This window comes from Nicotiana sylvestris, chromosome 12 (assembly GCF_000393655.2).
Source record: "Nicotiana sylvestris chromosome 12, ASM39365v2, whole genome shotgun sequence".
In the NCBI taxonomy this organism is placed as follows: Eukaryota; Viridiplantae; Streptophyta; class Magnoliopsida; order Solanales; family Solanaceae; genus Nicotiana; species Nicotiana sylvestris.
Window position 1 is genome coordinate 9,403,509 of NC_091068.1, and position 144,179 is coordinate 9,547,687.

A 144,179-nucleotide genomic window follows, 5' to 3' on the forward strand; every position below is an offset into this window, starting at 1 on the left:
GTAACTGTTATTATATGAAAACTCGATAAGAGGTAGATGTTCATCCCAACTTCTATTAAAATCCAGCACACATGCTCGCAACATATCCTCGAGCGTCTGAATCGTGCGCTCGGCTTGTCCATCTGTTTGTGGATGAAAAGCTGTGCTGAGATTCACCTGAGTTCCTAGACCTTTCTGAAATGACCTCCAAAAATGTGCTGTAAACTGGGCCCCACGGTCAGATATAATAGATACGGGTACTCCGTGTAGTCGCAATATCTCCTTAATATATAATTTTGCGTAATCCTCTACTGTATAGGTAGATCTGACCGGTAGGAAATGAGCTGATTTCGTGAGCCTATCGACTATCACCCATATAGAATCAAGCTTATGATGGGAACGAGGTAAACCTGTGATAAAGTCCATGTTAATCGCCTCCCATTTCCATGTCGGGATCTCTATAGTCTGCATTAGCCCTCCGGGCTTCTGGTGCTCTATTTTCACCTGCTGGCAACTAGGGCATTGAGCGACATACTCGGCAATGTTCTTTTTCATATCGTTCCACCAATACACATCCTTAATGTCATGATACATCTTTGTCAACCCAGGGTGAATAGAATACCATGAATAATGTGCTTCTGACATAATCCTGTCTCGTTCCCCTGCTACCTCTGGAACACAAAAACGACCCTTGTATCTGAGAACCCCATCTCCTTTGAGTTCTAACAACGGCTTCTTTTGTTGTGGAACCCGCTCTCTCAACTTGACTAACTCTGGATCCTCGTATTGCCTCTCTTTTACTTCAGCTATGAGAGATGATTTTGCAGTATTTTGTAGTACAACTCCTCCATTGCCAGAGTCCACTAATCGAACCCCCAAACAAGCCAATTGATGAATCTCCCTTGTCAATTGTCTTTTCTCGGCCTCTACATGTGTTAAGATACCCATAGATCGGTGACTTAAAGCATCTGCTACAACATTAGCTTTCCCTGGATGGTAGAGAATGTTAACATCATAGTCTTTCAATAATTCAAGCCATCGTCTTTGTCGCAAATTCAACTCTTTTTGCTTGAGGATATATTGCAGGCTCTTATGATCTGTGAATATATCAACATGCACACCATATAAATAATGCCGCCATATCTTAAGTGCATGGACAACCGCAACTAACTCGAGGTCATGGGTCGGATAATTCTACTCATGCTTCCTTAACTGCCTTGAAGCATATGCAATTACTTTTCCATGTTGCATTAGGACACATCCTAACCCGACACCTGAGGCATCACAATACATGGCATAACTATCTGGACCATCTGGAAGTGCCAGAACTGGCGCTGAGGTCAATCTATTCTTAAGCTCTTGGAAACTCTGCTTATAGGCCTCTGTCCACTGAAACTTAGTCGCTTTCTGCGTCAGCTTTGTTAATGGTGCTGAAAGAGAAGAAAACCCCTCTACGAACCTCCGATAATATCCTGCTAAGCCTAGAAAGCTACGAATCTCTGTCGGAGTGGTAGGTCTAGGCCAGGATTTCACAGCCTCAATCTTCTGAGTATCTACCTTTACACCTCCGTTGGATACAATGTGCCCCAAGAATGCTATGGACTTTAGCCAGAATTCACACTTAGAAAACTTAGCATACAATTTATTATCGCGGAGGGTTTGGAGTACTGCTCGTAGGTGATCTACATGCTCATCCTCTAAACGTGAATAAACCAGAATATCATCAATAAAGACTATCACGATCAGATCCAAATATGGCCGGAATAGGCTATTCATCAAGTCCATAAATATGGCAGGTGCATTCGTCAACCCGAAGGACATAACAAGAAACTCAAAGTGGCCATATCGGGTGCTGAAGGCGGTCTTAGGGATATCTTTCTCCCGAACTCTAACCTGGTGGTACCCTGACCTCAAATCTATCTTTGAAAAGCATCTAGCTCCCTGCAACTGATCAAACAAGTCATCTATCCTTGGAAGGGGGTACTTATTCTTAATAGTTACCTTGTTCAGTTGCCTATAGTCGATACACATCCTTAGCGATCCGTCCTTTTTTCGTACAAACAATACCGGTGCACCCCAAGGTGAGGTACTAGGCCTAGTAAAACCTTTTTCCAGTAAATCTTTTAATTGCTCCTTCAACTCCTTTAATTTGGCAGGTGCCATTCTATATGGAGGGATAGATATTGGTTGTGTTCCCGAAAGCAAATCGATTGCAAAATCAATCTCTCACTCTGGAGGAATACCTAGAAGTTCATCTGGAAATACATCTGCGTACTCCTTTACTACTAGAATAGACTGAAGTATAGATTTCTCAGCATCGGCATCTTTAACTCGCACAATATGATAGATGCACCCTTTTGCGATCATTTTTCTTGCCTTCAAATAGGAAATAAACCTGCCTCTGGGTGTCGCTGTATTACCTACCCATTCGAGGACTGGCTTACCCGGAAAATGAAATCTAGCTATCTTCGCTTGACAATCAACCGTGGCATAACAAGCTTCCAACCAGTCCATGCCCATGATAGCATCGAAATCCAACATCTCTAGTTCAACTAGGTCGGCTGAGGTTTGACGACCACAAACTGTTATCGTACAACCTTGGTAAACACGTCTAGCGATAATTGATTCTCCGACCGGTGTAGATACCATAAAAGGATCACTTAGTATTTCAGGCACTATACCAAATTTTCACGCGACAAATGGGGTAATACATGATAAGGTAGATCCTGGGTCTATCAAGGCATAAACATCGTGAGCACAAATAGTCAACATACCTGTCACAACGTCTGGTGAAGACTCTTGGTCCTATCGGCCTGCTAGCGCATAGATACGATTCTGGTTACTACCTGAACTGAACCCTCTACCTCTACCTCAAACTCTACCAGCCAAAGACCGAGACTCGTGCCCTGAAGGATACACAGACATAGTTAATCCTGTTGCTGAATTTGTTGGTTGCGCCATATCCCCAGAATCCTTATTTGGGCAATCTCGCATCATATTCCCTGGACGTCCACATGTATAACAAGCATCAGAACCGGCTCGGCATTGGACCAAGTGTCCTCGACCGCAGATGGCACATCGCGGCTGAAATGGCCCTGTCTGTCTCAAACCTCGTTGTTGCTGCAACCCTGACACCTGGGGGCTCTCACCTGGTCCTGACTGAGTATAGCGGTCATTCATGTACCCCTGTAGCTGAGGTGGTGGAGGTCTAGGTGGTCGTTTGAAGTACTAGGGCTGGTAGCTCCCCTGATACTGCTCGTGCGACATGACAAATCTCATCCTTTTACGTTGTCCTGACTCAGTCCTCTCCACACTCTACTGTCGACGCCTACCCCTTTCTATATTTTGGGCAAATGCCTGAACGTGGGATATCCATACTATCCTGTAATGCAGTAGTGGCACACGCCTCGGTCAACTCTGGGGCCAACCCCGCTATAAACCTGTGGATTCTATCTCGCATAGTAGCAACTATGGATGGTGCATATCTGGCCAAGGAGTCAAAACGAAGACTATATTCTCGAACACTCATATTGCCCTGCTTGAGTGCTAGAAACTAATCAAGTCGGGCTTGTCGGATTTCTCGTGGTAAATACTGGTCGAGGAAGGCATTTGAAAAATCCTCCCAAATAGCAGGAGGGGCATTACATCCCCTGGACCTTTCCCATCCCTTATACCAAAGGATGGCTATATCTCGGAGTCGAAAAGCTGCTAACTCAACTGCCTCTTTCTCCGTGGTATGCATAACCCGAAAAATCCTATGAAGCTGATCTATGAAATCCTGCGGGTCCTCCCTCTGATCCATCCCCGTGAACTCTGGGGGATTCAAAGCAATAAACTCTCGAACCCTTGAACTCCCAGATCCCTCATAAGGTCCTGCACTAGAGGATGCCCTAGCCTGTTGTTGGGTAGCTACCAACTGTGCCAACAAATGCACCACACCCCTCAAGTCCTGATCTGATAGAAGCGGAGGGGGAACTGGATGTGTGGTCTCCCTAGGAATCTCCTCAGGTGGTGGAGGAGCCGGTAATCGCTGAGTAGGGGTCTCTCCCTGCGACTCCGATTGGGCCCCATCTATTGAGGGTACCCTTCTAGTCCCCTCACCTACTGCTGGTTCTCTCCTTTGACTAGCTGTAGTCTTCCTAGTTATCGCCATCTGTGCATGCAAACGTCAACACATAAGTTTAACTCAAATTTTCTATAACTCTGTGCTACAGCACGATTTAGATTTAAAAGAAGGGTAACCAACTCCTAGATGCCCTGTAGTCCCTTGTTTATATAATGTGGTGCACCACACATTTATAAACAAGACCCTACTAGACACGGCTTGTAGACTCCCTAGGACAGAACTGCTCTGATACCACTTTTTATCACGACCCAAGCTTAGGGGCGAGACTGGCACTCAGTGCCTCAACTATCCTTGCGTATCACCCGTGACTCAGAGACTTTGAACATGTAATGTCATATTTTTGGCCATGGGCTTCAAGAAAATGTACGATGTAAAGTATAAAACTGAATAGAGACTAACGCTGACTAACCATCAACATAAGGCTGGGCCGGCAAGGCCGGCATATTTACTACAACTGACAAGCCAACAAAATATACGTACAGGACCTACCAGTCCAACATCCTGTATTAACTGACAGGACATATCTACAAGCCTCTAATAATAGATGTACTATGATCGGAACAGGGCCCCGACCTACCCATAACCTATCTACATATATACACAAGATACACACCAGACTGATAGCCCCGGTAACTCCGAAAGAAGGGGAGCTTACCAATAAAGCTGATCTCGGGCAACACCTACTGAGGAGGTCTACCCGTCTGTCTGTCTGACCCTGCATGCATAAAATGCAGCGTCCCCAGAAAGTGACGTCAGTACGAAATAATGTACCGAGTATGTAAGGCAATATACTGAAACTGAAACTGAACCGATAATATAACAACTGAGAACAACTGGGAGTCAAAGAAAACTCGAGGATACGCTCATCTGATAATACTGACTCAATTCTCTCAATATAGTAAATAAAATAGTTGTCCGTCCCTATAAGGCTCGGTATACATATATATCTGCTCTGCCGTAGTAGGCTCGCTCATAAGCGCTCGGCCATACTAGGTTCTGTATCTGGACCAACTGGGCTTGCCCATATGCGCTCGGCCACAGTAGGATCGTCATATAACTTACCATCTGATCAGAGGTTGCCCAATAGGGGCCTGCCCATCGATTATAGCTCGATGGTAATGAAAATACTTTTAATACTATATATATAGGCTCTCTGCTCTCTTGACTGGAAGAAAGAAATACTCAATTGAAAATGATTTATATTCATCCTATGAGAAACAGAAGAATGATCCTACAACAATTAAAATGAACTTAACTATTGAAGGTATAACAAACAAGATTAAGAGGCATATTGAATTAATGACAGAAAATAAAAATTACGTTTAACTTAGTGGGTCATCATTCTTGGCCTTTCGTTACCCATTACAGAGTCTCTTGTTTCTACTTTTGGGAAGTAACATCTCCTTCTGATTTTAAAACCTTTTTCTTATTTTTGACTAAATTCGTATTTAGTGTTCCAAAGCTCAGCCATTTCAATGTCGTTGACAAGAAAGAGAATACAGTAGCTTGTTGAACCCGAAATATTTCGGCTTTTTACATGGTCATACCATGAAACAGCTTCCCATTAAATGCAAAATTCATTTTTGAATATGACCCAAACCGACACATTATTTGGTCCAAACCGACCGTCGTAACTTACAAAACTAGAAAAATATACGTAACTTGCAAGACTAGCAAAATATACGTAAATTTTGGGATGTGAATTTTTCTTTATGGCTCATTAACAAAATCGTGTAATGACAAGATCATGCAAAATAAAATAATGGCTTAGCCTTAACATACCTAGAGTAGGGAAAACTCCGTATAATATTCTCGGAGAATACTGCACTGTATTCCTTTAGAACCCCAAAATGTGTACGTTATTAAACTTCCAATAATCATCGTTGGATTTTGTTTTTTTGGTTGGAAAACGTTTTCTTGTGGGAGCTTGTCGTTCTACTGGTGGTTGTTCATGAGAAATGGAAAATTTGCTTTGTTTAAAGCTTGAATTGACTACGTGGGGCCTAACATTTTTAAGACCTAGAAGCTACGTATTAAATTCAATCAATCCCTTAGGTAGCCACCTATTCCAACATGACCATGAGTCATTGTTTGGAAAAGGATTGGCTGCCACGTTCTTTTTGGGTGTAATCTTATTAATTTATCCACTTATTAGTTAACCGGGTAATATTTCATTATCCGATAATTAATCTATTACCCGCATAATTTAAGAATTATCACAATTACTTAAAATTCTATTTATTTTATTATTATTTTTTTAAAATACTTCATATATACTTTATATATTATACTACCATGGTCATATGGTACCTTGCATGGTATTAGTTTATAATTATCGGGTATTATCGCTTAACCCGTATTTTATCCCAAATTGGCCACTTTCAACGAAACTCCTTTTCCCTAATTCATGCATCCTTTATCCTTCATGGAACTTATTTTTTCCGCTTGTTATAAATAGCTTAAGTACGTCAAGATGATCTCATCCTCGCGTCTACGCCGGTTAACTAAAAACGAAATTGTAACGTACGAAAATGCGAGATGTAACAAGCATATTACTAGAAGAATATCTGTTCAAGATGGAAATAAAACAGAATTAATAAACCAATATCTGGAAGAAGTAAAAAGAAATTTACTTCAAACCTTAAACCAATGTGAAAGATCAAACACATCAATGCACAGTGAAACAAGTGGCGATGATATCGCAGAAGAAGATTCCTAGCCGATGCAACCGGAAGTAGTATTATCAGACAAAGACATAGACAAGGTGGAAGATGTCCTCCAACAAATGAAAGAATTAGATAGAAGGGGACTATGATTATCTGACAAAAACCCCACATCAACAGTAGAAACACTGTATAATACAGTAGAAACACTATATACACAATAGAAACACTATATGCATAATAGATACACTGTATAAGAGACCCATATAAGGGACATACTTTACTGTAGTCAGATTCTTTATGTTTTTTTTCTTTCTATAAGTAGGAGCCTCCTCTCATTCAGAAGAGGTATCAAAAAGACTCCCCTCTCTCTCTAAAAACTCTCTCTCTAAACTTGTAAAGTCTTTTAGCTTCTTCATTTTGTAAATCAGTTGAAGTAAATAAAAGTTTCGAAGTTCAGTTCATCATCTTCAGGGCCTTGCATCCCGACCTTAAAGGTATTTGTTTTATTTATTAAATAGTATTTTAATTACTTTGTCTCTCTCCCCAGCCGTGACTATGTCCGGGTAAACGGATTCATATCTATGTTGAAGATCTAACTTCTCTTGCATGTTAACCATGAAAGATCCAGACTCTTTCAAAATATAAAGGAATTTTAATATAGTTTCTTGGTTTGGTTCCAAGATGGTGGTACAGTCGACTTTGGTACTATATTTATTGGCTTTGCCTTAGTGGCTCTGTCTAGCCAGCTGTGACACTATAGCCCGCTGAAGTTGTCAAAAGGGCTCTCTCTTTTACAGTTAGAACCGCGAGATACATGGGCTCAATAAGAGTATGTATCGAACCTAGACAGACCCCTTGCTTGGGTAAAAAGGATAGATCCTTCCATACAGTCATTAGAACTATAATAAAATTCTCGTATATTTCGAATCTTTACTGGTCGCGGACTACCGCCAATCTTTAAAGGTACTAAAGCAGCTAGATCTGGAAGGCCGTGCGGACTACCGCCCGAATATATCGGTTCTCTTGATAAAAAACATGATGATTTGACTGTTTAATAAAAGAAATGAGTATTAAGAAAGGACCAACTGATATTGCCTCCGTTTCAGGAAGTAAATCAATTGATCAAGCTATTCTTACTTGACTCTTTCAAAATATAAAGGAATTTTAATATAGTTTCCTGGCTTGGTTCCAAGATGGTAGTACATTCGACTCTAGTACTATACTTATTGGCTTTGCCTTAGTGGCTCCATCTAGCCAGCTGTGACACTATAGCCTGCTGAAGTTGAGACTCTTTCAAAATATAAAGGAATTTTAATATAGTTTCTTGGCTTGGTTCCAAGATAGTGGAACAGTCGACTCTGGTACGATACTTATTGGCTTTGCCTTAGTGGCTCCGTCTAGCCAGCTGTGACACTATAGCCCGCTGAAGTTGTCAAAAGGGCTCTCTCTTTCACAGTTAGAACCGCTAGACGGTTGGCGATAGTCCGCACGACCAGTAAAGATTCAAAATATACGAGAATTTTATTATAGTTCTAATGATTGTATGGAAAGATCTATCCTTAATGCACTATATATATCTCTAATATATATATATATATATATATATAAATAATACATATAAACTATATATAAACTATCTGAAACAATCCGAAAACTTAAAACAACGTACATGGCCAAATGGTTTTACAATCTGAAAAACTGTTCGGATAACTAATTGTGATAACACTGGTGTGGGCTAGTAGTGTAGGATAGTCTTGTTAGTTATTAGTTTGGGTTATATTCTGTAATTGGTCCTGGCCCAATTTGTAATTATGCTTTTCCATTTTAGTTAGGATAACAGGTGGGTCATTTTGATATAGAGAAGAACATATGTTCTTCTTCTAGAACATTCATTCTCTGAAACTCTCTCTCTCTCTCATAGATAACTGTAAATTTCAGCCATGGTTGATCAAATTCAAGCTTGAGTATGCATTTCTAACATGGTATCGGAGCGGGAAGCATTAATTCTGGCCCTTTAATTCTTTTCTGATGCTACGCTCGTAATCCTTCATTCGAATCTTCTTAATTTCGCACCTAAGATCGTTTTTTTGTTTCTTACTTCAAATTTGTTCTCCCGTCTCTCGATTTGAGGTTTGAACGTCCTGGTTTCTTCATAAATTGTGAGATTCTTCGTCAAATTGTGAGAGTCTCTGCGTCGATTGGAATTGTTCGAATATCTAGGGTTTCGATTGTTGATTTCCATCTGGCTTAGTTAATCTGGTGTGTTAGGGTTTCTCATTGGAGCTCATTTTCGAAGATTAGGGTTCCTCTATTGCTGCTAGAAGGTCGTCTCCTTCCAATCACGAAGGTGTTGGTAACATCGTCTCTTTCATCGTCTGTTTTTTATTACCTCTGTTTGTTGATCGAGATTTGTGAGCCGTAAAGTCAGTCAGTTTGTTTTGTTATTCTTAAATTGTTGCTGTTCTATTTGATATTGTATGGAATTGGCCTTTCATTCGCTATGACGATTACTCCTCCCTGCGATGCTACTCCTACTACTGACAGAGGAAACTCCTCTTCCTCTCGTCCTACTGCTTTTCATCATGATGACTATACTCACCCGTGTCATCCTCTTTATGTACATCCATCTGATGTTTTAGGAGCCTCTCTAGTTTCCACTTCTTTTGATGGCACTAGCTATGGAAGCTGGTGTCGAAATATTCTGGTGGCTCTGTCTGTACGCAATAAATTGGATCTTATAAATGGCACTACTGAAAAACCACATGTTGGTTCCCCTCTAGTCAGGCAATGGCAACGTTGTAATGATTTAGTTGTGTCTTGGCTGACCAATTCTCTCACAAAGGAGATTTCTCGTAGAGTTGAGTATTCAGAACTAGCCAAAAACATTTGGCGTGAATTAGAGGAGAGATATGGTGTGGCTGATGGTGTTAGAATTTTTGAACTTAAGAAGGAGTTATCTCACATTTCTCAGGGTCCTTTGGACATTGCCTCCTATTTAAACAAAATAAAACAACTTTGGGATGAAATAGCTTCCATTTTTGTTAATCACCTCTCTGTGTGCACATTTGGGGGAAATAAAAAGGCTGAGGAAGAGTAGAAGGTATACCAATTCTTAATAGGACTCAATGACACTTACCTCCAAGTTAGAAGCAATATCTTGATGATAAAGCCCCTTCCATCTATGAGTACAGTTTATGGGATTCTACTAAGTGATGAGAAGCAAAGGCAAGTATCCTCCACTTCTCAGTTTCCTTCAAACGCAAACTCTGCTTCTTTTAATGTTGGAGTGTCCAAACAATCCTTCCTCTCTAAGGTGAATTTCACTCCTCAAAGACCAAACAATCAAAGGTCCTCTCTCATTTCCAAGTACTGTAAGAAACCAAGGCATTCTATTGAAAAGTGCTACAAGTTGCATGGTTTTTCTCAGAATTTCAAGTTCACTAAAGGTAATACACCTAGGAGAACTTGTGAGACCCCATGTGTTTTTTTCTCTTCTCTTACGTAATATACGTAATGTGACATGGTTATATTAGGTATATATGATTGGGTATAGTACATTGGGAGAATAAAACTAAAAATGTGTTGTAATATGAAGGAACTAACTAAAGCTTTAGGTCAAAGGAATCCCTTAAACAAAGGTTTGTGGTTAAAGAAATGGCTCGGGTAGCACCCCGTACATTCGGAAGGTTTAAGTTAACTTGTACCTGTGGGATACGACTAAGAGTGTCTAATATGCTAAGAATAGTGTGTTATTAGGTATTATAATATCACACAGGTCACATGTTAGGTTTTGGAGTCAAGCAAGTTGCGAAATAAAGGTCGGCAAAGGTTATAGTAAAAATCTCTAATAATTTTTCTAAACGTTGGGTCAAATGTATCAGATCATTTCTTCCAATATATAATGAGTTATGGGATCCACAACCGATAGAATCGAAGGTCCACAAGTCTAGTTCACAACCGAAAAAAACTCACATCAAACGGGACATTGCAGTAAAAAGTTATGACAGTTTTACTCCAGACTATCCAGGCTGAAACCGGGTCGCGAACTGAGTCGGGTCAAACAAGTGGTATAAGTTGGCAAATCCGACTTGTAAGACCCCAAAACATTTCATTTTCATCCCAAAACAATGAGGGAGCTGAAGAGAGGGTTTCATTGTGTTCTTGAGTGATTAAGGTACGTTTTTAACGATTTCTACCGTTAAAGCTTGTCCCCGTGCCAAGAAACTCAATCTCTACGCTTTGCAATCGTTTCCCCCTTCTATTAGCTGTGTTTGGAGCTATTTTTGAAAGATAGGAATTTATTGTTCTTGCTGGTTCTACAGGCTTTACACTTGATTTTCCAAGGTAATCATCTTGGGACTCTTTTATGATCGTTTTTACAAAGTTCTACGGACGTTTCGTCAAGTTAGGGCCATATGGCAAATCTGCCGATTTAAACTCAATTATGAACTGTTTATAGGTGCATATAAGCTGCATATATATAGTGTTTACGAAGCTTAGGACGTAAGGAACAACTTTCATGAAGGAACTACAGGTATTCGGACGTTCGTTGGAAATGTATGTTAAGGCTAAGCTCCATCCTTCCTTTTTGCACGAATTCTTGGAAATTCCTAAGACATCAAATGTGATATTTTACTATTCTATTGCTAGAAAGACCTTCTGTGAAAGGCATTGGGATCGTAGCTGAAGTATTTTCATGATGCTATTAGGTTGATGTTCCACTCGTTCAGTTAATTAGGGTATTTGACATCTATATATATCATTTTGTCGGTTTTCTTATCCATTTGTCTATATATATGAATTCTTATTCGTCTTTGGGTTGTGTGACTAAACAAAATAAAGGCATTTAGTATTTATGATCAGTCCTTCTTCCTTGTTAAAGTATATTTTAAAATCTCTAAAGTGACATCGATTTCCAAAAGTCTCAAATATAAATTTTACTTTTAAACTATAAAACACTTGATTTTTTATATACTTTCTTTTACTAATTATCAAGAAATCAAGTATAAGGACTAAGTGAAACACCTTAAGCGTTTTATGAACATCTTCAGAGTTAAGTTATCTTTCTAAAAGTCGAGTTAAGTTTTCAAGCTTATTTATTCAAAAAAAAAAACATATGAGGCTCCACGAGACAATTGTATGTGATATAAAGGTGATTATGAGATTATAAGAATAAGAGTACTAATGAGACAAGATAGGCTAAGTTCTTGTTATGGCCTATTATGTGCATTCAAAGTTCATATCATACATGGAATATTATGCATGGACTTCGAGCTATAATCGGAGGTAAGGGCCTATTTGCCCGAAAAAACTATATATATTGTACAGATGGCCATAAGTTGGCAATATGATACCGGTTAGCTACCGGGAGAGACTGCCATTGCTAGCATTTGGTTGGGTATGTCATGCATTTGTATCAATATATATGTATTCACGACATACGCTTACACGAGCATACCATGCATAATTGATTACTATGAGGTCGGATGTCGATCATGGAGGCTATAAGAGTGTCAGTGTCAGGTGGTTTCACTATTATTTTTTTTACATCAGCTATGTATGATTCTACTTTCTGCCTTACATACCAGTACATTTTTATTCGTACTGATGTCCCGTTTCCTGGGGATACTGCATTTTTGTTTCGTGCTTGCAGGTCCAGGTAGGGACTCTGATCGACCCCTCCGCTAGGATTTCGGGGTTCAGTTGTGAGTTGGTAAGATCCACCTCTTCCTGAAGCTTTCATAGGATGATTACTTTTGTGTACAGTTTGGGTATAGTCGGGGCCTTGTTCCGACAGTGCTTATGACACTCTTAGAGGCTATTGTTAACACAGTATTCTGGGTTTCTTTTTGCAGCTTTCAGTATCCAGCCTATAGGCTTGGCATGTATATATATGTGTGTACGCATGTATGTATCCAAATCGCGGCCTCGTCGGCCAACTAGTACTTTATTATTTTGGCTCGTTTACCTTTGTTTATATGGCTTATTGTTATTTAGGTCATGACCTTAATGGTCCAGGCTTAGTATTTCAGATGTTGTGCTGCTCGATCTGTTGGGCCACAGTTTAGTTAGCTAGTATGTTTAGTGGCTAACTCGATCAAATACAGTATCGAGTGCCAGACGTGCCTCCCCTAGTTTGGGGCGTGAAAAACTTGGTATCAGAGCAGGTCGTATCCCAGGGAGTCCACAAGCTATGTCTAGTAGTGTCTTGCTTATGGGTGTGTTGTGCACCACACTTATAATCATGAGGCTATTAGGCATTTAGGAATGATTATGTTTCTTTCAATTAATAGATCGTGCTATAGAGCGAAGTTATAAGAACATATGAAATCTAAATCGTGCTTTGTGTTTCTTATCTTGCAAGCTACCTACGTTCAGGAGATGGCACAACGAGAGATAGGTATGAATCCGGAGGAAGGTACCCGTCATTCCCCACCGGGTCAGAGGGATAGATTTCCCTTAGAGGCACACAGTGATTCTCCACTACCCCTAGTTTCAGCTTCCCCAGCACTTGTTAGAGCCCAGGGAGATGCAGTACCCCCAGCCTCACCAGTTCCATTTGTATCTGAGGTGTCACACCTCCCTTTTTCCCTACATCCCCGGAAGAGGGTATAGTATATAAGGGAGTTTTCCAATTAAAGAACAATCGAAACGGGATCGTTATTTATTAGAAATCAAAGTCACTACTTGGGAGATTTATGGTGTCCTAAGTCACCGGTTGAATCCCGAATCGAGGAAAATATGACTCTATTTAACAGTCCGCGAACCAGAAATCCGAGTAAGGAATTCTGTTAACCCGGGATAAGGTGTTAGGCATTCCCGAGCTCCGTAGTTCTAGCACGATCGCTCAACTGTTATATTCGGCTTAATAATCTGATTTTAAACAATTATGAACGTATGTGCAAATTTTAGCTGTTAACCGCTTTTATTCCATTTGAAGCAATTTGAACGTCGTTTAAAACATGTCTTTGGATCGTGCCACATGAAATGCACCCGCAATTCTAAACATATTTTATTCAACATTTTAAGATTTGATTTAGGTCATATGAAATGCGCATCCGAGTCCTTTTATCTAATCTGACGTAGTTCAGTTGATGAATAGTAACCCAATTTCTATACTGTGACAAAATCATGTCCAGATGTAACCAATTCAAGTAAACGCGAGCAGATAACCAAGCGATCAAATTCAAAACCATGGAGAACAGTTACAGAATCAACGGGATCATATCACCAAATAAATAATTAATATTAAGCTTGCATAAAACGAATAGAGGATGAGAGAGTTGAACCTCAATAGAGCCGGACAATTGATTGTTTCAATGTTTAACACTCGAAATATGCTGAACCGCGGAAGAAATCCGAATTAGCACCAGAGACTCAACCAAACACGGACTCAAACCCACACTTTAATCATTGTTTACGCTGACAAAGATTAGGTCCAGTAGCCCATGAGACCCTGTTTGATTTCTTCAATTCCATGAAACCCCTTTATGACTTAATTAATAGATTCAAAAACACTCAGTTTTCTTTAGATAAAAAAACGGATTATTTCCCATTCCAAGGTGTTAGAAGCTGTAAAACGTGCTTCCAAGGTGTTAGAAGCTGCAAAACGTTTGCACCTGAAAGAACACGTTGTATTTGATGGGTCTGTAAATGAATTCAAAATAACTCTATGCTGATAAACAAAGATGGAGATTTACAATATCACTCGTTAAACCAAACAGAGCCACGATCCGCGGACTGAAATGCCAAAACTATGAGCCGGAACCTCGCTGGAAATTCAAAACAAACGGCATCTCGGACAGTGTATCAATGAACACCTCGACGGACCTGACCCCGGCGACCTCGAGCGGAAGCACGACCCAAATAAACAACAGACTTCTGACTGAAAACTGTCGGGTTACGTAGATCTCAAGGATATTTTGGATGGCAGAAAAATGGAGATGATGAGCTGCGTTTTTGTTGTAACGTTGCTGCGCAACTTTTTTGTATGTGTGTATGGTTGTGTGGTAGAGATAGGGAGGTGGATGCACACTATCTTGTTGTCCACGACCTCGGTGGTTTTGTTGTGGAGCTTGAGGCATTTCATCAAGTTGCTCCTCTTCGCCATCCACCTCTCCCAAAGTCAAGTTTCCATGTTTGTTGTTCACCACTTGGAACATACAATCACTTCAACAAATAAGAATAACGAAAGTAAAAGAAGATATTTAAAGAAACAAACTCAAGTATATATCTAACAGCGTAAACTCCCTGTCAACAGCGCTAAAAATTGATCACGTCTAATTCACACCTAATTAAAGAGTATGAAATAGACGTTGCACTTTCACCAAAACTGCTACATGGTCCGATCTTGTAATGCCTCCTTTATAGCTCTAGTTCCAAAAAGGAAGGATGTTATTGAACTTAAAGATTTCAGGCCCATAAGTCTCATAGGTAGTATTTACAAGATAGCAGCTAAGCTTTTAGCTGAAAGGCTCAAATCTGTGATTGGGAAGCTTATTTCAGGAAACCAAAATGCTTTTATCAAACAAAGGCAAATCACTGATGCTGTTTTGATTGCTAATGAGGTGTTGGATGAGAGGTTGAAGAGTGGAATCCCAGGTATCATATGCAACCTAGACATTGAGAAAGCTTTCGACCAAGTTAATTGGTCCTACATGTTCTCAATGCTAAGGAAAATGGGATTTGGTAGCAGGTGGATTAGATGGATCAAATATAGTCTGACAATAGTCAAGAATTCAATTCTAATCAATAAGAATCCAGTTGGCTTCTTCTCTCCGCAAAAGGGACTAAGGCAAGGAGATCCCTTATCCCCTTTTCTTTTTATTATTGTTGTGGAAGGCCTCAGCAAGATGCTTGACAAAGCAAGGAAGTTACAATGGTTTGACGGCTTCAGTGTTGGAAGGTCCCTAGAAAGTGAACTTACAGTTTCACACTTGCTTTATGCGGATGACACACTAATCTTCAGTGGTGCTGAAAAAACTCAGGTCCGATATCTTAATCTCACCATGCTCATTTTTGAAGTTGTTTCAGGGCTTCATATCAACATGTCTAAGAGTATGATTTATCCTGTTAATGAAGTTCCTAACTTAAGCTAGCTGATGTTAAGCTAGCTGATGTTCTATGTTATGCTACTGGCTCTTTCCCAACCACATATTTAGGATTACCATTGGGAGCAAATTATAAGTCTACTGCAGTGTGGAATGGAGTGATAGAAAAGGTGGAGAAGAGATTGGCAACTACAATATCTCTCTATGGGTGGCAGGCTAACCTTGATTAGCAGTGTTATGGATAGCATTCCAACCTATTACATGTCACTTTACCCTATGCCTAGTAAGGTGCTCAAGCAGCTGGACAAGCTCAGGTTTCTTTGGAAAGGGAATAGTGAGGGGCATAAGTTCCACCTTGTCAAGTGGTCCAAAGTAACCCAACTCAAAGAACTTGGTGGACTTGGTATCAAAGATTTGGCAAAACACAACAAGAGCATGCTAATGAAATGGCTAGGAAAATTTGGGGAGGAGGATACCAGCCTGTGGAAGAAGGTGGTGATAGACAAACATGGACAACAAATCCATTGGTATACTAAACTAAGCAGAGCCCCTCATGGAGTGGGGTTATGGAAACACATTAGTAACCTTTGAGATGACTTTTCACAGAATGTCTCTTTCAAGGTTGGGAATGGATCACATATTATATTCTGGAAGGATATTTGGTTTGGAAATTGCCCACTAAAGGAAAGCTTCCCTCTACAATTTCAGATAGCCAATGATCCCAGTTCTATAGTTAGGGAATATATATCAGAAAATGCATGGGCCCCTCTCTTTAGAAGAAACATGCATGACTGGGAGTTGGACAACTTTTTTGTGTTGTTGGAAAGACTGGAAAACATCATCGTGAATGATCAGATTCCAGACAAGCTCATATGGGGAAGAGATAGTGCAGATTCATATACAGTCAAGGCAGGCTATAGGCATATGTGTGAACATAATGGAATCATAGACTCTTGGTCGTGGAAGCTCATTTGGAGGACAAATCTTCCCACAAAGGTTACTTGTTTCACTTGGACAACCCTTAGAGAAGCCTGTTTAACTCAAGATAATCTTTGTAAAAGGAGCTTTCAGTTGGTGAATAGATGCTACCTATGCCAGCAAAACTCTGAGTCAGTCAACCACCTTTTTTTGCATTGTCTAATGGCAGCAAATATGTGGAATATGTTTCTAGCAATCTCGGGGCTTAGCTGGACACAACCTTAGGGCATTAAGGAGGCAGTAGAAGGATGGAGCAGATGGAAAGTGGACAGAGCCATCAAGAAAGTCTGGAAGATGATCCCAGCATGCATTTTTGGTGTCTTTGGCAAGAAAAGAATCGCAGATGTTTTGATGACATTTCAACTCCACTATATGCTCTTAAAGCTAAATGTCTTGTGTATCTATTTAGTTGGAGTATTATAGGCCCTGTAAATAATGTTATTCCCCTTCTAGACTTCATTGGCTCACTTACTCTAAGTTAGCCCCCTTCTACTTTTGATTCTTTTTGTTAGCTCCTGGCAAGTTTTTGTTATATTGTAATGGAGCTAACATTGATCCTTCTTGTAGCTTTTGCACCTTCTTGATGCTTGCAATGAAGCAACTTATCTCATTAAAAAAAAAATATGCATGCAAAAGTGGGGAAAATATGAGAGGAGGTTACATAACATTACTCGTGATGAACTAGCCCTTGGGGACTTCTTGGTTATCAGAAAGATCATCACGAAATCTACCATAACACACATAAAATGCTTCCAAGTACATCTCCTAATCAGCAATAAAAGCTAAAGGAACTAACACCCCTAATGTCATAAACTCAGGCACACAATTAGTAAAACAAAATTTTTAATTCCCTTATAACATTTAAAAAAATCATTAGTCACTAAACATCTAAACCAATTTGTCAATTTAAAAAAAGCTAAAACCATTTAGGAGAGAATATTCCAATTTCGGGAACACGAATGATCATTCACCAGTTTGTTCGACAAACAAGTGCTCAGTAGCCAATCACTACAATAAACGAAATAACAGAGCCTTCACCTTTAACACCAAAAAACATCATATATTCACTATTAACAATAAAACACAATATATACTAAGTTACTAACATCCACACACATATTTAGATATAATAACAATAAACAAGACAAACACACACATAAAAAGACAACATGTGAGAATACTTCAAAAAAACTGAATTTTCACACAGATCAAAGATCGAGGGATTTACATAAAGATGTAGAGAAGTCGACAGATGAATTTTGCCTCTAATTTCTCCAGCGAGTGGTTTTTATTCTTTTTGTATCTAGAGAGAATAAAATAAAATATTGAGTGTACTAATATGCCCCCAAAGGTACAGGTCTCCTTTATACCGACTATGATATTTTAGTTATTTTGGGAATTAGAAAAGGGTAATGTCGGTAAAGAATACGGGTAGATAGTGTAGTGCAATGAATCAGGTCCTTCGTTGGCCCGAAATACAGGCCCGAGCGTGTTCCTGAAAGATTTAAATATGGGACCCATTCACTATGTGTTTTGAAAGGATAAGACCGAAGGTAACTTGTTCATTAGTTCTATTTTTTTAAAGAATCATTACGTGGGGATTGGAAAAGGAAATGAATTATGGAAAATTAATAGTACTTATTCTATACGGGTGGAATCGAGGTTAATGGCACCCCTATATCTCGGTGAGGCAAACGAAGTAAAGACACGATTGTATGGAATCGGAATCGAAGCTCGGAGCTTCTCATAGTAAGGCCCGAGTGGAGTGCTCGTCACCGGACCTGATAAGATAATGCCCCCAACCCCGTACGAGCCCCATGACTCCAAAAAACACTACAAAGCAGTTGCACCCAACTTGTGAAGGGCAGTGATATCCGCGCCCGATCGGATATCACGGCGTGAATCGCGGCCCGTATTGACAGCAAATCGATGATTAATTAAAAAGAAGATTTTTACCTTTCTTAGAATAGTACTATGGATAAAACTCTCCTACTATATAAAGGAGATAAGTTTTATTCAAGAAGGATACGAGAACACGCATATCAAGGCAATATAGACATGTTTTCTCTATTTCTAAGCTATTCAAAGGTTTTAATTCTTGTTCATAGCTTTTCATATATATATTTTAGCTCCGAATTGAACGCGGACTAATTGTTAAGCTCACAACCGAGCCGAACTCAATATTATAAGTAGTTTGGCTATTTATTTTATCTTTAATTTGCCTATCTAATGATATTGGTCACTTGTATTGGATTAATCCACATATCCTTAAAATCGCATATAAATTTATTTGTTATCCATTTTTCAAAGTGAATAGTTTGGCGCCCACCGTGGGACTAAGGATAATTGTAATGACCCGGTTATTCATTCTGAGAGTTATAGCCCCATTTCCCCCATTTATGCTTCTTTATGTATTGTTCAACTGTGTTGAGTTTTATTGAGTTGGTATATTTGGGTTCGGAGTAGTTTTGGAGTGAAATGAACACTTAGTCTCTTAGTTAGAAAAGTTAATCGGAAGTTGACTTATGAGTAAACGAATTCGGATTTGGATTTTTATGATTTCATTAGCTTTGTTTGGTGATTTTAGACTTAGGAGTGTGTCTGGAATATAATTTGGAGGCTCGTGGTAGAGTTAGGCTTGAATTGACGAAAGTTGGAAGTTTAGAAATTCTTAGGATGAATTCGAGGTTGATTTGGTGTTTTGGTATTGTTTTGGGTGTTACGGAGGTTCGACTAAGTTCAGGTAGTGATATATGACTTGTTGGAATTATTGGTTAAGGTCCCGTGGGCCTCGGGTGAGTTTCAGATAGGTTTGAGTTGTGTTGCGCTCGTTTTTCTTATGTTTTGACGTCGTTTCTTCAAGCATAAATGATATCATATTGAACAAATGGGCTCCGATTTCTTTGTTTGATTGAAGCATTAGATCCGTATCGTAATTAAGGACCCATAGCAAAAAGAATGATCGAATCTGGACATCGTATGAGGATTTTAGGGTCATTTTACTAAGAATTAGGTTGTCAAATTTTTCAGATTATTTACGAAATTGCCACTAGCAGCGTATTTAAAAATCTGCACTATTTGCAAATATTAAAACATACATCTCATTCATTATAAGGTCAAATTGAGTGATTCAAAAGCCTAACTTGACTAAAATTTCACAAGGAATCCATTAGAAACATAAAATACGAGTTTCAGGATCATTTGGCATGAGAAACAAGGCAGAATAGCTGGCAAAAAAATATATAAAACTAGGGTTTGTTCATTCGGTCATATTTTGAGTTGGGGAGCTCGGATTTGGGCGATTGTGGAGGCGATTTTCACCATATGGATTGGGGTAAGTGTTCTCTACTCGATTTTGGTTATATTTCATAAATCCCATCATCGTTTATGGGATTTGATTGATGATTTCAAAGTAAAATTGAGGGAGTTAGGGTTTGAGTTTTGGAGAGTTTAAAGTGAGGATTTGAGGGATCAAACGGAGTCCGATTTTGATAAATTTTATATGGTTAGACTCGGGAGAGAACGGGGTTTATGATTTGTCATTTTTTATTGATTCCGAGATGTGGGCCGGGGGCCAGATTTTGGCTGATTTCGAATTTTTGGCATATTTTGTAGTTTTTATCGTGTAATTCGATTCTTTAGCACATGGTGATGGTATTAATCTGATTATGGTTAGATTCAGAGCTTTTGGAGACCGAGTCCAGAGATGAGGGCATCCCGGAGTAGGATTTTATGCGGTTGAGGTAAATAACAGTTTTAACTCTGGCTTTGAGGGTATAAACCCGGAGAATTTGATATCATGTTATTGTCTGGAGGTGATACCCATGCTAGGTGACAGGTGTGTGGGTGTATACTTCGAGGGATTGAGACTTGGTCCGTGCCGTGAGGCCTCATGGCTATCATCTGTGTTTACGTAGTTACTTGTTGTTGAACTTGTCTACCTTCATGTTAGAGATCATACTTAAGCTTTATTCATCCTCGCATTATTTGTACTCAGTCATAGAAATTATTGTACATGTTTACCTCAGTCTCTATTATTTGCTAATATGTTGTGATACTTGATGTGGACTGTATCCCCTTATTTGTTGATGATAGCGAGGCTAGTGAGGTATATGATTGAGTAAGACTGATGGCCTGGTTGTGAGGATATTAATACCATAGCACGTGAGTTGTCCGCGTAGCACGTGAGTTGACCATGCGGGTTCAGGTATTTATACCATAGCACGTGAGTTGTTCGCGTAGCAAGTGAGTTGACCGTGCGGATCCAAGTATTAATAGGATGGCCTGGTTGTGAAGATATTAATACCATAGCGCAATAGTTGTCCACGTAGCACGTGAGTTGACCGTGTGGGTCCAGGTATTTATGTCATAGCGCATGAGTTGTCCGCGTAGTACGTGAGTTGACCATGCGGATCCAGGTATTGATATGATAGCACGTGAGTTGTCTGTGGTTAGCGCTTGGGCTTTGGGAGCCCCTACGAAGTCTGTACACACCCCCAGTAAGCGCAGAGTGTTGAGTGTATTGAGTGTTGAGTGTTAAGTACTGAGTACGAATGATGAGTGATGGAGTGACATTGTTATGATTAACTCGTCACTACTGCTCAATTCCTTAGTTATTTCTATTACTGCTGAGTTGGTTGTACTCATACTACGCCCTGCACTTTATATGCAGATCCAAGTGTGTTAGAGCGCGACGATCGTTGATTTCAGGTCGGTTATTTGTGGAGATTGCAAGGTAGCTGCCAGCGTCTGCAGGACCTTGTTACTTCTTTTGTCATTTCTTCTTTTGGACAGTGAGACAGTTTATATATCTTATTTTATAGTTTTAAATCCACATCACTTAGTTACACCCCAATGTTTAGGACTCGTTTTTGTATTTTATATTAATTATATTTAGATTTGATTTAGTTTATGAGAAAATCAAATGTTGAAAATATTTTATTAAATTCCTATAATCAATTTAGTAGTAATATTTTGGAAAATAGGCTTGCCTTGTAACACGATAGGCGCCATCACGACATGGTTAGATTTTGGGTTGTGACAAGTTGGTATCAGAGCCAGGTAACATAGGTTTTATGAGTCATGAGCGAGTTTAGTAGAGTCTTGCGAAACGGTACGGAGACGTCTGTACTTATCTTCGAGAGGCTGCAGAACCTTTAGGAAAACTTCACCTTCTTGAATTCTTATCATGCGGTATTGATTCAGCTTGAATTGTAACTCTTTGAATTCTTCCCACGCATTCGTATGCGCAGATGAGTGATCGGTATTAGTTGTGCATCGACGGATTGTGATTCCCTGGATGAGGTGCGAGATGTGATTTCTGTATGTTGATGTTGAGCCAGTCTGGAGGACTTGAGGCCGGTTTTTTAACTGTAGCTTGAGCACTAAGGTGATGATTATGTGAGTACTTGCTTGTAGACTTATATGTCCGGTAGTGTCCCTATTAGTAGAAATAGTGGCTTGATGGATACGTGATGAGTATGAGGTAACTGCAAGATGAGTTCATATGATTTGAATGTGACGAGAAGGTATTGCTGAAGGTTTCACCTATTTGAGACTCCAGGTATATTTTTAGACTCGTTCGAGGACGAACGTTTGTTTAATAGGGGGAGGATGTAACGACCCGGTCATTCGTTCTAAGAGTTATAGCCCCATTTCCCCCATCTATGCTTTTTTTTGTATTGTTCAGCTGTGTTGAGTTGTATCGAGTTGGTAGGTTTGGGTTCGGAGTAGTTTTGGAGTAAAATGAACACTTAGTCTCTTAATTAGAAAAGTCAATCGGAAGTTGACTTATGAGTAAACGAATTCGGATTTGGGTTTTTATGATTCGATTAGCTTCTTTGGGTGATTTTAGACTTAGGAGTGTGTCTGGAATATAACTTGGAGGTCTGTGGTAGAATTAGGCTTGAATTGACGAAATTTGTAAGTTTAGAAATTCTTAGGCTTGAATTCAAGGTTGATTTAGTGTTTTCGAGTTGTTTTGGGTGTTACAGAGGTTCGACTAAGTTCGGGTAGTGATATATGACTTGTTGGAATTATTGGTTGAGGTCTTGTGGGCCTTGGGTGAGTTTTGGATAGGTTTGAGTTGTGTTGCGCTCGTTTTTCTTATGTTTCGACGCCGTTTCTTCAAGCATAAATGATATCATATTGAACAAATGAGCTCTGATTTCTTTGTTTAATTGAAGCATTAGATCCGCTTCGTAATTACGGACCGTATCAAAAAGAATGATCGAATTTGGACATTGTATGAGGATTTTAGGGTCATTTTACTAAGAATTAGGTTGCTAGATTTTTCAGATTAATTACGAAATTGCTACTAGCAGCGTATTTAAAAATCTGCACTATTTGCAAATATTAAAACATATATATCTCATTCATTATAAGGTCAAATTGAGTGATTCCAAAGCCTAACTTGACTAAAATTTCACAAGAAATCCATTGGAAGCATAAAATATAAGTTTTGGGATCGTTTGGAATGAGAAACGAGGCAGAATTGCTGGCAGAAAAATATATAAAACTAGGGTTTGTTCATTCGGTCATATTTTGAGTTGGGGAGCTCGGATTTGGGCGATTTTGGAGGCAATTTTCAACATATGAATTGGGGTAAGTGTTCTCTACTTGATTTTGGTTATATTTCATGAATCCATCATCGTTTATGGGATTTGATTGATGATTTCAAAGTGAAATTGAGGGAGTTAGGGTTTGAGTTTTGGAGAGTTTAAAGTGAGGATTTGAGGGATCAAACGGAGTTCGATTTTGATATATTTTATATGGTTAGACTCGGGAGAGAACGAGGTTTATGATTCTGTCATTTTTGACTGATTTCGAGATGTGGACCCGGGGGCAAGATTTTGACCGATTTCGGATTTTTGGCATATTTTGTAGTTTTTATTGTGGAATTTGATTTTTTTAGCACATGGTGATAGTATTAATCTGATTATGGTTAGATTCAGAGCTCTTGGAGACCGATTCCAGAGACGAGGGCATTCCGGAGTAGGATTTTATGCGGTTGAGGTAAGTAATAGTTTTAACTCTGGCTTTGAGGGTATAAACCCGGAGAATTTGATATCATGTGATTGTTTGGAGGTGATACCCATGCTAGGTGACAGGCGTGTGGGTGTATACCCCGAGAGATTGAGACTTGGTCCATCCCGTGAGGCCTCATGGCCATCATCTATGTTTACGTAGTTACTTGTTGTTGAACTTGTCTACCTTCATGTTAGAGATCATGCTTAGGCTTTATTCATCCTCATATTATTTTTACTCAGCCATAGAAATTATTGTACATGTTTATCTCAATCTCTATTATTTGCTAATATATTGTGATACTTGATGTGGATTGTATCCCCTTATTTGTTGATGATAGCGAGGCTAGTGAGGTATATGATTGAGTAAGACTGATAGCCTGGTTGTGAGGATATTAATACCATAGCACGTGAGTTGTCCGCATAGCACGTGAGTTGACCATGCGGGTCCAGGTATTTATATCATAGCGCATGAGTTGTCCGCGTAGCACGTGAGTTGACCGTGCGGATCCAGGTATTGATAGGATGGCCTGGTTGTGAGGATATTAATACCATAGAGCGTGAGTTGTCCGCATAGCACATGATTTGATCGTGCGGGTCCAGGTATTTATGCCATAGCGCGTGAGTTGTCCGCATAGCATGTGAGTTGACCATGCGAATCCAGGTATTGATATGATAGCACATGAGTTGTCCGTGGTTAGAGCTTGGGCTTTGGGAGCCTCTCCGGAGTCTGTACATACCCCTAGTGAGCGCAGAGTGTTGAGTGTATTGAGTGTTGAGTGTTGAGTGTTGAGTGCGAGTGATGAGTGATGGAGTGACATTGCTATGAGGTTGCATTTACTTTTGATGTTGCTGCATTTACCTGTTAATTTCTTTGTGGCATTTGTTGGTTTTATGGAATTTACCTATTTATTCATGTTTATTGTAAATTGTGAAAATAAATAATTAGACTATTTTACTTAGCTCGTCACTACTGCTCAGTTCCTTAGTTATTTTTCTAACCACTGAGTTGGTTGTGCTCATACTACGCCCTGCACTTTATGTGCAGATCCAAGTGTGTTAGAGCGCGACGATCGTTGATTTCAGGCCGGCTATCTGTGGAGATTGCAAGGTAGCTGCCAGCGTCCGCAGGACCATGTTACTCCTTTTATCATTTCTTTTTTTGGACAGTTAGGCAGTTTATATATCTTATTTTATAGTTTTAGATGCTCATCACATAGTGACACTCCGATGGTTAGGACTTATTTTTGTATTTTATATTAATTATATTTAGAGTTGATTTAGTTTATGAGAAATTCAAATGTTGAAAATATTTTATTAAATTCTTATAATCGATTTAGTAGTAATATTTTGGAAAATAGGCTTGCCTTGTAACACGATAGGCGCCATCACGGCATGGTTAGATTTTAGGTCGTGACAAGTTGGTATCAGAGCCAGGTTACATAGGTTTTATGAGTCATGAGCGAGTTTAGTAGAGTCTTGCGGAACGGTACGGAGACGTATGTACTTATCTTCGAGAGGCTGCAGAACCTTTAGGAAAACTTCACCTTCTTGAATTCTTATCATGCGGTATTGATTCAGCTTGAAGTGTAACTCTTTGATTTCTTCCCACGCATTTGTATGCACACATGAGTGATCGGTATTAGTTGTGCATCGACGGATTGTGAAACCCTGGATGAGGTGCGAGATGTGATTTCTGTATGTTGATGTTGAGCCAGTCTGGAGGACTTGAGGCCGGTTTTTTACTGTAGCTTGAGCACTAAGGTGATGATTATGTGAGCACTTACTTGTAGACTTATATGTCCGGTAGTGTCCCTATTAGTAGAAATAGTGGCTTGATGGATACGTGATGAGTATGAGGTAACTGCGACATGAGTTCATATGATTTGAATGTGACGAGAAGGTATTGCTGAAGGTTTCACCTATTTGAGACTCCAGGTATATTTTTAGACTCGTTCGAGGACGAACGTTTGTTTAATAGGGGGAGGATGTAACAACCCGGTCATTCGTTCTAAGAGTTATAGCCTCATTTCCCCTATTTATGCTTCTTTATGTATTGTTCAGCTGTGTTGAGTTGTATCGAGTTGGTAGGTTTGGGTTCGGAATAGTTTTGGAGTAAAATGAATACTTAGTCTCTTAGTTAGAAAAGTCACTCGAAAGTTGACTTATGAGTAAACGAATTCGGATTTGGATTTTTATGATTCGATTAGCTTTTTTGGGTGATTTTAGACTTAGGAGTGTGTCCGGAATATAATTTGGAGGTCCGTGGTAGAATTAGGCTTGAATTGACAAAAGTTGGAAGCTTAGAAATTCTTAGGCTTGAATTTGTGGTTGATTTGGTGTTTTGGTGTTGTTTTGGGTATTACGGAGGTTCGACTAAGTTCGGGTAGTGATATATGACTTGTTGGAATTATTGGTTGAGGTCCCGTGGGCCTCGGGTGAGTTTCGGATATGTTTGAGTTGTGTTGCGCTCGTTTTTATTATGTTTTGACGTCGTTTCTTCAAGCATAAATGATATCATATTGAACAAATGAGCTCTGATTTCTTTGTTTGATTGAAGCATTAGATCTGTATCGTAATTACGGACCGTATTAAAAAGAATGATCGAATTTGGACATCGTATGAGGATTTTAAGGTCATTTTACTAAGAATTAAGTTGCCAGATATTTCATATTAATTACAAAATTGTCACTAGCAGCGTATTAAAAATCTGCACTATTTGCAAATATTAAAATATACATATCTCATTCATTATAAAGTCAAATTGAGTGATTCAAAAGCCTAACTTAACTAAAATTTCACAAGGAATCCATTGAAGGCATAAAATACAAGTTTCGAGATCATTTGGCATGAGAAACAAGGCAGAATAACTGGCAGAAAAATATATAAAACTAGGGTTTGTTCATTCGGTCATATTTTGAGTTAGGGAGCTCGGATTTGGGAGATTTTGGAGGTGATTTTCACCATATGGATTGGGGTAAGTGTTTTCTACTCGATCTTTGTTATATTTCATAAATCCATCATCGTTTATGGGATTTGATTGATGATTTCAAAGTGAAATTGAGGGAGTTAGGATTTGAGTTTTGGAGAGTTTTAAGTGAGGATTTGAGGGACCAAACGGAGTCTGATTTTGATAAATTTTATATGGTTAGACTCGGGAGAGAACGAGGTTTATGATTTGTCATTTTTTACTGATTTCGAGATGTGGGCCCGGGGGCCAGATTTTGGCTGATTTCGAATTTTTGGCATATTTTTTAGTTTTTATTGTGGAATTCGATTCTTTAGCACATGGTGATGGTATAAATCTGATTATGGTTAGATTCAGAGCTTTTGGAGACCAAGTCCAGAGATGAGGGCATCCCGGAGTAGGATTTTATGCGGTTAAGGTAAGTAACAGTTTTAACTCTGGCTTTGAGGGTATAAACCCGGAGAATTTGATATCATGTTATTGTCTGGAGGTGATACCCATGCTAGGTGATAGGTGTGTGGGTGTATACCCCGAGGGATTGAGACTTGGTCCGTCCCGTGAGGCCTCATGGCTATCATCTGTGTTTACGTAGTTACTTGTTGTTGAACTTGTCTACCTTCATGTTAGAGATCATACTTAGGCTTTATTCATCCTCACATTATTTGTACTCAGTCATAGAAATTATTGTACATGTTTACCTCAGTCTCTATTATTTGCTAATATGTTGTGATACTTGATGTGGACTGTATCCCCTTATTTGTTGATGATAGCGAGGCTAGTGAGGTATATGATTGAGTAAGACTGATGGCCTGGTTGTGAGGATATTAATACCATAGCACGTGAGTTATCCGCGTAGCACGTGAGTTGACCATGCAGGACCAGGTATTTATACCATAGCACGTGAGTTGTTCGCGTAGCAAGTGAGTTGACCGTGCGGATCCAAGTATTGATAGGATGGCCTGGTTGTGGGGATATTAATACCATAGCGCATGATTTGTCCGCGTAGCACGTGAGTTGACCGTGCGGGTCCAGGTATTTATGCCATAGCGCATGAGTTGTCCGCGTAGTACGTGAGTTGACCGTGCGGGTCCAGGTATTTATGCCATAGCGCATGAGTTGTCCGCGTAATACGTGAGTTGACCATGGTTATTGATATGATAGCACGTGAGTTGTCCATGGTTAGTGCTTGGGCTTTGGGAGCCCCTCCGGAGTTGGTACACACCCCCAGTGAGCGTAGAGTGTTGAGTGTATTGAGTGTTGAGTGTTGATGTAAAGCCCCAGAAAATTTTGCTAAGTAATTTAGGATTTCGTGGTACCAAGGTAGGCTAATTATTTTATTTTGTGTGCATATGAGGATTCATGATATAATGGGTATCAATTAGATATGTTAATAAGTGTATAAGTCATATTATAAGTGATTTGGGGTATAAGGAGAGGCCTAAGTCTAAGCCAAGTTGGAAAATTTCATAATAGACTAAAGTTGTAAATGAGTACGCACAAGACCTCACTTGGGACGATCATATCTACATTTATATAAGGTTTTGTGTGATGCACAACATATCAAATTAAATCTCTTTGTGTCTAGTTTCCGACGCATCAAACTATTCATCATTTGGAGGTGTATACAGAACGTTATGACCGTTTTAGTGTCCCTTCCATCTACAGCATCCTGGGTAGCGCCGGGCGCTAGCCGTGGTGCCGGGAATTTTTGAGATACTGGAATCAGCGCCACAGGCAGCGCCCAGCGGCCCCTGTGGCGCCCGAAACATTATATACTCATTTCGGGGTTCATTTTTACCCATTCATCTTGGCAGAACTTTGGGGTTTCCCTTCACCCTCTCAAGACCTTCAACTCCCCCAATCTTCAAGGTAAGCAACCTCCATTAACTTGGGTGAAATTCCATCATTCCTACACTAATATTGATGAAATCTACTCATAAAACACATAGATCTTCAAGAAATTTCTTCAAGAACTCAAAGGAGGGTTTGCAAGATTTCTTCCAAAAGGTAAATCCTACACCCTTAGACTTACATATATGGTTATATTATGGAAATATAAGTATGAATTAAGTATTGGAACTCTTGGTGTGGTGATTGGAAGCCATAAATTCCTAATATAAATACATAATTATTGTAGAGATTGAAAGGCGATTATTTGATAAGATTTGTTGGTTGGGGGTGAATGGATGGTCATACATATGTTGTTGGAAGTTATAAATTGGTTAAGAATGATGGTGGAATAAATTGTTGGTTAATGGTGATAGTTGGATGAACTAATACTATAGTTATGAGGTGTAAAGATTTATACCTACAAGGTGTTTGATAACATGCCTAAATGGCGTAAGTTATGAAATTTATTACTAATATTGGCCCTATTGAATGTTGTACTGTAAATTTAAGTTGCTTAAGTGTATTGGATCATTGTAGTATCATTAAGGGGCAAATTTTAGCTATGTATGGCTAAAACCCCCGTCTTTTAGAAATCGAGCTTCATCGATGTTTGTGTGAATATGGTAAGATTAAAGTTGAATGGTTGTATCGATTCTTATTTTACATGAATTGGTGTTGTAACCTTATATGCGTGAAAGATGTGTCTCAACATGATCAACGTGCTATCTTGATAACTTGAAAGGGGCAAAAGATATGAATTGTGTATTGAAATGCTTAGACCTTAAATTGAGATTGAAGCTGCATATAATGTGTCATCTATGTGAAGTCTTATCTATGCTCACAATTTAAATTGCTCTTGTGTGCACATATTATCCTAAATTACAAATCTAATATTGAAATTGGGAATGATGTGAAATGTGGCCTAGTGCCAAATATATGACGTGATAGTTGTGGCCCCAAGTGCCTATGAAATGACATATGTGAAACAAAGATTGAATTGAGATGATTGATGGAAAAGGAAAACGCCTTGGGAAGGCAGCCTAGCCGATCGGGCCGAGATCGGATGCCATGTTGCACACATGGTGGTATTGTGTTGATATTGAATCCCAAATAAAAAGGGAAAATGAAATTGTGATCGAAGTGTATATCTCTAGTGAGGCAACCTAGCCGATCGGGTCGAGATCGGACTCCGCTCAAGCCAGCAGTGGTATTGTGAACAATGATGAACAATATGAAGTGCCCCAAACTAAAGGCTATGGAAATAAAATGTGAAAATTGTATGATTATTTTACCTTGATAATGTTGTGATCGTTTGAAGCTTTTGAGTTATATTTGTGATTTCCTTATGTTTGGTATGAAAGTTCTCTCTAACTAGATGGTGTTTAGTTATACATACTAGTACTATTCTATGGTATTAAAGTCCCTTTTGCCGGGGGCGCTACATTTTTTTTAAATGAATGTAGGTGGCTCTATTGCGGATAGTGCCGATCGCACGTAGTGGAGTACCTTCTTCTCAAAGTCTTGGTGAGCCCCTTTCTCCTTCAAGGGGTTATATTGTACACCTTTTGTTGTGGACTTCCACTTTTGAGGTATTGCCAAAGCCTTGTTGCCGAAATTGTCATACTTCTCTTTTGTATCCTTAGAGGCTCCGTAGACATATGTGTGGGTTATGTACGGGTGTTGGATGGGTCTACGAACTATGTTGTAATTCTAACTCTCGCTTCTCTAAAGTGAAACTGTATGGAATCTTGAAAACTTAACTACGGTTTAATGTTGTGATATAAAATGAACTAACAATGTGAACGTACTATCTTTCCTTATCTAAATAGATGAAAGCATGGTGTCCTTATTCATATTGAGTTGGGTAGGAAGTGTTGATAACGCTTGCTCAGTTGGGTTCACTCGATTGAGCGCCGGTCGCGCCTCCCGAGGTTGGCGCTTGACAGTTGAGTGTTGAGTGCGAGTGATGAGTGATGGAGTGACATTGCTGTGAGGTTGCATTTACTTTTGATGTTGTTGCATTTACCTGTTAATTTCTTTGTGGCATTTGTTGGTTTTATGGAATTTACCTGTTTATTCATGTTTATTGTAAATTGTGAAAATAAATAATTAGACTATTTTACTTAGCTCGTCACTACTGCTCAGTTCCTTAGTTATTTCCGTTACTACTGAATTGGTTGTACTCATACTACACCCTGCACCTTATGTGCAGATCCAAGTGTGTTAGAGCGCGACGATTGTTGATTTCAGGCCGGCTATCTGTGGAGATTGCAAGGTAGGGGCCAGCATATGCAGGACCTTGTTACTCCTTTTATCATTTCTTCTTTTGGACAGTTAGACAGTTTATATATCTTATTTTATAGTTTTAGATGCTCATCACTTAGTGACACCCCGATGTTTGGGACTCATTTTCCTATTTTATATTAATTATATTTAGAGTTGATTTAGTTTATGAGAAATTCAAATGTTGAAAATGTTTTATTAAATTCATATAATCGATTTAGTAGTAATATTTTGGAAAATAGGCTTGCTTTGTAACATGATAGGCGTCATCACGACATGGTTAGATTTTGGGTCGTGACAATAATAGTAGTAATTTGATACAATTTTTCATAACACACACTCTATTTTACGCTTGTTCTTTAAGTTTCCAATTTCAGGTTAGCTTGAAAAATGTCAAACTCTCAGTCTCCTTACTTGGACGTTGATGTTGAGTCTGGCCATCATGGCGAAAACAATAATATGGTACCTAGCAATGAGGTACCCATATTGATCCCAATGGAGTCCCGTTGCCGATCCAATCAACACCAATTCATAGGTTGCTATCTATGCCCCCTGCCAACTGACCCCGAGAACAGCATTCACAGAAGCCCACGAGCAACGATTCAAGAAACTCATGAAGGCAGATGGGATAATCCTGCAGTTAATCTTCGAAATGTTACATGCTGGAGGGCAGATGAATCTGAGCCCGGAACCAACCCTGAAATAATAAAAATGCTCGAGGAAATGACAAAGTGGGTGGAATCAAGGGAGAAGAAAATTGAGGCCAACGACAAAAAAGTGGAGACCTATAACTCCAGGGTCAATCAAACCCAGGAGCGCATTCGATATTGAAAGGCCTGGACTCCAAGAAATTTGTCCAAAAGCCTTTTCCTCCGAGCACAACACCGAAGCCAATCTCGAAGAAGTTCGTATGCCCGATATTCCGAAATATAATGGAACTACGGATCCAAATGAGCACGTGACCTCCTAGACGTATGCCATCAAGGGGAATGCCTTGGAAGATGACAAAATAGAGTCGGTCTTGCTAAAGAAGTTCGGAGAAACTCTGTCAAAAGGAGCAATGATTGGTATCGCAGCTTACCCCCATATTCTATTGATTCGTTTGTTATACTTGCAGATGCTTTTGTGAAATCACACACCGGGGCCATCAAGGTCAAGACCAGAAAATCGGATCTTTTCAAGGTAAAGCAAAGAGACAACTAAATGCTTAGTTCGTATCAAGGTTTCAAATGGAATGGATGGACTTGCCTTCGGTTGCGGATGATTGGGTCATTAAGGCATTCACTCAAGGACTTGACCTCCGAAACTCCTTGGCTTCACAGTAGTTAAAACAAAATTTGGTAAAGTACTCGGCTGTAACTTGGGCCGACATTTATAACAAGTATCAGTCAAAAATTAGGATCAATGACTATTAGCTCGGGGCCTCATCTGGGTCTATTTATCCTATCAGAGCCAATGACAGGTCTAGGGAAGTCGTCGATCACAAACCGAGACCAAGCAGAGATCGGTATCAACCGTATATTAGAGATCGAAGGGGTAACGGATCCGAGCCTCACCCTACGAGGAATGAGAAGATGAGCGATCGAGGCCTCAGTAGCCGAGGACTGATGAGCAAAAACGGTTTCGATAAGCCACTCGGGCCCAGGGATGCACTAAGATTATGAGAATATAACTTCAATGTTGATGTTGTCAGTATCATATCTACCATCGGGCACATCAATGGTACCAAGTGACCTCGACCATTGCAGTCTGACCCTACCCAGAGAGGGTTAGTAGGGAGCACTAACGAGGAGGAGAAGAGAGAGAACAGTCAAAGGTATAAGGTAGCTAGGAATGAGGCAAAGATGGCAGTGACGGAGGCTAAGACGACAGCTTTTGCTCGTTTGTATGAGGAACTAAGGAACAAAGGCGGGGAGAAGAAGTTATTCCGACTCACTAAGGCGAGAGAGAGGATAACTCGAGATCTAGACCAGGTAAGGTGCATAAAAGATGACGACGACAAAGTTTTGATGGGAGATGACCAGATTAAGAGGAGGTGGCAGACCTACTTTCATAAACTTCTAAGTGAAGAAGGAGATCAAGATATTAGACCTGGGGAATCGAGGAATACCGACAGTCACCATGAATTAAGTAATTGTAGAGACATTGAGATCGATGAAGTCATGGAGGCAATGCGTAAGATGAGAAGGGGCAGAGCTACCGGGCCAGACGAAATCCCGGTTGAACTGTGGAGGTGTGTGGGTAGAGCAGGCTTGGAATGGCTTACTGCATTGTTTAGTGTTATATTCAAGACTAATAGGATGCCTGAAGAGTGGAGGTGGAGTACAATGGTCCCGTTGTATAAGAACAAAGGTGATGTCCAGAGCTGTAACAACTATAGGGGCATCAAATTACTAAGTCATACCATGAAAGTTTGGGAGAGAGTGGTAGAAATGAGAGTGCGAAGGACGGTGTCTATTTCAGACAACCAGTTCGGGTTCATGCCGGGACGATCTACCACAGAAGCTATCCACCTTATTAGGAGGATGGTGGAACAGTACAGGGATAGGAAGAAGGATCTTCACATGGTGTTTATTGATTTGGAGAAAGCGTACGATAAGGTTCCTAGGGAGGTCTTATGGAGCTGCTTAGAGGATAAAGGGGTCCCGATTGACTATATTAGGGTGATTAAAGACATGTATGATGGAGCTAAGACTCGGGTTAGGACAGTAGGAGGCGACTCTGAACATTTTCCAGTTATTACGGGGTTGCACCAAGGGTCTGCGCTCAGCCCATTCCTATTTGCCCTGGTGATGGATGCACTGACTCATCATATTCAAGGGGAGGTGCCATGGTGCATGCTATTTGCTGATGACATTATTCTAATTGACGAGACACGAGGCGGCGTCAACGAGAGGCTAGAGATTTGGAGACATGCTCTTGAGTCTAAAGGTTTCAAGTTGAGCAGGACGAAGACGGAATACCTCGAGTGCAAATTTGGAGTTGAGCCGACGGAAGCGGGAGTTGAAGTGAGGCTTGACTCTCAAGTCATTCCCAAGAGGGGTAGTTTCAAGTACCTTGGATCGGTTATTCAGGGGATCGGGGAGATTGACGAGGATGTCACACACCGTATAGGGGTGGGGTGGATGAAGTGGAGGTTAGCGTCGGGAGTCTTGTGTGACAAGAAAGTGCCACCGTTACTAAAAGGTAAGTTTTATAGAGCAGTGGTTAGGTCTGCCATGTTATATGGAACTGAATGTTGGCCGGTAAAGAACTCACACATCCAGAAGATGAAAGTAGCGGAGATGAGGATGTTGAGGTGGATGTGCAGGCATACAAGAATGGATAAGATTAGGAATGAAGATATTCGAGAGAAGGTGGGCGTGGCCCCCATAGAGGACAAGATGCGGGAAGCAAGACTCAGATGGTTCGGGCACATTCAGAGGAGGAGCACTGATGCACCGGTGAGGAGGTGTGAGCGACTGGCTGTAGTGGGCACGCGGAGAGGTAGAGGACGACCTAAGAAGTATTGGGGAGAGGTGATCAGACAGGACATGGCGCGACTTAGGATTACTGAGGACATGGCCCTTGACAGGGAATTATGGAGGTCGAGTATTAAGGTTGTAGGTTAGGGGAGAGTTGTGAATATTTCTACAGCACAATAGAGTGAGACTAGCCAGTTAGGAGTTAGACTAAGAATGTCATTGGTCGTCTATTGATGCAGGGCTTTACCTGCTAGTTTTACTATACCAGCCATCTTTTTCGTATTTTGTATTCTGTATTTCATATCTATTGTATTGCTGTTATTTTATTATGCATTTTTATGGTACTAATATATCGGCTTCTGTTGCTTTTTGAGCCAAGGATCTCCTGGAAACAGCCTCTCTACCCTTCGGGGTAGGGGTAAGGTCTGCTTACATATTACCCTCCCCATACCCCACGTGTGGGATTATACTGGGTTGTTGTTGTTGTTTCTTCTTTTGATGCAATGACTATTTATTTCAACTGTGTATTTTTACTTTTTCAGGTAAAATGTGTAAAAAGTATATTTTTAGAGTACCATAATTTAGAGCTATATAAAAAATTATAGCCAAAATAATTAATTTCAAATTATATTTTTTTATAACTTTTTAGATGTCTTGACTATTTATTTCATTGTATAAATTTTTATTATCAAGTCAAATTCAAAAAAAAGATTAACTAAAATTTTATTATTTTTAGCCAAATAAAAATTTTTAGCCTAAAGAATATAGTTCTATCCAAGTTTTATCACAAATTGTATTAGAAAAAAATTATATAAAAGAGTAATATACTTAAAATGGTAAAAATATATTTTATTTTTTATAAAAAATGGCACATATGTAGAAAAATTCAGGTGGCAGACGAGTGTACCCACACTCTTTGTCACATCAGTGTCTAGGGGCTCTAAAAAGATCAAGTTGAGGGGTAATTAATGTCACAAATAGTTTAAAGCTATAACTAATAATTCGTGTCAAGTTTAAGGTATTTTGACTCAATATTTCATTTTAACCCGTTCCATACTTAGTTTAGGGGTTTAAGACTTTCATCTCACATCAGTTAGAGGTCGCAACTCGCAAGTGAGAAAAATGGCGAAATCTTCAGCGACCAAAGACGCTCAAGCACTTCTCCACTCTCTCCGTTCTGCTTACGCTTCAACTCCCACTAATCTCAAGGTTACCTCTCTCTCTCTCCCCCCTCATCATTTTATATTCATAAGAGCAATTTTAGATCTATATATCAATCAATCAATATATCTCAACACTAATGTTGCCAAATTAGTCGGGATCAGCTATATAATTCTTTTATATCTATTATAATTATACTACTGAATCCTTAATTGATTTTTTTGTTCTTGTTTTGAAACAGATCATTGATATATATGTACTGTTTGCGATATTCACCGCTGTAATTCAGGTAATATATATATTTTGTTTTGAATATTCGGATCTTATATGTACTTGCGGTTAGATTTATCGATGTTATTGTATAGATCTAGGTATTGGTTTATATTGTTGCTATGTTATTTGTATTGATAAACTTGGACGATACGGGGCTAATATTGGAATTATTTGGTTCTTTGTTTTAAAATGTGGTTAGTTTGAAGCTTTGAGCAAAATCCAATTCTTAATTGAACCATTTGTTTTGGATTTCGATGCTGGGGCTTAGTGAGTTCATGGCGGGCATTATGCAGCGTAAGCAGATTTATGTTTATGGTAGAGGAGCGGGCCATTATCCCAGAGGTCTGAAGGCTGCTGTTTTGTCCTAAGGCTTGGCCCTAGACTGAAAAAAGAAAAACAAAAAACGAAAGTAGATTTAGGTTTAATCGGCATTTGATCTCTTGGTCATCTCAGATATTGCTAATGTGTTATATGTAGCATTTAAATACCAATGAAGAGCTCATACCCTCAAATTGTGCTGACGGTACAATAGAACCCACAAGCCATAACAGTTGGATGGAACCTTTGATTGTGGAGTTCGAGATTGCTTGTGGTTGGTCTAACTCTGGAGTTAATGTTTAAATTGTATTGTAAGCAGAAAACTTTCTGCAAAAGATTTTGAGCATTCTCACAACTGTAAACATCAATTTTTGCTTAAAGTACAAGTTTGCATAAATAACATGGCCAAATCATTAGTTAGTAATCGGTCTTTTACTGTAGAAAGAAACATTCTTTCTAATGTCATTGTCTTAGAAAAGCTTTTGTCGAACCAAGGGAAGAGTCTACACTATTACTTCTTTGATGAGGGAAAGCGCACCACCATGCATATCATCATTTATAACTCCTCTGGTGTCTGTTGTTGCTTCAGAAGCATCTCCTTTTCTGTGCTCACATCACAAAAAGAAGTCTCCTTGCACTTATCCTATTTCTTGAAATTCCTGTACTGGATCTTGGAAGCAGCACTGTTCAGGTTATTGCACTGCTCTAGTGTTAATATGTCCCTAGAAATCTATGCTTAAGTGAATTTACAGTTTCTCCTCATGAAAGGCCTTTGATGCCTTGGTATTCCTTCACAATTTATGACCTTACATTGATCAGACTTGATAACTTCTCCTGGTTGGGACTTGATGAGCAGTCATCTATTGCCTGGGGTAATTAATATGAACTGTAAAAGCACTTGGGCATCGGTCAAGCTCAAACTGTGATGTCAAAGAGATCATCTCCCATGGGCTTACACTTGAGAGTTGAGATCTTCCTTCTGTTGTAGGCAAAAAATGACATCTCCAGTGATTGTTTTAGGCGCTTTACCAGACTTTGAATGTTATCTTTTGTCTATTTGACATACCCTTCTGCACAACAACCTCCAACACCTTCTACTCTTGCACAACCTTCTCAACCTTACACCGCAAGCACCTATTTTTCGAGTTAATGGTCTCATCCATACCCTTATCTTCATTACAAGCCCTTAACTCATTACAAGGGTGCTACATCTGGTGGATCAGGGATGGAGCGATGTCTCTGGTAGAATGATTCAATTGAAATAGCCAGAAAAACTCACTAAAGCACCTTTATATGAATCTTCTGCCTTTGGCATATGGGCACAAGGCATTGCGAGAAAGTGAGAGCTTCTGCGGGGAACCTCGAAAGGGTGAATATCATCCTATTTCACTTTTTATCTTCTTCCGCTTCTACTTCCACCGATACCAAACAGGTTAATATTAGGTCAGGTGCACCACCTCCACCACTCATTCCTTGAGAACATCTTTCACTGCATAGATCATATATCTCATGCTTCTACAGGTCACTCAAAACCTCATTCTCTTAGGCTAGCTCTTTAAGCTATTATGGGTTGCCCTTATTGAAATTGGTTCTTGATGACAGTGTAACGGAAGCATTTGCTTGGACTCTGCCATAGTACTCGGTGTGTTGTTCTTCTTTTACCCGTCCAAAACATGCCATAGTACTCGGTGTGTTGTTCTTCTTTTACCCGTCCAAAACATCTTTTGATCGCTTAACTAGTCAAAATGACCTGCAAATGATAGAATGTGAAACCAGCAATGAAAGGAGTAACACTCTTGATACCTGGCGTTAGGTGTTCGGAATGGAGGTGAGATATATATTACACATCATTTATTGAGGTTATGCGACATGTTCGAAGTTCTATGTGACTATGCAAAATGCTTGCCGGTTTTCCTTTGGAAGTTAGTAAAGCCTCTTATTTTAGTCAGAATGAGTCCTTGAGACCAGAGCTGCTCATAACATTGTATAAAAAGCAGAAAGCTAGAAATTCATGCTATCCCAGATTCGACTATAGCTCGTAAGCAACGTAAGATCTATTTGAAGTTTCCCTGTGTATAGAGCTTCGCTGCTGTTTCATGCCTGCATGGAGAGCCTTTCAGCTATTTTACTGCTCATGCCTAAAGAGTGCGGAATTTATTCTGTATCTGAAATTGAGACATCAACTTGCTTGGTTTATCCCTAATGGGGATTGTTGACCCTTTTTCACTTTATCAGGTTGGGTACATGGCTATTGTTGGGTCCTTCCCATTCAACTCTTTTCTCTCTGGGGTACTCTCTTGTGTAGGCACTGCAGTCCTTGCTGGTGAGCTTATTGTTCTCTGTCATACACTTCTTCGTGGGAAAATGTTGAGTTTAACCTATTTTATCTATCTTTGGTCGCAGTTTGTCTCCGAATCCAAGTAAACAAAGAAAACAAGGAATTCAAGGTAAGCTTTTTCTTGGGAAAGATCTTCTCTCATAGTTTCCAGCTCATTGTTCCATCTTACTTTCACTGAAATGCAAGGAGAAACTGAAGTTTTACATGAGCAACGACTGCATGGCGTTCTCATCCTAATCCTCTAATAACTTGCTCATTTCCTCATAGAAGCAGAGAACTATTACCTATTGCTATTTCCTTATTTATTGCCACTACTGCAGGATTTGCCACCAGAACGTGCTTATGCAGATTTTGTTCTCTGCAATTTGGTGCTCCATTTGGTGATCATGAATTTCCTTGGATAGATTGACGTTCTTAATCTCGAGTGAATGCTGCTTATCCAAATATTCTTGTCTGTAAGGATGCTGTTAAGGCAAGCACTTTAGCAATATGAGAGTTCTGTTTCCCCTTTTCCATCTTCATTTATGAACCTGATAATTTGTCAATTAGACAGTGTTACTTTGGATATCTGGTCTTTGCAGTTTTAGAAGTATGAACTTTACCTCATGAAATATACGTACCTGTCCTCCCTTGGATTTTTGTTTGCGCTCATCATTTTTAATAATTTAGCTGTTCAAGCCTATAGTTTTCTTGCATTATTGTTTCTATAATAGTTATTTCTGACTCTGCCTTATAATCTCTCTTGTAGAGCTGGTAAATTATCTTTCTGGGTTTTTTTCCAAATACCGTAAATAGTCAAATTTAGAGTGATAGGGGACTAAATACTAACTAAACTGAATTAGCTAACCATTGTCTAGTCAACCGCTAAAAATATACATTTCTCTAAAATATCAAATTCGTCCAAATATTGCTAAACAAGCAGTACCGAATTGCACCGAAACTAACCAGAAAATTGCATGGGATATTTGGTCACCCCCATTTAACCTATACCTACTTTTTAAACAACTTTAGACCTTTTTCTCCTCTTTCTTCTTCTTCGGGTGATAATGATTTTATATGGTATTTGTGAACATAGTTTAAGGTAGTTTATAATATTTTACAGCGGTGAGCTGTTATGGCACTTTATTTTTTACTATTGCTTAGGATTTCTTCTTCTTTTTCTTAATTGCAAAATGGGTTTGTTAGATTTATTATTGTTTTGACAAATTGATGATTGGAGTTTGTTCTTGATGATATTTGGAGGTTATATTTCAAATTTAAGCTCATTTGGAGTAGATTTAGGTATTAAATCATATTGGATTGTTATAATTCGAAAAAAAAATTCTCTGGGCAATTTGCACTTTAGGCCTATTTGGCCTTAAGTGCATGAAAACGATTGTTGCACCTCACACCTTTTGGCTGTAATTGCATCTGAAGTGCAAATTTTCGCTTCAGACTTATTGGCCTTAAGTGCATGAAACCATTGGTTACACTTCAGATCTATTTGGCCTTAAGTGCATTTGAAGTGCAATTTTTCACTTCAGACTTATTGGCCTTAAGTGTAGGAAAACGCTTGTTGCACTTCAAACCTTTTGGCCTTAAGTGCATCTGAAGTGCAATTTTTCACTTCGGACTTATTGGCATTAAGTGCATGAAACCATTGGTTGCACTTCAGACCTATTTGGCCTTAAGTACATCTGAAGTGCAATTTTTTCCCTTCAGACTAATTTTTTATAACTTCTGACCCGATAAGTCTGAAGTTGATCGCAAAATGGGTAGGCGTGCAAACTTATTTGTAAAGTGGGTATAGATTCAATTGTGATCCAAAAACTGGGTATAGATGCAAAAACCCCGAAACTAACAATACAAAAAGGAGAAAAGAAGAACAAATGAGGCCACTAAAAATCAAGGTAAAAAAGCAAGTAAACGGTCATGAACCCTAAATGTCAAAATTACACGGGGGGCGCCCTATTTGGTCTCCATTTAACCTATACCCATATTTTTAAATTTTTTTAATTTATACCCTAATTTTGACAACTTCACCTCCTCTTCTTCCTCCTGACCTATGCGCTCCTTTCTTCCCCTCTTTTTTTCCTCTTCTTCCTTTCTCTTTCAATCCCACAATAAGAACAGCAAAAGAAAAAAAAAAGGAATAACAGTGGAACAAGATATTTTCATTTTCTTGCCTTTTACTTCGAGATGGATCTTAATTTTCCTATCAAGATTTGAAGGTAGTGAGTTCTTGAATAAGCTGAAGATTGAGCTAAAGGACAAATATAGGTTTTGATTGTTTCAGATGAAGAAAGGAAAGTGTTCCATCAGAAAAAGAAAAGAAGAGCTCCTTCGATATTGCGTATGTTTGTAAAAGGAAAGGGGCTGGATTGTATTGGGCCTTCGGATCAGACTTCAATCAGTTTCTAGAATGTTGAAGTTCAGCAAATGCAAAATAAACTTTAGCTCCTAAAATGCTGAAGTTCAGCAATTACAAAACAAACTTCAGCTCCTAGAATGCTGAAGTTCAGCAATAACAAAAAAAAAAAAAAACTTCAGCCAAAATATGTTGTAGTTTTATTGAACTGAAGTTTGCCATTGCACTATGAAACTGAAGTTTGTGTGATTGTCTTTGCAAGTCGGGCCAAACTTCAGGCAAAAATATATGAAGTTTTGGTTTGATAAGGCTACACTTCAGGCAAAAAATTCTGAAGTTCAAACTTCAGACATAAATTTTTGCTACTTCAGACCCGTATGTCTGAAATTACGCGAAAAGTGAGTACGCTTGTAATTTTTGTGCAAAGCGGGTATAAGTTAAAAGGTGATCTAAAAATTGTGTATAGATGCAAATCCCCCACCCTAAATTGGGTTGGGCTACTTTTGGATCATATTTGTTGTGGATTTACGGATTGACTCCAAACACAAACAAAATAAGGGCCCTAAGGAGTTAGGAGTTAGTATTTGATATGTGAACAGACGACAAAATTTATCTCAAAGGAGATAGAGGTAAGGTTTACCTACCTCCCATCCTCCCCAGACTCCACTTGTGAGATAGCATTGAATATGTTATTGTTATACGTCGACAGACGACAAAATAAAAAGAACCCCAATTCAGTGTGTGGCAAGAATGTTCTTACCTGGAAGTATCATAGGGATCAACTGCTTTTTGGCAAAAGTATCATCTGAAAAAGTGTATATATAAACAAAAAACATAGAATAGATAAAATATCTAAATGTTAGATTACCATATGTATAAAAAAAATTACACGACCAAGTCTTCTTTTACTAATTTTTCTTCTACATAGAAATGCAAATGAATGAGAGAGTAGTAGGAGTAGAACAGCAGTATTGATCAGAAGCGGAGGAATTCGAACCAACCAAGAGTCATATTTTGAGTGTGTGATGCCGACACCCTGATCTAGACATCCATGTAAGAATATTTACATTATTTATGATCTTACGGCCATCATGTTATTCTCTAATTAATCATGCTATTTATGCTAAAAATAGCTTTTCATGGAACTCTACGAATAACCTTAGATTGGTGTACTGATAGTAACTGCTACCCATACTGCTGATGGTCGCTTACCTAGACCTATCTATGTGTATAGGCTTAGAGCTCACCTCCTTACCCTTATGACTCGATAGTAGAAGAGAAAGGAACATATCCAAATGAGTATGATTGCAAAGGTTAAAGTAGGTTTGTTGGTGGCAAAATCGATATGCCATTTCAGTTGTAGTTGACTTTAAGCTCACCTGAACTACCCATAATCGTCTTTTTACCTATAATATTAATTGAGCTTTACGTCTTTCTTTCTCTGGGAATAATTTCGTAGGCTATGTGCAAAGGCATTGTTCTTCAAACTTGTAAATAGAGAGTGTTGGTGTCACAATGTTTTCTTCATGTCTGTTGAAGGCGAGGGTCTTGAACAACTTATGAATTTCACAAAATATTTAACAAAAGATAAAAACTCATAGCTTTAAAAATATAATTGGTTCAATACAAAAATTTTAAAGGTTAAACACATAAATTTAAATTCTGAATCCGCCTATACGCCTCTAGCCTCTTCCCAGACCTTTTCTGGGGGAGCTTTGTTTGTGCCTTGAAATTGATCAACATTAGTCAATGACCATCTGGTTATCAACAAAGAGGAATCTAACAACATACAACATTTGTTGGTACGTAGAGATTTTCTACGAATAATAATTGACAATAATAAAGATGCACATGTTGTGTTTGTGGAGATCATGATTTTAACCCATGTTGCTTCAATCCATTGACCACTGTTTTCTGGTCCCACAATCGAATAAATAGGAATTTCATGTTATAAGTTAGTATTATTATTATTATTTTTATATCAAAAGAGAACGGAGCAACCAAAAAAAAAAAATAGTAGAAACCAAAGAAATGCTAGAAGGCACATGCTATAAGTTAGTGTTTCTTTGAATTTTTTCCTTTTATTTTCTGATATTCGTTTTTCAAACGGTGGAGTTTGCATCGTGTTATGGCATCTGTTGCTCGAATTTCTGATGATATATTAGGCCAATAGATTTTTTTTAAATTATATAATAACCGATAAATTTGTTCGCGTTTCACGCAATTATCAAGGACATAATGTAGCACTATTGCGCCAATATAAGCATAAATACTATTTCATTTTTTGCCAAATTTGAAGTTTAGTATTTGAACTACAAGTGTGAAATATTGAAATATTGATTCGATAAAAGTGTTCATGTGAAGTGCTGATTTTCAACTTGCAAAACCTTCAATGATCATCAGTTTTTTTCTTTTCTAGATGAACTTCATGGCCAAACCAAACTTCAATATCGAAAAATTTATTTTAACTTTTATTTAAAATACTTCTTTTTTTTTCAACATTAACTTAAGCTAGTGTTTGGACATAAATTTGGTTGAAATTTGAAAAAAAAGATTTTTGGAGTTGTATTGAAAATCATTTTTAGAAGTTGAATTTGTGTTTGGATGTGTATTTTATTTGGAAAAAAACTTGAAGTTTTGTGAATGGAAGAAAAAAATCCATCCATAAACTGTCCTAAACTAGTTTTTGGGAACTTGAAAAAAAAATTAATCTGTTTCAAAAACTGATTATATTCCATGAACAAATAACATTTTCAATTTCTTTTTGAAATATATACCCAAAATCTATGGCCAAACGGACACTGTACTTCAAACTTCTCCATTCGGAAAAAATTCTTTAAAAAATTAAGGGGTCAAAACAGGCAAAAGCAAAAGATTGGGGGCGTGAAAAAGCGCAAATCATGGGCTGGGGAAGGCCCACATGGTGTCGGCCCACGAAAAAAAAAAGCTTTTTAAGACATGCACGCACGAATTGGAAAGGGAATCAGAGATCCCTACACGTGGCTAACGGTCACGCAATATTCCTCCGCATGTTTTGGCGCCTAACTCTGCAATAGATTCTACAGCTCAGCAGATTTGGTTTTGGAATTCATGACCTTTTGCACCTCATAGATAGACCAATGGGCCCCCATGTGACTGGTTGTGGCTTTGTAAAAATTAGGCAAAATACATAAGTTGTATGACCCAAATCCCCCTTGCACACTTTCTGTGGACGATAATAATATTACACACGTAATACTTTTAAAGTGTATCTAGTACACACCATCTTTTTGTTGATCAACTTTTTAAAATATGTGTAATATCACGCACCAATAATATCGTGACACGTGTCAAAACAAAAAAAATACACTAAAATACCTAATTTACACCATAATTAAAATTTCTTCTTTAAAAAAAGAAAAAATAAATAAAAAAAAATCCCCCTTTCCCGCTTTTAGTAATTCCTTCCCCCCTCCCCCAACCCACTTAATCATCCTCTCCACAATCTTTCCACCATTAACGCCATAGTTAGTAGCATCGTGTCTCATTTTCTCAATATTGTCAATGAAGCTTGACTCTTAGAGATGAATAAGAGCTAAAGATGTCCATCTTCTTCTACAAAAAAAAAAAAATTTTTTTATTAAAATCACCATTGTCATAATAGTACCACTACCGCCATTAATTTTTAGAGCAAAATCCACAAACACTATAAACCCCCTTTTCAAACTCATTCAATTAAAAAAAATTGAAGTCAAAGAAAGAATCAACAGTTCTGAAAATAAAATTATGAAAAAATATAGAGAAACAAGTCATTGATTTTATTAGCAGATCTGAAAAGGTTAAATCTTGGAGGAGATGATTAATAATTTAGAACTTGGATCTAGCTCTATAATTATTGTTGTGTTTTAGAGTTTAATCTATGGAGAAGACAAAGTGGGTGGCCAAGGGAAGAGGAAAACGTGTGGGGTGGTAGGGTGTGGAAAAAGGACCAAATTATCTGGAGATGAAATAGTTAAAAATAGAAAAAGAAGAATTGACTCAAAAAAAGTTTAAAAGTAAAAAAGGTTGGATATATGGCATTTAAGTAATGATTAAGACTCAAAAGTTTTACATCCACCCGCCTCTTTTACGTGTAAAATACGCGCGCGCCATCTGTCAAATGTGGTATGTACTAGATACACTTTAGAAAGGTTGCGTGTGTAATATTATTATCGTCCACAGAAAGTGTGTAAGGGGGATTTGGGCCATAGATCAGGTGGCAACTTATGTATTTTGCCTAAAAATTAAAATTAATTTAGGCTGACGATACGTATAATTTAAATTCAATTCATATGAGGGTGCGGAGGTCGAGAATATTAATAATTAGTCGAGCTTATTTCGTAAAAATAGCACGGGCTAGCCAGTTTTCGAACTGGTCATTCAAAAATAGCCAACGTTTGTCAAGTCATTAAAAAATAGCTACTATTTTGCTGCAACAGAGAATGGTCCAGCATAATATACTGGAGTTCGGTGCACCTGTGTTATGCTGGAAGTTCAACACGCGGAAAGTTCCAGCATAATATACTGGAGATTTGAGCACCTGTGTATGAACTTTCAGCATAGTATACTGGACCGGTATACTTTGTTGGAACTCTAGTATATTATGCTGGAGGCTAGAGTTCTAGTATATTTATGCTGGAACTCCAGTATAATATACTGGAGTATTTTTCGGATTTTGAACAGTGTTTTCGTTCAGATTTATCTTTACATGAAAAGTGGCTAAATTTCGATTACTTTTTAAAGTGTAACTGTTTTTGAATGGCCACTTGTAAATCTGGCTATTTTTTAATTTCTCCCGCTTATTTCTTTTTTATATCAGCAGTAGTAATACCTTTTGCGTATTTCCTCATTGTTAGATTTTTATTACTACATGTTGTTTTTTTTGTTTCGATTATTTTATTATCTTGCTATTGTTTATGTGTTTTTTTTTTCTCGTGGCGGTCACACTATCGTTTTTTTCCTAATAATATTGTGACTATGTTTTCTTTGAACTAAGGGTCTATCAAAAAGAACCTCTTTATCTTCACAAGGTCAAATAAAGTCTGCGTACATACTACTCAGGGGCAAACATACGTTGAGGGGAGGAGGGAGTCACCGAAATCTGTTAAGTTCAGCAAAAAAACTGTATATATTTCATACAAGAAATATAATATATATATATATATATATATATATATATATATATATATATATATATATATATATATATATATACTAGCTTTAGTGCATATGCGTTGCATGTGTGTTTCGCGTCAATCAGTATAAAATATATACAAGAAAAATAAATTATTGTATACATTGAAACAATATCTTCTTAACATACAAAGATGATGAATTTAGTTGAATTAGTTATACAACAACAACAACAACAACAACAACAACCCAGTATAATTCCACTTAATGGGGTCTGGGGAGGGTAGTGTGTACGCAAACCTTACCCCTACCCTGGGGTAGAGAGGTTGTTTCCAAATAGACCACCCGCATCCTTCCCTCCAAGAATGTCCCACCTTGCTCTTGGGGAGACTCGAACTCACAACCTCTTGGTTGGAAGTGGAGGTTGCTTACCATCAGAGCAACTCCTTTTGCCTCTGTACAATATTTGTAATTATAATATCTTGCGAAATAAGATATAAATATGTCATATTGTTGTATCTCGTCTAACATCTCTTTGAAATACAAGTAATACAAATTTTGACTATCAATTAGACCAATGACAGTATTATATTATCTCAGAATTTGTCAAAATGACTATTTCATCAAAATATTATAAACTTTAACTACTAAATATATATTTATTAAAATTCTAATTTACTGAATAATGCAATTTTTCATAAAACTTCAGTCACCTAATTAGGCCAGTTTTGAGGAAGTTGTTCTTTAAATAAATTTTCTTGCATCTTTTTCTAATGATATTAATTAAGTAGTCATTATTTTTCTTAAATGTCAAAAGCTTGAAAAATTAAATAATTACTTAAATTTTTGAAAAGGAAATCTAGTGCATTCCTAAGATCACCCTACAAGGAAATAATAATATTATCTATTAATTATCAAATAATGAATACAAAAAATAATGAAGCTTTCAAATTAATGGTAACTTTTTCACAATTAATGTATCATTAAGATTCTAACACAAATATTTTAGGTAGAAAAATGAAGGTAAGCTACTTTTTATAACAAAAGAGATTAAAAATTTTAAAATTTGTTCAACATAAAAAATATGTGGTATATGGTAGAGAATTATATATTTAAAGATTGATTTTTCTAATTTAGAGGAAGATTTAGTAAACAATATTTATTATGACTACAGATTATATGTAAGTACAATCAGTTTTCCATTTTTATGAAGAATAATAAATAGAATCTAATTTAATTTGTCAAGATTCTAAAATAAATATTTTAGGTAGGAAATAAATTAAAGTTATTTTTTTTATATAACAAAGAGACTAAAAGTTTTAAAACATGTTATGATTTTTCTTTTCTCGGGTTGAATCTTTTTCCCCTTGATATCTATATGTCTATTTTTTACATGGTGATAAAATTTATTTTTTGTAACCAAGGTACATAATATTAGTTCATACAAACTCAGAACCTTTCCAACTTTGTATCAAAATTAAAAGACAACAGAAACAATTATCTTGTCTTAAAAGATATGGCGTTGGTAAATAAAATATGGTTATATGGTATTGATAAATAGAATATGGTACTTGGATGTATTTTCGTTGGACAATTAAATCAACGTATAATGGTTGATTTTAAATTCGTAAATTTTTTAGTTAATTTAAAGGTCCTAAATATTAAGGAGATATTAAATGACTTTTTTTTATCTAGTGTGATCTCTAATTTTAAAAGGATAAAAAAGACGAACACATTTCACTAAGGGTCTTCGTGCTTTTAATATAGTATAGATTTTTAAGTATAAGATTTACATACAATAAACTCTTAATATTTTTAATGGTTTTGGACTTTTTACATAATTTAAATAAGAAAAAATTTAATAAGTAAAATTTTAATTAATTTTAAACTCATAAACGTAGATTTGTATAAAGTAAACTTTTAACAGTTTTAAAGTTCTAAATGGCAGGACTTTCTGCACAAGTCAAATAAGAAAGATTTTAATGCGTACAATTTTAATTCATTTAAACTGTTAAATATAAAAAAATAATTAATTGATTATTCAATAAATTATTACTTGCAGTACTTGACACACAAAAAACCGTTAGTTTAAGTTCTAATCTTCTATTCTAGGTAAATATTAATTCATTGTAGAAATGTATCTAATGTTAATGAAGAAAACGTGGTAAACGTATGTTAAGTTGTTTTTTTTTTTTTTTGGAAGTGATTGATATAAGGTAAAAGTTTAATTAATTTTAAAGTTCTAAATATTAGGACTTTCTACCTAGTTTAAATAAAGAAGGATTTAATACATAAAATATATTAATTAATTTTCAAGTCCTAAATATTAGAAAAATAATTTAAATGAATATTTTGTCTAGTGCAAAACTAATTTTTAAAGGGTAAAAAAGGCGAACGACATTTCGCTAAGGGCCTTCGTGCTCTTCATATAATATATATATATAATCATAAAATTTGGACAGAGGAGCTAGTTTATATAAGTGCTTAAAGTACCTTCACTCTCTTGATGACCCAGGTTCAAATCTAAGCTCCTACAATGCATAATTTTTATAATTTTATTTTTAAAGTGGTGCCCTCGTGATGCTCAAAATCCTGGGTCCGCCTCTGATATCCAATATATTTTTGAAATTATACTGGATTTATTATTGTTGTTATTGTTATTGTATTTGCATTGCTACGAAGATTAAGGAAAAAAACATTTGATGTATCTTAACTGTATCATTAGAAAACTTGTAGTCTTTAAACACGAATAATATTCCGTTATTAGAGGTAAAAGTTTGAAGTTAAAGAATTTTTCAGCTATACAATTATGTCGTTCTTTTGACAACAAACTAAAAATGAATATGAGTGTTATAAAATAGAAATAACCGTAGTTTTGAGGTGACCTTAGTTTGCACCTCAATTTCAAGAGTTTGAATTTTACTATAGTGACTTACTATTTAATCCAGCCTGTTTTGACTAACTTTTCAACTATTACTAATATATTTTTTAGTTTAGTAAAAAAAAAAGAATGCTTAAAAAGCTTATGTAACAGTTTAGAAAAGCCATACAAAAAGGAGATAAAAAATAAAATTTAACAGACAAAATTGCACATTTAAAAATGCTTATGCTCTTGTTGAGAGTTGAACTCAAGACCTCCCGCTTACTAAACGGGTGCTCTAACCAACTGAGCTACAAGAGCTTGACGTTAGCATTTTTTCATGTTATATATATGTACCTGTGACATATTTTCCCTTAAGAACTTGACCTTTTATATTTAACCGTCTCTTTTAATCAAAATAGAGCTGCAAATCCTACTATTTTTTTTTGTTTTATCAATGTGCTTGGGATGGAATCAAATTCTCAAGTTTTAGAAGAAATGATAGCTATACTACCAGTTGAACGATACTTTTTGGGAAGTTAGAAAAAGATGCTCCCGCTAAGTTTGGAACCCTTACCCTTTCCTACGAAAATCAAAGCATCAAAGACATCCGTTACCCAGTAAAAACCCGACAGTCGATGAAGAAAAATTACGGTTGAGAGGTCGAGTTCTACCCCAAAAGCAAGGGTGTGACTTTTAGGTCGACTAACACACACACACAAAAATTACAATTCACTCAACGATTGGATTTTGATTTCGAGCATTGTTGAAAGATCTTGATACATTTACATGGATCCTTTTTAAACCATATTTATGTCTAATTTCTCTTACTTTGCCTGATTGTTTCAACTGCATATATATATATATATATATATATATATATATATATTCACGCATCTGATTGTTTGGATCTTTGATTAATTAACATCTCTTTTATATTCAATCTAGAATATAAATCGTGTCACCTCTCTCAGAAGCTGATAAAAACACGAAATAAGATTCCATCGACCTTTTACCGATAAAATAAAAAATGGTGTGAATCACCCTATATACTAGCTCCAAAGAAAACTTATATGAGTTAATTATTAGGAAGGAAAGAGTTTTTTCAAGAGTTGTCATACATCTAGATTTCATGACCAGATTAAGGGAACAAGTAAAGGGAACGGTTGGTTTTACGTGTGAAACATTGAGTATCAGGTTGAAGTATAACTAAATCCATTATTTTTGTCAACATTTATGGATTATGTGCTGGTTCAAATTTTACTTCAAATGTTGCATTCATGAATCCTGCATGAGTTCGGGCTTAGGGTCCTTAGTATCTATTCAAGCAACATATATACCAGCGACGATTTGACCTACTCTGCTTCTACTACAATATTTTCACATTTAGAGCTCGTTTAGTACGAGGAATAAGGAATAACTAAATTTCGGGACTAAATTTAAGAAGAGTTTATCCCATGTTTGGCTGGTAGAAAATTGCACTATAATTAATCTCGGGATTACTTATCCCGAGATTGTAGTATTTTTTTATCCCCATGAAAAGGTGAAATAATTAATTCCGAAATAACTAATTCCGGTATAATTAATCCTGGAATAACTTCTTTCCAACCAAACGACCCCTTAGATGCTATTGCTGAGGATACAGTAAACTACAGAGGTTTAAGGTAAGGGGCACTCCTAGCATAGATTATCATTCTAACCTGTGTTTGTTGGTAGATAGATGCGCTTAATTAGTTACCTGAATTAAAGAGGTCTCTTGAATAAGTATAGCCCTTTTTTGTTCTGGGGTCTATATTTTAGTTCAACTGTTCAAGATCCTTTTTAATAACTAGAACCAAAGAATTGTTAGATCTATTTTACTCAAAATGAGAATGAGCTAGGGTTATGAACTTATAATATGATGATCGAGTCAACTCCATGGTTTATATAAGTTCATTCAATTTCAGACCAAACCGGAATAAGATTATATGCACTCTCATTATGAGAAGGGTCATTCGGGCCTATCTAAATAACATAAGTATGTAATATATATACAAGTAAATTGTTTCTTTTAAGACTTTTTACACGTTGGATTTATATTATTATATACATTAAGAGTGTAAATTCTTTCTTTTTTTTTTCATTTTCTACTTTTCTTCATATTTTTGGTTGTTATGCTTCTGTTACTATTACGGTTTTTACTGAACTTACTAATGAATTGTCTTTTCTTTTTTGAGCCGAGGGTCTATTGGAAACAGCCTCTCTGCCCTATCGGGATAGGGGTAACGTCTGCGTACACGTTACCATTCCCAGCAGGGGCGGCCCGACGAGTTTTGTATAAGGGGCCTTAACTTTTTTTAAAAAAATTATTTATTTTTTATTTAAAGTCTATTTTTCTAGCGTTTCTTAGATACAAAATTATAATTTTCTTATAACCAATAACTTCTAATAAGTCTTTTTTAGTTGACAATATAGATAATCTTTTAACCTTTATTGAGACATTGTTGATCTTAGATGAGATTTTATCAATTTTAATTTTGATTTTTTTTTGCTTAAACGGCGGAAACAAGAATTATTAACATTATTCCATAAGTATTATAGACATTGGAAAAAGAATCATTTTTTTTATTTGACCGAGTGTATCAATTAAAGTTTTATCTTCTAATTATACTATTTTTCTTAATATTTTTAACTCAAAAAATAAATCTAAACCATCAACATCGAATTGATTATTTTGCTTTAAGGAACATTCAACATTAAGGCAATATTTTTTTCAAATTTTCATCATCTAATGATCTTAATTTTTACCGCTAAATAGAAAACCAAAAATATTTTCATGTGCTTCGAATTGTTCAAATTTATTTTGAAGTGAAAAAAATAGTCTTGTCTACTATGTATAAAATAATCAACTCCAAAGTACTCTTCGAAAGATTTTGAAATTTTATTATCAACATTCTCATCAAATTGTTATTTCCTATATATCACACGTTTCATGCAAAATTCAGGTTCGATATTCATTTCAAGTGCAATATTCTTGACAGAAATCATAGCAGTTGCAAATCCTTCTTCTCTATACTTGTTAAAGAAAGAAATAAAAAAATTTCACTTCACAAAATCTTTTTTAAAACTTATATACATCCTATTAGGTGTAACAAAAAATTGGGTCCCAAAAAATGTGAGCCTAAAGTAATTGCTTTACTTGGTTTATGGAAGGGCCGCCATTGCTCCACTTTGTGGGATTTTATTGGGTAATTGTCGTTGTTGTTGTTTTTTTTAGTACTTTTCTCCGTTTTACTGGTTCCAGTTGTAACTTGTAAAGATTGTGAAAGTATCCCACCAAAAAGATTTCACCGCGTAAAGCGTGTTTCAGACCGACCCCCTAAATTCCAGAAAATTACTTTTAGATCCCCTATATTTCCGCTTTCTATATCTCTACCCCTCAAAAACATTATTTCTTCCCCTTACTCGGCAAGAAAATAAAGCAGCAGTAAAAGCTATACATACATCTTCTATAGCTAGCATTAAATTCACATTCTCTTTCTCTAAATAAATTACCTAATAAAATCTTAATAATAATAACTACATACATGTAAGGTAAAAAAAATCCATCAAATCTCCACTTCCATATTTTTCTTAAGATTTTCAAACAACCAAAAAGAAGACTGTTTCTTTTTCCTGTCACATAAAAGGTGACTCATTTATTCAGTCTGTCACTTTCCTTTCTAACTTCACACACACACACACAAGTATATATATATATATATATATATATACACACATATTCACACATAGTATATTATATGTATACATATTTCTTACATATATAGACGTATTCTTGGAACATATGGATACTTAGATGTTGCTTTTTTTGGGTGTCAATAGCCGGCTGCTATTTGCTACTATTTACATTGGAAGGTGTCAAAAATCGAGTCTTTAAATTATTTTCTTTATAAAGTTTGAATCTTTCTCATCTGGGGTTCATTTTTTTTTTCAATTCTGAGGTTGGTAACTGTTAATTAAAGTTTTCTTCTTCTTTTCCTATAGCTAATACCAAGTCATAAAGATGGTTAATATAGGATATTTATTTTGATGTGGAATATTAACTATTTAATTAAGAATAGTTAAGTTTATTGGATAATTTATAGACTAAGTCTAGTTGTAACATTTTGATGGGACCCCATTAAAGCTTTTTTGTTACAGTTGTAAAATTTGTAATGTTTGTATACATGTATGTATGTGCTGCTGCATGTTGTTGAGAATCTGGAATTTTTTAATTAGCATTTGCTTTGAATGTTTCTTACACGCCTTTGGTAGGCAGATAGTTTAATATTATATGTTAAAATTTGTTGTAGTTGTTTATATGTATTGGACAAGGAGTGGAGGTCACATATCTCACTACTTATGCATGTCAATATAGTTCATATGTATATCATTTGGTTTGTATTGAAAGAAGCATCTGAATTTCCATTCTTTCTTTGGTTTTGGGGCAAAAAAATTGTTTTTTTGGAAAGTTTAGACTTTCTTGGAGATGGTGTAGGAAAATCTTGATCCTTTGTTCTTGCTGTACCTCATCAAGATTATAGGTACTTTTTTTTTTGTCTGATTTTGGTTGTAATGTGAACTTTTTCTTGTGTTTTGGACTGAAAAATGCAATCTTTTAATCAAATAAAAAGATGGATGGCTTGAGAAACTGAGGAAGAGGAAGAGGGTTGGGTCTATGTTGCTCGGACTCTAAAATACTCCAAAAATATTGCATTTATGAAGGATCCGGCGGGGGTACAGTATTATTTTTGGAGAGTTTGAGAAATAAAGGGTTGGGTCATAATTTTTTTTAATTGTCCTATTGGAAACAGCCTCTTGCAGAAATGCAATACGATAGACCCTTGTAGTCCGATCCTTTCCGCATAGCGAGAGCTTAGTGCATCGGGCTTCCCTTTCCATTCGAAGATTTTTCTTTGTTTTGTCCCTTTCCAGCTCTTTTTTCATGCTGTTTCAAATGGAACTGTTGTGTGTGAAATCTAGAGTACATGAGTCTCTATATATATAGCTAGCTAAACTTGTCTGTTTACTTCATTGCCTTTGTGCAGATTCAGGTTCTTGTGAAATCTTGTTGCAGAAATTATAGCAAAATGGCTGGAAGATCCTTCAAACCTTCAGACTCACAGCAAGCTAAGCCTCCGGGTGTGACCTTTGCGAGGAGAACTTCATCGGGCCGATATGTGAACTTATCTAGGGACTCCCTGGATAGTGAGATTAGCGCTCTTGAGTTTGCGAACTATACAGTGCATATGCCTCCGACACCTGATAATCAACCTTTTGATCCTTCCATTTCACGGAGGGTTGAAGAACAGTACGTGTCGAATTCCTTGTTTAGTGGTGGTTATAACAGTGCGACTCGTGCACATATGATGGATAAGGTGATTGACTCGGAAACCAATCATCCTCAGATGGCTGGTACTAAAGGGTCATCTTGCGCTATACAAGGTTGTGATGGAAAAGTCATGAGTGATGGGAGGGGTGAAGATATTCTTCCTTGCGAATGTGATTTTAAAATTTGCCAAGATTGTTATGTTGATGCTGTGAAAACTGGTGACGGGATTTGTCCCGGTTGTAAAGAGCCATACAAGAACACTGATTTGACTGAAAATGATGTTGATCCCTCTAGACAACCTTTGTCTTTACCTTCAAATGTTGGGATGTCTAAAATGGATAGGAGGTTGTCAGTGATGAGATCAGCTAATAAGTCAGCCCTTGTAAGGAGCGAGTCGGGGTTGATGAGGAGTCATACCGGGGATTTTGATCATAATAGATGGTTATTTGAGACGAAAGGAACATATGGATATGGGAATGCTATATGGCCACAGGATGAGGGATTTGGAAATGAGAAAGATGATGACATTGGTGAGCATTCTGAACTTCTCAACAAGCCGTGGAGGCCACTTACACGTAAGCTGAACATACCTGCTGCAGTTCTCAGCCCATACCGGTAATTTCTAGTTCCAAGTAGTTTCAACAACTATTTATTTGTCTTCTCTGCTACATGTATTTTAAGCACTAATATTGAATGAATGACTTTAATCGAATTGCATAGTGCTTTATTCTTTTAACTTGTTTGGCTCTGCTCTCTGATGTTTCACTATTGCGCCTTCACTCAATGACTAAAGCTAAACGTACCAATATTTCCTTCTAGTATGCTTTGATCAATCTAGAATAACTTGTAGGGGGACTTCATCATATACGTTGTCAACTTTTGTTAATGTGCTTACCCCTTACCGTGTTTGAAAGACATGATCCAATTATTTTTCCGTTGTTGAATACATTTGAATACTCCTATGTTGTAGGTTGACATAGCCAGTGGCGGAACCACCTTGTGCTAAGGGGTCCTACTGACACCCCGTCACCGAAACATTTCACTGTTTAGCTAGGTTAAAAATTTATATTTATGTGTATATACTATATGTTTACTCCCCTTATTTTCTTCGTGTTTTTACTTTTTTATATTTTGAGACCCTGGCTCTGCCGCTGGACATAGTGTGATTGTCCAAAGCATAGTGAACTTTTACTAGGTTAGCGATTGCTTTACTAATATAGTATTGAAGGACATTGATGTCTTTTCTGTTTATGTGTTTATATGTAGAATATACACATTCAGATGGTGGGATAAGTATCTTATTTTTTTGATTTTTCAAGTTGTTTGAGAAACTGTCTTGTCATATTTTCTTCGTTTACAGGCTTTTGATTTTAATTCGTATTGTTGTACTCGGACTTTTTCTTCAATGGAGGGTCAGTCATCCCAACAATGATGCTATATGGCTGTGGTATATGTCCATAATCTGTGAGATATGGTTTGCATTTTCGTGGCTACTCGACCAGCTTCCAAAGTTATGCCCCGTCAATCGTGCTACTGATCTCAGTGTTTTAAAAGAGAAGTTTGAAACTCCGTCTCCCGCCAATCCCACTGGAAAATCTGATCTTCCAGGAATGGATGTATTTGTTTCTACAGCAGATCCAGAGAAAGAGCCACCACTAGTTACATCAAATACAATACTGTCTATTCTTGCAACGGATTACCCTGTGGAAAAACTTTCTTGTTATGTATCCGATGATGGAGGTGCTCTTTTGACTTTTGAAGCAATGGCGGAAGCTGCAAGTTTTGCTAACATTTGGGTCCCTTTTTGTCGTAAACATGATATCGAACCAAGGAATCCAGAGAGTTACTTCAGCTTGAAGAGAGACCCTTACAAGAACAAAGTACGTCAAGATTTTGTCAAGGACCGTAGACGTGTTAAGCGTGAATACGATGAATTTAAGGTTCGTATCAATGGCCTTCCTGATTCAATTCGTCGGCGTTCTGATGCCTATAATGCTCGAGAGGAAATCAAGGCTTTGAAGCTTCAAAGAGAAAGAGCTGGTGACGAACCTTTGGAACCCATCAAGATAACTAAGGCCACTTGGATGGCAGATGGAACTCACTGGCCCGGAACTTGGATGGCAGCTGCTCCCGAGCACTCTAAGGGTGATCATGCTGGAATCATACAGGTATTGATCATGCTTGTTTACAGCGTCTAATAATACGCTGTCATCCCATTGTCTTTAAGAGTTTGGGGGGTTGTCGATTTTGTTGCCTAATGTCTTTTATTCGAAGGGGAGTTGGAAAAATGGTAAGGTTGTCTCCATGTAACTTATTCAAATCAGCCACTAATGCTTGCGTTAGGGTAGGCTGTCTACATCACACCCTTTAGGGTGTGACCCTTTCCCCAACCCTGCATAAATGCGGGATGCTTTATGCATCAGATTGCCCTTTAAAAGTCTTTGATTCACAATTATTAGACCGCTTTATCATTTTGGTTTCCTTGCTAATTGTAGGTGATGTTAAAACCTCCAAGTGACGAATCGTTGCACGGTGGTACAACTGCTGACGGCAGTATGATTGATTTTACAGAAGTTGATATTCGGCTCCCCATGCTGGTATATGTTTCTCGTGAGAAGCGTCCTGGTTATGATCACAACAAGAAGGCTGGAGCCATGAACGCATTGGTCCGAGCATCAGCTGTCATGTCCAATGGCCCTTTTATTCTAAACCTTGACTGTGACCACTACATCTACAACTCACAAGCAATAAGGGAAGGCATGTGTTTTATGATGGACCGAGGAGGGGATCGTATTTGTTATGTCCAATTTCCTCAGCGGTTTGAGGGGATTGATCCTTCTGATCGCTACGCAAATCACAATACTGTTTTCTTTGATGTGAATATGCGTGCCCTGGACGGCCTTCAAGGTCCAGTTTATGTGGGGACCGGTTGCCTCTTCCGTAGGATTGCTCTTTATGGTTTTGACCCACCACGAGCAAAGGACTACCACCCTGGTTGCTGCAGCTGTTGCTTTGGTCGGCGCAAGAATAAAGCCAGCGTCGCTGATGAAAAGAGGGCGCTTAGAATGGGTGATGATGATGAGGAAATGGATCTTGCTTTGTTTCCTAAAAGATTTGGTAACTCCAATGTCCTCGTTGAATCGATCCCAGTGGCCGAATTCCAAGGTAGACCACTGGCCGATCACCCTGCTGTAAAGAACGGAAGACCTCCTGGTGCACTAACTATTCCAAGAGAGCTCCTTGATGCTTCCACTGTTGCCGAAGCAATCAGTGTCATTTCGTGTTGGTACGAAGACAAAACCGAATGGGGAAACAGAGTTGGATGGATTTATGGCTCAGTCACTGAAGATGTGGTAACAGGTTATAGGATGCACAATAGGGGTTGGAGATCTATATATTGTGTGACGAAAAGAGATGCATTCCGCGGCACTGCACCAATCAATCTGACTGACAGGCTTCACCAGGTCCTACGATGGGCTACTGGTTCTGTCGAAATCTTCTTCTCAAGGAATAATGCGTTTCTGGCTAGTCCGAAGATGAAGATTTTACAACGGATCGCCTACCTCAACGTTGGCATCTACCCCTTCACCTCAATATTCCTGATTGTCTACTGCTTCCTCCCGGCACTCTCACTTTTCTCGGGTCAATTCATCGTCCAGAGCCTTAATATCACCTTTCTCGTGTATCTCCTTGTCATCTCATTAACTCTCTGCATGCTTGCTATTCTTGAGATCAAGTGGTCCGGCATTGCTTTGGAAGAGTGGTGGCGTAATGAGCAATTTTGGTTAATCGGAGGGACAAGTGCTCATCTTGCTGCTGTACTTCAGGGGCTGCTAAAAGTGGTTGCTGGCATAGAGATTTCATTCACTCTAACGTCGAAATCTGCTGGTGATGAAAACGACGATGAGTTTGCTGATCTCTATATCATCAAATGGACATCCTTGATGATTCCACCTATTACAATCATGATGGTAAACTTAGTCGCGATAGCAGTTGGTTTCAGCCGGACAATATATAGCACGATACCACAATGGAGTCGTTTGCTAGGTGGCGTTTTCTTCAGCTTTTGGGTGTTGGCGCATCTCTATCCTTTCGCGAAAGGACTGATGGGACGAAGAGGAAGAACGCCAACGATTGTTTTCGTCTGGTCTGGACTTATTGCCATCACCATTTCACTTCTTTGGGTTGCAATCAATCCTCCAGCAGGTACCACTGAAATTGGAGGTTCATTTCAGTTCCCTTAACTCTTATTGCACAAGAACAACAACAAACCCGCAGACCTTACCCCTACCCGGGGAGGTAGAGAGACTGTTTCTGACAGACACTCGAGTTAACTTTTATTACACAATCAATTCAAATTATTCTTTTAGTTCTATTTTCTTTCTATTCTTGATATGTAAGGAAAGTGAACAAGGGAATTGATTTTTTGGTGAATTTTTCATCACATTTGTCCTTGAAGTTTTTATTGTTGGCTCAATGTTCATAAGAAAGAACAGCAAATACAATACATTCTTTGTAATCAGAACCTCAAAATACAATAGTGAAATTGATTCTCTTAATAGTCTTTTCTATATTTTTTTTGCTTCTTTGAAGTTTTTCAACTTTGCTGCATGTTTCATGAGAAAATTTGATGGTAAATACCTAATCGCGTTCGATGTTTACACCAAACCAAGAGATATCTCAGCAATTGCAAATTGAAGTCGGAATACATATTCCTTAACCATGGTTAAATGATAAATGTGTGAATGAAAAATACGTCTTCTTCATTGATTTGGTGTAAACAACAAGTGCTTATATTACCTTAACAATTATTAATTTTATTTTTTTGTTTCTCATCCAGTGTTTGATACCCACATTGGGGCCCGACTAAATCAGGATTCGCGCGGAAAAGTCTCACATTGGGGGTAGCATGATCCCTAATAAAGGCGATTTCGTACCTAAAGCTTGAACTCGAGACCTCTAGTTAAGGATGAAGTACTCCTTACCAATCCACCACAACCGTTATTGATAACAATTATAAATTGAAATCAGAATAAAAATCATTTGGCATGGTTAAATGAAAATACGTGAAAAATAGACACGTTTAGATTTGATACCGTAGACCTTACTTCACATCTACATGTTGGTGGCCATGTTCCGGATAATACTTGTTTTCACGTTCGCGCGTCAGAATTATCTTTTATTTTGACTCAGCAATGTTATCATGTTCTTGAGTCATCTGTTAAGTATTACCAAACTCTTTGAAAAAAATCAATTCTTTTTTTCTGATTTCTAACTAACTCCACTACTTTTTCAAATCTTAGCACCATGATTACCTAATATGCATTGTGAAAATTCTAAATGTAATCCATATACTCCAAGTCAACCAATCAAAATTATATCAAATTGTTCAACTTTCTGGATATTAGGACTTAATGAATAAAAAGGAAAAAGAAAATGAGAGTGAGGATATTGATGCATATGTGAGAGGAAGGGAAGAAGAAAGAGTGGTTGGATCCAGTTCGCCTACTCTTGTTGGTTATAATGAAGAAACATGTGCAATGGTGGTCTGGAGTGAAGAGATTAGTGATAATGAGGAGATAATGAATGAAAATATGAGAATAGAATCACAGAAAATATGTGATGGTTCTGATAATAGAAGTGCAACGAATGGGCTGGTTAGGTTAAGCAAACGATTTCATGAACCAGTTCCTTATCTTGCTAAAATAGACAAAAGTCCCAATCTGCTGTAAAAGGTGTCAGATAGTTATAATCAAAAGAAGAAGAGCAAAGTTAGAAAAACTGTAGAAAAGGGCATGGGTGGCACTAAGAGAAAGAGTGCTTCTTCTATCCCTGTAGCAACTCCTCCCACAAGAGGATGAACTATAAGGAGCCAGAAGAAATAGAGTAAGGCCAATGTAAAAAGGTCTTAGCTGAGAGTGCCAAGAAAATCGCTTCGAAACAAAAAGCCGGTAAGCCAAGTGGAGTAGTCCAGATTGAGGGGATGAACCTGGTTTATGAGGATGAAGATAAAGATGTAGAAGTAACCATACCTAGTGCCAAAAAGTGAAAGAATTCTCAAGAAACAAAGGTTGTGGCAGAGGGTTCAGTTGTGACTAAAATAACCATGTCTACCAAAAAGAGCAAATAGACTTAAATAGTGGGAAAAAATAGTTAAGGATGTTGAGATTGAACGATTGAAGACTAAATTGGTTGATGTAGAGGATGAGAGAGACAATCTCAAGTGTGAGCTTGCAAATTAAAAGGAAAAGAATGGTGGTATTCTTCAACATATGTTGAAACTGCTTCAAGCCAAGAACTAAGAACCTGGTTCTTCTCAGTCCTAAATTCTTCCTAGCCCAATTGTAACCAGTGACCCAAGTGAGATTTCTCTATTTTTTTCTCATGGTTCTATTGGTTTTATTTCTTTTTATGCCTTGTGGTAGTATCTTATCAATCAATGAAGTTTACTGCTTTTGCTCTAAATGTTTGTTGATATTTCTTAGATGGCTAATATCTTTAGATTGAAAAAGAAAAAATTGAATCCATGATTGCATTTGGACCTCGTAGGTCTTAGCACGCCTACAAATCACTCATCAATATAATTGAAGGATACTAGCTTGGTCCAAAATGTTAGGCGATTTGGCGTCAAAACAGCACGGGCTAGCCAGTTTTCGGTCTGATCATTCAAAAACAGCGAGCGTTTGTCAAGTCATTGAAAAATAGCCACTATTTTGCTGCAACAAAGACCGGTCCAGTATAATATACTGGAGTTCCAGCAGTATACTGGAATTCCAGTATATTATGTTGGAGTATTTTCTGGATTTTGAACAGTGCTTTCGTTCAGATTTATCTTTACATAAAAAGTGGCTAAATTTCAATATTTTTTGAAACTGTGGCTATTTTTGAATGACCACTTATAAATCTGGCTATTTTTTAACTTCTCCCAGATTTGGCAAACTGAATTTGTTTCAAAATATTGATCGTATTATTTTTAGAAAGAAACAAAAAGTCATTTTTTTTTCCAAATATATCCTTACTGCCTTAGTTAGAAGTGCGTTAATTAAATGAGATGTTTAAGAAGAAATAAAGGCGGTTCAGACAAATACTCTTCGGATTAAGGCATTAAAATATTTTTTTCAATAGGCGTGCAAGAACCTTAAAAGATTATTTAAAATGCATTAGGAGACAATAATAACAATAACAGCGGTCCAGTAAAATTTCACTTGTAGGGTCTACGGAGGGTAGTGTGTACGCAGACCTTACCCGTACCCCGAGGGGATAGAGAAGTTGTTTCCGATAGGCCCACAGCTCAAGAAGACGAAAAAAAACAATATATCAATACCATCAATAGAAACCATAAAAAAAAAATAATAGTATCAACAGAACCAGAAAATAGATGAAAAGCAAAACAATAACCAGTAGATAAAGCCCGTCACTAAGAGTAACGAAAGAGTAATGTTTACTCAACATAAACTACTAACAGTCTTAACACTCTGGTGCGCTATAAAAATATGCATAAAATGCATTAGGAGAGTGTATAGCATTTTCTATCTTTTGCTCTTGGTTTGGCCAGATATCAACCATCTGTGCTATTTGAAGTTTCAAATACATTATTTGGGATCATTAAAATGTCATTATCAACAAATTTATGAGTTATACTGCTTTCTGGGAGAAGGAAAGATTCAAGCTATGGCTGCCCCTCATTAGTTCCCAGCTCGGGAAAAATGTTTCATAATTCAATTAAACAATCCTCAAACAAGGACATGCAGAAGAGAGATTCCTAGGGAAGGGGGAACTGAAAATACTAAAAGGGTTGAAATACACACAAATTGTATCAGTAGTTATTACTACAAATATTTTTTGACCTAACAAGAGGCTGAATAAAAAATACACCCATAATCCACAAGAATCTATGGAGCGCGGCAAAGAACCTTGGATTCAGCTTTCGTCACCTCAGTGAATCCTACTGCCAAAACCCGAGTCAGAGGCACTGCCAGCGAGCAAAGAAGCACTTTTAGTAACCAAAACAAAAACCCCATGGATCAGCATTTGGATCAGTACTGGTCAACCATATTAGTAGATACAAATTTGAGGAAAAAATAGACATTTCCCTGCACACTGCTGGAACAGAACCACTGCAACGATCACATTCTCTACATATTATCCAGGTTTCTCGACCATAAAAGATTGGTTCAACAGAGAAACGATGGACAGTGTTGGACATACAGATCCTGATAACACTAGCATGGTGACCTTTCGCGAGTTATAAACTACTACTCAATGCAGATCAAACCCTTGCTATTACAAAGTTTGTTAGGTTAAGCTCCTAATCATTAATCCACATTACTGCAGCCAGAACGTCATTAGCTACCCTGCTCGGACTCCTTTTGTGAAGAATGCTGGGCTTTTTTGCCCAGAAGTTGGTCATCTCGACTAGTTCTTGGATCATCTTCCCCTGGAACTTCCCCAAGTCTCTCCTGCAAAGTCAAATCCAATGACTTAAATAGCATAAAACTTAGGGATAATTACCTTATTGGGCCGCCCTCCAAAATAGTAGCCGGAAAATGTAAATGTTTTGTATATTAAGTATAATTATACATATTATATACATATCAGTGGCTAGCGGCTGTAATTAATTTCACCCAATGGGACAAAAATGAAAAAAGGCCCAAAAAATTACTGCCTCCGATTCAAATATAAGTCATTTTTGCAAACTGAATTTGTTTCAAATATTTGACGGGATTAGAAAAAAAAGTCAATTTATTAATTTTTCCAGATCTGCTCATATTGTTCCACCAGTGGAGTATTAATTAAGTGAGACGCTTATGGAGAGATAAAGGATTAGATGTACTCCGTCCTGATAAACATTTATAATTTGATCTTTCATCCTTGGCTTAACTATTTACTATGTCCTGAACTTCATTATTTATTAGTGTGTATTGGGCGAACCGAAGAAGGGTAGAGAGAGAAACCTTAAGAGATGCATTCTGAGCAAGAAGTTGCTCATACTCACTCCTGATACGACTCACTTCAGCTCTAAGAGAGGAATTTTCTTCCCTTAGAACTTCAGCACGCTGCGCAAGTTCATCACACTCTGCCTGGCTCACAAAAGGCGAAGTGGAGTCAGGGTTAATTATGATTGAAAAAGGAAAAAACTGAAGGATTATTTGTACCTGCTTTCGTAACCTAGATCGACGAGCAGATTCCCTGTTGGACTGTTTTCTTCTCTGCCGCTTAAGCTCCCTTTCGTCCTGAATTCAATCGCAAAGAAAAGATCGTCAGTGACAATGCATTAACTATCCAGAAAGAGAAGAAACACTATGTTAAAAGAGACATCCTCAGTTAAAAAGGAAGAAAAGCAGAAAATTAATATGACAAAAATGGTTGCGGAGAAATCAGATGATCTTCTAGGTGCTCAACACTGAGCGAACGGCAAGGATGACACCTCATTAGAAGCCCATTTACTTCGCAATTTGATCAAAAAATGGAGTTGTGACGCTGGGATCTTGGGTAGAGGCAGGGTGATATTTTAGTAGTAAAGCTTATGCTTCTGTTCAACACATAATGACTGAAGTAAAATAATAGAATTCATGGAGATCTTGGACTCTGGTGTTCTCCTCCAACTCCGTATCCTAACTCAGATCAAACCATCCCATGCACATATATGTGTATTAAGTCATCAACAAAGCCTATATCAGTGTGAATATTTTAGTCCATACTTCACTCATGTAACTAAAACACGTGCTCTTTTAAGTGTGTTTTATGTGGACATAAATCATAGTTATCTACATATGTGAATCTAGCTGCAATAGACTCGCTTACAATTCAACATACAGAATCATGAGTTCTTAACAAATGGAGAGACAAAAAGGATACCTGAATCCAAATATGTGATTGAGCGCTATCTCGTGATCCAGCAGCAACCAACCCTCCAGCAACTGAAGCAGAAGGTACATTTCCGTGTATTGCAGGAATAGATGATGCGGTGGCAGCACCCCAGTAATCCATACCAATATTCAAGTTGGTTGTGGGTCCAGGAATACCTCCCGCCGCAGCAGCTGATATCGGGGCGATTGCCATAGTTTGGTTAATCATTGAATGAGGAGCGCCGCCAGTCCCTCCATTCTGGGAACCATGTGCAGCATTTCCATTTTGAGATGTGTCAGCTGTAGCAGAGACATCATACTACTTTTACATCAAATATATTCATCCCCAAAATAGTTACCACATATTCAAAGCAAATTCATATCACCAGACCTGAATCTTGCCCGCCTCCTGAATTCATTGGTGACTCCTACAAAATCAATATGACAAACAATCAGATACTGGCTCGACGAACCAAAGGACATACTGAAATAACAATGAGTTAGCTTTTCCCTGTAATACACACACGCACACGCACACACGCATAACTGACTATGAGGGTGTTTGGCTAGGCTTATAAGCTGGTCAAACTGGCTTATAAACACTTTTTTGGCTTATCTACGCGTTTGGCAAATACCTAAAGTGCTTATGAGCCAAGTGCTTATAAGCTAAAATCGGCCATAGGTCATAAGTTGGTCACCCCCAACTTATAGTTTTTTAGCTTATAAGCATTTTTAGTTTGACCAAGAATTTTACTAGTTTATCCTTAATAATATTTTTTAATTCACAAAATATTTTCCCTAAATAAATTTTCTAACTTTCTTTTCATTCCATATTCGTTGTTCATCCTTTTCTTTACAAAGAAACTTTTTAATTTATAATATTTTGTAACTTTTTTAAGGATATTTTAGTCATTTTAATAAAAGAACAACTTATTAGTAGTTTTCTACCAAACACATCAATTGATTATTATCGGCTTCAGCACATCTTTCCAAACACTTAGAGCCCGTTTGGATTAGCTGATTTGAAGTAGCTGATAAGCATTAGGTGCTGAAAAACACTTTTAAGTGCTGAAATTGATCTAATAAATAAGCAGTTACGTGTTTCGATACAAGTGCTTAAATTGACAATAAGTTGTTGCAGTATTTGATTAAAAAGTGCTGATAAGCTCTTTTTCTGTTAAAATGACTTAAATAACCTTAGAACTGTTTACACTTGTAAGGGCGTAATTTCTTCAAAATTTTAGATTCCAGATCGATTCAAATACAAAATATTCTATTTGTCATTTTATTTTAAATACAACCGTGCTTAGCTAAGATAATTTTTATGATAAATATAATTTATTTTATGATAATCATATAATCATAAGTTATAATAATTAATAAATTGACAAAAGTTTCTCAATAAAAAATAAACCTAATAGGACAAATTATTTGAAGAGAAACAAACACTATCTTCATCACCACAACACTTGGAAAGCAATACACCAAAAATTTGATATGTCCTCATTTATTACATACAGTTCAAAGATTAATAAACAATCACATAGATACAAATATGCAAAGGAATAGAGAATTTGCTTCTATTAAATAGTCAATGAGAATTGCAAACTTGAAGGGGGGGAGGGGGGGTTAGGTTGAAAAAATACTTGAGGCAGTGAGCATTGATGTAGGAGTTTTGTTCTAAAAGGGAATATTTTAAGGATACAACAACAACAACAACCCAGTATAATCCCACTTAGTGGGGTCTGGGGAGGGTAGTGTGTACGCAGACCTTACCCCTATCCTAGGGTAGAGAGACTGTTTCCAAATAGACCCCCGGCATCCTTCCCTCCAAGAACTTCCCACCTTGCTCTTGGGAAGACTCGAACTCACAACCTCTAGGTTGGAAGTGGGGGTTGCTTACCATCAGAGCAACCCCTCTTGTCATATTTTAAGGATAAAATAATAAAAATCTTGGTCAAACTTAAAGTGCTTATAAGCTAAAAATTCATAAGTTGGAGGTGACCAACTTATGGCTTTTGGCGTATTTTTGACTTATAAGCACTTTTAACTTACCAAACAACTAAATAAGCCGAAAAGTGCTTATAAGCTTAGCCAAACACCCTCTATGTTGAATTGTACAAAGCACAGACAAGCCTGAAGCCATTGCTTTAAGATGGAAAGCATGTTTATCATACTTCCCATAAACAGGAAATAAAAAACTACCTTCTACCATATAATAATTGAAATAAAACAAAATACATCATACAATACCCACATTCTGAGAATTTGCGTCACTTCCTTCACTTGACCCTTCACTTCCACTCTCGGCACTACAAGTCCAACATTGGCACAGGTCATAAGTCTCATGAACTGATAGGGAAGTATTTAGGCTTGACAACTCGAAATACTTTAAGCAAAAAAGCATTCTCACATGGATAGAAAATATCATGATTAGCAACAAATATATTAATATATCTGATACTCCAAAATATTTCTGTATTCAACCTAACCAATAAGTATATTTTAGATTCCTGGACAGCAATTATCTTGCTCAGCAAAAGCTAAAAAGATTGCAAAACAGTATGTATCAGAAAACCATACATGAGAAGAACACATCATTCCAACCGGAAGCAGAGGCGGCGCTTACGCCTTCAACCCCGAAAGGATCCAGGATTTAAACACTATGGATTCAACTTTTAAGGTTTTTAGCATTGAACTCATTATATTTTTAAAGTTATGGATTCATATCTACTATTTTTGCAATTTTAGTGAATTTTTACAAATAAATTTTTACTCCGCATCGAAAGTTATGGGTTCAATTGAACCCGTCGGTAGAACACTACATCCACCCCAGACAGGAAGCCCTACTCTTTTAACTTAAAAACGTGTTTACAACACTGCTTATTCCAGCCAACCCTTACGGCATTCAGGAAGTGCTAACAATAGCTAAACTGGGAAATATGGAGCATGACTTACAACCATCTGATGACTAGAATCCGCTCAATCGGAAATGCATACTAAGTAGAGTCCACAAAACCAAGAAGTCACATTTGGCTTGATTTACATTATTCAATTTATAAAAGTCTCAGACGAGAAGATAAGCTGAAGTTGATCGACGAGAAAAAATTAATAAGGCAATTTGGACTGTAAGTGCCCAATTAATCTACTTTCGCTGTAAGTGCCCAATCGGAAATGCATACTAAGTAGAGCCCACAAAACCAAGAAGTCACATTTGGCTTGATTTACATTATTCAATTTATAAAAGTCTCAGACGAGAAGATAAGCTGAAGTTGATCGACCAGAAAAAATTAATAAGGCAATTTGGACTGTAAGTGCCCAATTAATCTACTTTCGCTGTAAGTGCCCATTTAATAACCATTCTAAATTCTTCTGCTTATATTATAATTTCCAATATTCTGAGAACTTTCATATTATGCATCATACCTTTTAGAATAGACTCCATTGGCAGATGCTCCAGATGTCTTACCAGGTCCATTGTTCTTCCCGGTGATCATATTCAAACTACCCAAGCTTCCCTTAGATCTCTTAATGGGCAATTTTTCCTTTCCCTCGGATGACTTACCATCTACTTCAGCATTACCAGGGTTGCTAACCTGCATAAGGAAAAATGAAGGAAGCAATATGAGAACTGGAAACTTAAAACATTGATTACGTGGACAAAGTTATTCAACACATTCAGCGTAGGTACTCACTGCAGCTTCAGTGACACCATTTGGGGAAGCCATCGCAAAAGGGCTGAAAGGGTAAGATCCCTGATTAATTTGGAAAATATCAGTTTCAAGTTAGCAAAATCAGAACTGAGATGCATATAGTTAGTAAGACAGTAAACATCAGGCAACAAGATTATACCGGAGGCATTGATGGATGAGCATATATGCCGCCATGGGGATACATTGCAACGTATGGATGTGGTGGAGTTCCATAGGGTGGCATAAATTGCTGAAAAACCAGCCGCCAAAATTGTTAAAGAAATATTTTTGTTTTTTTGACAAGGTCAAATTTTATTAAAACAGTATCGGGCTGCTACTGTGAAAATACAGAGATAAAATAGAACCACAAACTGCGTAGCAACTTGTAAAATAGAACCACAGACAAAAGCAAGGAAATATAAACCACAAAAATCAGATTAAAAGATAATCCATACAAAAGAAATACTAAATTTTGGCACTATTATCCACATGCTTGAAGATTCATCAGAATAATCTTTACACTTTCACAATCCATGGAGATGGAGTAAAAAGAAACCAGCAGAATTGTTGTACAGAAGCATCATTAACTTATTCATCAAGATTTCAGAAGAAAAATTGAGAGGCTTTGATGATGACTTGAAATAAAAGCCTCAATTGCTCTTGTTCTCGGTAATCCTGTAATACGAAATATGCAGTCTGGAATAAATTTTCATCCTTTCAGTTAACCATATTAACACTTGTGAAACGGTGAATGCTATCCAAAGAACTGCTTGAGCGAGACCACAGAATTTATACCAAGTCTTTTTCTTCTTGACAATTTAGGATCAGTACAAGTCATTGGCAACTTAGCAAAGAAAGCTATGTACATTCCACACATGAAATTTTCAGGAGGCACACATCTGCACAAGGTGGTAGCAAATTGACACATCATATTCTTCAAAATGCACGAAGCCAGCAAGTTTTGCCGCTTGAGACTCGAGATTAGTCATACTCTAGAAAATCATGCAAGTAGAAATGTGCATAAAGCAAACAACATAATTACATATTTTCATGATATCCAGATCCAAATGCAGAAGCGTATGATGAAAGCATCGCTTGCAAAACACACAGATGCAACAGAAGAACCACCTTACCTGTACTTATTTCTTTTGATAGTACCATAATTATGCTAATTTCACAATAAAAAGAAATAACATAATGAAAGAACGCCATAGAGATCTATCATCAGTCACTTTTTCCCCTATAAAAAGCATTAGACAAGCTATTACATCGTAACAACCTGCTTTATTCAATTTGTGCCAGCTATGCTGTAGTAGCAAAGGTTAAAAAAACGCAGTCTGAGCACTTTAAATTGCTTTACTGCTCTTCTCTATGTAAGTGACAATTTGGTACCACTACAATACCTTTGAACTCAAATTAGAAGAAGAGGCGGAGGGGAAAAAGAGATTTAGCTTGAACAACAAGCCATATAGCTCGTTTTAAAGCATTTAAAAGAGAAAGACAAGCTGCTTTATTCAGGTTGTGAAGCAATCGCTCCAAGCGAACTCAAGAAGCTGCTTTACAACCCTTTTCTAAGTGAAAGGTATCTCCTGCTAATTTGACACAATTTAAACATATAATCTATCCAAAAGGGATAATTGTACTTTTGGTCCCTCATTAACAAATTTCAGTCTAGGTCTCAGTGAAATCTGAATATTTGACATTTGATCGATAGTATTATATGCTTTTTTAATGAAAAGTTTTCTTAAAATCAGCTTTTTTTACTCTGAGGAAACAAGTTTACTGATTTTGGACTTAAAATAAAGAGTCAAGGGACAAAACTAATTCTCTCTTAACATAAAAGATAAGTCATCTCATGGTTAAGTTTAAAAATACAATAAATTTTAGAAAACATATTAGAGGAAGGGCCAAATGCACAATCCTATTAATTGAACAGTAGATGTGTTTATTTGCATGCCACAAAGACCAAAATTGGAAATTACCAACATCGAATACTAAAACCACAATCTAATACATCTTTGACCCTATTTAACAGGTTCGAACCTCAAAGCTCAAACCTTTCCCATAATTTTAATCAAGTTTATGAACCACTTCGATATATTATCTATAAGCACGCCGATTAAAAGACAACTGAAGCATACCGCAGTCTTTCTCGCTTAAATTAATTCAACGCACCAAAAAATAGCTTAAGCTAAGAATGCTTCTATAACTAAATTCATAAGCGATCAGCCAAGTAAAGAGAATGCTGATAAAAAACGGGATTTATAATGTCCATAATAGATTCCTTCCTCACCAAAAAAGGGTATCATCTCGCAAATATTTATTACTCCCTCCATTTCAATTTATGTGTCTTACTTTCCTTTTCAGTAAAAAAAAAAAAAGGCAGCCCGGTGCATTAAGCTCCCGCTATGCATGGGGTCCGGGGATTTTGATGCCACTTTCTATATTTAGTAACTCTTCAATTCCAACATCCTACATGGCATGTTTAAGACCACACGATTAAACGGCATTTTGATACATCGTAAGGCCATAAGATTCAAAAGTCTTCCTTACTTTCTTAAACTCCGTGTTCGGTCAAACTACGACACAAAATGAAACAGAGGAAGTAGAAAGCATAGTATCCAAGCCCATAAACGAATCACTAGCAGACAAGATGAAACCCCAAGAATGAGTTATCAGATCATCATAGAGCCACACTCATCATAAACAAATCATGAAAGAGTGAAATATAACGAACTTAAATCATCTCTTTCTTTTTTAACTCTTGCAGACCAGGGGGTATGTAATTGAATCAATACGCATTCTAACTAGCTTAATGTAATGCTTCTTGATTCAAAAGTCAGAACCTATCCTGAAATCCGTGTGCTGATACTAGCTTATTGTAATGCTAATTAGATCGGACTTTTGAAAGAAATTCAAAACAGCATGTGAATCAGAGCCACGTCATATGTGAAATTTCCATACCTGAACTCCCCACATATAAGGGTGTGCTTGAGGACTTGATGCCATAAACCCATGTGGAGGCATAGGAGAATATGCCTGCATTTTGATCATCAATGTCCTTAGACTACCAACAAAGAAATGCCAATAAATGAGGCAAAAGGCTGAGAAAATATGCTACAGAGAAACCATACCTGAAAGCCAGACCAATCTGGATTGACTGAGCCGGCGGTAGTAGTAGAAGCCTGCTCCTATATAGTGCCAAGAAGCAAAACACATTAATTGGTGGGATGATTAAAAGAACTCACACAAAAATACTTGTTCAGGGAAAAAAATGGTTTTTTGTTTTTGGTACAAAAGTTCTATTACTGAACACCAAGCCAGTACCAAAAGTATGTCAAAGTTGTTTATATGTCTCAACCCGCGTCATCCACTAACATCTATCAACTTTACCAGTTATCTATAGAACACACAGTATTCTCTCTTAGCACCAACCAGTTACCTGTGAATTGGGAGTCTTCGGCTCTTTTGCTTCCTTTGCCTCCTTTGAGGATTTATCCATCTCACTGCTACCCATGGCTCGACTGCACTACTACGTCAAAAATTCCTCAAACCATTCTGTCGTGCACATACACATATATGCATCAAAAATTAGTTTTAAATCACTTTCTACCTGATAAATATTCTACACATGAAATTGTCAAAAGTAACCGAATAGACCAAAAGTACCACAGATCAACATAGACAAACACAGACAACAACAAGTCAACAACAGCAACAACTACACCTCAGTCCCAAACTAGTTGGGGTTGTCTATATGAATCCTTGCTGACAACTTTTCTAACATTTAAACTCATCTAACGTGAGGATTCATCATGAAACTGGTTAGTTTAACGCTGGCTGCCTGCCTACCGTAACCCGGGCTCCATAAAATTGTCAAACATCACCGGATAATTGGAATTAATCGGCGATATTCACCAAGCTCGAGTATCCATTCAAACAAATTCCCTATTAACTTATAACAATCTCCCAACTTTCAAAAGGAAAACTAACTCGCAAAAGCATAAAGTTCAAGTCAATCAACTAAGCCTCAATCCAAATCCTCCACTCCATTGTACCCATTTTTGAATACTAGAAAGTCCTTCATCACATAGAAAGACCTTGGTTTCACATAGATAAAGTAAAACCCTAAAAGGGTTGCAGTATGTCAACAGCCAGTATAAACATAGTCCATTTTATGAATCCACATACAGAACAACATTATGTAAAATGGAGTCTTTCCGCTGCTTCATAACAATAGATTTAATAATACAATACAATTAAATTAAGTAACAATCACAACCAACATTGTATTTAAAATAACAATACAATACAAAAATGGACTCCACATACAGAACAACATAATGATCCAATCACACCAAATCCATCATTACATAAAATGGGATCCTTCAGCTGTGTCACAACAATGGATTTAATAATACAATTTAAGTAACAATCAAAACCAACATTGTATATAAAATAACAATACAATACAAGCTGTAACACGGTTGCAGTAGGTCTACAGCTAGTGTAAATATAGTTCATTTTATGAATTCACATACAGAATTATGCAAACATAAAGAGAAAAAAGCAACCCAAAACACCCAATAACAAATTAAACATGAAAAATAATCCAAAAGCCACAGAATCTAAAAAATGGTGAATTTGTTAGTTACCGTGGAAATTAAACAAAGACTAGTGAATCTTGAAGAACTGGGTCAGCTTTAACTGCAGTAAAACTCCAATTACAGCCAATCCCAGTTTAAATTACAGTACCCAGCTGGTAAACCTCAAAATTAGAAGGAAAAAAATAAAGATTAATGCAAAGGTTGGGATTTTCCCGTATATGTGTGTGTTCTTATTGAATTGCTGTCTAAATCTCGTTTAGGCCAAAGGTGCGCGAAAATTGGCTAAGTATTTGGGAAAGGCTGAGTCAAGTGTACGACTTGACTGCCGCGCGGGTGTGAGTTTTGACTGACTAAAATCACCCCCGTGACAGTAGGCCACTATCCTACCATCGAAAGTTGATAGGGCAGAAATTTGAATGATGCGTCGCCGGCACGATGGCCGTGCGATCCGTCGAGTTATCATGAATCATCGCAGCAACGGGCAAAGCCCGCGTCGACCTTTTATCTAATAAATGCATCCCTTCCAGAAGTCGGGGTTTGTTGCACGTATTAGCTCTAGAATTACTACGGTTATCCGAGTAGTAGATACCATCAAACAAACTATAACTGATTTAATGAGCCATTCGCAGTTTCACAGTCTGAATTTGTTCATACTTACTGTCATGGGCTGCTTTCCAGACATGCCCCATGACCCCTTGGCCGCGCCCCATGGCGGCCTAGCAAGCCTCACAATGCCTAGCGCCATGGTCGGCCCCGTGGTCTTGGCTGCGCCAAGTGACAAGCGCGCATGTGCCTCTGTCGCCCCACCGATGCCTCTCGCCAGCGCCCAAGGGCTGGTCATTGACAACAGCGCCGCGCGCCCTGACAATGCCGCGCGCGCAGATCCTGATGCCTCGCCAGCGCCCAGCTGCAGGCCCATTCCAACAGCGCCTCGCGCACAGACCCTGATGCCAAGCACCAGTGCCCAGCCTCAGGCCAGCACATCAAGTGTCGCGCGCGCCCACAGCAACGCGCGCGCAGACCCTGACCCGCAAGACAAAGATGCTGCCATCGGACTTAGTTTTTCCTTGTAATAATCTAAGTCCTTTTCATTGTAATCATAGACTAGTTTTCATCATTTTCATTTCAGTGTGCTTCTACAGCTTTATTAGGACTAGTCTTGTAATGTTGGTTTATTTTTTTTAAGCATTATTAAGGGGGACCAAACAATCAAACATTTCAATCAGCATTTTCTGGTGTCTCTCCCCCTCGACACCACATCATTGTAATCATCATTTTCAGTCATCAATAAAATCATCATCAGCATTCAAAACCCAATTCTCTCTCAGCTTCCGCAATTGCTCACGACATTGGTTTTCCCGCACGGCACTGACAATCTAGTCTAGCGTGCGGCGAGGACCTCATTGGCGGACAGCAACCGCACTGACATCGGTTGCTTAGCCTTACGTTGCCCTTCCAAAGATCATCAGGAAGGCGTTGCGTAACATTACACATGCATGGCTTAATCTTTGAGACAAGGGCGGTTTTAAAATTACTTCATCTTTGGGTTCAAACCTATTATTTAGCTAATAGTATAATATAATTCCTTTTTACCTAGTTAATGATGAATTATTAATGAAAAACCCTCTTGAAAGAGCATTCCTTTGCCAGCCAAAGCTATAGGCCGTAATTATTACGAAAATCCTGCATGATCCACTGATGTTTATATATATATTCCGGCAATAATTTTTGGTACTAAATATAATTGGAATTTTTTTCGTTCCTATACAATATTTGAAAATTATTTACCAAAATTATTTTAATTTTGTATATTACTCTTTCTAAATAGGGATTATTTACAAATTATATACATTCCGCCTTAAAGGGCTCTCAATTCATTATTAGTGCATTCAATCAAGATATTTAGTTACATTTTTTTCTTTTTATCTCTCCTTTCTCTCATCTTCTCTCCATATCTAACTTATATTTAGGGATTTCTGTTTGATAATTATTTCAAAATACATCCGTCAAAGCCATGAGATATTGCTGAAGTTGTCATCTTTCTTTTTTAGGTCTTCTTTCTTTTGCTGGTGGATTTAATCTGCGTCCTCAGCTTGCTTAAGGCTTTCCAGTTGACTGAAACCTGAAATTAAAACCCTGATCACAGTAGGAAACCATCAGAAATGGTGTCGTTTATTCAGAAATTCTCATTAAAACGAAGAACATTGGGAAAAGGGATACAAAGAAGTACTTAGAAGATGGACTTTACAACCAGGAGAAGGTAATGTCTCCAAAAGCAGGCGACGAAAAACCTACATCGAATGTTCCAGCTGAACAAAATTTACTATCTCCTCGGACTTCAGATAAGATAAAATCAACTGGGAAAAGAACAATATATGGTACATCAACATGCAAATTAAAAATAAATTTCGTACAAATTTAATGCAAAATTGATTATCTACAACATACATAGTAAAAGCAAATTTCATACAACTAATTATATATTATACGACTTATTTACAACTTATCTACAGCTTTCATACATTATTTCTACCCGGTTAAATATAACTACAATATCATACAACTTAAATACAATTTTTATATAAATTTTATACAATATGTCTTTTGTATATATTTTGTATCTGATTTGTATATATATTTTTCTGTGGTGTATGCTTTTTGCTCTCTAAAATTCCAATCAAAACTTACTTTCTTAATCTAATTTTGATACATATCAACAACTTTATATAAAAAGGTAATAATGATAACTTAAATACAGTTTTTATACAATGATTCATACATTATACAACTATTTTTCAACTTTCATACAATATTCAAATAATATATATATATATATATATATATATATATATATATATATATATATATATATATATATATAAAACTGTAAGCACGTGATTTTTGCCCTATATAAGAATTACTCCCAAAATTCAAAAAAATAAAATAATTTTTTGTTTGTTTGCAATTGTTGTGAGTTTTGTGTTATTTTTCTTGTATTGTTTGCATTTGTCTGCGCATGTTTATTTTGTAAATTAATAAAAAATATAAAAATACATTGCATTTGCGTTTAGGATTTAAGTTTACAACTATTAGTAATTAAGTTTGTTTTACAAGAATAAAAATTACAAAAATAGGCATCTTTTGCATTTTTAGCATTTAATGTCCAAAATGTGTAATTTTATTTTATTGATGTTTAATTTTGGGTGATAATTATTATTAGAAGTTAATTAGTATTTTAAGATAATTTTGGTTTTTATAATTTAATTTTAACATTTTAGTTTTATCAATAAGTAAAAGAGAGAACAAAAAATAGACGAAAATCGGATTGGGCCTCTTCTTCAATTTTAAACCACAGGCCCAAAGATACCCAGCCTTCCACTACGACCCGGTCCATTTCGACCCGGGTCGACCCAGTCCGTCCCATAACCAAACCACCCGCCCAACCCCTTTTCTTCATTTTCATTTTTCATCCCCCCCAAACCCTAAAACCTATCCCCCCCTTCTCTCCTTCTTCTCCAACTCCCCAAGCTCCCCAACCGTGGCTACCCCTTCACAACCTCCATCGTCCACTAGCAGTCCACCATCGTCCTCCAATACCCACGAAGCCCAAGCCATGAACGACCTCCCCTTCAGCTTCGTCTTCTCCATCGCACGAGCTGCCCAGCCTCCATCGTCGTCCTCCTACTCCAACGACCACCCCCTTCTCGAGCTCCCATGGCAGCCTCCATCTTCGTCAACACACTTACACACACACAACAACACACACACACACACAACAACAACACATACACACACACAGCCCTAGTCATCAACACCGCTCGAACCCCAATCCGCCATGGCTGCTGCCATCTTCTTCGTCTTCTCCATGTCTAGCTCAAGCTCGACAATGGCTGCCCCTTCACCTCCATCTTCCTTCAACCAATGACCAGCCATGAACGACCCCGCTGCCACTGCTTCGTCTTTGCCACCCAGCAGCACCATGAACGACCACTGCCATCTCCAAGCTCCAGTCACGAGCGCAGCCTCATTCGTCACAGCAGCTCGCTGCTGCTTCACCTCCATGGCTAACCCCAGCTCCACCACGACAGTATGTCATCGTCCAGTAGCGTCGCCGTAGCCCGTCGCCTCCAGTCCAAAACGAGACTCAATCATCTCGTTTGTTCGAGCTTTGGTCGGGGTCACACATACAGGTCATGCTCAGTCGAGTTCGTCGAGTTGCAGTGCGTCGAGGTTCCGTTCGAATCCGGGCTTCAAACTAGTAGGTTTCCGTTCTTTTTCTTTTAGTTTTCGTTTAGCAAGTTCATCTTTCGCTCTTTTTCTTCGTTCTCTGATTGTGTTTGTGTTCCGATGGTTTGGTTTGAATTCGAACCTGGGTCTTTGTTTGTATTGGAGATAATTTGTGTTCATTTTGTTTGAAGTTTGTTAGTTTTTCGTCAAGTGATTTAATGTCGAGTGTTTATGTGTTGGTCCTAAGTTTTTGATTTAGTTTGAATCATTCATCTTTGTTATGATATTGTTTGATTTAGTTTGAGTTTAACTGATGATTGAGTTTAGTGATTTGAATCTGTTTAGTTGTTCCGCTTAAGATTTATTCGAATTTGAATAAATTTGTTTGTTATTGTTGTTGAATCTGAAAGTAAGTTTGTTGTTAAAAAATATTGTTTAGTCAAAATAATTCCAGTTGTTTCTTTGTTGTTCATCATTTAGTTTGAATTTGTTGATTGAATTTGATTAAAAATTGGTTATAGTTGCTATATTTTGGTTAATTGATTTAGGTGAATTGGTTATAGCTGATGGGGGTAGAACGGTAATTTTACTAATTTCAGAGGGGTATTTTTGGAATTGAAAATTTGAGCAATTGTTTATTTTGAGTGTTCCGCCCACTAAGCATTAATAATATTAAAATAGTACATGGTGGGGACAAGACATAATGTAGTAGAGGAACAATATAATTGTTTAAGTTAGGCATGGGGGACAAGATATAATGGAGGTGATAATGTATTTGTTTAATCAGTAATGGGGAACAAGACTATGGTAGTGGATTAAAAGGGGATGAATGGAAGATAGTGGGATTTAATTTAAATAAGGAGAGTTTGGCTATAAAATAGGGGGCTGGACACAAAATAGGCGGGCTGGATATTGAGAAAAGGAAAAGAAAAATTCCGAAAATAGAGAGAGAATTCCGAAAAATATTGAAAGGGGATAGGGGATTGGCTGAATATTGAGAAAACATTTCGAAGGAGATTCGAAAGAGAGAGTAGTATACACCCGATATACAATCTGCATACACTAGATATACAGAGGGGTCAAGATTTAAGAGTTAAACATTAACTGGTCTTTCAATCTAAAAATGATTCACTTTGTTTCTGCCCATTGATTGTTTTTGGTGTTTCGGGATTTTCATTTGATTTGTTTCCTTGAGTTCGGTTGGTTATTTGCTACTACTTCACTGGTTGTTGCTGGATTTTGGCTCGGTTTTTTTTAAATTTGTCATTGGGTGTTGCTGTTGTTGTATGCTACTGCATTTCTGCTGATCTCCTTTTCTTTTGCTTCCAATATCAGGTACACAACTGACACGCTGGTTATTATAAACTGAAACATGAAGCATGAATATGAACTGAAGAGTTGAAGTTCTGAATTTATCTTAGTTATATTCTGGATTTTATTTTTATATGTACATTATTTAGCTTCCTAATATCAGAACCATGTAGTTGTTTAATATATATAATGGAACATCTGACAGTAGCTTAGTGGACGAATTGTCTATGTATTGCTAAAAAATAAATAAACGGTGTAGTAACTCTGTCCAGTTAGTTCGTTATTGTTGGATGGTTATCATGTCTCAAAAAGCATGTTAGCTGATTTAGACTATTTTTAAACATTCAACAGTTAGCTCATTAAACGAATAAACCGTTTCGGAACTTGTATGAATATTCTTTAGCTAGATACTATTGGTTAATTTCAGCATGTAAATGGTTTAGGATTAAAATTAGATTGCCAAGTTTTTTTTTTAATTTGACAAACTGTGAGCATGCCTAGTATAATGTAACTAGGTAATAACATGTGAATGAGATGACCCAGGTCCAGTTTTGTGCCATACACGTTGGGCCTGGGTCCACGTTGTCCAATGGACTGTCCATATTATGTTTACATTTTGATTTAACAAATTGCGTTCGGAACCCGACTATAACAACTCGTAAGCATGTAAATAAATTAGGACTTTTTCTCTTTCATTTTTTAGAGACAAATTTAATAGAAAAGGTGTGGGCACTTTAAGATTATCCTTTTAAAATAAATGAGATGAGCCTTGCCCAATAAAACGCACAAATTGCGGGGCCCTCGATAAATATTTAATTGAATACTTAGACTTCGGAATGGGCCGTTTAGCAAATTTCATGGCCTTCCCCAAAGTAATAAAACGTTAGACTCTTTAGGCACGATTTTAATAATATTACATCCCTAAACTCGGGTGCGCGTTTATGCGACCCAAATCCAAATCTCAACGGAGTCAAAATGTGTCAACAACCACGGATGCATTGATTGTGACGTGGTTCGAAATGCATTTTCACGACTTTGCAATTTTATTAAAAATAATAATAAAAGCGGTTTATAGTTGATAAAAGCACATAAATTATAATATGTATCAAAATCAGATACCTAGCCATTACAATAGTTTAAGCGACCGTGCTAGAACCACGGGATTCGGGGGTGCCTAACACCTTCCCTCGGGTCAACAGAATTCCTTACTTAGAATTTCTGGTTCGCAGACTTCATTTGGAAAGTCGAATATTTTCCTCGATTCGGTATTCAATCGATGACTTGGGACACCATAAATCTCCCAAGTGGAGACTCTGAAATAAATAAATAAATCCCGTTTCGATTGTCTTTTAATTGGAAAAAACTCCCTGCCGCGTCCCTTTGCGGCGGCGCGGGCGAAAAAGGAGGTATGATAGCTCTGGCGACTCTGCTGGAGAACTTGACCCAGAACTACTGGTTCAGGGTTAGAAATTCGAGCTTAGATAAATTGTTATATTTGGTTTTATCTGATTTTGTTACATGTTTGGGCCCAATGTGCTAAATGTTGCTTTTACCGCTTTGATATTATCTGAATTGTATATAAACTGTGCTGAAACCCTTCTCTTCTTACCTCCGGGGATGTGCTTACTGGTTGAGGCTCCCTATTCTGTTACTGTCATACCCTGAAATAAAAGAGGCTCGGAAAGTTTCTAAGCCGGCTGGCCTTTTGGTTCCCGAAAAGGAGCTCCTTCCTCAACTCGAGTTGTCCGCTCGGGTACACTGTCTAGAACATATACTGAGGTTGAACCTATAATAACTTGACTTCATGTCGGATCCCTAGTAGGAAAGTTTATTTGCATCATGTTGCATTTGACTTAGGGGACTGAATATCTACTGGGGAGGTAACCTAGAATCTCTGGTTCAGGGTCAAAAAATTCGAGCTTAGAATAATTGTTATTATTTGGCTTTATTTATTATCTGATTTTATTACATGTTTTAGCCTAAATGTGCAAAATGTTACTCTTACCGCTTTGATATTATCTGAACTATATATAAAAACTGCTACGAAATCTCTCTCTTCTCTCTCTTGAGGAGTGCACGCTGGTCGTGACTTCTTTCTGTTAGTGTCCTATTCCAAAATAGAATGAGGATTCGGAGGAGTTGCAAAATCGGATGATCTTTTGGTTACCGGTACGCAGTTCCCATCTTCGGCTCGAGTTGTCCGCTCGGGTAAGCCAGGTCTAGAACAAACACCCAGGATAAACCTAGTATAACAAAACCTCATGCCGGGTCCCTAGTAGGAACGTTTATGTGCATCATGTTGCATTTGACTTAGGGGACTCAACACAGGGGTTGGGTCCGTCTAGGACAAGCAACCTGAAATGAAAAAAGATCATCCTGCTACATCCTGTTTATTTTGCACATTTATTTGCTTCAGATCTGCATGCTGACCGGCTGCTGAAATCGGGAATTTTTTGAAAAATTGTGAAAAAATATATATAGCAGTATAGGGAGATAACTACTTATTTTTAGAAAAATAAAACCAATGTCCAAGTAGTGTCAAAACCCTGCCGAAATTTTGAAAAATTGTCATTTTTAGTTTGATTTATTTGAAGAAAAAAAAGAGTCTTGTTTACAAGATTCAAAAATATTTTTCTTTTCTTTTGTAGTATTCCTTTCATAAATTCAAAGTAATAGTCCAAAAATATTTCCTTTCTTCTTTAGAAGTTTTTTTTTTCGAAATTCCCAAAAAAAAAAGGAAAAGAAGTTAAAATTCAAAAAAATATTTATTTAGTTGTTTTCTTTTCAAAAAAAAAAAGCAAATCGAAATCCAAAAATATTTTCTCTCTTCTTTGTAAGTATTTTATTCAAAAAAAAAAGAGTTAGTTTATTTATTCCTAATGGGCGAACTACGCTGGTTTGATTCTCACCGGATGTGAGATACGTAGGCAGCCCTAATTAGGTCCAACCTCCCCTTTTGCTAAAATAACCAAAAAAATATGTCAAATTTTAATTTCATCATAAAGAAGTCGGGTGACGCTGTTTTGTCAAAACATAGCCGAATGTTCCCGAAAGGGACGCCGGAAGGCTGACTTTGCATAAACAGCCACCTTTGGGTCATTTTTTAGATTTGGTCCAGTTGACCCACACAACCTTAAAAATCTTCGTAGAGGCGCTAAAATGCCGTGTTTGCAATATTGAGTTTTCTATTTTGAAAAACAAGAAAAGGTCATAAATATGTCGGGTGACGCTGTTTTGTCAAAACATAGCCGAATGTTCCCGAAAGGGACGCTGAAAGGCTGACTTTGCATAAACAGCCACTTTTGGGGTCATTTTTTTTAGATTTTGACCGATTGACCCACACAGCCTTAAAAATTTACGTCCCCGATGCGTTGAAAGGTCGTGTTTGCTATATCGGGTTTCCTATTTTGAAAAACAAGAGAAAGAGTCATAAATAAGTCTGGTGATGCTATTTTTGTCAAAAATAGCCAAATGTTCCCGAAAGGGACGCCGGAAGAAACTGGGCGTGCTACGCCCGGTCTGATTCATGCGGGGACATGATACGTAGGCAATCCACAAAAGATTCGACCACCATTAAAAAGGAAAATGAAAATTAAAAAAAAAAGAGAAAAAAGGGGGAGCACAATTACAAGAAGCTGGAATGACACACGAAACTGAAGCAAATGCATGATAGAAAGTGTTAATTTCCTAGTTGCATTGCATCCTTAATGTGTGCTTTCTTATCTGTTGAAATCCCTAACGCTAACAGGTTGCTTCCATTTTGTCCTCTTTCAATAATCAGAAAGGTGGTTGGTTGTGGTTTTGAAAGTAACGCTTCCCTGCAACACAAAGGCAAAAGACAATGGCAGAGAACAACAGAGCTAAGTGGGTTGGTACCGATGCCCGAAAACGGTTGGTTGAACAGGACTACGGGTTGGTAGAAGAGGTAAAAATGTTGAGACAGCATGTGGCAGACATGTATCAGGCATGGATGACTGGGAAAGCACCACCCCCGCCACCGCCTAGCTTCTTGAACTTTGTCCTTACCCAAGCACCCAACACCATAATGGATGATCCCCCATACTCTCCATCTCAACCCACTTATGATAGCTTTCCCAGCCACCCGAGTAGCTCCATCACTCGTCAACGCTACTCCCCTCCCCAACGCTATTTCTCTCCACGGGACTCCCAAAAACATGCTTCACTTTCCCAGTACCCAGCACCACAAAATACTTATCCACCCTCACGAGCCTACCAAAAGCCCTCTAGATCAGGTTTCCGGCCCAATCAACCATTTAAGAATGAGAGGTTGCTGAAGAAAGAAAAGGCTTTCACCCCTGTTGGAGGATCATATGCCAGTTTGTTCCAAAAGTTGAAGCAATTGGGCATGCTGAAGCCGATTCATATAAAAATGTCAAACCCTCTGTCAGAGAAGTTTGATTTTTCTCGAAGGTGCGCATATTGCTCAGATGCCCCAGGACATGACACAGAGAAGTGTTGGAAGTTAAAGAAAGCAATTCAGAAGCTTATTGATGCAGGTGACATTGTCATACAAAATCCAGATGCAGCAGAGACTAGCCAAAGTCCGTCGCCTATGGGTAATGAGATGCATATGTCGAATATGACTTGTTTTGAATAGGAACATGAGAAGTCTTCTGAGATCCTCGGAGGTCCACGCGTTGCAGATTTCTTAGTGCCATCAGAGGTGGCTCTTAAGAACGAGCCCGCGAAGGGAACCCAAAAGCAATTTGTTAAGAACAACGAGATGGAAGCTGGTGGAGGTCCCAATGATGTTGACGCCGAATTCAGTGGCTAAAATGCCGAGCTTGGCAATTGGAAAGACACTCCTTTCTTGGTTGGTCAGGGAGGAGTTTTGGTGGTTCATTTTGTTATCATTTCTGTTGTCTGGGTTATTTGCAGGGTTGTAATCCGGATATTGTCTTGTGTCAAACCCTCTTATCCTTCCATTTTTGTCATAATGTTTTGTTTAGTATTGTCTAGGTCCGTTTTAGGTTTGTTCCTAGGTTGTACCCCAGTTGTTTTGTTATACGAATCGTTTCACCGCCTGTCTAATGCAAATTCCGGTCTTATGTTACTTTCAGTCATCTTCTTTGTTTAATTCTTTTATCCTTTTTGTCTTTGTTCAATTCCGATTCTAGTGACATGACATGCGTGCACAGTGTAGGCCTAATCTTAAGAGTTAATATAAAGCCATTGGGAGATGTTCGGGACACTTAAGGGAAATAGGAACAGCTTGAGATCCTTTGAAGCCCGAGCCACGTGAAACTGGGGAAAATAAAACATAAAGAAAAACCATAAAAGCAAGTGAGAGTGTTGCCCAACGGTGCTTTAAAAATAATAAATGAAAAGGCGAATGTGTGAATATAATTGTCAAGTCCAGCGCCATCAGAAGAGGCTACAAATCTTTGTTTAATTGTGTTGTTTGCACTTGGCATGTTTTAAAGACTGGAATGACGAAGGCATTTTTGTTCTGCTACCTAAACACTTTATCATTTGTTACCCCTTTTGAGCCTTATTTATTTTCTTTCATACCGCTCGTTCGGAATCAGTAGCCAAGGTTAGAAACACAAACGTGGAAAAAAAAGGAAAAGAAAGCAACAAAAAAATGAGAAAAAATGAAAAGAAAAGAAAAAATGATAACAAAAACAAAAGAAAGTTAGAAGAAAACAAAGGAATTGGGAACTACGTTTGACCTGATTCCTCAAAGAGGATACGTAGGCGCTTCACGGCTCGGTCATAGTGTGCATAGTGTGCATAGTGTAACATAGTGTAAAAAAATAAAAATTCCCAAGCAAGAAACTGGGCCAGAAGTTGTGCTTGATGTAAAGAAAGCCGGTTCCGAATGTTGTAAATTTTGAACCGGTTTCGTTCGAATCCGGGCTTCAAACTAGTAGGTTTCCGTTCTTTTTCTTTTAGTTTTCGTTTAGCAAGTTCATCTTCCGCTCTTTTTCTTCGTTCTCTGATTGTGTTTGTGTTTCGATGGTTTAGTTTGAATTCGAACCCGGGTCTTTGTTTGTATTGGAGATAATTTGTGTTCATTTTGTTTGAAGTTTGTTAGTTTTTCGTCAAGTGATTTAATGTCGAGTGTTTATGTGTTGGTCCTAAGTTTTTGATTTAGTTTGAATCATTCATCTTTGTTATGATATTGTTTGATTTAGTTTGAGTTTAACTGATGATTGAGTTTAGTGATTTGAATCTGTTTAGTTGTTCCGCTTAAGTTTAATTCGAATTTGAATAAATTTGTTTGTTATTGTTGTTGAATCTGAAAGTAGGTTTGTTGTTAAAAAATATTGTTTAGTCAAAATAATTCCAGTTTTTTCTTTGTTGTTCAGCATTTAGTTTGAATTTGTTGATTGAATTTGATTAAAAATTGGTTATAGTTGCTATATTTTGGTTAATTGATTTAGGTGAATTGGTTATAGCTGATGGGGGTAGAACGGTAATTTTACTAATTTTAGAGGGGTATTTTTGGAATTGAAAATTTGAGCAATTATTTATTTTGAGTGCTCCGCCCACTAAGCATTAATAATATTAAAATAGTACATGGTGGGGGACAAGACATAATGTAGTGGAGGAATAATATAATTGTTTAAGGTAGGCATGGGGGACAAGATATAATGGAGGGGATAATGTATTTGTTTAATCAGTAATGAGGAACAAAACATATGGTAGTGGATTAAAAGGGGATGGGTGGAAGATAGTGGGATTTAATTTAAATAAGGAGAGTTTGGCTATAAAATAGGGGGCTGGACACAAAATAGGCGGGCTGGACACAAAATAGGCGGGCTGGATATTGAGAAAAGGAAAAGAAAAATTCCGAAAATAGAGAGAAATTCTGAAAAATATTGAAAGGGGATAGGGGATTGGCTGAATATTGAGAAAACATTTCGAAGGAGATTCGAAAGAGAGAGTAGTATACACCCGACATACAATCTGCATACACTAGATATACAGAGGGGTCAAGATTTAAGAGTTAAACATTAACTGGTCTTTCAATCTAAAAATGATTCACTTTGTTTCTGCCCATTGATTGTTGTTGGTGTTTCGGGATTTTCATTTGATTTGTTTCCTTGAGTTTGGTTGGTTATTTGCTACTACTTCACTGGTTGTTGCTGGATTTCGGCTCGTTTTTTTTTAAATCTGTCGCTGGGTGTTGCTGTTGTTGTATGCTACTGCATTTCTGCTGATCTTCCTTTTCTTTTGCTTCCAATATCAGGTACACAACTGACATGCTGGTTATTTTAAACTGAAACATGAAGCATGAATATGAAATGAAGAGTTGAAGTTCTGAATTTATCTTAGTTATATTCTGAATTTTATTTTTATATGTACATTATTTAGCTTCCTAATATCAGAACCATGTAGTTGTTTAATATATATAATGGAACATCTGACAGTAGCTTAGTGGACGAATTGTCTATGTATTGCTAAAAAATAAATAAATAGTGTAGTAACTCTGTCCAGTTAGTTCGTTATTGTTGGATGGTTATCATGTCTCAAAAAGCATGAACTGTTTAGATTTGTTGTTTGAATATAATTTTCCTTTCTTTATATAAAAATGTAGTCGATTTATTAATAAGTAATGGATTGCATATGTATAACTTCTTCATCTAATAATGTTAGTTGAATTAATCTGTTTTTGATATTATTGTGTATCTATCTCATGCTCTAGTATTAGTAAATAATAGAATGTAGAATTAAAGCAGTTTTTCCTTGTACAAACGCGATCGCAATTTTCCGTTCACATTAGTCGTAACTTAATAAATAAGTTACGTTTTTCAGCATGTAAATAATTAAGAAATTTTCTTTTATTTTAGAGATGAACTTAATAGAAAATATAGTCACTGTAGGTTTATCCTTTTAAATAAAAATGAGACGAGCCTCGACAAACAAAAATGCACAAGCTGCGGGGCCCTCTAAATGTATATATTAAAATACTTAGAATTCGGGACAGGCCGTTTAGCGAATTTTACGGCCTTCCCAAAATAACAATACGCTAGTTGCTTTAGGCGCACCTTTAATAATTTAACCTTCTTAAACACGGGTGCACATTGATGTGACCCAAATCCAAATCTCAACGGAGTCAAAATGTGTCGACGACCACGGGTGCATTGATTGTGACGTGGTTCGAGATGCATTTTCACGACGTTGCAATTCTATAAAAATAAATGATAATAATAAAAGCGGTTTAAACTTAATAAAAGCACATAAGTCACAACATGTATTTAAATCAGATATTTAGCCATTATAACAATTTAAGCGACCGTGCTAGAACCACGGGATTCGGGGGTGCCTAACACCTTCCCTCGGGTCAACAGAATTCCTTACTTAGAATTTCTGGTTCGCAGACTTCATTTGGAAAGTCGAATATTTTCCTCGATTCGGGATTCAATCGGTGACTTGGGACACCATAAATCTCCCAAGTGGCGACTCTAAAATAAATAAATAAATCCCGTTTCGATTGTCCTTTAATTGGAAAAAACTCTCTGCCGCGTCCCTTTGCGGCGGCGCGGGCGAAAAAGGAGGTGTGACAATAACTACAACAGAATACAATTTACATACAATTATAATACAACTTTATTACAACTTCGTAAATATATTGTATGTCATCATCTTCTTCTTCAATCTGAAATTCTGACAAAATCAAGTCTAATCTTCACCAAAACACCCTCAAAATTGAGATGCAAACCTAAAACAATATTCCCAATTGACTGTAACAACACCCAATCCAAACAAATAATGATTTTTGAAAATCCAAATTCGATTTCAAAGCTTCAAAGCTTTTTAATGGCTGTCAATGGTGGAGAGTCAAACATCTTTAAAATTTATTGATTGACAATTTTAATTTGAACATCAATTGTGCAACATGAAAGGAAATTGCTAACTTAAAACTATTGAAATTCATTAATGAATTCCATTAAAACTCTGCACAATAAGACATCATAAAAATAAAATAAAAACATCAAATGAAGAAAAATTGGGGGGGGGGGGGGGGGAAGGAGAGAAGGAGAGTAGAGAGACGAAGAAAGGGGGGGGGGCAACTATAAAAGGATAAAGAAATAAATGATATTCCTTATTCAGTTTCTAATATAAAGGGATACTCATTTAAAACTTATTTGTATATAATTGGTAAATTATATATGATCGTGTAATTAAATTGAAACTTGAGAAGGAAGGGTAATAATGTTTCAAATAGTGTATACAACAACAACAACAACAACAACGACCCAGTATAATCCCACAAGTGGGGTCTGGGAGGGTAATATGTACGCAGATCTTACCCCTACCCCGAAGGGTAGAGAGGTTGTTTCCAGGAGATCCTCGGCTAAAAAAAAGCAACAAGAAACGATATATTAGTACCATAAAAATCCATAATACAATAACAGCAATATAAGAGATATGAAATATAGAATACGAAATATGAAATAGATGGTTGGTATAGTAAAAATGAAATATGAAATAGTGTATAGGAAGATAAAAATACAATGTAATTTAAGTTTGACCATATTAGAACCTTTAATGATTGGTGAATTGATGTTTAAATCGTAGCTAGTTGTGAAGAAAGACACTTTTAGGACCAATGTTTAAAACATAGCTACCATTTGCAATGTCCTCAGTTCGAACCGAAAAAGTGAGTTTGAACTCCAGGATATTATGTCGTAAAATTTAGTTTTTTCAATCCAAACGTTAGGACACTATGTCGTGAAGTTTAATTTTAGGGAAATTCCCGTTCCTATATCATATAGGAAACTGTATTACCAAATATGTTCATAGTTTGCATATTACCATTCATGCTAATAGTATTTCTACATAATTACAATGCATTAAATTGGAATCATTGTAGCTGTAAGATTCCTTATTTAGGCGCGCTAAAAAAGTGGAATTAAATATTTTTTAGATCTTCCACAACGCAAATCACGCATAGTAATAACTATCGTCGACTTCGTTACAAAATTTTCGTACTCTGTTTTTGCGATAAACTCTGTTTCAACATTTTCTCTGATTTCACAAATCAAAATCGATAAAATCTTCTACAATTCTTCTGCAACAAAAGCAATTATGGCGAAAATACCAATTATGCTACAACTGAATGGGAATTGGGATAACTATGGGAGATTTAGAGAATTCGAGGTCGATGGCACTGTAGTTGATGACAATGCGAGTTATAGTCTATTGATTTCTACAATAGCACAGCAATTAATGATTGATACATCCGAAAAAATTATTGAAATCAAATACATTGTCAACGAGCATTGTCCTCCAATGGAAGTTAGGAACGATATGGGTGTTCGTGTATACATGGAGACGAAAAAAGAAAATAAAAACTTAGGATCATATCCGCTATGTATAATTATTCGCGATTACAATATGGAATTGAGTATCACCAATGAGAACACACCTGCAGGTATGTGATGTTATTTTTCTATGAAATTCTGGTACATTGTCAATGAACTACACTTTATCTACATTTTATCTGCAAATATTAATTTTATTGTAGTTTCATATTAATTTTTCAAATTTTTTGTAGTTTTATTGTAGAATAAATGTAGAAAATTTGTAGATATTACAAAAATTCATATATATATATATATATATATATATATATGAATTTTTGTAATATCTACAAATTTTCTACATTTATTCTACAATAAAACTACAAAAAAATTGAAAAATTAATATGAAATACCGAATTTCAACCATTCTACAAATTTTCTACAAACTGGTGATAACAATATTTATATTTATTTTCATGCAGGTTCGTCTGGAATACTAAAGTTACTTGATATGCCAACATCTTTCGTTATAGAGGCATATGAAAGTAAAATAATAACAGATAGTACACCAAGTTCTATTGAAGTAGGACAAGTATACCAAGACAAGGAAACACATCAACTGCAATGAAGCACCATTCTATCATGTACAAGTTCCAATTCAGGGTTAAAAGTTCTAGTGCTAGAAGGTATGAACATATAAATAGTCAAAGATTATTATTTTTTTAATTTTATAGTTTATTTGTAATTTTTTACTTCTTCAGTTTTCCTTGTGATAATGTTTAACAGAATTGTAGTTGAATTGTAGTTATGTTGTATATAGATTATATAATGCGATTGTTTAAGCTAAAACAGTTTTTTTAATCTAAATTTTAACCCATTGTTTAAAATATATTTATTTTGTAGCTACTGACTGATATGTGTTGGTGAAAATTATACATGGCACTTCAAGGCAACTAGCATAAATGATTCTGCAATGTTCAATGTCAAAAATTTCGACAGCCAGCACACATGCTCTTTAATGGACAATACATTCATACAACGCAAACCTACTGCCATGGTAGTTGGTAGCATGGTTATTCCAAAATATTCTAATCCTAAGACAATTTACACCTCAACAGACATTCAATTTGACGTGTTGTTTGAACACGGTGTGAATCTAACCTACATGCAAGCCTGGAGAGCAAAGGAAAAGGCTACAGTTTTTGAGAGGTCATCCTGCTAACTCCTACAACAAATTGACTAGTTATTTGTATATTCTAGAGAAGACTTATCCGGGGTCTGTAGTTAAATTGAAGAAGACAGGCGATGATTGCTTCTTGTATGTATTTGTTGCGATTTGTACGTTAATCAGTGGTTGGGAATATTGTAGGCCAATTATAGTAGTTGATACGACCTTTTTAAAGTCAGCATACAGGGGAATAATGCTAACAACCAGTACAATGGATGCAGCAGGTACTGAAGTATTATTTGTAGAAATATTGTAGCTTGTATGTTTTTTGTAGTACTTGTAGATTAATTGTAGATATATTGTAGAATAGTTGTAGTTTGTATATATATGTCTTCTTCTACATTTTTACTGCAGCCAATTAATTGCTTCTTGCCACATAATGTAGGTACCATATTACCATTGGCATATGTTGTTGTTGATTCAGAGAATGACGCATCATGGAAGTGATTTTTTGAGTAATTCAAGCTCGCATATGGTGAAAGACCAAATATGTGTGTTTTTTCAGATCAGAATGAGAGTATCTTGACGGCAACATCTATTATTTATCCCGGCATGCCACATTATTCTTGCATGTGGCATATTTGGACAAATATACAGGCAAAGTTCAAGAAGGGACATCTTAAGCTAAGTGAATTATACTTTGCCACAGCGTGGTCATACACACTTGATGAATTTAATGAAAGGATGTCAAAGATCGAGGAGATTGACCCCCGTGTTAAAGCATACTTATACGATATTGAATATCATAGATGGTCTCGAGTACATGCGACGGTGAACAAAACTTGGACTATAATATCAAACATTGCAGAGTCGTTGAATGTTGTAACAAAATATACAAGAGAGCTGTCGATAGTAGAACTATTAGAGTATATAATGACCCTTCTTGAATATTGGATGAAAGAAAAGTTACTGAAAGCAAAGGGTACATTCACATACCTTTGATACAAATTCAACAAAGAGTTGGATGACAACATAACATTGTCGTACAAGCTTAGAGTAAGATCTGATTATTTATTGAATCAAATTCATAAACAACACAATGTAGATATTTTGCAGATATTTTGTATATAGCTTGATTATAACCGTATATGAATTGTTTTTTTGTTTCTAATGTACTCGTAGGTAAGGGATTCAACAGACTACATACATACAGTAATAGATGGTGTGAGGAGCTATATTGTTTGTCTTGAAAACAAGAAATGTAGTTGTGGGCAATTCCAGCTTGATGAACTAGCTTGTCCACATGCTTTGGATGCTTTAAGACATAGGGATGAGTCTTTTGAACAATATTATTCTTCTTATTACACAAGGGCGAACCTCTTGCGTACTTATGAAATACCAGTAAATCTGTTGCCTGATGAAAGCAAATGGAATGTGCCACCATATAACTCACGAAGTAGTAAATCCACCTAAGGGAGGGAAAAGGCAGTCATGAAGATCTCAAAAAGAAAGATACAAAACATATGATGAAATAAATTCAAAGAAGTACAAGGTTTCATGCGACAATTACGGAGGAGAAGGGCATAACAAAAGATCTTGAAAGAATGCACCTAGAAAGAAATAAAATTTTATTTAGTTAACAGAATATTTCATAAAATTTGTTGGTTAGTTCTGGATAATAGATTTTGATGTGTAATCGTTGGTGTTTTTTAAGATCATAATGTAGTCAGTTAGGATTTTTCTATATTGAGATAATACTTTCATAGATTGATTTGTTTATGAATGTTTTCTATATATATAATCTAGAACTTTTTTTACTATATATGGAATCCTTTACATAGTTGTTAATATGTTTTTACAGTTTATCTACAATAAAATTACAAAAAAAATATATTATCTGGAATTTACAGAGTATATACATTATAAATCTGTAGGAAAGTAGTTAAAAACTTAAAATATTGTAGATGAAATATTGTTTACATTCAAAAAATGAATATAAAATAAACGAAACACACTATTAAAATTATCTACAAATACAACTACAAAAAACTACAATATCTATAACTGACATAATATATAGATTAAAATTCAGGTAGAAAGAAGCTTATGGTGAAAATAATGTAGATCAGAATATCTGTATAAAATTTCAGTTGGAAAGAATTTAAATGCTAAAAATAATGAAGATCAAGTAATGTAAAGATTCAACAAGTGAATATAAACCTAAGAGAATGTTCCATTTGAACTACAATACTGGATAAGAAAAAAGAAACAAAGGCTAATATAATTGCAGCACAAGTTTGCTACAATTTAAACATACTCCCTCTGTTTCAATTTATGTGAACCTATTTTCTTTTTAGTCCGTGCCAAAAAGAATGACCTCTTTCCCTATTTGGAAATAATTTAACTTTATGCAATGATTTATAGCCACACAAAATATATGTGCTTCATTTTACACCACAAGTTCAAAAGTCTTCTCTCTTTTCTTAAACGGCGTGCCTAGTCAAATGGGTCCACATAAATTGAAACGGAGGGAGTAATAAATTGTTCAAAAACTTGTCTACCGTCTTTCTTATAAACTAGCATCAACTGCATAATTGTACTACATGTTCCATTAAAAACATTACAACTACTTCTTCTTCCCCTGGACTCGTGTTTTCTCATTCAAAGCTGGTGCACCTTTCCTCGTTGCCAATTTGTCTGTCACCTCACTATCACTAATTGCCTCATGCTCCTGCTTTTTTCTAGCATAGTCCCAAAGTAGCGCTCCATAGCGTCTATGGTTGGTCAATATCAGAAAGGTCTTCTTGCGGAATTGATAACTCTCCAATACTAACATACTCTGCAAACGCAACAACAAATACATTACAATCGCTGCAAAATATAAAAAATATCACTATTTACTAAACCATCAGAAAAAAGTGTTAAATGTATAGAAAGAAAGAAGATTTTTGTTATAGTGATCCTTCTTTTTGCTGTGGTATCTCTCCCACGATCCACTGAATGTTAAGAGGGTTGGTAACATCTTTCTCAATGTATGCTTTTGTATTCTTGAAGTTGATGTCATTACGCTTCCCATAAAACCCGAAGCATGACAAATACAAATGGATAATAATAAAAAACTTGTCGACACAAGATTCAACAATAGGGTGATTGTGTGAAGAGACCATGGAATCATACGCATAAAGACACCTTTCTGCAATGTCAAAAATAACCAACACCCAGTGGAATTTTTCTACAATGTTGACGGGCATGATGACATAATCAACTTCATCCCATGCAACATTTGCGAGTAGTCTATACCCTAATATATATTCTGCTACAACGTCCTGGGGTTTGACAACAGAAAACTTCTTTTCTTGAGGAGAATTTTTGAACTTTTCATAAATTTGATCAATCCTAGTCTTTAACACACAATCTGTTGTAGTAAATCTGGTCTTGTTGTAGGGGCCATACTTGCTTCTTTTTCTCAAGTAATACATTATAACATTAATGTGCTGCAACAAAAACATATTGCATTTATTCTACAAGTTATCTCAAAATATTCTACACAAAACTACAAATAACTACAATTCATATACAATCAGAATACAAAGCATCTATTCATTCAGAATACAAACTATCTACAAATTATCTACAAAAAATCTACAAATTAAATACATTGAATCTTACCAAGTCATTAAGGACTTGTCCTGGGTGTGCCAGGGAAAAGAACTACTCTTTCTTGTCAACCTTTTCAACTCCAAGATCCAACCATAGCTTAATTTGGTTGTCCTTTATAGAATACGGAGCCTTCCTCCTATATAAACAAATAGAAATTAAAATAAACTTATTGAATGAAGTGGATGTGTAAAAGATGAAAACTGGAATAAAAGTGTCAAATTGTGTAACCTAACCTTTTTGGACCTGTGTCGGTACCGTGGTATAACCACTTGTGGAATTGATCCAACAACTCAGGGTTTACATTTTGACCAATAACACTAGTAAACGGGTGCTTGAGGTGAAATATTTGAGGTCCAACCGAGGTGCTGCCACCAGAACTGTATAAAGGGAGAAATGGTGATCGGGCGTGCTTTCGCGGCTGCCTTGTTCTACCTTGATGCACGAGTGTTGTTTCATTGGGTATAGGCTCGCCAAACTTAACCAACTGGGAGAAGTTATCAGGCAGTTCGAAATCATCAAGCGTTACCTTTTTCTTCTCACCTCCGGATTCTTCTGAATCACCTACATTCACATACTCTACCTCTTCACCTACATTGTCATCTTTCGGATTCTGTTGTTCTCTTTGAGCTGCTATTGTCACTCCGTGAATTGGAGATTGTACATGCATATCTTCCCTCTTAGTAACACCATGTATATATGACTTAATAGAATGGTTAAATATTGAAACAAAAAGAAAATATCTCTAAAAACAATTTCATACCTGCATTCTCTTCATCAACTACCCCTTCAAAATATGTATATAAATCAACACGTGCTGGATGATTTTCTTCACCAAGTGCACATTCAACATGTTCTATTTTTTCATTAAAAATGTTAAATAATACTAGATAGTATTGGCTTCACAATTTATGAAGATATGAAGGTGTCATAATATCTACATTAATCTGTATAGATGTGCCAATAAGATGGATTTAATTGTATATATTGTGTATATATAATGTAGACAAATTGTAGTTATGTTGTAGATAATTTGTAGTTATTTGTATCTTATTGTAGATATACTGGAGATATATTGTAGATACCTGTTTTGCTAGGGCTGACCTGCTCTGGTTCACCACTATTAAACTGAAGTTGTTGATTGTTTTTGTCTTTTGGTTGGTCAGTATTTTTTGTTGAACTACCAGCAAACTGTAAGTTTTATATTAGTTAGGATATATATTTTAGAGGTGACATAAATAGTTTTGTTAATATGATTAAAATCCAAATGTTACCTTTGCATCAACTTGATCATTTGGATTTTTTATCACCTGCAAAACAGTCTTGACTGAATACTTTATTAGGTCTCGAAAACTACCTAGTTCATCAAATACATCTTTCCTAAAATCTTCAAGCTTTTCATCGACCTACATAATTAAAAAAATACCTAGTTAACTTCAGAAATATGTATTAAAAAACAGACACACTATTATATATAAATCACAATAATTTTTTAGGACTACATGTTACCTTCTCAACACCTCTTTTTAACTTTTTTATTTTACGATGAATAGACTTTTTTTCCTCTTTTACAATTGATTCTTTGGGTTCCAATGGAGGAGCATCAACTTTTGGTTTCTCAGAAATATGTTCAACCTCTTCAATTGTGTACTCAACTTTATCAGGCAAAGACATTACTGAAATCTCTTCAGGTGATTCATTTATGTTGGTGAACTGAATGGTGAAAAAAATAAATTAGCTTGTTAAAGGCAGAGTATGTATACAAATTGTAAATATTTTGTAGATAAATTGTATTATCATAAATAAAGACCATTTACCTTCATCCATTCAGGCTTGATCATTTTGTCTTCAATTGCAGCTAACCAAATCTGACCCTTAGTAGCTGACCAGTTTAGTATGCGAGGGATTGAATTAGAAATCATTGTAGCTATATCAATGTTGATGGAGGAACAACGCTCATACAACCATACTTGCATGGCTAGAGGGAATCCTCGAACGAGATAAGAATGAACAAAAGGATTTAGCATGTGCCTAACTGATTCAATCGACTTTCTGTAAGACTGAATACCCCATGAAAATAACTCGTACTTACCGGATTCCACCAAATAAAACCTAAAATATTCTACCAACCCAATATGATATCTCTCTGAAGGACAGATGAAGAATTCTATGAGATATAGAATACATAACTTTACTGAATCCTCATCATTGACCCAACTTTTGTTAGTTATTAACTGTTTTAGGTATGTCTTCTCCACTTTTACCTTGTTTGAAAAGTAACTGCTCATTATCTTACTGACATAATTAGGAGTGTAACCAAAGTCTGTCACCTCAGTATGACATCTAAGACCAGTTATTACTACAAACTCTCTCAATCCAAAATTTAACCTCTCACCTTTTAACTCGGCTGAAAAACAAGAAGCATCAGATGATTTGAATTCATACTTCATAAGAAAATGAATAACTTGATTTTGCATGCATAAATTAGGAAATGACAGTAAATAACCAAATCATGTCTTCTTGAACATCTCCAAACCATTTGGAGACAAAAGCACTTTAATTTGGCTAGGAATGCTAGGGTCACATAATGTCTGGAATCTAAGCACTATATAATTAATATTATAAGATGCAAAAAAAAATGTCCATTCTGTAAAATTCAACAAATGTAATCTAACATTAATACTGTAATTAAAAAGCACTGATACATTTGTATTTTATCTACAAAATAACTTCAAAAATATACAAATATAACAACAATGTTAAACATATCAACAAATTTACAATTAATCTTCAAAATTAAGACAAATAATCTCACATAATTTCAGTGCTTAAAAACATAGATACATTTCCAATTTACATACAATATTTCTACAAAAATCTACAAAGCAAAAAAAAAAAAACAGCAACTGCAATGAAGCACTATTCTATCATGTACTAGTTCCAATTCAGGGTTAAAAGATCTAGTGCTAGAAGGTATGAACATATAAATAGTCAAAGATTATTATTTTTTTAATTTTGTAGTTTATTTGTAATTTTTTACTTCTTCAGTTTTCCTTGTGATAATATTTAACAGTATTGTAGTTGAAATAGTTATGTTGTATATAGATTGTATAATGCAATCGTTTAAGCTAAAATAGTTTTTTTAATCTAAATTTTAACCCATTGTTTAAAATATATTTATTTTGTAGCTACTGACTAATATGTGTTGGTGAGAACTGTACATGGCACTTCAAGGCAACTAGCATAAATGATTCTGCAATGTTCAAGGTCAGAAATTTCGACAGCCAACACACATGCTCTTCAATGGACAATACATTCATACAACGCAAACCTACTGCCATGGTAGTTGGTAGCATGATTATTCCAAAATATTCTGATCCTAAGACAATTTACACCCCCAAAGACATTCAATTTGACATGTTGTTTGAACACGGCGTGAATATAACCTACATGCAAGCCTAGAGAGCAAAGGAAAAGGCTACAGTTTTTGAGAGGTCATCCTGCTAACTCCTACAACAAATTGACTAGCTATTTATATATTCTAGAGAAGACTTATCCGGGGTCTGTAGTTAAATTGAAGAAGACAGACGATGACTGCTTCTTGTATGTATTTGTTGTGATTTGTACTTCAATCAGTGGTTGGGAATATTGTAGGCCAGTTGTAGTAGTTGATGGGACCTTTTTAAAGTCAGCATACAGGGGAATAATGTTAACAACCAGTACAATGGATGCATCATATACTGAAGTTTTATTTGTAGAAATATTGTAGCTTGTATGTTTTTTGTAGTACTTGCAGATTAATTGTAGATATATTGTAGAATAGTTGTAGTTTGTATATATATGTCTTCTTCTGCATTTTTACTGCAGCCAATTAATTTCTTCTTGCCACATAATGTAGGTACCATATTACCATTGGCATATGCTGTTGTTGATTCAGAGAATGACGCATCATGGAAGTGGTTTTTGAGCAATTCAAGCTCGCGTATGGTGAAAGACCAAATATTTGTGTTATTTCGGATCGGAATGAGAGTATCTTGAAGGCAACATCTATTGTTTATCCCGGCATGCCACATTATTCTTGCATGTGGCATATTTGGACAAATATACAGGCAAAGTTCAAGAAGGGACATCTTAAGCTAAGTGAATTATACTTTGCCACGGTGCAGTCATACACACTTGATGAATGTAATGAAAGGATGTCAAAGATCGAGGAGATTGACCCCCATGTTAAAGCATATTTATACGATATTGGATATCATAGATGGTCTCGAGTACATGCGACGGTGAACAAAACTTGGACTATAACATCAAACATTGCAGAGTCATTGAATGTTGTAACAAAATATGCAAGAGAGTTGCCGTTAGTAGAACTATTAGAGTATATGAGGACCCTTCTTGAATGTTGGATGAAAGAAAAGTTACTTAAAACAAAGGGAACATTCACATACCTTGGATACAAATTCAACAAAGAGTTGGATGACAACAGAACATTGGCGCACAAGCTTAGAGTAAGATCTGATTATTTATTGAATCAAATTCATAAACAACACAATGTAGATTTTTTGTAGATATGTTGTATATAGCTTGATTATAACCGTATATGAATTGTTTGTTTGTTTCTAATGTACTCGTAGGTGAAGGCTTCAACAAACTACATCCATACAGTAATAGATGGTGTGAGGCACTATATTGTTTGTCTTGAAAACAAGAAATGTAGTTGTGGGCAATTCCAGCTTGATGAACTAGCTTGTCCACATGCTTTGGCTGCTTTAAGACATAGGGATGAGTATTTTGAACAATATTATTCTCCTTATTACACAAGGGCGAACCTCTTGCGTACTTATGAAATACCAGTAAATCCGCTGCCTGATGAAAACAAATGGAATGTGCCACAACATATAACTAAAGAAGTAGTAAATCCACCTAAGGGAGGAAAAATGCAGCCAGGAAGATCTCAAAAAGAAAGATACAAAACATATAATGAAATAAATTCAAAGAAGTACAAGGTTTCATGCGGCAATTGCGGAGGAGGAGGGCATAACAAAAGATCTTGCAAGAATGCACCTAGAAAGAAATAAAATTTTATTTAGTTAACAGAATATTTCATAAAATTTGTTGGTTAGTTCTGGATAACAGATTTTGATGTGTAATCGTTGGTGTTTTTTAAGATCATTATGTAGTTAGTTAGGATTTTTCTATATTGAGATAATACTTTCATAGATTGATTTGTTTATGAATGTTTTCTATATATATAATCTAGAGCTTTTTTACTATATATGGAATCCTTTACATAGTTGTTAATATGTTTTTACAGTTTATCTACAATAAAATTACAAAAAAATATATTATCTGGAAATTACAGAGTATATACATTATAAATCTGTAGGAAAGTAGTTAAAAACTTAAAATATTGTAGATGAAATATTATTTACATTCAAAAAATGAATATAAAAGAAACAAAACACACTATTAAAATTATCTACAAATACAACTACAAAAAACTACAATATCTATAGCTGACATAATATATAGATTAAAATTCAAGTAGAAAGAAGCTTATGGTGAAAATAATGTAGATCAGAATAACTGTATAAAATTTCAGTTGGAAAGGATTTAAATGCTAAAAATAATGAAGATCAAGTACTGTAAAGATTCAACAAGTGAATATAAACCCAACAGAATGTTCCATTTGAACTACAATACTCGATAAGAAAAAAAAGAAACAAAGGCTAATATAATTGTAGCACAAGTCTGCTACAATTAAAACATGCTCCCTCTGTTTCAATTTATGTGAACCTATTTTCTTTTTAGTCCGTGACAAAAAGAATGACCTCTTTTCCTATTTGGAAATAATTTAACTTTATGCAATGATTTATAGCCACACAAAATATATGTGCTTCATTTTACACCACAAGTTCAAAAGTCTTCTCTCTTTTCTTAAACTGCGTGCCTAGTCAAATGAGTCCACATAAATTGAAACGGAGGGAGTAATAAATTGTTCAAAAACTTGTCTACCATCTTTCTTATAAACTAGCATCAACTGCACAATTGTACTACATGCTCCATTCAAAACATTACAACTACTTCTTCTTCCTCTGGACTCGTGTTTTCTCATTCAAAGCTGGTGCACCTTTCCTCCTTGCCAATTTGCCTGTCACTTCATTATCACTAATTGCCCCATGCTCCTGTTTCTTTCTAGCATAGTCCCAAAGTAGCGCTCCATAGCGTCTATGGTGTTGGTCAATATCAGAAAGGTTTTCTTGCGGAATTGATAATTCTCCAATACTAACATACTCTGCAAAGGCAACAACAAATACATCACAATCGCTGCAAAATATAAAAATATTAATATTTACTAAACCATCAGAAAAAGGGTTAAATGTATAGAAATAAAGAAGATTTTTGTTACAGTGATCCTTCTTTTTGCTGTGGTATCTCTCCGACGATCCACTGATATTAAGAGGGTCGGTAACAACTTTCTCAATGTATGCTTTGGCATTCTTGAAGTTGATGTCTTTACGCTTCCCATAAAACCCGGAGCATGACAAATACAAATGGATAATAATAGAAAACTTGTTGACACAAGATTCAACAATAGGGTGATTGTGTGAAGAGACCATGGAATCATACGCATAAAGACACCTTTCTGTAATGTCAAAAACAACCAACACCCAGTGGAATTTTTCTACAATATTGACGGGCATGATGACATAATCAACTTCATCTCATGCAACATTTGCGAGTATTCTATACCCTAATATATATTCTGCAACAACGTCCTGGGTTTTGACAATAGAAAACTTCTTTTCTTGAGGAGAATTTTTGAACTTTTCATAAATTTGATCAATCTTAGTCTTTCACACACAATCTGTTGTAGTAAATCTGGTCTTGTTGTGGGGGTCATACTTGCTTCTTTTTCTCAAGTAATACATTAGAACATTAATGTGCTGCAACAAAATCTACAAGTTATCTCAAAATATTATACACAAAACTACAAATAACTACAATTCATATACAATCAGAATACAAAACATCTATTCATTCAGAATACAAACTATCTACAAATTATCTACAAAAAATCTACAAATCAAATACATTGAATCTTACCAAGTCATTAAGGACTTGTCCTGGGTGTGCCAGGGAAAAGAACCGCTCCTTCTTGTCAACCTTTTCAACTCCAAGATCCAACCAAGGCTTAATTTGGTTGTCCTTTATAGAATACGAAGCCTTCCTCCTATATAAACAAATAGAAAATAAAATAAAATTATTGAATGAAATGGATGTGTAAAAGATGAATACTGAAATAAAAGTGTCAAATTGTGCAACCTAACCTCTTTGGACCTGCGTCGGTACCGTGGTATAACCACTTATGGAATTGATCCAACAAATCAGGGTCTACATTTTGACCAATAACACTAGTAAACGGGTGCTTGAGGTGAAATATTTGAGGTCCAACCGAGGTGCTGCCACCAGAACTGTATAAAGGGAGAAATGGTGATCGGGCGTGCTTTCGCGGCTGCCTTGTTCTACCTTGATGCACGAGTGTTGTTTCATTGGGTATAGGCTCGCCAAACTTAACCAACTGGGAGAAGTTATCAGGCAGTTCGAAATCATCAAGAGTAACCTCCTTCTTCTCACCTCCGGATTCTTCTGAATCACCTACATTCACATACTCTGCCTCTTCACCTACATTGTCATCTTCCGGATTCTGTTGTTCTCTTTGAGCTGCTATTGTCACTCCGTGAATTGGATATTGTTTATGCATGTCTTCCCTCTATGTAACACTATGTATATATAACTTAATAGAATGGTAAAAATATTGAAACAAAAAGAAAATATCTCTAAAAACAATTTCATACCTGCATTCTCTTCATCAACTACCCCTTCAAAATGTGTATATAAATCAACACGTGCTGGATGATTTTCTTCACCAAGTGCACATTCAACATGTTCTATTTTTTTCATTAAAAATATTAAATAATACTGGATAGTATTGGCTTGACAATTTATGAAGATATGAAGGTGTGTCATAATATCTACATAAATCTGTATAGTTGTGCCAATAAACTGGATTTAATTGTATATAATGTGTATATATAATGTAGACAAATTGTAGTTATGTTGTAGATAATTTGTAGTTATTTTGTATCTAATTGTAGATATACTGGAGATATATTGTAGATACCTGTTTTGCTGGGGCTGACCTGCTCTGGTTCACCACTATTAAACTGAAATTGCTGATTGTTCTTGTCTTTTGGTTGGTCAGTATTTTTTGTTGAACTCCCAGCAAACTGTAAGTTTTATATTAGTTAGGATATATATTTTAGAGGTGACATAAATAGTTTTGTTAATATGATTAAAATTAAAATGTTACCTTTGAATCAACTTGATCATTTGGATTGTTTATCACCTGCAAAACAGTCTTGACTGAATCCTTTATTAGGTCTCGAAGGCTACCTAGTTCATCAAATACATCTTTCCTAAAATCTTCAAACTTTTCATCGACCTACATAATTAAAAAAATACATAGTTAACTTCAGAAATATGTATTAAAAAGCAGATACACTATTATATATAATCACAATGCTTTTTTAGGACTACATGTTACCTTCTCAACACCGCTTTTTAACTTTTTTATTTTACGAAGAATATACTCTTTTTCCTCTTTTACAATTGATTCTTTGAGTTCCAATGGAGGAGCATCAACTTTTGGATTCTCAGAAACATGTTCAACCTCTTCAATTGTGTACTCAACTTTATCAGGCAAAGACATCACTGAAAGCTCTTCAGGTGATTCATTTATGTTGGTGAACTGAATGGTGAAAAAAATAAATTAGCTTGTTTAAGGCAGAGTATGTATACAAATTATAGATATTTTGTAGATAAATTGTATTATCATAAATAAAGTCCATTTACCTTCATCCATTCAGGCTTGATCATTTTGTCTCCAATTGCAGCTAACCGAATCTGACCCTTAGTAGCTGACCAGTTTAGTATGCGAGGGATTGAATTAGAAATCATTGTAGCTATTTCAATGTTGACGGAGGAGCAACACTCATACAATCATACTTGCATGGCTAGGGGGGATCCTTGAATGAGATAAGAATGAACGAAAGGATTTAGCCTGTGCCTAACTGATTCGATCGACTATCTGTAAGACTGAATACCCCATGGAAATAACTCGTACTTACCGGATTCCACCAAATAAAACCTAAAATGATCTACCAACCCAATATGGTTTCTCTCTGAAGGAAAAATGTAGAATTCTATGAGATATAGAATACATAACTTTACTGCATCCTCATCATTGATCCAGCTTTTGTTGGTTACTATATGTTTTAGGTATGTCTTCTCCACTTTTACCTTGTTTGAAAAGTAACTGCTCATTATCTTACTGACATAATTAGGAGTGTAACCAAAGTCTGTCACCTCAGTATGACATCTAAGACCAATTATTACTGCAAACTCTCTCAATCCAAATGTCACGACCCCAATCCCGGGTCGTGATGGGCCCAACACGATGCTAGGCATGCGTGACCAATTCGTCACTCATAATCCCTTATGTAGAACTCATTACCAATTAATAGGATTTAATGCCAAATTAACATGATTATAAATCTGTAGTAATAGATAAACAGTACGAAAAATCCATAAAATATCAATATAAATCCCACCGATCTGGTGTCACGAGCCAAATGCCTCTAATACAAGTCTATGTAGCAATCTATACATAGAGTTGTCTAGAACGCGGAAAATAAAGAGGATAAGGGGAGAAATTGGGTCCTGCGGACGCCATGCAGCTACCTCGATGACTCTGGAATAAGCTGAACAGTAGCAGAAAGCTCAAACTATGCCTCCGGGATACCTGTATCTGCACACATGGTGCAGGGAGTAAAGTGAGTACTCCAACTCAGTGAGTAATAGAAATAAATAATGACTGACGGAAAGAAAACTCGTAAAACACTACGCAGTTCTATATTAAAATAGTGAGAATATCAAAAACAGCAACTGAATGAAGAAGTCAGTTAAAAGTCCTTTAAGCCAGTATTCATTTCATTTAATCCTCACGATAACCAAATCATATTTGTACTGTTGCGGCGTGCAACCCGATCCATATAGTATACTGCTGCGGCGCGCAGCCCGATCCATATATATATATATACTGCTGCGCGTGCAGCCTGATCCAAGAATAGTCGACTGCGCTCACTGGGGGTGTGCAGACTCCGGAGGGGCTCCTTCAGCCCAAGCGCTATACTACTGTGGCGTGCAGTCCGACCCATATAATATACTACTGCGGCGTGCAGTCCGATCCATATAATATACTACTGCGGCGTGCAGTCCGATCCATATAATATACTACTGCGGCGTGTAGTCCGATCCGCATAAATATATATACTGCTGCGGCGTGCAACCCGATCCATAGCATATCAAATACCCTCACAATGGGGTTCTCGACCCCTCTCAGTCAATATAGACTTGGCCTCTCGGGCACACTAAGATAAGACGGGGTTCTCAACCCACACGTTACTCTCATTAGGATTTAACAATTTCTAAAGCTGGTTCATATTATGTTTATCAGTTAAGAACATGACTGAGGGTATGATTTCGACAAGAAAAGTGAGGTCAACTAATACAAATGCCCCCTAAGGGTTTTACAGATCGGCACAAGGCCCCAAACATGGCAACTAGCCCATAATATAATGATATTAATTAAGTCTCAGTCAAAAGTACAGTAGAGTCATCAAACGGGATGGACCGAGTCCAAATCCCCAGTAGTAACAGACCCCACGCTCATCATACAACGTGTGTCTCATCTCAACATAGCACCACGTTGTGCAAATCCGGGGTTTCAAACTTTTAGAACATCATTTATAACCATTACTCATCTCAAGCAGGCCGAAATCCTAGCTCGCTACTCCCTTGCCTCGCAAATCAACCTTCTCGAGCGTTGAATCTGATCAAAACCACAAGTAATACGTTACAATAGGCTAAGGGAATACATCCCAATCGAAAAGACTCGAAAAATATCAAAAATCACGAAGTTGGCAAAACCCGAGCTCCGGGCCCACTTCTCGAAAAATCAGAAAATTGACATCACCGGATTCCTTATCTCGCCACGAGTCTATATATATCAAATTTACCGAAATCCGAGCTCAAATGCTCCCTCAAACCCCCAAATTTCTATTTCAAAAGTCAAGCCCTAATCCTTCCCCTTTTAATCAAATTTCCATGAATTTAGATGTTGAATCTACAATTAAATGACGTTTCTAGGCCATAGGACTCACCTCCAATCGATTCCCAGTCGAAACCCTATTTAATACTCGTCAAAAGCTCCCAAGGTTACTCAACAATGGAGTAAATGGGACTTGGTTCGCGGGTGAAATGTTTATTAAACCCTTCTGTCAGCCCAGATTTTACTCTATGCGATCGCATCCAAGCCTCTGCGATCGCATAACTCAACTTTCCCAGCCCTCCAAAATGTCCTATGCAAATGCGACCCCTTAACTGCGATCGCACTGCTTCACCAATCAAACCTACGTGATCGCATACACTACTCCGCGATCGCATTGAACAAAGTACCCCTCAGAACCTCAGGTCCATTTAACACTACGCGATCGCATTACTCCTCATGCGATCGCAATGAACAACCTCCTCAACCTATGCGATCGCATACCCTATTCCACGATAGAATTGAGCAATCAGAACGGACTTCCCCAAACCTTCTATGCGATCACAATTGCACTGCTGCGATCGTAGAGAACAAAAATGTTCTGCAACACTCAGCTGAAATCTGCAACTTCAAAACCAAGATTGGTTCGATTGACCATCCGAAATCACCCCGAGGCCCCCGGAACCTCAACCAAAAGTGCTAACCCATCCTAAAACATCATTCAAACTTGTTCCAGTCATCAAAACACCACAAACAACACAAAAACTATCAAATTACATCGGATTCAAGCCTAAATTTCTTAAAAACTTCCGAAATACGCATTTGATAAAAAACCTGACCAAAACACCTCCGAATGATCTGAAATTTTGCACACACATCCAAAATCACCTAACGAAGCTACTGCAACTCTCGGAATTCCATTCCGACTCCCGTATCAAAATTTCACCTACCAACCGAAATTCGCCAAAATACTAACTTCGCCAATTCAAGCCTAATTCTACTCCGGAACTCCAAAATCAATTCCGATCACACTCATAAGCCACATATCAACCCCTGAAGCTAACCGAATCACCGGAAATCACATCCGAGACCTCTAACTCAATAGTCAACATCCAGTTGACTTTTTCAAAACAAGTCTTCCTTAAAAGGACAAAGTGTCTCATTTCCTATCAAAACAAATCCGATTTAACTCTAACAAATCGAATACCGATAACGAAACATGAAGAAGCATAAAATGGGAGAAACGGGGCAGTAACTCACGTGACGACGGGCTGGGTCGTCCCACCAAAATTTAACCTCTCACCTTTTAACTCAGCTGAAAAATAGGAAGCATCAGATGATTTCAATTCATACTTCATAAAAAGATGAATAGCTTGATTTTGCATGCATAAATTGGAAAATGCCAGTAAATAACCAAAGCATGTCTTCTTGAACAACTTCAAACCATTTGGAGAAAAAAGCGCTTTAATTTGGCTAGGAATGCTAGGGTCACATAATGTTTGGAATCCAAGCACTATATAATCAACATTATGGGATGCAAAAAAATGTCCATTATGTAAAATTCAACAAATGTAATCTAACATTAATACAGTTATTAAAAAGCATTGATACATTTATATTTTATCTACAAAATAACTCCAAAAATATACAAATATAACAACAATGTAAAACATACTAAATTTACAATTAATCTTCAAATTAAGACAAATAATCTCACATAATTTCAGTGCTTAAAAACATAGATACATTTGCAATTTACATACAACATTTCTACAAAAATCTACAAAGAAAAAAAAAACAGATCATGTAGATTTTTTTAACAACTAAAACAAGCGAAATAAGTAGTGAAGAAATTACAAAATTCTTACCTTCCCCAATGAGTGTTTTCGAACATTTTTACGAGATTTAACACTAGGGATTTTTTTTGAATTTTTCTTCTTTTTGGGAGTTTTTGAAATGGGAGGCACCTTAGCTTTCTTTCCAGGTTTACTGATAGGCACATCTTCTACAATATCATCATCGAACACTATCTCTTTTCGTTTTCCATCCGCTTGTTTGATTGGCCTCGAAGATTCTCCAACATCGAAATCATGTTTTTGTTTAGTTCTAGCTTCAACCTTGATTTGACGCGGAGAAACACTATGCTTCATATCTACAATTGCATGTGCAGATTTCCCTTGTTTTTTGGGTGAATGTGGCGATAATACACCCTAATCGAAAGAAGGTATATCAGCTTCTAGATCTTTTTAGGGCTGTGCTTTGAAGTTTTGTTCTTCTTCATTGAAAAAATTTGAAGCTGAAGATAAATGTGCGTATGAACTTTGAAGATTTTACTTCAACTTTGACTGGTTTGTGGAAGAAAAACTTTGATTTTGGTCGTTAATGATAGATGGTTACCTTTGTTAATGGTAAACCTTGTTTTTCTGGTTACCTTTGGTTGTTAATGGAATATACACCTTATGGTATATAATTGATAATTGAGTATACTAAATGTAATTATTTCAAACCTTAAATATTGAGGGTAATATAGTTTTCTATATGACATAAGAATGTAAAAATTCCTTAATTTTATTAGTTCAAACCTTTAAAAGTTATCCTAAAATTCAAAATTTTCAGTTTAAACTTCACATGCTGTCCCTAAATTCGATCATAATATCACAATTTTTATTTTGCCAATCCGAACTTAAGTTTCCTAAAATTCAACTTTTCAGTTCAAACTATAGGACAATAAAACTGAAAATTCCAAATGGAATTCATTCTTTCAGAAATAGATATCCAATTTCACACCCACCTAATGTGAAAATGTTGAGGGTGTTTAATAGGTTATATCTCAAAACTTTAGGAGTTAACCATAATTTAACCTTACTCTCGGGGTTGGAATATAATTACTACGTACATCTTTCTTTCCTCTTTCACATTTCTCTTCCCTCACCGGTCTCCGACTACACATCCGACAAAAAAATGGCCGACGATACAGAAAAAACAAAATCCGACGCCGGCGCCGAATCCGAACATGAGCCCGAAGCTAAAGCGTTACGACTCAAAAACCTAGCGGAGCAGAAATACAACTCCGGCAACCTAAAATTAGCTCTCAAATACGCAAAACGAGCTCACCGTCTCAACCCTAACCTCAACGGTGTTTCTGAAATGCTCACTTCGTTCAAAATCCTCCGTACATCCACCATTAACGCCGCTAACACTTCAGTTCTCCCTGACTACTATAAAATCCTCCAGATCGAACGGTTCTCACACATAAACACCATAAAAACACAGTACAAAAAGCTAGCCCTAACGCTACACCCTGACAAGAACTCTTACGTGGCATCAGAGGAGGCGTTTAAGCTTGTTAACGAAGCGTTTAGGGTTTTATCGGATAAGATTAGGAGGAAGGAGTATGATGTGAAACTTAGGGTTTCTATGCAGTCGGATTTAATGGCTGAGGAGGGTAGTGAAGCGGGTGAAACAACGACGTTTTGGACGGCGTGTTCGGGGTGTAGATTGTTGCATCAGTTTGAGAGGAAGTATTTAGGGCATAATTTAATGTGTCCAAGTTGTAAGAAAAGTTTTGAGGCGATTGAGGTAGAAGGAAATAGTGAAAATTTAGGGGTTTCTGAACGGACAAGAGTGAGTGCTAGGATTAAGGCCAGGAAAAGTGTGAATTTGGGGTTTTCAAGAAATGGGGAGTTAGGGGGGAAGGGGAAAATGGGGAGTGTTGGTGAGGTTTTGAAGAGGCCGAGAGGAAAAATGACGAGAAATGTTGATGAAAATGGTGTTAGCGATAAGGGTGTAAGGGCAAAGAGGGCGGCGGAAGTAAGGAATGTGGACGCGGAAGGAGATGTTGAGAGTGATGATTGTTTGATTGAAGGGTTGAGATCGAGGACTAAGGGTAAGGTGAGAATTGGTGATGGAATTGAGGTTGTAGGGGCAAAGAGGGCGGTGAAAGTAAGAAATCTTAATATGGAAGGAGATGTTGAGAGCGATGATGGTTTGATTAAAGAGTTGAGGTCAAGGAGTAAGAGTAAGGTGAGGAATGTAGGTGAAGGGGAGGAAGAGACAATGACATTAGCTGAGATGCAAATGTTAGTAAAGAAGAAGGTGAATAAGGAAAAGGTGGAGGTAGAAGAGAAGGGAGAAAAAAAGGCGGAGATTGATAAGGCGGTGAACTTTAATTTAACGGAAAAGGTAAGCGAGGAAAGAAAGGAGACGAATTTGAGTTTGATAGAGGAGGAAGATGAAGTGGAAATGGAGAGGCTGATTGCAAGAGTGAGAGAGAAGAGGGTGAGGCGTGAGTCGTTAAAGGGGCATGGTTTGGAGCATGGAGGAAAAGGAAGGGATTTAAGTAGCAAGAGGGGTGGTAAAGGGTCAAGGCAGGATGATTTGGAGATAGTGGCTGAGAATGAAAAGGAGGAAAATGAGAAGGCGATGAAGTTCAATTTAATGGAAAAGGAAAGTGAGAAAAGAAAGGACACTGATTTGAATTTGATAGAAGAGGAAGATGAATTGGAGATGGAGAAGCTTATTGCGAGGGTTAGAGAGAAGAGGGTGAGGCGTGAGTCGTTAAAGGGGGATGGTTTGGAGGATGGAGGAAGAAGGGATTTAAGTAGCAAGAGGGGTGGTAAAGGGTCAAGGCAGGATGAGTCAGAGATAATGGAAGAGAACGAGGAAGAGGAGAATGAGAAGGCGATGAAGTTCAATTTGATGGAAAAGGAAAGTGAGAAAAGAAAGGAGACTGATTTGAGTTTGATAGAAGAGGAAGATGAAGTGGAGATGGAGAATCTTATTGCGAGGGTGAGAGAGAAGAGGGTGAGGAGTGAGTCGTTAAAGGGGGATGGTCTGGTGGAGGATAGAGGAAGAAGAAGGGTTTCAAATAGGAAGAAGGGTAAAGGGTCCAGGCAGGAAGAAAATGAGGAAAATAAGGGGATGAAGTTTAATGTAGCGGAAATGGAAAGTGAGAAAAGAAAGGAGGCTGATTTGAGTTTGATAGAAAAGGAAGATGAATTGGAGATGGGGACACCGATTGCGAGGGTGAGAGAGAAGAGGGTGAGGCATGATTTGTTAAAAGGGGATGGTTCGGAGGATGGAGGAAGAAGAAGGGTTTCGAGTAGCAAGAGGGGTAAAGGGTGTTGGCAGGATGTTTTGGAGACAATGGCAGTGGAGACTTTTGATCTTTATAATTTTGACAAGGATAGAGTAGAGAGGAGTTTCAAGAAAGGACAAGTATGGGCTGTTTATGACGATGATGGAATGCCAAGGGATTACGCTTTGATTGATGATGTTATTTCTGTGCATCCCTTTGAGGTGAAATTGAGTAGGCTGGAGTTCCAAAGTAATAGTGATGAGGCACTGCTACATTGGGGGAAAATGGGTTTTCATATTTCTTGTGGGAAGTTTAAGGTGTCTAGGCATGCTTTGGTTAAATCTTTGAAGAAGTTTTCACATGTTGTTGATTGTGAAAGAGCAGCAAGAGAGTTGTATAGGATTTACCCCTCGAAAGGTTCAGTATGGGCATTGTATAAAGAGAGTGCTTTAGGTACTGGCAGCAAGACTCTAATGGTTGAGGATAAGCAATCTTATGATATTGTTGTATCTTTGAGTAGTTACACTGACTTACATGGCGTGAGTATTGCATATCTTGAAAAAGTTGATGGGTTTAGAACGATTTTCAAGAGGAGAGAGATTGGGGCTCGTGCTGTTAAGTTGTTAGGGAAGGATGAGCTCGGGTTGTTTTCGCATCGGATTCCTGCAAGGAAGCTATCTGATGAAGAAGCCTCAAACATCTCCAAGAACTGCTGGGAAGTGGATCCTGCTTCATTGCCTCACGAGCTCCTAGCTATTTGGGGGAGTTAAAGTGTGTGCATATCAGATCGAAATGGACTTCTTGCTCTCAGCTATTACCTCTTGAGATCCATTTTAGGTAAAAACGGTATGGATTGAGCATGATGTTCTTCTAAATCAGTCTGTTATTAGAAAGTACTCTGCTCACATATCAAATTGTATCTGGTTCCTTGCCATCCTTGTAAATAGAACAATGATGGTCCACATCAGACCAACATGGCCTTTTTGTATCGTATTACACTTCCGCATTTGATACACCTCCATGCCTGTTGATAAAATACACCTTAGTTATTCCCGGAAATAAATAAGATGTAGTAAAAACATTCAGAAATACTGACAAAAATATGGAGCCATCTTGCTTCTCATCACCTTATATACACTTTTCCTACTGCAGATATTTATTTCGCTCTTGGTTATTCATGACATAACAATCATCAGTTCTATTTGCAGTAAAACAGTTTTTGTGGAATATACTTTTGATAACCATTGCTGATGGAATATTTTCCTTGTCAAATTTTTTGTTGATATTCAAAAGACCCTCTATCACCTTCATGCTTACCTCCCTATTGCTGTTAATTGTAGTTGGCCTAGATGTATGAGGAGAGTTGGTCAAAGTAGTCCAAAAAGCATAAGATGCAGCCTATGGAAAAAGCACCAACTTCTCCAGTTAAGCAGTGGGAGCAAGTGGTGGATCTATACCGGAGTAGTGAGGACAGTTTCCTGAGAAACTTCATTTGTCGCCCTTCAGATTTTGGAGATTTTCACTTCTTCTCTTTGAACGTCAATTGTTCTAATAGTAGCTTCTTTGCCTTTGATGGTGGAAATTGGTTCTTTTAGAGGAGCATATGTAACATTTTAGTAGTTGTTATTGTGTCTGCAGATTTTGTACTCTCCTAGTGAGTCTCCAGGAGCAAGAGACCTTAATGGTCCTGTAAGTTTGGGGTGACATTAACCTGATCTGTAAATCTGATACATACCATTAGTGGTCCTCTTTGTTGCAAAAGTGAGGTTCACTTTAGTCAACCCTAGATAGAAATTTTATACAGCAGTGTGACCGCATGCTTGAATTTAGTAGTTACTGAAATGAACAAGGCTTTCATCTTCCAGATAAGACAATCATCAAAATGACAAGGCCTTACATGATTTCTCCTGATTTTCTCCTTTTGTAGGTCAATCTCTCTTATGTTGTTGCATTTACTCAAGAAATAGACCATTTGATCATCTCTTCACCGGTATTGGATTAAGCGGATAGCGAGCTTCTCAATAAGAACTGCAGACTCAGGTATTTGTCCAGGAATTTTAAATTCCGAAGGAAAGACATGGGAATTCTTTATAAACTCAAGGTTGCATGATTCTTTGGTAGAAAGTATTAGGTTTTTTTTTGCTATGTTCAGATTCAGAACTCATTGAGGGGCACTGCTGGCATAAGAAAGTTACAGGGTTGCATATAAGAAATTTGCAACCTTTTGACATGGTAACAGATGAGTCCGCTAAATGTGGCAACAGGAAAGAACTAGCTGCATCAAAAAGTGGATATTCCTCAAGTTGTACAGAGTTAGTTGCCTCCATCTAATACCGTCCTATTCCTCTCCTTTGGAAGGATCCATATCAGTACAACTCGAAACATCCCATGCCCCGCGTCTACAATCAAACAATTTTGACGCAAACAATCAAATAATTGAGAGATAAAGACAATCAACATTTATATTCCAATGCACCAAATCACTTTTGACGTAAACAAATAGCTGAATATAATCCTCAAAGAAATATCATAAAAAGATAAGGCCTCCAACCATTTAACTAACAAAATCTATGCCACGATTTACAACTCATATATGTAATAACTTTTGTTGTAGTATAAAGATGTATAATTGCCGAGCTCTCCTCTTTTTGAAACTTAATATCATGACCACCAACATGTAAATAAAATGAAAAAGATTATTTCCGAGCATTATCTACGTGCGATGAAAAGGCGAATAAGCAACAAAGGAAGAAACAATATTATAGTTTGTAAGTAACTTACCCGATTGAATACCAGTGACGGATGCACGTAGGGAGTTGTGGGTGCTTAAGCACCCATTAACTTTGATCATATTAAGAAATTTATATAGGCAACCTTATAAATATTTAGATAAATATTGAGCGAGCACCCATAAGTAAATTCATTTTTCCTTTTTATTTTTGAAATTTTTATCGGCGAGCACCCATAACTTGAGTGTAGACAAATGGGCAAAGTACGGCCACTTCAATCATATGCAACAGGATATCCTATATAACTCTTTTTTGGGGGCATTTGAGGAGGTTGAAAAGGATACTGCTCTGGAACTGATTGAAAGCAAAGCTGGAAAGCTCCACCATCATAAGGAGTTTTAGATGGCCCTTAATCCATAACTGAAATTTTCTCATAATTGAGTAGTTATTATATTTTGTTTATATTCCATAACTGAAAATTTTATCCATAAACCTCATTTATTTTTCTAATTAGTTCACTTTCCTAGGTAGTAAATGAGTTTTTTTGTATTAAAATGAGATAAAAACTCAAAAAAAAGATAAATAAGATCATTGGTCAAAGAAATGAGCCAAGTCATCTTTTCTATTCCCTCTTTATATACAACAACAACAACAACGACCCAGTATAATCCCACAAGTGGGATCTGGGGAGGGTAATATCTACGCAGACCTTACCTCTACCCCGAAGGGTAGAGAGGCTGTTTCCAGGAGACCCTCGGCTCAAAAAAGCAATAGGAGATGATATATTAGTACCATAAAAATACGTAATAAAAATAACAACAATATATAAGAGATATGAAATATGAAATATAGAATACGAAATACGAAATACGAAATAGATGGCTGGTATAGTAAAACTAGAAGGTAAAGCCCTGCATCAATAGACGACCAATGACATTCCTAGTCTAACTCCTAACTGGATAGTCTCACTCTATTGAGCTGTAGAAATATTCACACTCTCCCCTAACCTACAACCTTAATGCTCGACCTCCATAATTCCCTATCAAGGGCCATGTCCTCAGTAATCCTAAGTCGCGCCATGTCCTGTCTGATAACCTCTCCCCAATACTTCTTAGGTCTTCCTCTACCTCTCCGCGTGCCCACTACAGCCAGTCGCTCACACCTCCTCACCGGTGCATCAGTGCTCCTCCTCTGAATGTGCCCGAACCATCTGAGTCTTACTTCCCGCATCTTGTCCTCCATGGGGGCCACACCCACCTTCTCTCGAATATCTTCATTCCTAATCTTATCCATCCTTGTATGCCCGCACATCCACCTCAACATCCTCATCTCTGCTACTTTCATCTTCTGGATGTGTGAGTTCTTTACCGGCCAACATTCAGTTCCATACAACATGGCAGGCCTAACCACTGCTCTATAAAACTTACCTTTTAGTAACGGTGGCACTTTCTTGTCACACAAGACTCCCGACGCTAACCTCCACTTCATCCACCCCACCCCTATACGGTGTGTGACATCCTCGTCAATCTCCCCGATCCCCTGAATAACCGATCCAAGGTACTTGAAACTACCTCTCTTGGGAATGACTTGAGAGTCAAGCCTCACTTCAACTCCCGCTTCCGTCGGCTCAACTCCAAATTTGCACTCGAGGTATTCCGTCTTCGTCCTACTCAACTTGAAACCTTTAGACTCAAGAGCATGTCTCCAAATCTCTAGCCTCTCGTTGACGCCGCCTCTTGTCTCGTCAATTAGAATAATGTCATCAGCAAATAGCATGCACCATGGAACCTCCCCTTGAATATGATGAGTCAGTGCATCCATCACCAGGGCAAATAGGAATGGGCTGAGCGCAGACCCTTGGTGCAACCCCGTAATAACTGGAAAGTGTTCAGAGTCGCCTCCTACTGTCCTAACCCGAGTCTTAGCTCCATCATACATGTCTTTAATCACCCTAATATAGTTACTCGGGACCCCTTTATCCTCTAAGCAGCTCCATAAGACCTTCCTAGGAACCTTATCGTACGCTTTCTCCAGATCAATAAACACCATGTGGAGATCCTTCTTCTTATCTCTGTACTGTTCCACCATCCTCCTAATAAGGTGGATAGCTTCTGTGGTAGATCGTCCCGGCATGAACCCGAACTGGTTGTCTGAAATAGACACCGTCCTTCGCACTCTCATTTCTACCACTCTCTCCCAAACTTTCATGGTATGACTTAGTAATTTGATGCCCCTATAGTTGTTACAGCTCTGGACATCACCTTTGTTCTTATACAACGGGACCATTGTACTCCACCTCCACTCTTCAGGCATTCTATTAGTCTTGAATATAACACTAAACAATGCAGTAAGCCATTCCAAGCCTGCTCTACCCACACACCTCCACAGTTCAACCGGAATTTCGTCTGGCCCGGTAGCTCTGCCCCTTCTCATCTTACGCATTGCCTCCATGACTTCATCGATCTCAATGTCCCTACAATTACTTACTTCATGGTGACTGTCGGCATTCCTCGATTCCCCAAGTATAATATCCTGATCCCCTTCTTCACTTAGAAGTTTATGAAAGTAGGTCTGCCACCTCCTCTTAATCTGGTCATCTCCCATCAAAACTTTGCCGTCATCATCTTTTATGCACCTCACTTGGTCCAGATCCCGAGTTGTCCTCTCTCTCGCCTTAGCGAGTCGGAATAACTTCTTCTCCCCACCTTTGTTCCTTAGTTCCTCATACAGACGAGCAAAAGCTGTCGTCTTAGCCTCCGTCACTGCCATCTTCGCCTCCTTCCTAGCTACCTTATACCTTTGACTGTTCTCTCTCTTCTCCTCCTCGTCAGTGCTCCCTACTAACCTTAGGTAAGCCGCCTTCTTTGCTTCCACTTTACCTTGGACAACTGCATTCCACCACCAATCTCCTTTGTGTCCACCATAGTGGCCCGTAGATATCCCTAACACCTCTCTCGCCGCCTTTCTTATACAGTCCGCCGTCGTCGACCACATTGTGTTTGCGTCCCCACTACTTCTCCAAGCTCCCATTGCCGATAACCTTCCTTCCAACTCTTTAGCTTTATCCTTAGTTAAGGCGCCCCACCTAATCCTGGGGCGTCCTTGTACTGACCTCTTCTTCCTCCTTATCCTAATACAAATGTCCATCACCAAAAGCCTATGCTGCGTTGAGAGGGTCTCACCTGGGATAACCTTGCAGTCCTCGCACAACCTTCTGTCGCATCTCCTGAGGAGGAGATAGTCAATCTGAGTCTTCGCCACCGAACTTTGGTAAGTAACCAAATGTTCATCCCGCTTCGTAAAACTCGAGTTTGCAATGACTAGATCGAAAGCCTTGGCAAAGTCCAACAGCGCAATGCCCCCTCCGTTCCGCTCTCCGAAACCAAATCCGCCATGCACCTCAGTGTACCCACCTGCAGATAACCCAATATGACCATTGAAATCTCCTCCTATGAATAACCTCTCGGAAGGCGGTATACTACGAACAATCTCATCCAACCCCTCCCAAAATTGCCTTTTAATATCCTCATCCAAGCCTGTTTGTGGTGCGTACGCGCTAACGACATTTAAAGTACCCTCACCCACCACCAACTTAATAGTCATTAGCCTATAATTCACCCGCCTGACCTCTAACACGGACTCCCTAAGATGGCTATCTACTAGGATACTCCCTCTTTATATATATATGGTTACTGGTTTTGATTTGATTGATTCTAAGTGATCTCATGGTTTTGTTTTGTGAAAAATTTGAACAATGAAAATAAATGGTGAGCACCTAGGGGCTAGGAACAAGGTTCGAGTCTACTCTTCGTACTTGGACCCATTCAAAGTAGTACAATCAGGTCATATAGAAACACGGTTTAAGTCTATTCGTCGTAGTTAGACATGCCTCACGAATTACATCCATCCAAAGTAGTACAATAACAAAAAAGGAAATAAAAAGATAAAGGAAGTATTTTACGTATTCCCTCCGTCCCAATTTTTGTAGTGGTTTGAAGATTTCAAGAGTCAAATGAGTTATTTTTTGCTCTGAATCTGAATATTAATTTTTTTATTTTTTTAAAAATAAAATTGACACCATTAATTGAAACTTGTTAGCCCATTGTCTTTTTTCCCTCCCGCGAATGTAAATATTACTATTACTGCTTTAAAGAAAGAAATTGAGCAAAGGTGCCCAAGATATTTCCTTCAACAAAGTTACACGAAGTTGAAATTTAAAATCTAGTTAATACGCTCTATTCAATTTTTCATGTTTCTGGCCCTTTTTAATTTGGTTATTAATTATTTTAAAATATTTCAATTTCATCATATAGGAAAAAACGGTCCCCGAATATTAACTGAAATATAAATATAAGAATTAAGCTAATTATGAGAAAAAAATGATATTTGTCTAAAAATAGAAAAAGTTAATACTCGGTTTATTTTGTCTCATGGAAAAAAAGAACTATGCTAAAACATGACTTAGGCCTCATTTGTTTGCTCTCAATGAATGTCTGACTTTTAATTAGAGCTGTCAATATGGGCCGGGTCAGGCTAGCCCAGCCTAGCCCATGTGGGCTTAAATAAATAATCCCATTTTCGAATATTGTCACTTAAATTGGAAAAACTCCCTCGTGCATTTATCCTTCGGGGTAAGCGCACAAAAAGGAGGTGTGACACTCATTATTCATTTTGGATTTAGTTATCTTGAATTTTGCTATGAAATGCATGGTCTGCTTGTATTTAATAATGACGTTTAAAGCTACACCATCATCTCCCATATCGTTTTCCTAAAGTGACTTATTTATCTTTATATGTGGACATGAGAAAGTACTCTATCGCCGAGCCTTGTAACGTGGGCTTGTGACCCAAGTGGGGGCAACAATGTGGTGGAATGTTGGGCTTATCCTGAAGGCTGGGCTTTGGATGGCTAATGTCTGGCCTGCCCTATCCAAGCATGGAGTTGAGTCACGTAGCCCAAACCTAAGTATGGGCTGCTTGGCTACTAGAGTGGGGCGGACTGCGTGAGGCTGGTTTCACAGAGCAACGAATAGTTCCCGCTCTATGCAGTGGAAGGATAACGGGCCGGTGCTATCCAAGTCCAATAAAAACCTAATGGGCTTCTTCAATCAAACCACCACTTTTTTTGGGCCTAAATACAGCTCCAGTTTTCTTCTCATTTCTTGAGAGCATTACTTCAATACCTAATTCTTTTTTTATTTCACATTTTGTATTTGATGCAAAAAATTTTGTATCTTTCTTTCTTCTTTTCATAACAACAACTTGTCTAATTATTTTTGTCTCTTACTCATCATGTTTGCTTCTGGTGAAGGGATTGTTTCGATTAAATTATGCATTTGATGAAATTTGAATCACCGGTTACCCTCTCTCTCTTTTTATAAAGTTGCATGGGAAATGAATGATACCTAACATTTTGTAGTGTCACAAAATGAAAAAAATATAATGTAAATGTAGCTTAGATTGAATGGAGCTACTATTTCCACGAGGAGCAGCTAAGCAAAAGGGAATATAGAAGGGATTCTTTAATCATGTATAGGTGATAGGGTTTTTAATTCGTTTCTCACCTGATGTTCGATATTTGTATTCGGACTCCAACTAATTTTGATTTTCACTGAATAAAACTCATTAACAAAAAAAAAGTTCTTCTCATAAGATTTTTTTTTCATATTCAAGCTCGAAATCGAGAATTTTAATCAAGGATGAAAGGATCTTATCCATCTCATCGTAACTCTTGACTGTGGTTGATATTAGATCTTGCCTATGTCCATGTGCTTCATGGATATTAGATCTTGCCTACGTAGTTAGAGTTTTTGTACAGATCTTTTATTTAACTACATATTTTAATCCACTTAATTGTTCTTTCTATCATGCAAATTGAATAATGGAGTATATCGGCTTTAGTTAATTTGGCTGCATACGTTGAACTATAGATTCCCTTGTAATTTTTCCAATTTCAAAATGGCGAGAAGATCATGAAATAATCATTAAATTTTAGAATTTTTTAATGTAGACTTAATGGAATTTGATTATTTTCAAATTCCATTAAAAACCTAATGGGCTTCTTCAATCAAACCACCACTTTTTTTGGGCCTAAATACAGCTCCAGTTTTCTTCTCATTTCTTGAGAGCATTACTTCAATACCTAATTCTTTTTTTATTTCACATTTTGTATTTGATGCAAAAAATTTTGTATCTTTCTTTCTTCTTTTCATAACAACAACTTGTCTAATTATTTTTGTCTCTTACTCATCATGTTTGCTTCTGGTGAAGGGATTGTTTCGATTAAATTATGCATTTGATGAAATTTGAATCACCGGTTACCCTCTCTCTCTTTTTATAAAGTTGCATGGGAAATGAATGATACCTAACATTTTGTAGTGTCACAAAATGAAAAAAATATAATGTAAATGTAGCTTAGATTGAATGGAGCTACTATTTCCACGAGGAGCAGCTAAGCAAAAGGGAATATAGAAGGGATTCTTTAATCATGTATAGGTGATAGGGTTTTTAATTCGTTTCTCACCTGATGTTCGATATTTGTATTCGGACTCCAACTAATTTTGATTTTCACTGAATAAAACTCATTAACAAAAAAAAAGTTCTTCTCATAAGATTTTTTTTTCATATTCAAGCTCGAAATCGAGAATTTTAATCAAGGATGAAAGGATCTTATCCATCTCATCGTAACTCTTGACTGTGGTTGATATTAGATCTTGCCTATGTCCATGTGCTTCATGGATATTAGATCTTGCCTACGTAGTTAGAGTTTTTGTACAGATCTTTTATTTAACTACATATTTTAATCCACTTAATTGTTCTTTCTATCATGCAAATTGAATAATGGAGTATATCGGCTTTAGTTAATTTGGCTGCATACGTTGAACTATAGATTCCCTTGTAATTTTTCCAATTTCAAAATGGCGAGAAGATCATGAAATAATCATTAAATTTTAGAATTTTTTAATGTAGACTTAATGGAATTTGATTATTTTCAAATTCCATTAAAAACCTAATGGGCTTCTTCAATCAAACCACCACTTTTTTTGGGCCTAAATACAGCTCCAGTTTTCTTCTCATTTCTTGAGAGCATTACTTCAATACCTAATTCTTTTTTTATTTCACATTTTGTATTTGATGCAAAAAATTTTGTATCTTTCTTTCTTCTTTTCATAACAACAACTTGTCTAATTATTTTTGTCTCTTACTCATCATGTTTGCTTCTGGTGAAGGGATTGTTTCGATTAAATTATGCATTTGATGAAATTTGAATCACCGGTTACCCTCTCTCTCTTTTTATAAAGTTGCATGGGAAATGAATGATACCTAACATTTTGTAGTGTCACAAAATGAAAAAAATATAATGTAAATGTAGCTTAGATTGAATGGAGCTACTATTTCCACGAGGAGCAGCTAAGCAAAAGGGAATATAGAAGGGATTCTTTAATCATGTATAGGTGATAGGGTTTTTAATTCGTTTCTCACCTGATGTTCGATATTTGTATTCGGACTCCAACTAATTTTGATTTTCACTGAATAAAACTCATTAACAAAAAAAAAGTTCTTCTCATAAGATTTTTTTTTCATATTCAAGCTCGAAATCGAGAATTTTAATCAAGGATGAAAGGATCTTATCCATCTCATCGTAACTCTTGACTGTGGTTGATATTAGATCTTGCCTATGTCCATGTGCTTCATGGATATTAGATCTTGCCTACGTAGTTAGAGTTTTTGTACAGATCTTTTATTTAACTACATATTTTAATCCACTTAATTGTTCTTTCTATCATGCAAATTGAATAATGGAGTATATCGGCTTTAGTTAATTTGGCTGCATACGTTGAACTATAGATTCCCTTGTAATTTTTCCAATTTCAAAATGGCGAGAAGATCATGAAATAATCATTAAATTTTAGAATTTTTTAATGTAGACTTAATGGAATTTGATTATTTTCAAATTCCATTAAAAACCTAATGGGCTTCTTCAATCAAACCACCACTTTTTTTGGGCCTAAATACAGCTCCAGTTTTCTTCTCATTTCTTGAGAGCATTACTTCAATACCTAATTCTTTTTTTATTTCACATTTTGTATTTGATGCAAAAAATTTTGTATCTTTCTTTCTTCTTTTCATAACAACAACTTGTCTAATTATTTTTGTCTCTTACTCATCATGTTTGCTTCTGGTGAAGGGATTGTTTCGATTAAATTATGCATTTGATGAAATTTGAATCACCGGTTACCCTCTCTCTCTTTTTATAAAGTTGCATGGGAAATGAATGATACCTAACATTTTGTAGTGTCACAAAATGAAAAAAATATAATGTAAATGTAGCTTAGATTGAATGGAGCTACTATTTCCACGAGGAGCAGCTAAGCAAAAGGGAATATAGAAGGGATTCTTTAATCATGTATAGGTGATAGGGTTTTTAATTCGTTTCTCACCTGATGTTCGATATTTGTATTCGGACTCCAACTAATTTTGATTTTCACTGAATAAAACTCATTAACAAAAAAAAAGTTCTTCTCATAAGATTTTTTTTTCATATTCAAGCTCGAAATCGAGAATTTTAATCAAGGATGAAAGGATCTTATCCATCTCATCGTAACTCTTGACTGTGGTTGATATTAGATCTTGCCTATGTCCATGTGCTTCATGGATATTAGATCTTGCCTACGTAGTTAGAGTTTTTGTACAGATCTTTTATTTAACTACATATTTTAATCCACTTAATTGTTCTTTCTATCATGCAAATTGAATAATGGAGTATATCGGCTTTAGTTAATTTGGCTGCATACGTTGAACTATAGATTCCCTTGTAATTTTTCCAATTTCAAAATGGCGAGAAGATCATGAAATAATCATTAAATTTTAGAATTTTTTAATGTAGACTTAATGGAATTTGATTATTTTCAAATTCCATTAAAAACCTAATGGGCTTCTTCAATCAAACCACCACTTTTTTTGGGCCTAAATACAGCTCCAGTTTTCTTCTCATTTCTTGAGAGCATTACTTCAATACCTAATTCTTTTTTTATTTCACATTTTGTATTTGATGCAAAAAATTTTGTATCTTTCTTTCTTCTTTTCATAACAACAACTTGTCTAATTATTTTTGTCTCTTACTCATCATGTTTGCTTCTGGTGAAGGGATTGTTTCGATTAAATTATGCATTTGATGAAATTTGAATCACCGGTTACCCTCTCTCTCTTTTTATAAAGTTGCATGGGAAATGAATGATACCTAACATTTTGTAGTGTCACAAAATGAAAAAAATATAATGTAAATGTAGCTTAGATTGAATGGAGCTACTATTTCCACGAGGAGCAGCTAAGCAAAAGGGAATATAGAAGGGATTCTTTAATCATGTATAGGTGATAGGGTTTTTAATTCGTTTCTCACCTGATGTTCGATATTTGTATTCGGACTCCAACTAATTTTGATTTTCACTGAATAAAACTCATTAACAAAAAAAAAGTTCTTCTCATAAGATTTTTTTTTCATATTCAAGCTCGAAATCGAGAATTTTAATCAAGGATGAAAGGATCTTATCCATCTCATCGTAACTCTTGACTGTGGTTGATATTAGATCTTGCCTATGTCCATGTGCTTCATGGATATTAGATCTTGCCTACGTAGTTAGAGTTTTTGTACAGATCTTTTATTTAACTACATATTTTAATCCACTTAATTGTTCTTTCTATCATGCAAATTGAATAATGGAGTATATCGGCTTTAGTTAATTTGGCTGCATACGTTGAACTATAGATTCCCTTGTAATTTTTCCAATTTCAAAATGGCGAGAAGATCATGAAATAATCATTAAATTTTAGAATTTTTTAATGTAGACTTAATGGAATTTGATTATTTTCAATTTATAAAATGGACTAAAAAACTAGTTGGTGGGTATGACTTGACAGTTTTAGAAAATTGCAAGAACACCCTGCCCTTATACGAAAAGAAAATTATAGAAATGCTTATATTCCCTATTCAATTTAGGTTTAGTTCCCTCGAATTTTGTTTTAAAATGCATTGTCTGCTTGAATTTGGAATTATATTATCTCCAAGTAAGAAAAATTCTCATGCCGAAAATGAAAAAAAGACAGGATTAAAGAGAAAAGTTATAAAATAGAGTTTGATAACCATTACTCGTGTCACCAAACAGGTCTTCATTTCGTACTTTGTTTTCACACAGCAACTTATTTACGTTTATATCTGGACATGAGAGAACATTCTGGGCTTTGGGTAGCTGATGTCTGGCCTGCCCTATCCAAGCATGAAGGCGAGTCACGTGGCCCAAACTTAAAGTATGGGCTCCTAAAGTGGGCTGGACTGCGTGAGGCTGGTTTCACAAAGCAACAAATAGCTCCCGCTTTATGCAGCGGAAGGATAACGGACTGGTGCTCTCCAAGTCCAATAAAAACCTGATGGGCTTTCTAATTAAACCACCACTTTTTGGTAAAAATTGAACAGGGCGTTCTATTTGGTCGCCCCCATTTAACCTATATCCACTTTTTAAAAAAGTTTTAACTTATACCCACTTTTTAAACAACTTTAGGCATCTTTCTCCTCTCCTTCTCCCCCTTCGTTTTCTTCTTCTTTTTCTTCTTCTTCGGATGACAATGATATTATATGGTGGTTGTGAACATATTTTAATGTAGTTTATGATGTTTTACAATGATGAGCTGTTGTGATGCTTTATTTTTTACTGTTGCTTATTCTTATTTTTCTTAATTGCAAAATGTGTTCATTAGATTTATTGTTGTTTTGAAAAATTGATGATTGAGGTTTGTTCCTGATGATATTTGAAGATTATGTTTCAAATGTGAGCTCATTTGGACTAGATTTAGGTATTAAATCATATATTGGATTGTTATAATTCAAAGAACAAATTTCTATTTTTAGGCAATTTACACTTCAGGCCTATTTGGCCTTAAGTGCATACAAACGTTGGCTGCACTTCAGATCTTTTGGGCCTTAAGTGCATCTGAAGTGAAAAATAATCTGAAGTTGCAATTTTTCACTTCAAACTATTGGTTTTAAGTGTAGCAAAACGTTTGTTGCACTTCAGGCCTTTTGGCCTTAAGTCCATCTAAAGTGCAATTTTTCACTTCAGATTTATTAGCCTTAAGTGAATGAAACCATTGGTTACACTTCAAACCTATTTTGGCCTTAAGTGCATTTGAAGTTGTCACGCCCCAAGCTCGGGGAGCGCGACCGGTACTCAACCGAATGAACCTGGCCGAGCAAGCCTGTTAGACGCTTTCTACCCGATTCACTTACGATCAAGAGAAGACATGATTTCATCAATTAGACAATAGGAGATCATACAAGTACATTACTAAGCCAATTCATTAGGTATGTCATTGTTAAGTTTTAAAGTACATACACCTTATGATTTAGTGGAATAGGAATCCAAAGTACAACATAATCCATTGACCTTCCCAACACCCATATATAACCCACATAAATATCTATGGAGCCTCTAAGTAGATACAAAAGAAAGTGCTACAAAAATGCCGGCAACAAGGCATCGACTATACCTCAAAATATGGTAAGAAAGTGAACATAAGATATAAAAGATATATGACCCTGAAATAATGTGGGGCTCACTAAGTCAGCTGAAAGAGGACGCGCCACTAGCTGTAATCAATATTATCTGATGTGGAACTACCTATATTCATTTAAAGATGTATCGCCCCCGGTAAAAGGGACGTTAGTATTGTCGAATAGTAGTAGTATGTAGAGATAAACATCAATCTTAATAAAATGAACAACGAAACATAGAGGAAGGAGTCATGATGTACAACAAGAGCTTCAAACAAATACGAAAAACATCAAGTAAGGATCACATAGTTTCCGGTTAAATTTCTATCTTATTAAGTTGATAATCTCAGTGCCATGTTCCACAATCCACAATATCACCGTATTCTACATGGTGCCCGTATTCGACCCGATCGGCTAGGTCATCTCATTTGAGATATCAACCATATCCACAATTTCAATCAATCAATCCAACATAATTATTACAATGTATGTAGCATGGTATCCGCTCACGGCCCGATCGGCTAGGTCATCTCACTTGAGACATCATCCTTTAAATCGTTCATCTCAATTCACATTTCCGTCCCATCTTTCATTACATGACACTAGTAGCCTCATTTTATTAAATTGTTCTTGCCACTTGGCCGTATCTTACAATTCAAATTTTCCCTTTTATACATTCAAATAATATTATCATCCATATCAATAATACCTATCATATAAGGTATTGCACATATAAAGGAAAAGCTTGGAAAATCTTAATCACACGAAGGCTCTTCATACAAATTAGCATAGTAAGCTTTATTCGATTCTTGACATGAATTCTTGACATTTCTCAACACATATATTACACATTTTAAACACATTCCCAAATAGCATGATGACATGATAAACATTTAGAATAATTATTGAACATGAATCTTTCAACACAACACATTAGGGCAAACGATCCTCGGATGATCAATTTAGAGACTTGCACCAATTACGCGAATACTAGGGGTTCGATCTAAGAAGAAGGGGGTTTAGCCATACATACCTCAATTGAGCTTTCCTTAATTCTTACAATGTTCCGGAATGTTCGCAACTTCAATCTATTTTAGCAATGTAGCACAATTAAACCCATAATTAGGAAAATGATCATAATCCTAGCTCGCTTGAGCATTTTATCAAACATTATGTGTTCAGTAAGGTTTTATGCTCCTTTTATGGAATATTACACCAACCCATTCCCCATTCTTCTATATCTTTGATTTACAATTTCCCCATATCTTCTAAGAACACATGCATGCAATGTAATTACTCTCATCCCCGTGAATTATCTCACTAATGACCCATTATAGCTATGTTAGGAATTAAGAGCTGGGGTGATGAAGTCTTACCTCTTAGGATGAAGACTTAGGTGCTTCACTTGAATATCTTCAAAGTTTTAAGTGATAATTTAAGAACAATTTGATGATGATTAGGCCCTCCCTCTAGGACTCTCTCTCTCTCACTCTAGAAATATCAGAAAATGTGCTTAATATTAGGAGCCCCGACACAGATTTGCGACCGCATAATTCTTCTGCGGTCCGGAAATGGGCCGCATAATTGGCCTCAACCCCGGGCATTTTTCTACCTCAGTCTGCGACTAGTCTGCGGTCCGCAGACCTGTTCTGCGGCCGCATACTGCGCCGCAGAACTCCCACATACAAATCTCAAAGGCAAATATGCAATCAATGTGCTGCCCGCGAAATGGGTATGCGATCACATAATGGGGCCGCGAAATGACATCAAATTTTAGCCCAAAATACTGCCTCATATTGCGGCCATGATGCGGCACGCAGAGTGATTATGCGGCCGCATAATGGGCCGCATAAATGCATACTTATGCGAACATTTTCCTTTAACTTTTTAATGTACGGTTCAATCCAAAAGTCTGATTTCAACAATCTCTAACACATAATCCTAACTTGGCACCACGATATTCCGATTTTCAGGAAGAATTTTACGGGGCCATACAAAAGTGCAAATTTTCAGTTCAGACTTATTGGCCTTAAGTGAATGAAAACGTTTTTTGCATTTTAGACTTTTTGGCCTTAAGTGCATCTGAAGTGTAATTTTTCACTTCAAACTTATTGGCCTTAAGTGCATCTGAAGTACAATTTTCACTTCAGACTTATTAGCCTTAAGTGCATGAAACTATTGATTGTACTTCAGATCTATTTGGCTTTAAGTGTATTTGAAGTGTAATTTTTTCACTTCAGGTATTTTTTTTAACTTCAGACCCGATAAGTCTGAAGTTGATCGTAAAGTGGGTATGCTTGCAAACTTTTTTGCAAAGTGAGTATACGTTCAATTGTGATCCCAAAACCTGGTATAAATGCAAAAGACTTTTTGCCTATATAAATTGGGCTTTTGGCCCAGTTGCAGTATATTTCACTTGCATAATTCACTTTTTATTTTCCATTTTGTATTTAGCAAATGATTTTTAACTAAAAACGAATAAGCCACAATTTCTTAGTGCTTCATAAGTAATTAAGCAGGACCAGATTGTTAGAAGACAAATGGCAAGTTAAGATCAAATAATAAATTGGTTTAGTAGCATTAGTTTATAAGACAAATGCCAACAGTAGTGTTTTTAACTGCCTTTTTGGGGGGGGGGGGGAGGGGGAACAAAATTGGGAAGGAAACTGATGCTCAAGTTCTTTTTAGAAGTTTTGAAAAGAAAGTTTTACCTCATACTGCACTCTTTAATTTGGCCAATCTTGGGTATTAAAGAACGTGCTGTATTCATTGAAGTTATTAAATGAGAAAACAGGTAAAGAAAGAAGATAGATGACATATTTCCTATTGGAAATTTAATGGAGATTGAGCTGCAACTGATTTTTAAGTATTTGCTCACAGTATGCTCAGAATTTATTTCCGGTCTATTTACTCCCCAAAGGGACACTTCCTATTTTTTATGATAAAGAAACTACTTGTAATGACATAAAAATATAACATAGTACAGAAAAAATTCCAACACTAGAATTGGATCAACATAAGAAGAGTATATATTAGTAGTACTTTTTAGACCTTCACTGTGTTTGGTACGAACGAAAATGTTTTTCTTGGAAAATGTTTCTTTGAAATATAAGTGGGGTTTTAAAATGGGTAATGCGAGAGAGGATGGTAGGTCAGAGACTCGGGGTTTAGCAGAGACGTACACAAGAATTTTTGTAAGTAGTGTCGAAATTTATAAAAGAACATGAATAATAACTTTAATTATTATACTTTTAAACAAGAAATAGTCTTAGTCAATTGGTTATGTTGAGTTTTAAGTTAAAAAGGTCCTAATTTCAATTCTACTACATCATAATTTTTAACCATACATGCTCTCAAATATTTGCAAAAAAAAATATGCACGTTGAGTTTGAACCTCTGAACTCTTAGAAAAAAATCAAGCACATAACTAATGCACCAAGATAAAATTTATATCATGTGGAGCACGTGAGTGGATGTGAATCGACCAAGGTTACTACGACAGCGGCTTTGACATTCACGATGAATCGCCCAAGTTTCTCAATATCGAGAGTTGGTACCTGTGAGCACGTGATTTTTGCCCTATGTGAAATACTCCTACAAATTAAAGAAATAATTTTTTTTTTCAATTGTTTGCAATTTTATAGAATTTTTGTAGGAATTTGTGTTAATTATTTGCATTTCTGTGCATGTTTACTTTTATTAAAATCATGAAAAAATACCAGACATACCATGCATTACATTTAAATTTTGTTTCCATGTTTTTAGGATTAATTATTTTACTAAAATGAAAATCACAAAAATACCTCGCTTTTACATTTTTTCGCTTTTAATTCTAAATCAATCGTTTTTCTCTTTTAATTTAGGATCAATTAATTTTTATAAAATTTACAATTTGATAATTAGTTTGATTTTACAACTTAGATTAATTTAAAATTTAATTTAGGATTGTTATTAATTAAGAAAAAGAAAAAGGAATTTTGAAAAAGGTTTGATTTAGCTTTGAATTTGGGCCAAATCTCTGCACCAAACCCGTCCAAACCAGGCCCAAAACCAAGCCACCCGGTCCGCCCGCCCCCCTCCCCATTTAGCAAAACGACGCCATTTCACTTCAGTGGATCCCAACCGTTGATCTCGTGTGATCCAACGGCTGGGAACTGGCCATTGATTTTGTATTTAACTATCCTAACACAGCCTCCCCCCAGGACCCCTTTAGTTACACTCCCATCTCTAACCCATCAAACCCTAGCCGCCATACTTCTCTCTCAAATCCTCACAGCCTGAAATCCTAAACCGCCGCCCACCAGAAATTGCCTCACGGCGGTTCCGGTGCTCCAAAACCGCCCAAAGTCATCCTCCACAACCCTGAGCCTGTCCTCAACACCATTCTACCATCAATTTCCTCAAAAAACACCCTCTAATTCACCGAATTTCAGATCTAAAATTCAACCCCAAAGCCTTAGTTCGCCCAAATCACCCCAAAACCTCACTAGGCCATCTCCCCACTCCCCTCACCCTCTAATATCCCATTGGTTTGCCGAAAAGACTTCTTAAATTTGAGCAATTTTAGATCAAAATTCTGAAAAGAAAGAAAAAGAAAAAAAAGCCTAAAAGCCTCTACTGAGTGATTCTGGAAGTTCAAATGGTTCAGACCTACATGAGTCATTTGATCTTAACAGGAGCAATTGATTCACGTGGGTTTGACTTTTTTTTTTCAAACCTGCACTAACCAGTCCGAGCTCCAGCTAGGTTCTCCGAGTCCAACTTGTTTCTTACATTAGTATAGGTAATTTCTTGCTTGGTTTCTATTTTTTTTTCTTGGCCATTTTCTTTTCTTTGATTGATTCTTCGTGTGGTTGTTCTGTTTGTAGTGGCATGATTTAGGTTCTTATTTTTCATTCAGAATTGTTTGTTTACTTCTGCGTTTAATTATTGAGACTAGTCAGTAGTTTTAGGGTTGATTTGTGCATATTTTTCAATTACTAGTTGGTCAGTTTTTTTGGCTAGGGTTTGTCTAAATTGGTTTATCTTGTGTCCAGCTGATTTCATTTAAAATCAGCATATTAGTTTTTTGTTATTATTTGATTCCCTGATACAATGATGTTAGTTGGTACAATAGGTTTAATTCTTAGAAAATGGCTCGTTAATTAGGAATTCTAAATTCATGTTAGGTTCAGATGTTTCTGTTTTGTGTTGTTTTGATCTCAAGTTCAATGATAAAAGAATTTAGGTTCAGTTAAAGCTTAATTGAATTACGATTTGTCCCATTTGATCTTCTTTGTTTTTAATTCAGATTTTTGTGTTGTTTGCTGTAATTTGTAATTGTTAAACACTCCTAGGGTCTTAATTGAATAGATGAAACTTAGGAGGTTAATTTGGGAATAGGAGATCAGATTTTTAGAAGGGAAACTTCTAGAATCTGGGGTAGATGGCCCAATTTTGGCCAGCACAAATGCTGGAGCCAATCAGAGGCTGCCAGCTGTCCCAATTCTATTAGGAAAGATGCCTTGTGAGGGAATACTTCCCATTCTGTTTTTCAGCAGCACGTGGCACCCCAAAAGGGCTATATATAGACCTTTGTTTGACTCAAAAATTAGATATCCAGACCATAAAAAATACTAAAAAAGTTTCTGCATTATTTTGATTAGAAATTGGTCGAAATTGTTCCTTGGTTTCTCTAGTAGCAAGAACTTAAGAGCTTTCATGGAAAATCCGTTTTTCTGGGTTTAAAAAGGATTTAAAGAAGCTGAAACCTGTTGTTGATTGCTACTGTTTCATCATCCTTTTTCTGCTGAAGCTTTATTTCTATTTTTCTTTACTGTTTCAGGTGTATCCTGAACTTTGAAAGTACAGAAAAAATGAAGTTGTAGCTCATTGCTTGTTAAATAGGATGCATGTTCTTCATTTTGAATTGCTGCCTAAAAATGTTCATCTTGTAATGTTTTATGCAGTTTTTTTTTATTATTAAGCATGTTATTATTGTTAGTATAGTATTCATAACCTAGAAGTTCAAATCAAGAGGTACATTGTATTGATCATTTCATTAAACACTTGAATGTATAAGTGGATCGTACAGGCTGTGTTTGTAAATTCCATCGTATACTTTGTGTAATATTCTGATGCTGAATCGCAATTAATGCATTTAATTAGTTGTTTAAATGTATATGTTCATTAGACTGATCTCATCACAACATGATTTAGTATGTGTTAAAATTTGAAGTTCAGTTCCTATTAGCAGTGTGTCTTAAATTAGGTGCTTTTCTGTGAATTTTGATGTTTTCGCATAAGCTATAAGACGGGAATTTGAGAATTTTGGTTTGGGCCTGGTGATCGCTTCCAACTCCGCACTACTACAAAGTAGGAAGAGAGAGTCTCAATAACTTTTACCCGATATGAGGGTCGGGATCGAATTCCTCAAAGAGCTAGGAAGGGAGTTGAGTATCTATCTAGACTAGAGTCGTGTAATTGTTCCAAATGTCACTTCCAAACATCTTTTGATTTTTCTTTAACAAACTAATATTATCAACTACTAATTAGAACTAAAGTATGCTAATGAGAAAATTGCTAGAGTTGTATCTAATGGGTAGAAAGGCACTAGGGTAGTGACTTTTATCTAGGTGGCTAATTAACGGGTAAATGTTTCTAATGTTCGATTGACATGATTGGGAAAATATGCTATAACTGTTGCACAATTTTACCCACTCTCACACCTCTCGGTAGAGAGAGTGATTTTGCCCAATTGACTCTCTCGAGACCAAATAGGTAGGCAAATTAGCTCAAGCAACTAGGGTTCAAGTTGGGTAATTACTCTCTCGAGATTTAACCCTTTAATTGGGACTATCAATTCTCTTGAGTACATCCCAATTTCTTATTGGGTCAATTTTTGAGACTTAGGCTCTCTTTCTCAAGAAGAGCCAAGTCAACTTAGCACAAACCAGTGTTTGCAACCATCAATTCATAGATTAAACAATAAAATTGACCCAAATAGCAAACACCCATAGTCAATCTGACCCTAGATGGCAACACCCATCAATTATCCACACTAGGGTTGAGCCACAACCCTAGCTAATGGGTTTAACTACGCATGCTTGAAGAAGAAAATAGAGAAATAGATGAAGAACAAGACATAATAATTAATTGCTAAAGTAAATACAAAGATTCAATGATAAAAACTAAGTAAAAATGCCCAAAGTGGCTACAGATGGTCTTCTCACAAGCACAACTTCGTTTTGGAAGTAACTGATACCCTAAAATGGAAAAATATTCTATTTATACTAAGTTGAAAAAACTAGACAAAAATGCCCCTGCGGGATCAGTGCGGACCGCACAGAATGGACTGCGGCCGCACTAGGCTCTTGGACTTGAAGTTTTGGCTTTCTGAACTCAGGCTCCGCGGACCGCGCAAAATGGACCACGGCCGTGGAGGCAACTAGCGCGGTCCGCACAAATATGACCGCGGACCGCATGGGTTTGAAGTTGGCATTGGACATCTCTTTGATCTTCTCCTCCGCGGATCGCACAAAATGGTAGTGCGGCCGAGGAGCCTTCAGTGCAGACCACGCAAGATCGAATGCGGCCACACTGCCTTGAAGCTCGATTTGCCAGCTCTTTGAATCCCCTAGTGCGGACCGCACAAAGTGTAGTGCGACCGCACTAGGCCTTTTTTTCCTGAATTTGCCTTGTCTTTGATATTTGAGTAGGTTTCACTCCTTTTGAGCCGATCTTTGACATTTCATCACTTTGTCGATCAAACCTGCAATCAAGCACAACTTATGAGCCTTTTGGGACTATTTTGTAAGAATTTATAATCAAAACGTAAGCATGAAGGAGCATGAAACGCGTCAAAATTCCTAGTTATCAACTCACCCAAACTTAAGCTTTTTCTTGTCCTCAAGAAAACAAAATAAGACCCACCCCTTAAGGGAAAGTCCAAGTATTTTCAGCTATCCTAAAGTAACCTCAACAAGTATCAATTGGGACTAACAATTGCCCTCAATGCGAATGAATCATTAACAATATTTAACCTTTGATAAACCATGGATCAAGTGTGACACAAGAACATCAAGAGTTGAATTATTGCATCAAAGAACCCTCTCAATTACTTTGGTCATTGTGGAACCCAAACTCGCATATCCTCAACTCTCCCTAACCAAACCTCACCTTTTAGAGTATTATCACACAAACCGAGGTCAATAGGAATTCACTCATCTTTCTCAAGGAAAGTTCACAAGTCCGGCTCTAAGTATCATATGTTTGCTCCTCATGTAAGTATCCACTAATGCAAACTTCATTCAACTCAAGATCATATAGGGCTTTTGTGGAGTCATTGTGAAGGCTTTTGGTTCAGGGTAGGACATGTTTAGATCTAAGCGGGTTTCATCTTCCCTTAAGCACTTCTTTTAATTTATTTAGCACAATTCTCTTGACTCTTTGAGTCATCTTACTTATTTCTAAGGGGTTAGAGAGACACACTGTCACTTTTTCTCATGCAATTCAAAACGTTTCTCCTTTTTCAACTTTTCACACCTTTTTCTCTTTTGCTTTTCTTGAATCCCTTTTTATTCTTTTTCACATTGGGCTTTCTTTTCGTCTTTTTCTTTTCTTTCTTTTTCATTGCCTTTCCTTTTCTTCGCTTTTGTACCTTTTACCACTTTGTTCCCTTCCTCGTCTCTCCCTCCAAACTTATACTTTTGCCATATACTCAAGGAAAGATCGAGAGGGTATCTTTTAGAACAGGTATAGGCTTGTATCATGGTTTCTGAAAGAAAAAAAGGTTTAAGGCTCAAAAGGGTTTACTAGAGATAATGTCATTGGTAGGAAATGGAACTGTTTGACTATCATTTGGATCAAGAAGAGCCTATAATCACTTCTCAAGTCAAATTTCACCTAAGATTTCGCCTCAACAAACATTCAGGGCAAATTATAGACCAATGGCTCGGGACTTGGACTCGCAATTCGATTTCTCACCACACAAGCTAAAGGATTGCTAAAGACATAGTGTCGGGTCCCATAGCAACCTTAGACACGATTTGAGCACACAATGGTCCCGAAAGACCACTTAAGGATTGCTGGTCAACACAAGAGTCTCACGGTCATGACTTTCACCATCCTAAACACAACATTTTGTCTTTGACCATGGGATCAAAGACAAATGTGCTAGGCCCAAGTGAAGCTTTGCTTGAGGTACCCTTAACTATAACTACCAAAAAAACAAAACAAAAACGGACTCAAACCCTTAAAAAGGTTGTCACGCCATCCATCCTCGGGAAGAGTCACCCGGTTCACACAATACTCCACCTTTGAAAAGAACTGTGGCATTAAGAAAACCAATGGTTTATTGAAAGCGCCAAAAACGAAATAGACAAAAAAATAAACATAAACAAGAAGCTAAAAACGAAAATTTTTGTGAAAATAGAAAGAATATATACAATAGAGAATTTGAATATACAACGGGGAATGAATATATACAATGATGTAACTTTATATACAGACCAAATGAAAGATAAAAAGTGCGATAAAAATAACTAAGTGTCAGACCAAATGAAAATCAAGAAAGCATAAACTAAATCAGTATATATATACTCATCCAAAGAGAAAGGGCACACCCCCTCAAATAAAAGCTGGCATTGTCCCTAATGCCAACTAAATCAACTAAGCACCAAAAATAAAATAGAGGAAGGATATGAAGACTCCCTAAGCTGTGTCCGTCTGCATCAGATCATGGACGGTCCCTAGGTCCTCTATATGCTCGGGAACCTCAAACTGGTTCCCAGTATCCTGCTGCTCAGCTGCTGGGACCTGGGCCTGGACCTGGACAGGCTGTGTATCAGATACATCCTGTGGCTGACTGGAGGAAGCCTCCGGTGGGTCCGCCAACTGGATGATGTCATCATCTGCGCTCGGGATCATCCTCCTCCTCTTCGGAGGTCGCTGTGACTGCTCCGACTGTGTATCTGCTGCTGGAGCTGGGTCCTCAAATAATAAGTCTAAAGGTAGCTGGTCTGCCTTCAGTTTATCCATATCCGCCCGTAGCTCCTTCACGGACTCCTTGGAAGCCCGTGTCTTGCGCAACTTCTTGTGCTCTTTGGCAAGCTCCTTTAGAACCTTGCCATGTGAGTCCACTGCCTTTGCCAAATCAGCCTGGGTACTGAGGATCTTCTCATGGTTTGCAATGATCTTCTTCAAGGCATCCTCTATAGACTATGGGACCTGTGCTGGCTGAGGGGCCGATTGAGCTGCAATGATGGAGGTCAAGGTAGACAACTTGGATGATGCAAATATACATCCAGTTGTTTAAACTCTAAAGCGTCTGGCTCAGCCGGTAGGCAGTGATAGGATGAGACCGAGTAGATGGAATCTCTGGGCCTGCTGTTGTGGAAGGGCCTGGAGGAATATCTAAAGTGGAGGGTCCGGGAGGCATCTCAGTAGAGGTAGAGGCAGGCTCAATGGGGGCCTCTACCACAACTGGCTCTTCAGAATGGCTAGTTGGGGCAGAAGCGGGTGCCTTGTAGCTCTTGTCCTTGGGGTTGTCTGGTCCCCTCAGACTATACCATGAGAATGGGGCTGTAGCCTTCACCTTGATGTCAAACCACCTCTTTTCTACCTTCAAATCTCTGAAATACATGGTCAGGGTGTTGGGAAAGGGTAGTTCCTGTTAGTCTCAGTACCCATAAGAGCGATGATGCGGGGCATCACATTCCCGCGACTAGCCCCTCGGTTTGATTATAACTCTGCTTTAGTTCGTAATTCCGCCGCTAAGCTTCACATATCTAGCAGCAACTGCTATAACAACTAGCATAAAAGTAGATCACGTATTTTTAGAATCCCATCAACAAATTTAATAGTTATTAACATTTTCACGGTAAATAGTTTGGTGCCCACCATGGGGCTAAAAATAATAATGATTATTTTCTTGCTGGTTTCATTACACAACGCAAGCTATCTTTCACACTTTTTCTTGTCCCAGATCTTCAATTTCAGGTCAAAATGTCTGGCTCAGTGAACAGAGTTGAGAACGACAACCTTGAAAACAATGGAGAAAATGGTGTGGACATTCCAGCTATTGGCACGCCACCACAAAACCCCGATAACGCACCTAGATCGATCCCAATGGATGCGGGTTCGCAAGATGCACAACAGGCCGACGAAACCTCACACACCGACAGGAGCGTACGACATGGCAACCAACAGGAAGCTAGACCCCAGCTCGGGAAGAACAGAAAGTTAGTCTTCATGTTATTTTCGAAATGTTGCAGGACAACAACTGGCTATCGCTCAGCTGCAAAGCCACCCGAAGACTCCCAGCACAGTAGCACCGGAAACTATTCCCCCGGCCGAATAAGTACCGGAGAGATCGAGCAACAACGGATCAATAGCCGACCCTCCATCGTGAAAATGCTCGAGTACCTCACCAAAGGGATCGAATCGGGCGAGAAAATGATAGCATCCAATGATAAGAAGGTTGATACCTACAACTCCAGGGTCGACCAGATCCTGGGCGCGCCCCCGGTATTGAAAGATGTAGATTCGAAGAAGTTCATACAAAGGTCGATCCCCTGAAGAAGTTGCCCCGAAACCCATTCCTAAGAAATTCAGAATGCCGGAGCTCCCAAAGTACAATAGGACATTAGACCCCAATGAACACGTTACCGCCTACACTTGCGCAGTAAAGGGTAACGACATAAAGAACGATGAGATCGAATCTGTATTACTGAAAAATTTCGGGAAAACACTCTCGAAGGGGGCCATGATGTGGTATCACAACTTGGGTCCTAACTCCATAGATTCATTCGCCATGCTAGCAGACTCCTTTGTGAAGGCACACGGCGGTGCCATCAAAGTAGCAACGAGGAAGTTCGACGTTTTCAAAATTAAGTAAAGAGAGAATGAAATGTTGCGGGAATTCGTGTCCCACTTTCAAATGGAACGGATGGAGCTACCACCAGTCTTTGACGACTGGGCAGTACAGGCTTTCACTCAAGGTCTGAATGAACGAAGCTTGGTGTCTTAAAAACAACCGAAACAAAACTTGTTCGAGTATTCAAATGTAACCTGGTCAGACGTCCACAATCGGTACCAATCAAAAATCAGGTCTGAGGATGACCAGTTGGGAGCCCCCTCAGTATACCCAAGCAGGCTCCTGGCAAAGGAACCAAAACCAAACAAAGATAGGTATCAGCCATATATCGAGGATAGAAGAAACGCCCCGAGGCGCAGCCCACATCGCAACGATCGGAGAATAGACCGAGGAAGGGATCCTCGGGGACTCATCAATAGAGACAGATTTGATAGGAACGCATGGACAACGGGTGCACCTCACATGTTGGAATACAACTTCAACGTCGATGTATCGGACATCATGTTCGCTATCAGTAAAATCAAAAACGCCAAGTGGCCCAGGCCTATACAATTGGATCCTTCACAAAGAAATCACAACTTAGTGTGTGAATTTCACAACACGCACGTCCACAGGATCGAGGATTGTTATCAACTACGAGAAAAGGTAGCTCGACTACTTAACAAAGGGCATCTCCGGGAATTCCTTAGCGATCGAGCCAAAAATTAGTTCCGAGAAAGAGAGGCAACCAAGAAGAACTAGGCAAACGAGCCACAACATGTCATCTACATGATCACAGGGGGGGGGGTCGATGCCCCATAAGAACCCGTAATGAGAAGAACGAAAATATCCATAACTAGAGAACGGACCCAGGGATATATTCCCGAGGACGCCCTCACATTCACCTAAGAGGACACCGAGACCTTGTCTCAACCTCACAATGACGCATTGGTAATCTCTTTCCTTGTAAATTCTTTTCAAATGAAACATGTACTCGTGGATCTAGGTAGCTCGGCCAATATTATCAGGTCGAGGGTAATAGAGCAGCTCGGATTGCTCAACCAAATCATGCTCTCCACTCGAGTCCTTAACGAATTCAACATGGCAAGTGAAACAACAAAAGGAGAAATCATCCTTCCAATCACCGTGGCCGGCACAACCCAAGATGCCAAATTCCATATCATTGAAGGAGGCATGAGGTATAATGCTTTATTCGGACGGCCGTGGATACACTGCATGAGAGCGGTACCGTCCACTCTTCACCAGATGATGAAATTCCTAACAAAGGACGGAATTAAAACCGTCTACGGGGAACAACATGTGGCGAGAAAAATGTTCGCATTGTACGACATGGCACCAACGCTCGCACCTCCGCCCTCAAATGAGCTAAAGTATAATCGAGCCTCACCCTCGATCAAACTTGATTAATCGAAATAAAGGTCCATACCGCGTCCTCTCCTCGAATGATTGTAACATATCAATCCTCATGATTGGAACATATCGATCCTCAAGGCATCACCGACATATCTCACTTTAAGGTATGACCATCTCCCTTTTCATTTCGTATTTCAGACTAACTCATATGCAGGCACCCGATCAGAGCGGTCAGAATGCTAACCCTACTCGAAGACCTTAAGGTTTTAAAGAATCCGTTGCACTCTTTTCCTTTGATCGAATTTTATCCCGAAAGAAGGGTTTTACCAACAAGGGTTTTAACGAGGCAACATCTGCATGCTACCTAAGGGAAACTCAATAAATGCTCGAGACTTCTTTTGCAGTCAACCTTGAACGTTGGGGGGCATTTCCCCAGGAATCCACCCGCTCGAAAAAGTTACGAAACGCCAAATGGGGTCCTTGTAGGAAAGTAATGTACCAGGATAAATGGTAAAATGAACCGTGTCCATATAGTCGGGCTCCCATCGGCGAATACATGTACTTTTGTACCAAATAATCGAAGAATATCTTTTGTCAAGACACCTTTGCAAGATAAGGCAACAATTCCTCCACCGTAAACGTCCCGAACACTCGAGGACTGGCATCAACAATTCAACACTTAGATGACCTCCGGGTCGGGACTCTGAAATCATAAGCCCTCAGGTAAGGCAATGCGGAAATCACTAAACATCTCCAATATCAATGGTACCTCGAGTGCTTGGGGGCTGACGTCGAAATCTCAAAAGAAAAATGCACGGCCTCAGGGTCGGGATCTCTAAAATCACAAGACCTCGACGAGGCAATGCAAAGTTTACGAAGAATGGCTCCCGAGTCAAGAAACTCTCGATGAATCGGGGACTGCCGTCAAAACGCCATCTCCGTTAACTCACCAAAATACAAGTCCATAAGTCCCTGAGCAGGCAGACTCGGTCCCGTAAGACCTACATAAGGCAACAACTACATTTGTAAGACCTCCATGGCATGAAAAATCTGTAAGACCTTAACGACATGAAAAATCTGTAAGACCTCAGTGGCATGAAAAATCTGTAAGACCTCAGCGACATGAAAAATCTGTAAGACCTCAGCGACATGAAAAATCTGTAAGACCTCGACGACATGAAAAATCTGTAAGCCCTCGATGGTATCAAAAATCTATAAGACCTTGATGACATGAAAAATCTATAGGACCTCAACGGCATGAAAAATCTGTAAGACCTCAATGGCATGAAAAATCTGTAAGACCTCAGTGGCATGAAAAATCTGTAAGGCCTCAACGACATGAAAAATCTGTAAGACATCGACAACATAAACTGTAAGACCTCAAGCAAGGCATGAATCACACTCGTACCGAGTATCGACAGCATAAACTGTAAGACCTCAAGCAAGGCATGAACCATACTTGTACCAAGTATCAACAAAACTATAAGTCCTCAAAAGGCATGAAAATTTTGTAAGCCTTACTATAGGCATAAACTCAATCCTGAAGTTTAGGCTATATGTCGCATTTGTAAGACTCCCGAAAGGGCATACCCTCGATGTATACGCCTAAACTACTACACTTGGGGATCAAAAATGGCTCCGACCAAACGCAAATGACTACGGTCACACAGCTGTACCATCTAAATTAACGCAACTCGGGGACGCCTGACCGTCACTATAAAATAATAGGCCATTACTTCGAAAAGAACTGGTTAAACAAGCTACTCTCGATAGGCAAAAGAGCTTCGACCATGTCAGCTCTAAATCATAAGGCTTCAAACTACTCAGCCTATGAGCTAAACCTTTCGAGGTGCTTGAATATCGATGAAAACGACTTGAAATTGAGGTTCTTCCCGAACTGACGACGGGTCAGGCAAAGTCATTTCAAAAAGTCCTTAACGAGAGGAAAACAAAGCCTACATATGCCTAAGGGCAAAGCATAAGAGCCATTGTCACTAGCCTAATGAGCCTCAGGGCCACACACACTAAAAGGTCATATCGACCAAAAGTGTAAGAGCCACTGTAGCCAGCATAAGAATTTGAAAGCTTGAGGGTTAAAGTGAGCTCGAGTCGTAATCCGATTCAGAGACCGGATACAATAGTTAACTATACATGCCCAAGGGCAAAATGTAAGAGCCATCGTTGCCAGCATCATGAGCCTCAAGGCCACGCACATAAAAGGTCACTTTGACCCAAGGCGTAAGAGCCGTTATCGCCAGCCCACGCAAATACAAAACTTGAGGGTCGATCGAGCTCTAGTCGAAACCCGACTCGGAGACTGAACCCAAAATATTTAACTATACATGCCCAAGGGCAAAAGGTAAGAGCCGTTGTCGCCAGTATAACGAACCTCAGAGCCGTACCACGGGTTCGAAGATTCCTACTAGCTTAAATATCGAATCGACCTGGTCCAAATCTTGACAAACAGAAACACAGAAGACACAAATTATGGGGTTCCTCCTTTTTATATACAGGTGGTAAAATACGAACTCCATTTACAACATACTATGAAAGCTATGTACACAAGAACAAGGCAGAAAATAAACGTCCCCCTTGGTGACTATGGCCCGACGACCCCTTCCTCGCCGTCTTCAGCATCGGACAGAAGGAACTTGGCATCATACTCCTCCCCTTTGGCTTGCTCGATCTCTTTCGAGAGATCAAATCCCCTAGCATAAATCTCCTTGAGAACTTACCTCCAAGATTTGCACCTCGCGTGCTCCTTGCTACTGCTTGCACGATCAAGGGCTCTCTTCAATTTCGCTTTGGCAACGGCAACACTCTTCAAATAGGCCGCCACTATCTATCCCACCCTAGCTCTCTTCAAATAGGTCGCCACTATCTGTCCCACCCTAGTGTTGCTCATCACAACCTCGGCCCCAACATTCACCACCTCAATCTTTGCCTTCGAAAGCTCGGACGAGAGCCTTGCGATCATATTCGCCCGAGCAGAATCATTCGCATGAACGGTCTGAATTTGCACCTCAGGAGCAGAGACCATGGCTAGAGCATTCTCTTTGGTTGCAAAATGGGCATTTACGTGCACCTACAGCTCATTGAATTCGCGTTTGGCTCGACCAACCTCTTCCCAGAGCTGTCCCAGCTCCTCCTCCTTGTCCTCAAACTAAAATATCAAAACATCAAGACGCCGAGGTAAAAAGAGGGAGTGCAAGCCATCATGAAGTGTAGGGTACCTATTTTTCTAGGCAGATCTCACGGCTCCGGCTCCGATCCACCTCGCACCGCAGGGAAACCAACTCACTTTCCTTTTCCGTACAAAGAAGCTTAAGGGATTGTTCCCTATCCAAAGCCTCCCGGAACGGAGCCTCACTACGAAGCAGCTCGGATTTAAGCCTGTCGAAGGCCTATGAAAGAAAACTAAATAAAAAAGAGAGGGGAAAGGCATGAGGCCGGAATAATCTTACAACGATCAAAAAATCACCATGAGGCCAAGCCGTTGAGCCTCGCCAAAGGCTGAGCCAATATCCGATGGCTTACCACCTTTAGAAGGTAGCCGATCGACCGAATTGCTTCTTCTTAACTGCTGAGAAGGAGTCGCCCCACTGTAAGCCCCTTCACACCTCGGAGAATCTTTTCATTTGTCATCAATCCTCGACCCCGAGGCCAGTAATCTCTCCTCCCCCCCGAAATACACGACCTCATTTCAGAAAAATCTTCGATACCTACAACAGTTGAGTTAATAAGCCGACAAGAAAAGTTCCATTTTTAGGAAGCAAAGTGCCGGATACCTACCACAATGCTTCACCTTCCATCTCCCTTTGGACAAATCTTACCACCGGTGCCTAATCGAGCAAACTGCCAGTTTATGAGACCACTCGGCTAAATCAAGGACCTCGTTCAGTGACCAATGAGTTACTGCAAATATGGAATGGAAATATATCATTACGGAGCCTGCCTCCGTTCAAAACAATGATAGTTCGAATGAGAAACTTACGTGTGAAGTTTCATTTCTCAGGAAACGACAAAATCCTCTAGGAATGACATCGGTCGTTCGAATCCGAATGAACCGATTCATCCATTCACGATCCTCATCCTCCTCGCTACCGATAACATGAGCTCGGGTGGATCGACGCTGGAGAGTAATCAAACCCCGATAATGCAGTGGCCGATATAACCTCACGAGATGGTTGAGGGTAAACTCTATCCCAGCCTTATTGGCAAAATATCTCATCGTCTGTACTATTTTCCAAAGGAAGGGGTGAGCCTGTGCCAATGTAACCTAATATCTCCGACAAAAATCAAGCACAACCCGGTCGGGGGAACCCGACATGAAAATATTAGTGTATACGTCAAAAACCCCTCAACATATGTCATGACGCTCTCCTCGTGAGAAGGTACTTGTAATATCGCCCCTTCTCCCCATCTGCAATTTTTTCTGATCATTTCGAGGTTTTCCTCTCCCACTGATGAGATGATCCTCGACACATGCTCCCGGTGACCCAGAATATTGGGAGGCTTCCCCGGCGTAATGGCTCTCCTTGAGGCAGGTCACCCCAAGGCTCGCTTAACAGGAATTGGTGGTGAGTCGCTATCACCAACTGAATGTGGAGCACAAGAAGGAATCCCCTCTTCCCGACGGTCGGACGTCGATGTAGTAGTCATGGCTACGAAAGAATAGGAGGAGAAAGGTGTGGATCTGAGCAAAAACTTTGAATTGGGGCAACGGAAAAACTAGCACAAAACGCCAGGCTCTGTGGAAGAGATAGTCTATCCAAGCAGCAGAATCACCATTGGAAAGGCAAGTGAATGAATATATAGGGGCAAAGCAACAACTGCCCGCCTACCCAAAAGGAAAATTAATTTTGGCCGCATTAATATCACCCTCTCCTAGGGAAACGTACTAGCAGAATCACCCCCAGGCCCCCCTTAACTAGATCAAACAAATATTGCTACTCTGCATAATTTAAAAACTGCGAGGCCTCAGGGGCTCCCCGATATCGCCAGCACCGGTTCGATAGGAGATGTCGATTTAATCCCGGTGCATGACCTAGTTTGAGGGTCCCGGTTGCTCCAAGAATGGATTTCGAAAGGCCAACGTCAAAGGTCAAAATTCACTCCGCGAAAGCAAAGGAACAAAGCAAGGAAAGACTGAAAAAACTGAAAAGAGGAAAGTCCCTCTTTTTTACATTGCCAAAAATGTATCCACAAAAACATCTCTGCAAAATCCATCCCCTGGGGGATGCATACAAAGGGAAAAAGAGGGGATACAAAACGACTTGGGGACTACTCCTTGTCACTACTATCTTCACTCTCATCGAGGGAAATTAAAAGCATCAGTTCTCTCTCCAATTCACGGGCTTCCTCGAGGTCAACTAACAGGTTGACACCTCTAGCTCCGACCTCCTCCAAGGTCTCTCTCATCGCCTCCGCCTTAGCATGATTGATAGCTCGAGCTAGCTTCTGCTCAGCTACTATCGATATGTCATGAGCTATTCTATGCATCGTGGCTGTGTCCTCCAGATAAGTGGCAGTGTTTCGTTCAACCTCAGACTTGGCCACGACCAAGGCAGCAACCTCTTGTGAGCATTCTTGAAAAGATCCTGGGATGTCGCTACCTCCTTAGTCACTACTTCATTTTGCTTCCTCAGCCCGAAGATCTCTGTGTTCAGTTGGCTAAGCTGCGAGCCATTCTTCTCGACCTAAAAAAGAAAGGTAAGTCAATTTGTGTCGGGATATGGGAGCAAAGGTCGGGTACAAGCAAGGTGAAATACCAGCGCAACAAGGTCGGACTTTTCCCGGAGCGGTCCCTCCAAAGCAGCTCGGAGCTCTCCTAGCTTCTTCCCTCCCCGGGCAGAGCGACCCTCCGAATCCTGCAGCATCGAGATAAGTTTCTTACACTCCTTTTCATGGTAAGAAAGCTCCTCGCGGAGTTGAAGGAAGGCATAGTCGTACATATCCTTGCATTGCGGCATAGCGGAAAAGTTAGAAATATGTAGAACGACACCCGACACTAAAAGAAATACACGAAAGATGGCTATCACCTGCCGCATGAATCTCTCCACTGCCTTGACGGTGCTTGGAACATCAAGATCGACACTATCACTAACACCATCAAAAATGTTGGCAAGAGAGCCTACCCCTTGGAGAGGAATCCCTGTTTTGATGACGTCTGCTTCTCGAGCGTCCCTCAGTTCCTCTGACGAGAACTGAAAGCATAAGATGAAGTCATTCATGTCACCGACTTCTCCAAAAAGAAATAGCTACTCTTGAAAAGCTCTAGGCCCCAATCTTTCAAGATCGATGGCAGCGGTCCCCCCAACGGAAACTACATCAAACCCGGTTGTGCGATCTGAGGCCACATTAACATCCTCTTCAAGGGTCCCCAGTTTACGAGACCGACCAGAGTTAGCCGTTCTAGGCTCAGTAGCCTCTGATCGAGGCACCTGCGAGGCCCTTGCATTCGACCTCGTCCTCCGTGCTAATTGGCATTCATCATCATCCTCTTCCTCGGTGTCGGGATTCACCCCTAAAGTTGAAGCAGAGGTCCCAGCAGCGGCTCGACACTCGTGTGACCTAGGTTTCTTTGCCGTAAGAAGGACGACAACTGCCTTGACTTTTCTCTTCTTGTCCTTGCCGGGCTCCGAAGACTCTGCCCCACCACCAGGGGGCGGCCTCATCTCCCTATTTTTGCCAAGACCTGTACAAGAACGACAACCATAGTTTGTCAGCACAAAGGATGCAGGGAGAAATGCAGCAACGCAAATCTAAGGCATAGACAACAAAGGAGCTTTACCATGATTCTTGGCCACCCATCGTTTCTTGACCAGGTCGGCCCAAGACCGATCATGATACGGAAACATGAGGTCCAACCTTTTGATCCAACCCGGCAAGTCCAAAACCGCCTCGGGGAACCAAGCAGCCGCTACGCGAAGCGATAAAGAAGTCATCATTCCGGGGAAAGGGAAGAAGATTACAAAATATGGTTAAGGGAGAATCGCTTACGCTGTGTGTTCCATCTCTCTGGAAAAGGCATCCTCTAGGCTGGGATGATGTCCGAGGTCCTTACCGGGACGAACCTTCTCATCCACCCTCGGTCCTTTCCCTTGTCGGTGCTCGAGAAAAATGACTTTTTGATCGATGCTGGAGCATGATCAAACCTCGGTAAAATCGAGGGCTGTACAACCTGATCAAATGGTTGAGGGTAAAACCTCACCTGTAACTCCTTCGGTAAAATGACGAAGCATCAATACTATCCTCCAAACAGCGGGATAGATCTGGCCGAGTGTCACTTGATATTTGTTGCAAAGTTCACGGATATTCAGATCTATTTTCAGGGGAGAATATTCGAAAGATTCAAAGGACTCAGCGAGACCCAAGGTGAACGGGTAGGTATACACATAAAGTAAGCCGACCTTGTGGTCTGTTATATTTTCATCGGGT

The 144,179-nt window shown here is 37.6% G+C and overlaps 7 protein-coding genes and 1 non-coding gene across 14 annotated transcripts; 5 read left to right on the forward strand and 3 right to left on the reverse strand.

Moving 5' to 3' along the window:
• Positions 1-2,205: 2,205 nt before the first annotated feature.
• LOC138882658 (uncharacterized) lies at positions 2,206-3,159 on the reverse strand. The gene is made up of 2 exons (XM_070163266.1): positions 2,862-3,159; positions 2,206-2,654 (listed from the first exon to the last, which is right to left on the reverse strand). The coding sequence occupies exons 1-2, from the start codon at positions 3,157-3,159 to the stop codon at positions 2,206-2,208; spliced, it is 747 nt and encodes a 248-aa protein (XP_070019367.1).
• Positions 3,160-9,271: 6,112 nt separating this feature from the next.
• On the forward strand, positions 9,272-9,868 carry LOC104221939 (uncharacterized). The gene has a single exon (XM_009773100.1). It carries the CDS (start codon positions 9,272-9,274, stop codon positions 9,866-9,868), a length of 597 nt encoding a protein of 198 aa, XP_009771402.1.
• A 25,609-nt stretch (positions 9,869-35,477) lies between these two features.
• Positions 35,478-39,158, forward strand: LOC104221936 (dolichyl-diphosphooligosaccharide--protein glycosyltransferase subunit DAD1). The gene is made up of 5 exons (XM_009773096.2): positions 35,478-35,638; positions 35,832-35,879; positions 38,417-38,504; positions 38,585-38,628; positions 38,840-39,158. The coding sequence occupies exons 1-5, from the start codon at positions 35,552-35,554 to the stop codon at positions 38,921-38,923; spliced, it is 351 nt and encodes a 116-aa protein (XP_009771398.1). The 5' UTR covers positions 35,478-35,551; the 3' UTR covers positions 38,924-39,158.
• Positions 39,159-49,124: 9,966 nt separating this feature from the next.
• Positions 49,125-49,198, reverse strand: TRNAT-AGU (transfer RNA threonine (anticodon AGU)). The gene has a single exon. It is a non-coding gene; the product is annotated as a tRNA-Thr (tRNA).
• Positions 49,199-52,525: 3,327 nt separating this feature from the next.
• Positions 52,526-58,786, forward strand: LOC104221937 (cellulose synthase-like protein D3). Of its 3 annotated transcripts, none has more exons than XM_070165424.1 (4): positions 52,526-52,545; positions 53,944-54,842; positions 55,588-56,395; positions 56,723-58,786. In XM_070165424.1, exons 2-4 carry the CDS (start codon positions 53,986-53,988, stop codon positions 58,469-58,471), a joined length of 3,414 nt encoding a protein of 1,137 aa, XP_070021525.1. In that variant the 5' UTR covers positions 52,526-52,545; positions 53,944-53,985; the 3' UTR covers positions 58,472-58,786. The 3 variants fall into 3 exon arrangements, with proteins under 3 accessions (XP_070021525.1, XP_009771400.1, XP_009771399.1); XM_009773098.2 differs by lacking the exon at positions 52,526-52,545 and adding an exon at positions 52,761-52,857; XM_009773097.2 differs by lacking the exon at positions 52,526-52,545 and adding an exon at positions 53,058-53,439.
• Positions 58,787-61,912: 3,126 nt separating this feature from the next.
• On the reverse strand, positions 61,913-72,565 carry LOC104221938 (bZIP transcription factor 16-like). The gene is made up of 13 exons (XM_009773099.2): positions 72,423-72,565; positions 71,210-71,325; positions 70,902-70,958; positions 70,732-70,806; positions 67,928-68,017; positions 67,771-67,830; positions 67,502-67,671; positions 66,333-66,387; positions 64,467-64,503; positions 64,086-64,375; positions 63,383-63,460; positions 63,182-63,307; positions 61,913-62,686 (listed from the first exon to the last, which is right to left on the reverse strand). The coding sequence occupies exons 2-13, from the start codon at positions 71,282-71,284 to the stop codon at positions 62,573-62,575; spliced, it is 1,227 nt and encodes a 408-aa protein (XP_009771401.1). The 5' UTR covers positions 71,285-71,325; positions 72,423-72,565; the 3' UTR covers positions 61,913-62,572.
• A 24,396-nt stretch (positions 72,566-96,961) lies between these two features.
• Positions 96,962-98,089, forward strand: LOC138882659 (uncharacterized). The gene is made up of 2 exons (XM_070163267.1): positions 96,962-97,519; positions 97,646-98,089. The coding sequence occupies exons 1-2, from the start codon at positions 96,962-96,964 to the stop codon at positions 98,087-98,089; spliced, it is 1,002 nt and encodes a 333-aa protein (XP_070019368.1).
• An 8,935-nt stretch (positions 98,090-107,024) lies between these two features.
• Positions 107,025-111,494, forward strand: LOC104212078 (uncharacterized). Of its 5 annotated transcripts, XM_070165029.1 has the most exons (4): positions 107,025-110,095; positions 110,599-111,019; positions 111,186-111,298; positions 111,411-111,494. In XM_070165029.1, exon 1 carries the CDS (start codon positions 107,143-107,145, stop codon positions 110,026-110,028), a length of 2,886 nt encoding a protein of 961 aa, XP_070021130.1. In that variant the 5' UTR covers positions 107,025-107,142; the 3' UTR covers positions 110,029-110,095; positions 110,599-111,019; positions 111,186-111,298; positions 111,411-111,494. The 5 variants fall into 5 exon arrangements, with proteins under 5 accessions (XP_070021130.1, XP_009759562.1, XP_009759561.1 ...); XM_009761260.2 differs by having other exon boundaries at positions 107,025-110,104; positions 111,186-111,494; XM_009761259.2 differs by having other exon boundaries at positions 111,186-111,494.
• Positions 111,495-144,179: the final 32,685 nt, after the last annotated feature.

Excerpts from the sequence above, each read along its gene's own strand:
- LOC138882658 (XM_070163266.1), bottom strand. The coding sequence starts at position 3,159 with ATGAATGACCGCTATACTCAGTCAGGACCAGGTGAGAGCCCCCAGGTG. Across the intron at positions 2,655-2,861 it reads CGAGTCTCGGTCTTTGGCTG|TGCCTGAAATACTAAGTGAT; the intron begins GTAGAGTTTGAG and ends AATTTGGTATAG.
- LOC104221939 (XM_009773100.1), top strand. The coding sequence starts at position 9,272 with ATGACGATTACTCCTCCCTGCGATGCTACTCCTACTACTGACAGAGGA.
- LOC104221936 (XM_009773096.2), top strand. The coding sequence starts at position 35,552 with ATGGCGAAATCTTCAGCGACCAAAGACGCTCAAGCACTTCTCCACTCT. Across the intron at positions 35,880-38,416 it reads TATTCACCGCTGTAATTCAG|GTTGGGTACATGGCTATTGT; the intron begins GTAATATATATA and ends TCACTTTATCAG. Across the intron at positions 38,629-38,839 it reads AAGAAAACAAGGAATTCAAG|GATTTGCCACCAGAACGTGC; the intron begins GTAAGCTTTTTC and ends CCACTACTGCAG.
- LOC104221937 (XM_070165424.1), top strand. The coding sequence starts at position 53,986 with ATGGCTGGAAGATCCTTCAAACCTTCAGACTCACAGCAAGCTAAGCCT. Across the intron at positions 54,843-55,587 it reads GCAGTTCTCAGCCCATACCG|GCTTTTGATTTTAATTCGTA; the intron begins GTAATTTCTAGT and ends CTTCGTTTACAG. Across the intron at positions 56,396-56,722 it reads ATCATGCTGGAATCATACAG|GTGATGTTAAAACCTCCAAG; the intron begins GTATTGATCATG and ends TGCTAATTGTAG.
- LOC104221938 (XM_009773099.2), bottom strand. The coding sequence starts at position 71,284 with ATGGGTAGCAGTGAGATGGATAAATCCTCAAAGGAGGCAAAGGAAGCA. Across the intron at positions 70,959-71,209 it reads CGAAGACTCCCAATTCACAG|GAGCAGGCTTCTACTACTAC; the intron begins GTAACTGGTTGG and ends GGCACTATATAG. Across the intron at positions 67,831-67,927 it reads CTCATCCATCAATGCCTCCG|GGATCTTACCCTTTCAGCCC; the intron begins GTATAATCTTGT and ends CAAATTAATCAG.
- LOC138882659 (XM_070163267.1), top strand. The coding sequence starts at position 96,962 with ATGGAAGTGGTTTTTGAGCAATTCAAGCTCGCGTATGGTGAAAGACCA. Across the intron at positions 97,520-97,645 it reads CATTGGCGCACAAGCTTAGA|GTGAAGGCTTCAACAAACTA; the intron begins GTAAGATCTGAT and ends ATGTACTCGTAG.
- LOC104212078 (XM_009761260.2), top strand. The coding sequence starts at position 107,143 with ATGGCCGACGATACAGAAAAAACAAAATCCGACGCCGGCGCCGAATCC.